The sequence below is a fragment of the Rousettus aegyptiacus genome, unplaced genomic scaffold (genome assembly GCF_014176215.1).
Source record: "Rousettus aegyptiacus isolate mRouAeg1 unplaced genomic scaffold, mRouAeg1.p scaffold_m13_p_17, whole genome shotgun sequence".
NCBI classification, from domain to species: Eukaryota; Metazoa; Chordata; class Mammalia; order Chiroptera; family Pteropodidae; genus Rousettus; species Rousettus aegyptiacus.
Genome location: NW_023416292.1, coordinates 17634291 through 17743821, shown reverse-complemented (window position 1 = coordinate 17743821; position 109531 = coordinate 17634291). Strand labels below are relative to the sequence as shown.

General features: G+C 35.4%; 1 protein-coding gene, 1 long non-coding RNA gene, 1 other non-coding gene and 1 pseudogene across 5 annotated transcripts; 2 read left to right on the top strand and 2 right to left on the bottom strand.

The window, feature by feature from the left end:
* Positions 1–2154: 2154 nt before the first annotated feature.
* On the bottom strand, positions 2155–93506 carry COP1 (COP1 E3 ubiquitin ligase). Of its 3 annotated transcripts, none has more exons than XM_016154376.2 (20): positions 92810–93506; positions 82047–82106; positions 78181–78278; positions 77268–77344; positions 76512–76631; positions 70505–70573; positions 60381–60440; positions 58607–58683; positions 50680–50737; positions 43005–43119; positions 39131–39266; positions 32299–32442; positions 29995–30103; positions 29515–29596; positions 28097–28213; positions 23678–23795; positions 20975–21099; positions 19738–19898; positions 4658–4702; positions 2155–2495 (listed from the first exon to the last, which is right to left on the bottom strand). In XM_016154376.2, the coding sequence occupies exons 1-20, from the start codon at positions 93214–93216 to the stop codon at positions 2478–2480; spliced, it is 2196 nt and encodes a 731-aa protein (XP_016009862.1). In that variant the 5' UTR covers positions 93217–93506; the 3' UTR covers positions 2155–2477. The 3 variants fall into 3 exon arrangements, with proteins under 3 accessions (XP_016009862.1, XP_016009863.1, XP_016009864.1); XM_016154377.2 differs by having other exon boundaries at positions 77280–77344; positions 92810–93475; XM_016154378.2 differs by lacking the exons at positions 50680–50737; positions 58607–58683; positions 60381–60440 and having other exon boundaries at positions 92810–93475.
* LOC118613238 lies at positions 8492–8630 on the bottom strand. The gene has a single exon (XR_004955366.1).
* Positions 93507–93547: 41 nt separating the features above from the next.
* Positions 93548–96322, top strand: LOC118612852. Its single transcript, XR_004955154.1, has 2 exons — positions 93548–94109; positions 94480–96322. It is a non-coding gene; the product is annotated as an uncharacterized LOC118612852 (long non-coding RNA).
* An 8152-nt stretch (positions 96323–104474) lies between these two features.
* Positions 104475–104861, top strand: LOC107515504 (annotated as a pseudogene).
* The last annotated feature ends 4670 nt before the right edge of the window (positions 104862–109531 follow it).

Genomic DNA, 109531 nt, shown 5'->3' with positions numbered 1-109531 from the left:
AATTAATCAAGAATCTTTCAAGATATAGGAATTAAGACAGTGGTAAATGCTATTAAACTGAAATCAGGTTTTTAGGTTGGTCATGCTACCATCCTCGTCCAAGCCACTATTCACTCCTAACGGGTCACCTTCCTAACCACTCATGCCCCCATCTATCCAGTCACAAGAAATGAAATCATGGCATTCCACTCAACCCTTCCTTCGCTGCCTTTAGAACAAAATTCGAATTCTCGGCCACGCCCTCAAAGGCTCCACATCTGCTGGGCCCCTGCACCCTTCCAGCTGCTCTCATACTGGTCTCGTCCTTGCCTACTGACGGTCCAGCCATGCTCATCCTTCTGAAGCTGCGGCCCAGTCCTAGACATTTTGTGATATCTAGTAACTTAGTCTTCTTACAAGAACTTTACAAAGTTCTTCAGTCTTTAATCATTCTCATGCACAAGCTGTGTGCCTGAGAACAACTGCAACTTTGCCTAAGAAGCCCCTACAAAAATCCACTGAAATAAAGATGACTGTAAAACCTGAAAACCCATATTTCTCGAGTTAAAAGATTTTGTGTTAAAATGTACGTTATCTTTAAGCTTCTTTTAACTATTGTTTTTTTTCCAAGGAATAGTAATATTAGTTTGATGTTGACATCCTGCAAAGACTAATCCAAATTTAAAAATGGTTTCTATTTACAAAAAAAATTAAAACACAAATTTAAATAAAACACTGCCTTCTTAAAATAATAATTCATTAAAAAATTGAGTTCCTTTGGTAAAGTTTACCTTACAGCACCCTTCCAAACATATGGAAATTACCATGACCCTATAATATTGACAACTTGAAATAAAATACATACTTAAAAATCAGACCAAGTAAAAACCATAATTTGCTTCTATCTAAAGACATTCAAAGAGGCATCAACTCTCTGCTTCCTACTCTGATGATTTTCTAGACATATCTGCCTCAGTGAAGTTCTTTAAGTGAAGAATCTACATTTGAGTAGTATTCTTACACCTAAAGAATTTCACCTAATTTTTAGGCAAACTCATCTGGTGGTAAAAAACAACTTAACCTGATGCAAGACTATTTTTAGCCCACATAGACACTCATTTTGCTGCAGAAATGTTAATATGCTTGATAACACAGTACTGTTCCAGACTCTGTTGGAAGGTGTCACATAACAGAGTATATCGTTCTTATTCTTATTCACACCAAGCTTCTCCAAGTGGCTATTTTTATAAAATATGTGGAGTATAATTATTTATAACTCTTTCTACAAAGTGTTCAGACTTTTAAAGTAGCTCAAACAGAAAGCTTCATATTCCTTTTGCTTGACCTGTTACTCTACTAAATTCTTTCCTTTTACGAATTGAAAAGGATTTAGAAAATTAACTAGACACAGTATAAGAGATTATCTGGCTTGGAAATTCAGGTAACAGGGGTTCCAGTTATTTTCCTGTAAGTCAGGGACTGGCGAACTTTGGCCTGTGGGCCAAGTCCAACCCTCCACCTATGTCGCAGCTCTGCCTGTTTGCTTATGCACTGTCGGTGGCTGCTCTCCTGCCACAAAGGCAGAGTGGCAGAATTGCGACAGAAACCATGTGACCGTAAGGCAAGGCCTAAAATGTTTTCTATGCGGCCCTTTACAGAAAAAGTTTGCTGACTCCTGCTCTAAGTCTGTATCGGCCCAGGATGGACTAGTAGCTAGGACTATCTGAAAACTATGATTTTATAAATTAAGTTGGTTTGCCTGCATCTAGGGCTTATGGTATGCATATGTGACATTTCAAAGGCAGAGACAGAGATACCTATCACAGACTGACATTCCCTTTCTGTTTGAACGTGGTCTCAATGAGTCAAAATTTTAGATCCTTGGTTAGATCCAGAGGGACTGAGGAGTACAGTACTTGCTGATGATATAAATCTGGTCAGAGGATGGAGAAAGGAATTCATAAGGTAAAGTTATTAATCTTCCTATCTACTGTAAACATTAAATTCACTTAAAGGAATCTATATATTTACCTTAAGATGAATAATTCCAAAGAAGTCTGGAAATATGGACCTTAAAAATTATTCATTGGTACATTATTCTATAGTTCATGTGTGTTATTTCGTAAAAAGATTATCCTCTCTTGCCACATTTGACAAAAACTTTCCCAGATCGACTGTGGCTCAATAAACTTTTATTATTTTTTGTTATTTATTTTTATTCAAAAGAATTTGTTTCCCTATCACAAAAAAATTAGATAACCGCACCACCAACAGCAGCAAAGTCCATAGAGTTACATTGATGGTGGAGAGCCCACTGGGTGTTCCCAATGTCCCGAAGGTCACAGGAGGAAAAAAAGTAAAAGAAAAAATACTCAAAAGAATCCAAAACCCATGATGACTTTGGGGAGAGACATGACACGGCAGGTTCCATCTTCTCTCGGCGTCGGCTGCAGATGTCCGTCAGCAGGGTCAAGTACAATTTTACCTGCGCAAACCCTTCATACCAACTCCAGCACCTAATGGGGGCGGGGGGGAGGATCAGTTTAATAAAAGAGTTTTAAAATATAAATAAACCTTTATTATTATAGATGGAGAACTAAATCAAGAAAACATTTCCTAACTACTAAAATGTCAAAGAATTTGAGAGAATCAGATGTTAACCCCTTCTTACTTTTAAAGGCTGCGAAACTCCTGTTTATCAGTTATCTCTACTGTTAAGAGGAAAGTTCAGGGTAAACGTCATAAAACGAAGGGATGAATAAGCTGGCTGGTGCACTGCATGGATTTAACGGTTGTGGAATATACGCTGGCATCTTTCTACATTTTTAAGGAAATTTTAAGTATTGACATTCAGGATCTTGATCTACTTATTTCTTCCAGTGATAAATACTTTATCGTGATCAAGGACCTAAAATCTTGCCTTTTTCTATTGCTTCATTCACATTTTCTAGTTAATCATCTGGTATCAGGATTTTGTTAGTTATTAGAGTTACAGTAGTATCTTGCCATACGACCGAGTTGTGGTATCACTAAAACTAAAAATAAGAACAAGCACTGAGTAGTTATAAAGAGTAGAAGAAATGGCTAAGAAAAGACACAGAACATGCAGGAAACTACGAGCCACTGTCATAAAGCACTGGGGTGGAAGGACAGAGACTGCATGGCTCCCAGCTGGACACTGAAATCCTAGGCGGCAAAGAACTGAAGAAGCGACTGCGCCGTCTCTGCTGCTCTAGAGCCGGACCTAACCCCACGGTTTCCGTCTTTACGTTCAGCGAGTCTACGTAACATACAGGTCAATGCTGCTGAACAAAATCCTACATTTGTTACTGAGATCTTAAGTACATATGTAGCTTTGAGCTTCTGTAGATATGTTAGCAATCCCACCTGCCTCAAAGGCCAAACTTACAGAAGAATGAGGTGCAGGTTTTTCAATAAATGGCTTTCTGTAAGAATAAGATGAAGAAAGACTGAGAAACAATAGAGAGCCACTTAAAACATTTCGAGACCTCCTAGCACCTTGCTTGAGGCTTCCAGAACATAACATGCATCACTTAAAAAGCCTGGTTTTTATTTAAGTTGTCCATGGCTCTATTATGAGATTTCCAAGTAGAGGAATGAGCTGCATTAAAAAAAAGTATATATACCATGTAAATTAGTTAGGCCAGCTAACAGCGCAGTTATTCTCTTTGAGTTTGCTCACTTATCCTCTACAGGATAGTGTGTTAGGCTTGGATCTGCTCCCTTGGTTTCTGGGTCATTCTCCATTCAGGATGAGTGGAAGGAAGCCATGGCAAAATTAATGCTAAATGGCGGGGGAAATAAGACACATACTATTTTTTTAAAAAATTTCCTGATCTATCAGCAGAAATACGTGGTTATAACTGGTCTCCACAAAGTAAGTGCTGATCAAAGCTAGGTACTAAAATCCTCCTCGGAGATGGTGCTTTGTTTTAAAAGTTCACTAATTAGCTCAGGATTTATTAATTTATGTATCATGCCCATGTGCTAAATACTCAGTGGTATAATCAGATACAATTTTTCCTTTCTTGAGCTCCTAACTACAAAAAAAATATGCGGAAACTATGTATGAATTTGCGACAGAGACTGTGCGCCAAGAGACACTGAAGTGTTTGGATTACACTAATCGTATGATCACAGGATCAATAAATTTTCAACTGAACGCTAAAATACCTTTTCTTCCCTTCGCAACTCGGGAAAACCTACCTGTTAGGGAAGAGAAGGAAGAGAAACACGAGGAAGAGTAAAACAAGAGGAAGATATTATGAAATCTGGTGACTGTCTAGGCGCCTCCTGCTAGACCCTGGGCCTTGTCCACTGAACGCCCTGTGGGTGAGTCGCACTGGCACAGTGGCAGCTGCACAGCGCTGGGCCCACGGTGAGTGCGTGACAGTCCGCCTCTGTTTTTCATGCTGACCACCTATCAATCCGTGCAGCACTCACATAACCTTTAACAGATACTATCATCATCTCCATAGCTGCAAGCCACTCACTCTTTTCCCCTTCGATCAAAACCATTTCCAAGTAGACAGAGATCCATGATTTGGAGAGATCGCTAATGCTTAGTACAACTCTGTATTTCCGTGTTACAGTTAATAGTCTGTTACAGTCTAAAAACGGAACCGAGTTTAATGTTGAGATGTATAAAATAGCTTACCTTAATTGTACCCTGACTGTTAGCAGCAATCAGCACATTGGACTCCTGGAAAAGAACAAGAACTTTTAAAGCATAGAGACGGATTTTCTAGAAGGCAGTCCAAGAGAACAGCTTCCTCTCCACCCTTCTTTTCTTCACTTCACCCTAAGACAGCAACAGAAACTGAAGTGGAGAACCGACATTTACATGTTTTGAACTATAAATTTTAAAACACAAAATCCAATATTTTGAGCATTAAATCTGAATAAAAATAGTAAAGTTGCAGAGTAGAAAACTTTCGAATGTAAAAAAGAGAGAGAGAAATAGATAACTACCAGAAGGAAAGCCAAGAGGAACAAAGGCTGAAATAAAACACAAATGAAAATAACTTGAGAAAAACAAAGTGTACAACCCTTTCCATAGAAAACGCCCCCTTCGTTCAACTCTTCCTCATAAAACACCAGTAATTGATGTAAAAGCTGCCAACATCTCTGGCATAAATCTCTATGGACAGCTAACTAGTATTAGGAAAAAAACACGTGAATATTCATCTGGGGGGAAAAGGCTTTCTTTCTAATTATTCTATCACTCAGTATATGCATTTTTAATAATCTTGGTGATTACTTGAAATAGAGTGTATGTGGTAACGTAGTTTTATATTCTAAGCTTTAGGAAAAAAAAAAAAAACAACATTTCTTTGGAAAACAGAAAGGGTGGGGAAAAGGAACAGACATGCCTGAGTTTACCAGACGGAACCTCACGAAGTGAGAAGAACTGGCGTGTGCCTCCTGCTGGAAACGAAAGGTCTCACAGGGCTCTGGAGCCTGGGAGCCTGGGAACGAACAGAAGTCATTTCGCTTTGAGCTCAAACTACTATAGAAGCCACAGGCTGATGGAAAGACCAAGTCCAACAAGAGCCATGAGAAACACAAAGCGGTCAGACCTCGATGAAGGGTGGATAGCATCTGCTTTTGAATAACCTACAGGCTTCATGACAAAGCGATGAAAAGAAGAAAAAAAACAGACTCGAGCTGTATACTGGGAAAGTCACTTCATCTAATTTGAGTTAAACTTTAATTTATTTGCTATAAGGAACCTGTGCTCTACTAAATACTGAATTTCTATTTTTTAACTTTCCCTTTGATTCCTAGTGAAGTTACTTCTGAAAATGCTCACGTGTTTGCTACTGGTGTAAGAGGAAATAAATAATTTATCCCACTATCTCCCCAGTTTTTGGTATCAGAATATTCCTCGGATGTAGTTGGGAACAATGTTAATGGTCCCAGCTGGATCAAGAAGGAATAAACACATGTTTTATTCTGGGTGGGCATGGGAACTGCTGATCATGCGGTCTGAGACACACGACCCCAAAAGATGGCGCCTTGGCATACTGAATCTTTTAAACTGAAGAAGTCTGAGAAAACCACAGAAGCAGGAAGGTCACCCTAACCCTCCTCCCCCGCAAACAGGTCATAAAACTCATCTGAGAGGCACCCACACTATATGCAGGGGAAAAGAGCACCCTTATCTCCATAAACAAAGGGATGGCCAAGAAGCACCTAACAAACAGGTCTTGCTAAGTGTCCCCCAAATTACAACAATTACCTATCACATTTCTATCTGACCACCTACTCTTCCCGAAACCTAGCATAAAATACACAGGCCTGTTTCTGTGGGTCTTCGTTACCTTATGGAGGCTCCTGTGTCATGTAAAACTTGTATACTAAATATATCTGGATGCTTTTCTCTTATTAATCTGTCAGTTTATTTTTCTGACCTGGCTAGGGACCTTAATAGGGTTAAAAAAAAAAAAAAAAAAAAAAAAAACCCTTTTCTCTCCTACACTGTTATTTTCCTAGGTGAGGTTTTCCCTTAAATCAGCACATGTACTCTTGAAAACAGTAACATGGTAAGACAGTATTTATTCACTATTAGAGTGTTTCAATACCCACTCTGGGAAATTATGAACCACTTCTGAGGCTGGATGTGCATAGAATTAATGCTTCCACATTGGGAGTGGAGTGAGAGGAGGGGGCAGAAAGGTACATTTGGGCTTTATCTATTCTCTTAGTGATTTGAATTCGGAAAGCGGTTGGAGAAAGTTTTGGGTATCCTTAGGGAACATAAATAACTCTGAGTTGGTTAAGAGGCAGAATTTCTACGCCTGCCTCAGAACACAACAGAAACAGGCACTGTGTGGTGCCATGTGGATTTCCCTTTAGCAAGAACTTCCAACGTGCTGTGACGTCGCTACTGCCAGCAGACGACCCAGGTGTGATTCTTCTGTGAACACCTTCGCGAAATGAAGTAACGAGTCGTACTGATCGACCTCCTTTCCCTTGGAGGACAAACTCCAGTCCCTGGGAAAGCGGCGGCCACCATCACTGGATGCTGCGGGCACCACAACTGCCCCCTCTGCTACGGGAACGCACAACGTGTGTGTGATGAAAACATGGCCCAAAGCGCGCTCTCTTCCTGCCATTTTAGTTCTAGTCACCTTTTAACACAAAGGAGGAAGCCGCAGAAACCTGCGAGATGAGGTCTCGCCCCGGGGGTAGGGAGAATTCACTTCTGTCAGTTAGAGATGATGAATTATATGACTCGAGCTCCTAATTCTTAGTAGAAGAAAAGCTTGGAAAAGTATGGTATATTATCACACAGTATGAAGGATTAGGCTCAATGTAAATAAGAGAATATAGTTAGATCACCACATAAGAGGAGCTTGAAAGCTGTACGATGACTTCACCTAACTCAAGAAGGAAGAACAGTGTCTTTCTGTAACCTCAGGACTATTGGGGCATTAACAGATGATGCCATCTTAGATGCTATCAGAGGGTTATCTCTAAACACCTTGTTCTGTGGAGACATAAACATTTCATCTACAAACAAGAACACACAGGAAGTGATTGCCCAGCTGGATGCGTCTTTGGGACTAACACACGGGTGTGCGCACAGGTGTCCTAAGTGTGCCCTAAGAATTCTTGGAAAAACTCAAAACTCTTGAAACAACAATGAAAGAAAAGTGATAGGTTTTACATCTCGATCTGCCCCTCCCTGCAAAGACCATGAACTTTAAGGGATTTAGGATTAAACTGTCTTTCAGATAGCCACGTATCAAGATAAATAGAAGGTTATTACTGCAGGTTTTGAGGGATTCTTGTTTGCATTTTGAATGATCGATAATTCTTAGCTGCAGCTGTAGTCTGCCGGAGCCTCAATGGAAATAAGTTCCGGCTCACTGGTTGTTTTCACTTGCTCGTGAAGTAAAAACGCCAACAAGTCACTCTCATTATTTTCTCCCTCTTTCTTGGAAACTGGCAGTTTTGCTACAAAACTCTCCTCAAGGTTAAGCTAATTCTGCACCTAATATTTTCCTCGTAATATAAAGAGATTAGGAAAAATTAGCAAGTCTTTCATAAAAACAGAAGACACATACACAAACACCAACTTGTTTATAAAGCAAGTGATACTATACCAACTTAGAGTGAAGCCAACTAGCATCCACGGGAACAGTTTCTCTTTGCTGGCTTGCCTGTACAAGTTCCAGCAGAGCCTCTGATTGCTCCTTCATCTCTAGAACACCCACTGGCCTCTACCGATAACCGTAGACTAGTTCAGCCAGCATGGTCCCTCAGGAAAACATTTCTAGATTCATTCCCTTCCTTAAACAAACAAATCACTCAATAAACAAACAACACCTATTTTCAAACACCATAAGAATCCTCAAAAACCAGTTAAGATGGAGCAGAAGTAACCTCACTTAGTCATCTATTAATAATCTAGCACACTAAACCAGAAGAGCTATTAATCAGAACGGCAAGGACAGAAGCAAGCACTTGGCGTGCTGGTTTTAAGGTTGTGTGGAGAGGAACGATCAGACTTAGGCAGCTGTCTTAAGCCAGACAGAGACCTCCATGTTTATGTAGGATCACTGCAATTTGCAGACAAAGGCATTTTTCATTTGTCCACGTGGTTGGTTCCTGCAGGTTCCATTTTTGGAGTGCTTCATTACTAAGAAGACTTTTGTTATCCAGTCTTTTCTATGCAAACTTCCTGACTGCAACAAATTCTCATCTAAACATACTTTAATGCATTCAAATAAGCTATAGACAATAAACAGGATTTGGTTAACAGAAAAAGACCATTAAAAGGGCACTCGACATACAAATTCAAAGTGATCTTTACTCAGGAAGAAAGAGCTGCAAAGAACAGGGAAGGATTGTGATACACGAAAATATCACACAGGCCACCCTTCCTTCACTCCCACAGCTTTCCAACGTCTTCTCCCTTCTCCCCAAGTGGCCCCGATCAGCTTAATTTTCCTTGCCACACTGCACTCAACTACTACCTCCAGACATCTACGACTTCCCTCACATCGATTCCTCTAGACCTTTGGGTGCTCTCTTGAATAAAGCTTGAGAACCGCATGCATATCCGACAGGGAAAACTGACTCTGTATTGCCGGCTGTGGCTGCGCAGGGCCTCTGAGCATGCAACTGTGCGTTTCTAGGGCGTTTCTAAGGGCGCTATTCGCAACATTCCTTCAGAAGAGTCTGGCAAAGCTTTTTCCCGAGTTCTGTGCTATTTTAGGATACCATGTAACACATTAGAGACAGCAATGAATTTAAAACAGGGAGACCTGGACCCACATTTTAGTTCTGCCATAGTATTTCCTAATCCTCTGAGATTCAATTTCTTCAACTAGAAATAGATAATTTTAGAGTAATGCATAAAAATTTTATGAAAACTTAAAGATAAAACAGTAAAGTAGCTAACCGAAAAGGAACAGGCAGTTATTTTTATTAAAATACGTTAACCTAAATTTCTTTAGAATTAAAGGGCGGTTGTCCGAAGTATGACCGTACGCTACTGCATCATCCTAGTCACCACACATATGATCTTCTAAAACTGATTAAAAACATAAAGGAGACTCTCCAGGTTAAGAAGACTTAAATTTTATCCTAATTCTAACTCTTTCCTAGAAACTAAGTGGCTGCTGGGTGCTGAAACGTTTTGCTCTCAAAGCAGAAGCAAGGACCGTAACCGGGGCCGCACTAGTGACCTACGACAATGACAGAAGAACGTACGGGAATGGCAGCTGGCAGAGCGCGTTCTGCGGGTGCAGCAGTAGACTTCATTCTGTAACCAATAGTCATGTTTTTCCACACATATACTTCAGCATATGAAACCGATCTAAGTAGTATTTATTAAAACCTTTTAAGTCAAGGAAATTATATTCGATTTTCTTTCTTCCTTTCTACTACTAACGTGGAAATGTGTAGGAACTACCAAAAGATAAACATTTAGAAACCCAAACTAAATCCCTTTGCATCTCAAAATATTTGACACTTTTAAGCACAGTGGGGTAATAATGAAAATTACTTTAGGTTAATGGCATAATTCAGAATGCACTCTCAAATTAATGTATTTTTCCCCTTTAAAAAAGGTAAAACAAAAAAACAATCAAAAACCAAGTAGCTTAAAGATTTATGTCAATTCTAGGCTTCAAAATTTGTGTACTTCAGAAAGACGAATACTGTTTTTTAAAAAAAGTATTTAATGAGAAAAAATTATAAAAGAACCATTGTAATATAGGTCAAATTCCATTACAATACATGTAGAAACAACAATGAAATATTTAAAATGTCAACTAGCAGACCTATTAAATCATATTTTGTTGATTTCATTACAACAGTCACCACAAAATATCTAACGCGACAAATGTTTTCGCAGCGGTGAAAGAACATGAAAATTGAGGGATATTCACACCCAGTGTAATTCGCTCAAGGAAGAAATAAACCACAGGTCCGATTCCATTCTCCACCACCTTCTCGCCTCTCTTTGCTCCTCCCCACCCCACTCTAGCACGGACACTAACGAAGTGGGGCGGTTAGGAGGAGATGGGAGCCACAGTCTTCCTGGAAGTCAGGGTCCATGCTCAGAGTCTTCTTTCCTTCCACGCCCAAGACAGACAAGAGTTCATTCAGATTGGCCCTCTTCCAGTCAGGAAAATTTTCTAAAGTGTTATAAGCCATCCGGCTAGAGGAAAGAAGAAAGGAAAGGAAAGATAAAAGGAAAAAGAGAAACAGAAATGAAGGAGAGAAGAAAGAAAAAGAAGCTCCTATGTTGTCTCGGTGTTCAGTGAAGAATTTAGGATGAGAAACAGCTTTTAAGTGTGGGAAGTCAATATATATTAAAGACAATGTTTTGTTTTGTTTTTGGTAATTAAAGAAAAGAAAAAAGACTGCATTTTATTTCTTTGTTTGTGTTTCTTCCTGAAGGGGATAAGGGAGCAGCAAAATCGAACAGACATTAGGTATTCACGGTTACAGCTATTCCCTCTTCAGCAGATGCTGGAGAGCCATTTCTGCCTCTTGGTTACTATGTGGTAATGTGAATCATTTGTTCCCAAACTTGATTGTTCACACAGTTTTCCAAGGAGACCTAGGGAGCTTTGCAAAATACAAATCTCTACCCTCCTCCTCCCTTTCTCCTCCAATATATAGATTCATGGGTCTGAGCAGAACAGCTTCATTATTAACTTATTTGGAGGGAACAATCCCAAGGTGATTCTGATGATCACTCAGGTTTGAAAATCACTGGTGTAAGTAAATTTTATTACAGATGTCTTCTGCACTTCGATGGAAGGAGACTGGCCTTCGCATGTGCTTTAACTTCCCTCATATTAATAATCTGATGCTTTATACACAGCATCTACTAAGTTAGAGAGGGATGCCTCTCTATATCTCAGATAAAAACATACATAAATTGAAAAAACATGTATGCCATGTCTCTGAGAGAAAACAGAATTGTGAAATACTGCTAACACAATAGAGAAAGGGAAGAAGAAATAGGCTATACTTCTAACAAAAATATTAAGCCAATAATAAATACCAATTCTCCTATAGTTGCATGTACTTTAAATTTTTTGTCACTTCTGAAAAATAGGCAAAGGCCTGGAGGTTGTATCTCAACGGGAAATATGGTAATTATAAAAAAAATTATACTGGTACCCACGTATGTTCACTCAGGAAAACCTGTTTTCTTAAACTGATGTAGTGCTACTATTACCAATGAATTTTAATTGAGTCTATTAGATATTAGAAGTATTTCCCACCTTGACTCCAGCATGTCTTTGGTTTCAAAAACTACTGTTATTAATTATGCAACAAACATGATAAAGGCCATGCCTGAAGGACTGTATCATTCATTAATACTAGTTACACATTATGTGCAATTTGCTTGGTGCTAGAAGTAATTTAGCAAACACACAGTTCTTACTATATGCCCCAAACTCGTCTCAACCCCTTATGCACACTAACTTATTTTGACTTTACAGGTAGGGTACTATCATCCACACTTTACATGAGGAAACCGAAGCGCAGGGCAATTAAGGAACTGGAGCCAGGTAACAGAGTTAGCCAGTGATCGGACCTGAACCCAAGCAGCCTGGCTCCACAGTCTGTGCTCTTACTCAACACGCTACGATGCCTTTTTCCAGGAAGTCTGCAGGTTAGTAAAGGGTTATGTGGGATGAACATCAATAGCAGCACAAGATAGTATATTAATTCATTAAACAAATATTTTTAATGAGTAGAAATCATGAGATTTCGGTAAAGAAAAGATATGCTTAAGAACACAAAATTTTAGTAAACACTTTAGAATAAGTGTTTTATCATATAAAATTTTATTAGAAATAAAAACAGAAGGATAAGATGCTGTCGCTTAATACGCTTATAACTTTGTACAGTATGGGTGCTAACACAGTTGACAGAGCCCCAAGCCAAGTTTTGCTGGCCTTGGTTTCAAGGAGGGAAGTTAGGAAAACCATTATCTTGATGGTCTTCATTCACTCTAGAGTTACAGAAACTTTTAATGATTCCTCGTGTTTCAAGCCACAAGAGAAAATTTCTGCCCTTAATAACCAATGCTTTTCCTGAGGATAGAGTATACTTTTTTTCCTGCTCATTCTTGAAGAGCTAAGGAAGCTTTAAGGATCTTTACAAGTACTGGCTTTTACCATTTAGCTATCCATTTAGAATTGGTGATCTAAGACTAGGTAATTATGCATGAGGTGGTTCAGAGCTAGTAAAACAAAAAGGAGGGTACGTGCGGCCTCGGCGGGGGTCACCATGAACTCAGGATCTGCCTCCGACAAAAATATAGTGTCCCTTCACACAGACATGATTGCTTAATAAAGAAAACAGTCACCTACATTCTTGAATCAATTTATTATATTTCATTCCGATAGTTTCAGGTAAGAGTCATGCCACAGAGGACCAGCAGATACAGAACACATATCCTCTCCTTCACCTAACTCTGGTCTCTGAATAAAGCACTGATGATAAAAAATGCATGACAAAAATAAAGAATAGAGTATTGTTCCAAGTTTACCTCAGCTCTGTAGCATTATTTTCAAGGTTAATACAGGGTGTGGAAGATAATGGGATATAAATTACTGATATCAAACTGCCAAAAAAAAAAAGATTATAAAACAATATCTTGGTTGAATGATATTTCTCTCTCAAAAATTTCTTTTAAAAGACAATTCTCAGTATGTAAGTATACAATTTGCAAAAAAAAAAAAAAAAATCAGAACATTTTAAAAATAGCTTATGAAAATAATTGATTAAAGAATGATCACTTTTATTTTACTAACAAGATATTTTCGGACTGGAAAAGATATTGGTACTATTTCTATGTTTTATGAATACAATGAAACTGAAACCTCTGGCCTTTCTTGGTGCAAGAGCAAATGGAAATAAACTCCTGTGGAAGGCAATCTACCAATTTTAATCAAAAGCCTTAAAGCTACTAATTTTCTTTAAATAATAAATCTCTAAGGTTCTCTTCTAAAGAATTGGAAACTAATTAGATTTATTGCAAAAATATTCAGAAGTGTTATTCATAGTAGTAAAAAGTTACACAGTAGTAAAAAATAAACACAAATGTCATCAACAAAACAATGTGTACCAGTTATGGTAAATCCTTCGACTAGAATAATATGCAGCCATTGAAAACACTCTTTTCAAAATATACTTAGACCTGAGAAATGGTCATGATAAAGGTATTAAGGTAAAGAATACATGACAATATATAAAATATTCTATTTCACTGAGAAAAAATAACTATGAATGAAAAATTGCATGAAGGCTAATCACATTAAAATGTTAATATTAGTTGCTTCTGGGAAAGGTGATAACATTTCTTCTTTGTATTTTTTGTTTTTCTAAATGCTCTAAAATATACATGTATTCATTCTAATTGTTTCTTTGGATAATGAGCTACTACAATGATCATTAAAAAAAAAAAAAAAAAGGACAAGAAATAAGATGATGACAATATTCTCTACCAAAGTGCTTGCAAAGAAGATTTTACTCTGACTCCATACTTTCTCAATATAAAGCTGCAAAAAACTTTCTTTGAATCAACTCTAAACCAGTTGAAGAATAATTTTTAGGTTAATGAATTATCCAGACCATGTCACTATTGCTTTTAGGTATACCTGCTCTTTCAATTTGAGGATTTGGGAAGAAAGGGAGGGAGGGAAGGGGAACAAAATTATGTTAGTCCATATTAATTCTTGCTAAAAATTGTGAGTAAAGAGAATATTTTATAAAGACCTAAACCAGAATTGACATGGATGATTATCTATGGACTTTATTAATCCAGATAATGGCTGTTTCCAATAAGTATTAGATAGCACAAGCTGACTACATCTGGACACAAGAGGCCAAATAAGTTACAGGGAACTTTTCAAGGAAGTGGAGTCAGTAAATGAATTGAAAATACAACCTACTAGCTAGCCCACCATTCTCTATATTCCAAAGTACAGAGCTGACCCCCGTATGTGAAAATAAAGCAAACCAAATTTATTTCTAAGACTGTATAAACATTCAAATGGAATGCGTTTAGATGTGCAGTCCTGTGGATATAAGACATCCAGGTCCACAGTTTTAGCATTTCTTCTTCAAATAAACGAACAGTAAATTTCTTCAAGTTAAACATCTGATCAAGTTCTCTTCATTTATATTTAAAAAAAAAAATGAGGAAATTAAATTCAAAAGGCTAAGGTAAAGATACATGGTACTCCAAGTAGTTATTCCTCACAAATTAATGTTTTTCAAAAATCGTAAAAGTTAACACCAAAATAGGTAGTGCAAATAATAAGATTTAGTCTTCAAAAGAAATCCTAAGAATTGTGTAGTAACAGAACATCTTTATGTCAGTAAATCTAAACTACTAAAGTTTTCTTTAATTAAAATGTCTTTAAATAAATTAAAATAAGCTAAAAACAAAATATAAGATGAAGAATCCTGCTGTCTTCATTAGTATAGAATAACCATTATCATTTCTAAATATTCTAGAGAGACTCTAAATTGCAATAAAGATTCTTCTTGAAAAAAAGTATTTTCACTAGAGTTCAAATGAAACATCTTAAAACTCTTTTGCAAATTAAATATGGTTAAAAAAAAAAAAGGCTGTGGCATTTTAGCGATAAAAATCTTAGAGCCACTTCCTTTGCAAGACCAAGCTAAGGAACAGAGAACAAAAGAATCTGTCAGCACACCGTAAAGTGACTGAGTGAAAGATCTTTTAGACACAGGGACAATACTAAGAAGGGGGGAAAAAAGAGACAAAGGACAAAGTATTGTCTTTCTGATGACAAGAAACATTAGAAATATTTTCCGTCTTTAAAAGGAAGTAACTGAAAGTAAAAATTGTGTAAATCTTAAAGCAAAAGTACACAAACCACAAGGCAAATATGAAGGTGGGAGAGGAGGAGGCTATTAACACTGAAGCACCATGAACTAAAAAATGAGGACAGATGTGACAAATGTCACAATGAAAATGGCCAACATCTTTAACAAGAGCATTGTATAAATAACATTCTTTCCAGTTTATATGCAGGAGGGAAGAAATAAAAAGAGTAGAAATTATATATGATCTTAGCTGATTGTTCAAAAACAGGACCTGAGATTATTGGTTCATTTTCAGTCAGAAATGGCAGAAAGAAATATACGCACCTAGGTTATAGGAAAAGGCAAGGCTAGACAAAAACATAATCGCAGAAAAATATCCTACATTTTTATCAGAATGAGATACTGTCCTATTTGTGTTTATGCCCCTTCCTCTAGGACTCTGTTAATTTCTCATTCCCTCTTTATGACTAAATAAATCACTGCCATAAATGGTAACATAAAGACATATACTATTTTTATATTATTATGACATTTTACATTTTCTATTCATACAGCAGACTGATAGATCACATATATCTGTCCAAAAAATTAAAAAAAAAAAAAGTTAGGCTATTTCATAAGTATCCTTAAGTTGATCTCTTTCTTGTGATCGAGGTTAGGTAGGACAGAAATAAAGCATAGAAAGACAATGAAATATCTAGCCTTTCTAGAGACAGCTACTGATTTCATATCTTAAAAAAGTCATCCAGGTGAGGTGAAACATGGTGTTATTATTCCCCCAAAAGTTCTCCAATTTCTCTCTCGCCTTTGTTAAAACCACTTCAATCAAGCTCTTGTCTTACCACTCATTTCACATTTTTGCTCATCTTATTTGCCTTATTAGCACTGAGTTGATCAATCTCTTTTCCTTGAAAAACTTCTGCTTTGTTCTCAGGCACCAGTTTTCCTACTACTGATAACCTTTACTCCTCAGTATTCTTGTTGATTCCTCCTCATTGACCTGAGCACTTATGTGCCCTCCAGTAAGGTACCACTTCTAACCTCTAATTACACTCCCCTGGAGAGATCCTATCCAGTTTCTTGGCTGCATCGTATGCCCACAGCTACTGTATTGATATGTCTGGCCCCACGATCTGCTGTGAACTCACACTTGGCAAGTCCACTTAGGTGGCAAGCAATATCTCAAACTTAACCAGTTCATAAGTCTGCTGTGAATTCTGAACTTGACATCTCCACTTACTGTTTTCAGTAACTCTCAGACCTAGCCAGTCTAAAAGTCGATTCCTGATCTTCTCCCCGAAGACAGTTCCTCTGGGAGCCTTCGTCTTAATTAATGGCAACTCCACTCTTAAGACTGCTTGGGGAAAACACCTTGGTGTCGACTTTTCTTTTTCACTCTCCACATGCAATCTATTGACAACTCCACTGGTCCCACTTCCAAAATATGCAGAGGTCCTGAGTGCTTTCCCTGGCATACCTCTGTTCTGTGTCGTAACTGGATCATGCCGCGGCCTTCCCGTTTCCACTGTTCACACCTTATAGTCTGTTCTCTACAAAACAACCAAACTTTTTTTTTTTTTTACTTTAAGCCAGATTATATCACTACTTTGCTCAAAATCTAACAATGGCTCCCAACTCACTCCCACTAAAAGCCAAAGTCCTTGCAATGGTGAGCAATGCTCTTCCTCAGGACCCTGGATCACCTACTTTCTACCTGGCTCACTGTGGTGCGGCAACTCTGTGTCCTTCAGCTCCTTGAACACAAATCACACTCTTACTGCAGGACCCCTGAGCGGTTTGATTCATCGGGAACACTCTTCTACGTCCAAGCATGGATTACATCTTCACTTGCGTCTAATCTTGGCTCTAATTCAGCTACTCAGGTTGGTATCTGTCACCACCCCTGAAAATGACCGCTCCCTACTGCTGCACGCCCTCTCTCCTGCTTCTTCCCCAAAGCGCTCGGCATCTTCTAATATAATAACACTAACTTTGTTTTCTGTCTCTTTCAGGAAGTACATGAAACTTAAGTCTCCTAAGAGGGCCAGAATATTTTTTACAGTTTTGTTCACAGTTTACCTCCAGTACCTAGAACTGTGACTGCACATAATAAATATTCGTGAATAAACAAAAGAGTCTCTCACACCTTCTGCCTCATCTAAAATAAGAAAATGAGATTATTTTTCACAGCTAATCAAAGTGATGGTTATATAAAAATGGGAAATAAAATAAATCTGGAATAGTAATGGAGTGACGGAACTTTTAATCTTTTCGCTGTGAAATATAGAGAGTTCCCAGGTGATGCTGACATTGCTGGTCTAGGTAGCACACTTTAAGAACTTTAACAACCTACTTTAGAAGTTATCCTTTAAACCACGACGTGCATCCTTTTCAGCCTAACATGAATTAGTCTTTTTTTTTACCTCCTTCCTTGACTAGACAAAGACTTGAAAACATTTTAATTACATTTATCCTTCTGACTTACGTCATTATGGTCAAGTACTTAATACTTTTTTTTATTAAATCCAACAAAGCATCACTGCTTTATATAGTTAATATGCATTTAAATTTACTGCATATCTACCATTTCTACTGCTGTGCATTCCTTTCTGAATTTCTGACCTTCATCGTCTGCATCTTTTCCTTCTGCCTTAAGAATATCCTTTATGGTTTTCTTTAGTGTAGGACTACTGGTGGCAAATTCATATCTATTTACCTAAAAATGTCTTTATTTTACTTTGCCTTTAGAGATATTCACTCCATACAGAACTTCAGATTGGCAGGTATTTTCCTTTAAACACTGATAATCTTGTTCCACTATCTTCTGGTTTCCATTGCTTCATTGAGAAGTTGACTGTCAGACTAATTGCTGATCCTTTGAAGAAAGTACCATTTCTCTGCCTTCTTTTAAGAATTCCCTTTTATATTTTATTTTTAGCAGTTTTACGACTGTCCCACCACCAAAAGGGGTTACTGGATCAGACACAATTAGCTTTAATCTAGCACTAAGTAGGTTAGTTTTATAGAGGGATACGGGATAGGAAATACAGCAAGCACAACATCTTCAAACCCATCAGGAAGCCAAGCAACTATTTACATGCACAGCTTCTTGGATATCTCCCCAGCCCGCAGAAAGAGTACACATAACTGTCAAGGACAATTAAGGTACACATGGTTCACCTCCATTCAGAAATGTGCCTTGGTTTCCTATCAGTCTTACACCGTTCGCTTTGCATATATGTGGTTCTCTCAGTATAGATGCACTACCACAAATGAGGTTTAATAAGAAATTTAAGATAACTAGCTCCTAGCAAATAACATTCCATTTTGTCTAAACTCTACCCTTTGAAGCTACCACAAGTAATCTCGGCCACTCTATCAAAATTGGCAAATACTCCCAGGCAAAAGGTATACTGAGGCAAACATTTCTAGGCTGGTAACTCTTTTCCATCTTGTTTACTTTCAATGCCTTCAAACAGGTTTTTGTTTTAAAGATACATATACTTGGGCCCAACTTTTCTAGTTCTACTTAGAGGAAGGGTTGGTCCAAATCATCTTGTCTACCATTACCAAAGCTGAGGGTTGAGTAACAACTTCAAACATGAAAGCAATGGGATATATCTAATTAAAGTTAAACTGTACCTGGAACTCAAGTTAAAGTACCCATCAAGTAAGAAATTTTGGTGCCAAAAATAAAACCAACCACATAAGCACCTAAAAAGGTGTGTGTGTGTGTTTTTTTTTTTTAAAAAGACTTTAAAGAGTGACTGCTTACAAAAATCAAAATAAAAAAGTATTTCTTCATATAATTTATTAGAAAGCATATATTTTAAAGTGTATGAATAAATGACAAGTTTGAGGAAACTTTTTGTACCTATAACTTTCTCATTAAAATACTAAATGTGTTTAAATATTCTTATATAAATGTATTTTGTAGAGAGCATTTCTGCCCTGAAATAGTATTTAATTAGTTGTATATACAGGCCACTCCCCTTTACCCACATCTTTTTCTTCTTAATACCAGGTTTAGCTAAATGTTTATTGACCATATACTGCATGTGATCATTAAGGAAAATGAGATTAAGTGTGTATTCTGGAGAAATTTCCAGTCTTACGGGAGAGACATAAAGAGACAATGTGAAAACGGCTGTAACGGAAGTACGCACAAAATACTACTGGTGCAGAGGAGAGACATCATATCAGCATGACACTGTTCCATCAGTGACATATCAATCACTATCTAAAATCTGTTTCCTTTGGTGATACAATGCTAAGCAAAAAAGAAAATGCACGTCACATATAAATTTATATTTTAAACTTTAAAAAACTCACCTGTGTATACATAAACATAAAGCATTATACAAAACGCCAAGTGAAAAAACTGGTATGAAAGCTTACCCCATCTGGCAGTGCCCTCCAGCACACAGCACTAACAAATTCATTTGTATCATCTTCTTTTCTATCTTTGTCCAGAACACTTTTGACCGTATCAAACTTAAAAGTTAGCAAAGTCTTAGAAAGTCCTTTATAGTACAGGTAAAGAGAGTTGTTCTCGCTTCCTGGGAAAAAAAAAAAAAAAACGCAAAAATAAATAATTTTTTAGAAATGGATTAACTCAGAATTAGGATAGCACATTCATAAGGTAAATATCACTCAGTGTTTAAGCTCAAAGACTAATAATCCTTTATGATTCCTTGGGAATCATGTCAGAAAAAGATAAATAGAAAAAAGTTATACTTTGCTAATCTAAAGAAATAATCATTGTTAAATGATATAATAATATTGGTAATTCTAAGGCAGAAATTACCATATAAAAATAATTTATAGCAAAGATCTAGAGAACCATAAATTTATTATATTATGAATCTTAAATTATATATGGAAAGATTTCAGCTATAGAGGAAAAAGTTACAGCACTTACGAAGGCAAATTTTAATAACCTATAAAACTTATTTCCCACATCCAATAAAGGCATTACTTTATTAGATGAGTGGCCTAGAGACTTGTATTTTTGAGCAGTCTACTAAAATTGGATAATTATGCAAGAAATTTGCTTTGGCAGGGTTTAGGTTCATATACATGCAAAGAGAGTCAACTTTACTGAATAAACACCAAGTCATTTGAAGGTACTGATGAAAGTTTATATATTCAGGCATTAGATATATTAGAGCATTTGAACAATGCTAAATTTGATTTTTCTACTTTACTTAAATTTTATAAATTATAAAAAATAAAAGCCCTACAATAGCAGATCAAGACTACCCACACAGACTACTTAATGAAGAGAACACTTACTTTATAGGGGAAAATTAATATCAAGCTCAAGACGATGTTTCTAAAATTAGGAGTTTAGCAGCAATTAATATTTTCTGCTTTTATGCAACATCTATAAAAATTATGTTGTAACAGAGAACAACTGAAACACGTACTTAGCACTCTTGTGCTAGTCCACGCAGTCAGGACTGTGCTCAGTGGAGACAGGGGGCTGATGCAGCACAATGCAAGGGAAGCGCAGCACGCTACCTGCTGAATGCACGGGGCATTTCCTGACTTGCTATGCGGTCTATTTCCACTGAATGCAATTTCAGTGACAGATTCCTACGAGAAAGTTCTAGGAAAAGATGGTTTCACTTACCACAAGCTATGTAATCTCCATTGGAAGCGAGGCCTACAAAGTTTTTTTCATTGATGTGCCCTTTGAAGGAACGTAGACAGTATGGTTTCCCTACATTCCACAGCTTTAGCTGGCTATCCGTTGAGCTAAGGTAAACACAAAACGTTAGAACACATTTAAGATTTCAAGGCATGAAATTCATCAATACCAATTAGAGGCAATCCAGTTTGGTGGTTATGAATGCAGGGTCTGGAGCCAGGCTGAATTAGAACGCTCGATATGCCATTAATTTGGTTTTGACCTTGGGAAAGTTATACAACCTCTCTGGCCTGTTTTCTTTTCCATCAGTTAAATGTAAGTATAATAATTCCTACATTTTAGAATTAGATAAATCCTATAAAATATTGCGAAAAATCAATTCATTTCAAGTGCTGACATTAGTCCCTGAGCCTGCAGGAAGTGCTTAATAAGCATCGGTCACTGGCACCACGACACCCCCACCACAAATGACGAGAAAGCCCTGCTGGAGCTGTGCTTGAGTCCAGTGATACAGCTGTTCCACCTTGTTTGCTTTTCAACTGTTGAATTGCACTGCTATACTGAATATAAACTATTTTCGCAGCTTAGGTGCACTGATGTGGGTGGAATACTATGAATAGTTGAATGGTTTATATAAAGTAGTTTGTATTACTGAGAAATATGCAAATGCAGTTATTTACCCACAAAATATATGAATACCGAAGCCACTGGCAATCCTATCACACACAGACAATCTCAGGACCTGCCTAGAACACCATGCTTTGTTCTTCACTTTCTGTTACAAAAACTGGATCATATTCACATTATTTTGTCACTTGCTGTTCCCTCACAGTCAATAATTTGTTTCACATTTTTCTCTAAATAACTCATTTCCATATTTTTATTGATGACTACACAATAAATCATCATTTTTCTTACTCTAACATTCACAGAATAAGGCACCATGATAAATGTTCTACATATATTATTTTATTTAAAGATTCTCAACATAAGATTAGTACTATTATTAGTTCCATTTAAAGATGAGAAACAGATTTAGAAGGTTAGGGACATTTTCAAGGTACCACATCTAGTAAACAGTAGAGCCAAAATTGAAACTGTCTTATTTCAGAGGCCAAATTCCAAAACCTAGATACTTTTCTGTTGCTTCTCATTATTTTTCTACAATAACATCTATTCCTAGGTATTTATTTTGTTTTAAATTTTTTTTTTTGCTCAACAGTGTTGCAATGACTATCTCTATATGTATGTATGTGTGTGTGTGTGTGTGTGCGCGCGCACACACACACTTTAATTGGCCAAGAATTCAGAGATAATAGCAATATGTGTTTATTTTAATACTTTTTGCTATTTCCAAATGTATTTCTGGATGAATTTGTTCTAAATACTTCTAAACTCCAATATGTTCAAGAGAAAAATCATGATTTGTAAAAAATAATAAGAAAAAAAATTGATGAAGTACACTTCCACCTTAATAAAGGCCAACTTGGCTCTCCAAAGTATAAAGTCACGTAGACATGTACTTCCACTAGCTGAAATCTAACTAATTCAACACTTATAAATCCAAAATCAAAGAAAAATATTTTTGCCATATAATCCATCATCCATATTTGAATCTGAATAAAATTTTAATTATTCACTACCCATTACTACCCCTAATGATTTCATACTTTTGGACTGGTTACCACTTTAGATTTGTGAACCAATTATCCATACTACCTCCCCTTGTAAAGCTCAGTTCCCATTTTCTTCTGTTCCCTTTTTTGTAACTCAATTCAAATTACCTTGCTAAATCTATTCGTATTACCGAGTTCTTATCTAGGGCAACCAGTATGAAGGCTGACGTGGTGGGAAATACCAAGTATAAGGCACTGGTATTAATAATCTCCTAAGAGATTAGAAACTAAGTGAAAAGAAGAAAACAATATATCATTAAGCTTGAGAAAAAATGATATGAAAAAGAAATTAAGAATGCATATTAATTAGGGTAATATAAAAATAAGGAGAACTATGAAATGGATCACAGAAAGAACGGACTGCCTCTGTTAGAAGAGCTTTGTCAATAATATTTTGGGAATTGAGACTTATTTATCTGATTGACATCTTGTTTCCTTCAAACAAACTAAAAGGCTACTAAAAGCTTATGATTCTCTAGTTCAGAAGGCTTCTCAAAGTATATCTGTCGGGTATAAGCACTCATACTTAGAAAGTAACTTTTAAAACATATTTAAAATTTGCCATGAAAGCATAGGGAAATCATGTAACATGGAATCAAAAAAGTCAACCAAATAGTACTTTAAACCAAAAATGCTACTATTGTACTGCAAGGCAGTTATAGAATAACATTAGTTGACTTAAATAAAACACTTCTATTCCATTAACCATGTTGTTTCTCTCTTCTCAAAGAGAAGCAGTGGCTGAAATCCAATCTGAAGTTCAAATATTTAAGGGGACAACATTAAAAACTAATATCATCAGGATTTTATTCACAAATAAGATATAAAAGTAAACAATACAGACTACAGTATACATGTTTTAGACAAGTTATAAAAATCTACTACTTGAGAAAAAGTGCATACACCACAGTGTCAACTCTTTATAAATATCCATGTTGAAGTGACATTACAAACTGGTAAACGATGACAGTTCTGTTTAGGTTCAACGTCTGAAGGGAGCAATACTCACGCAGAGACGATTTCCTCACCACTCACAAACTTTGCATAAGAAACTGCTTTGCGGTGTCCTTTGAACACCATGATTGGCTGTTTAGTGTTACGAAGATCATAGTAGTGGACACAGTGATCTAAAAAAAATGAAAAAGAAAGAGAAAAATTAGTAAATGAAGAAATGGAAAACAAAGCTAATTTTAATTAGTTTTGGTGTTTTCATCAAATGTTTCACAGACTACGTCAAACCTATAACAGCCAGAAAACTAAGAGCTGATTCATTTTCAAAGATAAGGAAGATACGGTGGGTTTTCTTTTTTGAACCTAGTAAAATACGGCTGCATTAAAAAGTGTATAGATACACATATGCCAACGTCAGTTTGAAGGGGAGTTCCAATAACATTTCCTGTGATCCTGGCTCTAGAAACAGAGTATCAGGGTTCAAAGTAACTGGAAATTTTAAAATGAATCCTTACATTTTGATGATTTTACAAAAAAGGTAATATAAATATTTGGGGCTCTGGCTAAACATAATGCTATATAATTTCATTCCTCACATTTGCTTTTTAAAAAAGACTTTGAGATATTGTATTTGAGACATATAATAAAAACTAAGCATAAAATTCAATGGTTTTCATTAAGTCTACGAAGTGGGGCAACCATGACCATAAATTAGTTATAGAACATTTTCTCATCCCAAGAAGATCCCATATGCTCATTTATCACCCACGACCCTGGACAATCACTTTATCTGTCTGTCTGTGAATCTGCCTTTTCTGGACAATTTATATAAACGGAATCATTACAGTATGTGGCTTCAATGTATGGCTACTTACACTTCACATAGTTTTGAAGTTCATCCATGTTTTAACATGTGTCGCCAGTTCATTCTTTTTTATTGCTGAATAATATCCACTGTATGGATATACCACATTTGTCTATCCACCTACCATTTGATGAATATTTGTCTCCTCCCCCCTTTTTTTGTTATCATGAATAATGCTGCTATGAACAATTACATTCAAGTCTTTGTGTGGACATGTATTCAGATCTTGGGTAGATACCTATAGTGTGTAATCATTGCATCATGTGATAATTTTGTGTTAAACTTTTTAAGAAACTGACAAACTGTTGTCTATACCATTTAACATTTTACATTACTCTCTGAGCAAGAAGGCTGTAGAGTATATTTATAATTTTCTTATTTATGAGAAAGAGTTCTTTGTGTATTCTGTATACTAATATTTAGTCATTTATGTGTTCTAAATATCTTCCCTAAATTACTGACTTTTTAAAAATTATTTCTTTGAGGTATTATTTGATGAACTAAAGTCTTAAATCTTATTATAGCCAAATTTATCCATTTTTCATTTATGGCTTATACTTTTTTTTTTATCTTAAACTTTCCCAGCCACAAGATCATGAAGATACTCTCTCTTATATTATCTTCTAAATGACTTATAGTTTTGCTGTTCACATTAGGTCATTCAATCACCTGGAATTGATTTTGTGTATTGCATGAGGTAGAACTACAATATAATTTTCCCATACCAACTTTCTGAGTATGAAAATTCCGTATTTCCCGAACTCCTATGCAATATAATCTTTGCCAGGTATAAAATATACACATACTTGTGAGTCTGTTTCTGCTTGTTTCACCAGTCTATCTATTCTTTTGCCAAAATAAAACTATTTTCATTTACCTTTCCTCATCCTTGTTTTAAATGTAACATAGTATTGCATTTTGAACATTTTAAGTACGCTGTTAATCCTTGCCTTTTATTTGGACCCATTAAACCATTTCCACTAACTATGATTAGAATATTTGAATTTCTATGAGCTTAAAAAAAATTATCCGAAATTTTCTATGCTTTTTTCCTCCTTCATTTTCTTGCTTTCTTTTTGATTAACCAAATATTTCATTCCTCGCCCCTATCTCAATAATAGTTTGGATTCTGTACTTTGGTTCTATTATTTTAATGGCTTCCCTTGAAATCATACCATATATTTCATACTTCCTAAGTGTTTGTAGTAACTACTCAATATTAGTTTCAAAACATGGATTTTGATGTCTGTTATAGTAGTAATAGCTGAATAAAAGACTGACTTTAAAATATCTCTGCATTTAATATATAAAATATCTTGTGAAGCTCATTTTTTAAAAGATTTAGCTAGAGTGTTATTTACAGGCTGGAAGGCAAGACAGACATTAAGAGATAAAAGATTTACTAGGTGCTTCTAAGATTTTAGATTCTAGCACTCTCAAAAGTATATTTTATTTATGACAAAGTAATAGAATAATTTGTTTCTTGAATACTGGTTTATGTATGCCACTTCCATTTGAGTTCAAATTACTTGGAAATTTGAAAATAAAATGTCCTTGATAGTCGCTTTTTCTCCTATTATCTATGTAGTATAGATAACTGAAACACATGTCCATGAATGCTGCATTAATCAAGATTTATTAAATATTCAGAAATTCAATTTATTTAAATGTGAAGAAAAAGACATCATCTTCACTAGCAACTACTACATAAAAGCAAAGCAGATTTATAAGCCTAACAAACCTAAAATGTTTACCATTACTTAAATGATGGGAAAATGTAGTAAAAGACACTCCAAACACGTATCTACCTTATTCAAGTTTCTCCATGTTAACTCTATAACATGAATTAAATTAGGTTTCATAGCTCCTTAAACTAAACATCAGCTTGTTAAGTTTAAAGGTATTAATTATACTTTAGTGACAGTGATTTGGGGATGGAAGGTGGAAAGTAGAAGGCAGTCCATAAACTGACTTTGGAGATCTAAAAATATTCTAAATTTTCATGTCTTATGTAATGTAGTTGGTCATGTATATATTGTTCTAAATAAAGAAAAATATTTATTGGCCTCCTCCTCAATAAACGCTATCTATGGAAAGAAACCTGTAAAAACTATTAACTACAGTACCTCTGAGGAGGTAGTTTAATAACATTTGATCTAAGGGAACTTAAGTTTTATCTGTAACAAATGAAAGTTGACAATGAAGATATAATATTGCACTATTGTATAATTAAATATAAATAATTTTAAATGTATGTAAATTTTTCAAAATGAAAAATGCATATGTAAGCCTCAGATAGCTTTACTAAGACACAAGAAATCTTTATGGAAGAAGCAGCTTTATAAAAATTCTTTTGAGTGAAAATTTTCAGAGTAAACAACATGAGCCACTTATAAAAAATATTGAAGCTGATCATGGAGGACTCAGAATTAATCCATATTCTTTAAGCAATGAGAAGTCACTGAAAACTTTAGATTAAGAGAAGTTAAACTGATATTTAAATATAAGTTCACCAACTAACAACTCCACCCTCCCCAAAAGGTTTTTTTCCCCTTTGAAGACTAAGAGTCATATGCCAAATAACAAAAAGTATTAAAAATGGGAGTAAATGGTGAACTGATTATTTACTGACAGTAACAAAGAGTTTACAGTAACCAAAATTAAAAATGTTTACTGATAACTTAAATAGAATATTTCAGAATTATTGTTTGTTCTAGAAACATTACTCCTTCTCAAGAATAGATCATTAGCATAAATGCCACTCCTGAATCAGAATTAAGCTAATTTTATATTTGATTTATAAAACTAATTTCTGGGAGAAGGGAAATCTGTTTATTATTTTGAAGAGAACACCTTAAGAGTACCCATATTTCCTATGTGTTACACTAATTACAGTTTTAAAAATTGTAAGATGCTTTTTAAAAGGTGATACTGTGCTCACAATACGCTAACTTATCTTTAAAAAACAGATTATTAATAAAAAAAAATCAAGGAGATTTCACAATGTAGAAGTTAAGTTACGGGTGTTAACTACTTCAGAAAATATCTAAGAAAAGAACACAGATATAGAAGACAAAGTTAATTAAGAGTAGGGTGATCCCTATGATTTATCTGCCCCATAACATTTTTGAGAATAAAAGAAAGCACTAATAGTAATTACGACAGTACAACAATTTGGATTGCTGGAAGCAAACCCAGACCTTCACTCACCCTAGTGAAGAAAAATACCTTAGCAAAAAATTTTTTGCTATTATAACAATACCTAACTTTTTGAGTACATACTGTGTTAGTATGTACTACGCGATGTAAGATTTTTTAATTTTCTTATTTACTGCCCCTAAGTGGGTAATCTGTGCATAGTAGGTACTCAATAAATCAACTGTTGAAGGATTTAATTGGTTTTCCTTAATAAAAGAAAAAAAAGATTCCTATGTTTGTACAATATAGTTTAATTGTTTAATAATGAAATACTTCTTAGAGTTTATGAAATTTAAATATATGAAAACAAAATTTAAACCTACAAAGAAAATGATTCGTTTTAAAATGGCCTTCTATCCTGGACATGTTACTCAACCAGCATCAAAAGAAGACAAATCTGCTTTCATTTCTTACCTGCACAGCCAAAAGCCAAATGGTATCTTGAAGAGGGGCTAAATTTAACACAACACACATTAGCCTTCGCCTCAATGCTTGCCACTGAGTTGTCTAGGTTGGTAGACCACAGCTTCACTGAAAGTAAAGAATAAAAACAAAAGGAAATAAACAGTACACTAGCAAATGTTTCCATAACCTAGAAAGTCTGCTTACTGCTACAGCTGTGTTTTCGTGCTAATCTAAAGTATTTTGGTTTACTAGGATGAAAAATGTTTAAAGTGAACAACTAAATTATCGAGAGAGCTTAGTTTCAAAGTTGGAGAACAATACAGATAATCAATGTATAATGAGAGGTAACAATCTCATAATAAAGGCCCACAACTAGGTTCATTCGCGTGATATATACTGAGATTTGTAATGATAAGGGAGTAGAAAGCTCACTGATCAGAGCAGGTCAGATATGAAAGCAGAAGTTGAAAAGTGAGCTATTATCTTGTAAGGACCAGAGCAACTGTCAAGTCATTTTGTACAAAAATGTCTTAGTAGACACTAGAATACACACATAAATTGCATTTTCAGGACATAAGTGGCAATCCTAATTGCATGACAGAACTTAATAACAAGCATTAACAATAACAACAAAAATCGGTCCCAATGTCCCATCTAGGACAATACCCAGGTGAGGTAGGTCCAGGTACTAGTGATTTTTTTTTAAAGTTCTCTAGGTAATTCTAATGTGCCTTTGGGGTTAAAAACCAATATTAGGGATGATGGCATAGTAAAATTTTATAATCTTTTGAGAAATACTAATACAGTAATCTGTAAATAGGAGTGAAAAAAGTAAAAATGGTTCCAACAATTACCTTCTGGCAGTTACTTGCAAAAAAGGAAAGGACAAAGAAATTAAGGCCACTAACTCTAAGGTAAAAGAAATCTGTTAAGAGGGCTTTATAAATATAATGGAGAGAAGAACCGGGCCAAACAAGACAGTAAGGATAACAAAGAAGAATGAATAATAAAGATAAACACACAAGAAAAAATAGAAGAGAGAGGTCAATTAAATTGGTAGAAAGAAATATAGAATTTTTGTGTTAAAACATGATAAACTTTATTAAAAGATTTTATTATCCATTGGAAATTTAATGTAATTCAGAATGCAGGGATGTCTAAACGTTTCAGCAAAAAAGGAAGTTCATTCAACGGTATATATTAAGAAATTGGTTATAAAAATGTTACCATATGGCACAAATCTAGAAAACATTATAATGAACACACTGTACATTTGTTTTTCTTTCATTCCAAAAGATAGAGACTTTTGTGCTCAGGTTATTTTTAGGAATGAGCAGTAATCACAAAGGACTGCTATGGGTTTCAATAAATATCTGCATCTCTAACACTAAAAGCAATGAAAGGGAGGGGAAAGATTCAAATAGTACCTTTTGCATCATCAGAACCTGAGGCCAAGAGTTTAGGATCCATCAAATTAAAGTCAACACTCCAACATCTCTTCTCATGTTCCTGGATGTAAAAGATAGATAAAGTAGTCTCAGACAGAATATAGAAAATAAATAAAGCAAAAACAAAACAAAAAACAAAAAAAAACCTTGATACCAACTTATGGCTCTGTGGGAAGGAGAGAGAACAGGCTATGAAAACAAAAGAGATGTAAAGTAGTTCCCAAACTTTTTATATATACATTTACTAAAATTATTGCTTTTGGGAAATCATCTACATTCTACAATGCAAGTCTGAGGAGAGGTGCTTCAGAAGGCATTCTTTGGTATTACACAGGTATAAAACAAAAACTGCTAAATAGTAACTTTCGATTTGTGATTACAAAGTATATAAAGCTCTACAATTATTAAGAAAAGTAAAAAATGTGATTCTTAAAACCAATAACTAGTATCCTTATTTACCTGATAGACCTTTGACCTCTGCCCTGTGAATCCGTCCCACAGGATGACAGTGCCTTCATAATCACTGCTGGCTAGCAGGTTCTTATGGTAACTACTCCAACTGATACAGCTGAAAGAAATATAGTTAAGCCTTACTTTATGTATATAAATAAGTGGATAGAAAGGGTTTTGATGTGTTAAGAAAGATCAGAACCCCTTTAAAGTGTTCTACATAAGTTTACGATTTTTCTGCTGACAATATCTTGAAAGAAACATATCAAATAATCCCGAGATTTTTCTATTGGAACTACCAAGTAACGACCCTTATCACTTTTCCCTCTGATCACTAGCTTGAAAAATGAATATGAGCCTACAGCCACCACATGTCATCTTTGACACATGAGGAGGAGAAGTCTAAGGATGAAGACAATAGAGGCCCAGGGGGACAAAGCACGCCGGGGCAGGATGACAGGGACCTAATCAGATTGTTTAGGATCCCAGATGCAGTTGTGCCAAGTCATATACACTAAAAAACTAGTTCAAATTGAGTTTCGGTTTACATTCAAAAAATCTTAACTAACAGAAGCTTTATGACTGAAATTCCAATTAAAAGCTTTAACAGTGAGTATTAAACTTTTAACATCTATGGTTTCTGCTATTTTCAAGTGCTCCAAAATGCTTTTGGTGAGACACGTATGTGAATCATGCATATAGTTAATCTAATGCATACTAAGGAAGAGGACACTTTGAAAACAATTAATCTAGATTACTTCCAAGTATATGGACATAACAGATTTTTGCTTTCTATTAGTTGCATTCATGCTAAGTTTCAGAGATTGGAAGAATTTATTTGCACATTTAAATATACTTACTAAAATTTCTGGGAGAAATTACATAGAACACTTAAGAGCTAAATGTTGGGTTTATACAAACTGAGCTCAAATTCCAGATCTGCTTTGGGTAATTTACTTCACTTTCATTACTGCTGTGCTCCAGACTGGTCTTAGGCATGCTTGCTGATTGATCCTTGCAGTTCTGAGGCCATAGCTTCCTGCCTTGAACAGCCTCCTCCACTGCCAAGGTGCCATAAAGTATTGCATTACGTGGACTTATTTAAAATACAATTTATAAAATAAGTCTTACTCTTATGGCCTCCGTTTTATAAATGAATAGCATGAAATGGTTAAAAGCGCATACTTTGGAACCAAACTAACTCTGAATCCTGGGTCCAACAAAGACTAGCTATGCAATCTTAAGCAAGTTAACTAACTTTTCTGTGCTTCAGATGAAATAGGGCAATAAAGGTAGAACTACCTCATAGCTCTGCTTAAGACAAAGCATTTAGGACAATGCCTGCCACATAAGAATTCAATAAAGTTATATCTTAATCATGTTGTTGTCGTTCCACTTAGAACAAAAACTATAAGATTCTCAGTGATGAGCACCACTGATGAATGAGCAAGCTCACAAATTATCAGGCCACCATTTTTATGAACGAATTAGAACACAAAAAGGAAAGCTATAACGAATAAATTATAGAAAGACTAATACTTGCTATATTATTAACATCATTAAAATGAGCATATACACATGTACTATATATGTCATTCATTCAGATAAATAAGGTACAAGGATGACTAGGAAATGTTCAAAGTTCTAAATAAATTTATTAGATGATTTCCTTACATCATTCTCTTTTAAGCCAGTGCTCATGAGACCAGTTTAGGGAGCTTATTTATAAAATGCAGATTCTAGAATTCCTCTAAGATTTTGGGGGTACAGATCAGAAATAAGGCCCAATTCCTGCATTTTTAACAGTAGTCCTGGTTTGAACACTGTTTAAAATGCAGTATTTTTATTGCATTTATCATGAACTCTAACCCCTCATACATGAAACTTAAATATTATGCCCTCAGTGAAAGCAGAACATTCTTGTGAAAAGAACTCTTAAAACTATGAACAATTGTAATATTTAGAGACATGTGCATGTCAGGTGGAAAATTCCTGACTTTCAGACACTATTCATAGGCTACAGTAAACCTTTTTTCAACATTCCATGAAAGGCCGACTACAACAAAGACCTTTACCTGATAAAGTTAAATAACTTTCCTTTGGCAAACTGGAAAACAATAACTAGTAACCCCCACAAGGGAAAAGCCACCAATATCTGTAAGAAAGGTATTCTGATGTATTCTCTGCAGGCAATTATAGCGCTCACCATGAATGAGTAAGAAGTCTCACAGAAAGGTAAAATAAACTCACGCTAATTATAGATGCTACTTGTTATATACACACTGCATTATGCCAAGAAAATAATATAAATACCTGATTTTGGAATTACAGGTCATTTCATTTTCAGGGTAATGAATATCCACTGCATCCTGAATGACTGTGCCGTATTCATAGACTTTAATCTTCTTTGTAACCCCAGCAATTGCGAAATAGTCACAATCTCGGTCAAATTCAATACTAAATGAAAAAATATATGCCTGGTCAGTAAGACTAGTCACCTAGCCTTGTGACGTTTACAATGACAATAATTCAGAATTTGCTTTTTTCTGTTTCTAAAGTGATTCTGACTATGAGGATAAGAGATCTACTTAAAATGCCCTCAAATTTTCTTAGGCTCTATGCCCAGATTAAGGCATTATCAAGACATATCAAATTACGAGTAGTGGGGAAACGTGCATAGTTACATGATTGTGCTTATAGATGATTTTCATGTTTCTAGAAACCTGACATGTTTTTCAATTCAGCTTTAGTAACCACATTACAACTTACCCAAGAGTCAAGGCTAACACGTTATACTGTAAAAGCAGTGAGGAAAGATTTAATGGTTTGCAATATTAAAAATATATCAAAAGACAATTACCAATTAGTCTTCTCACAAATTCCAGCTATTCCCCTTCCTACCATTTTGTGAGGATGACAGAATTTCACAGTATTTAATGTCACTATAATAAATGAATTAGTATGCAAGCGAAATTACTGAGTCAATCGGGGAGGGAGCGGCGATGGAGGGATGGAACACGCATAACAATGGCATCGTTAGATTATCATTACGTTTCTCCAACCCCACTTCTAACCTCCCAGTCAAGTATGATCTGACTTATGAACCCCCAGTACAGATTCCTTATGTCACAAACAAATAAGGGTAAAAACCAAAATTCTCCCTTCTTTTAGACTTACGTGGGAATTCACCCCTCTTATTTTCTATACAAGTTCTAAAATAAGTTACTTCAAAGCAAAGCAACCTTATTCACCCTCACAGAACTTAACTTGCAGCCTCAAAAAAGAGTTGCTATATAACCAGCAAGAAACCTAAGTGACCTAAAGGAATTAAGAGTGAAATGCATCATCATACAATGAGTTAAGCATCCTTTCTAGAAGCATAGCCATAAGGCTAGAGAATGCATAAGAATTCTCACTGATCTATCATTAATTACATAACAATAGCTAGTATTCACTGACCACTCGCTAACTATAACCACTGCACGTTTAACTTAGTTCTCATGATACCCGTATGAGTAGGTATTACTTTGTCCACATTTTACACATGAGAAAACTGAGGATTAGAGGTGAGGTAATCTGCCCAAAATTAGCCAGTTTATAAGTGCTAATACTCTGCATGTACCAATCAATCATTAAGTGCATACAAATACCTACACAACACACTTTTCTTTATAGATTATCTATGATAACCTTTTACAGAACAGTTAATGATTAATTAATAATTTAGCAATAAGCCTGCGGAGTTGATAAACAAAAAAACACGTTAAAAATATTTTCCATAAAAACACACATTGAGATGCTCAATACAGCTTTAAATCCTTAACCTTATACAAATTTTAAAGAAATTTCATCAAATGTCATCGTACAATTCAGCAAATGTTCCCTCCAATAAAATATGACTGTGTAGCAATATAATAGATTTATCTGTACAAAAACCTCAACTGAACTTCCACCTCAACTACTGTTATCTGCCCTGATGCCCACTATCCATCCTTTCTACTCTTAATTTAGGAGGTTTTGGTAAGGCTGAAACTTTGGGAGAAGCAGTTATACTATCCCTCCCTAAATACTTTTCTTGCACTTGCAAACACACATGGCTAATAGATCAACAGCGTTCCAAAGTTGTACCAGTACAAGTGAACATGCCCTTTACAAACTATTATTCTTAATAAAAGAAAGTTTAAACACTACCTTATCAAAACGATAGTCCAAAAACACTTCAGGGAGGAAGCTAACATATAAACAGAAGTGCTATTTGTAAAAAAAAGAATTGATTTGATGATGTAAGTCTGTTATTTCTTCTGTCGCTCCCCATTATACAAGAAAGCTCTCTCTTTTCAACAAAGCTTATTTATTTAGCTACAATAGCTCATTCTTTTACTCTCATACTAAAAAATTAACTTTTTGTTTTGACTTCACTGCTATTATTTTCTTACATTCTGGTTACGTTTTGTTCTTAATATACTGGGACATCGAGAACCAGCACAGTATCCTTTTTTTCACATTCTGGGATATTAAGGTTCCTCACAGTTTAAAACAATAAGATTTTAGGAGAAATACTGATCAAAAAGTTTAAAGAATAATTTTATTTCTAGTAAAGTTTGATTGAAAGGAAAAGGAAGACAAACAGCTGCCTTTCAAAAAATGCAAGGACTTCCACATCACTACGATTTAAGATTTAAGTGCTTCTAAACACAGCTATTTGTTCCCAATCTTGGACAGATTTAATCATCTGTTCTCAAACATAAACATAATTAATTAGACTCTAGAACTGATCATGAAATAACTCAAATGAACAAGGTAGTTTTTAGAGAGCTTTTCAGAGCTAATCCAGAATGGATGATCTCTTATTTCACAATATAGTAATTCATCTGCTTTAATTATGATATGTGATAACACAAACAACAATAAAGTGACCAGCAGGCCAAAACAATTAAAAATTAAAAATAAACAAACTGTAACATACCTGCTGCTTCTCCAATTAAATTCAAGAGAATTGTAAGAAATCTTGCTTTTCTTAAAAAATTCATTTCTGCTATTCACTTTCACCAGTAATTCTTATAACAAGTGGTTTATGCAAGTTTATTGCAATGATAAATTCAGTTTCATAGAATTTTTTTATATTTCAGAATAAACATTTTCCTTGAAAAATATTACTAATGAAGACTTACTTTAAAATAGAAATGGCATTTCTCTTTCACATTTGAAATATATTTACTTTTTTGATACTTTTAAAAAATCATCTTTTTAAAAAGGTGATTTATTTAAACAGTTGTAAGAAACTGGCTATATTCCTTGTCAAAAGTGCCATCAGTCAAGGGATCAAGCATTAAGGCAAGAGACCGCCCAGGACAGAGGATTACCGCACACCTCTACACAGCGTGGCACTAAGCAATACAAAGACGGCGGCATCCCAACGAGGGAATTTTGTGAATGTTCTCACTGACGGTCACATTTTTCACAATTATAAAACAGGTATTAACAAACAAGGTAGATTAATATCCCTGAACAGCAAATCCAATTTATCAAAAGAAACTGTAAAGTTGTTAAAGGTCTAATTCATTACCATGATAGTATTCCTCAAGAAAAAGAGGCTATTATAATTTCGAGGAAACAAAGAAAGGTTGAGAAATAGGCCGTTTTAATAAAAGAAATTGGCAGATCTTTAAAAAAAATAGAAATATAGGTAAAGTAAATAAAAATTGACATCATTCAACTTTTTTTCTTCCAAATCAATCTATAATAGCTAAAACTTCCATAACATATAATGCTATGTGTTGAGCACTGTTTTAAGCACTTCACATTAAATATACTGAACCTTCAAATCTCCAATGTATAGACAAGGAAACTGAGGTATAATGATATTAAGTAATTTGCCCAAGGTTCTCGAAATAATTCAAATTCAAGCGATCTGGTTCCAGGGTCTATGGCCTCAATCACTGTGCAAAATTCTCATTTTAGTGAAAACAAAGGGGCCGCTCTTCAAGGAACACAAATGGCAAAATAAACAAAAATAGTAACAGACTAATGATATATACTAACCCCAAACCCTCCCAGTGCAGGCAAAAGAGTCTTCCATTCATTCGTGCAGTCAGCCAACAACTTTACTACTGAGCACCTACCGGACACCGGACATGGGGATACAACAGGAAATAAGACAGATAAGACTCCTTCCCTTCCCTGATGCAGCTTCAAGCCTGGAACACTTTTTTTCAATTACTACTTTAAAAGACTGGTCCTGGGAAAAATTCTGAAAGGAAATCCTTTCCTCTTCACTCTCATTCCTCACATTTCTCACCAACCCAGAAGACCCAATAACTCTTAAGACAGTAACAGAAATACCTTCTGAAAAAAAGAGGAAGTACATTAAGAGTCCTAAAAATTACACTTATTTCTTAGACAAGTCAATAATTACCTGGAGATCCGTTTTTAAGTACAAATGAAAAACTCACAGCTTCTATAATAAAGAGTATATTAAAATTGATCTTAACTCTGCATCGGACCTGCCTGTCATTATAAAGTGAAGTTTAGTAAAAACAATCCTTTAATGGCTACTACAAAAACGTTTAACTGGAATAGTTCCAAACTATGGCAAAAAAAAAAAAAAAAAGGTATCTGAACATTAAATCTACATTAAATTAAAAAGTTCATTATTAAAGCCAAGTTAGACAAGATGGTAGTAGAGACAAAAAGTATCAAAAACTCAAAAGAACTACTTCCTTTTATTCTTTCAGGTGTCTCAAAACTAAAGTGTTTTCTGAAACTCATCCGAAAGTTTCAACAGATGCAGGAGGAACTCACAGAACAGAACTCAGGAGCCAGAATGTCTTAGTTCAATCTTAGTTCTGTCATTTACTAGCACTGTGCTGCTCTTAGACGAATTAGAAAATTTCTCTCTACTTCAATTCCTTATCTGTAGAATGGGATAAATAGCAATGCCTTACTCCGTAAGGTTTATATAAAGATTAAATGAGTGAGGGAAATACTTAAAATGTCATGTAAAATACACTGTTGTCTGAAAAAGCAATCAAACACTACATCACCTGTGTAGTAACTGATTTAGCAGCAAGGAGTGTCATAATATGTAACTTTTCTTCTTATGAATTTACTAATGTCAGATGTTATTCTATTTCAAAAATTTTATAAGATATAAACAAAATGGTAACATAATCTCTCAATTACAAATGGAGTGGATAGCAATTTTTAAAATAACAATCCAGGTATGTAAAATTGAAACAAAGATTTCAAGAAACAGCCATTGTTACTTAAGTATTCCAAGTGTAAACTCTGCTTTAAAACCATTCCTTTCTAGTGGCCACTGAATACCTAATTTAATAAAAAGTATAAAAGTGACATTATGGCTGTGTGTAAGAAGAGTTCTCTATGAACTTCACTATAAGCACTAATTTCCATACCTGTCACGCGTCTAATTGTTGAAACAGTGTCAAAGTAAACAAATGCTGCCACCTTGTGGACTTACAGTATGCTATTAATCCAAAATTATCCATAAGCAAAAAAAGAAAAATTTTACAAGCAAAGAGTCTGGTTCAGCTTTTTCTCTCAGTGAGATCCTCGCTGTAATAAATGACCACCACCAGACATATTTCTTGCTATTTTAAAGTTAAAAAAATAATTTCTTCTACACTGTAATAAAATAATGCATCAAATTCAACATTATGTTATCTCTAACACATCTTATCTCTCTTCCAAAAAGAAATTTTTCACTGAATGTCCCATTTTGATAGGAATTAAAAGCCTTTAAAATAAATTTATTACCAATGATGTGTCTGAGTGTGAGAAACTAGGAAAATGAAAAAATCATTCGGGCTGTGAAAGTTTCAAAGTTTCTTCAATTCTTTGGATACTATTTTCCTTTGTTGCTACCTACTAGTCTTCATCTGTCCTACCTAGTAAACTCTGAAGGTTGGAACTTTTTCTTTCAGAAATGTTAGTAAAAATACTGCCTGATTCCACTTATAAGAGATACTTAAGAGCAGTCAAAAGTCACAGAGACAGAAAGTAGAAGGGTGATTGCCGGGACTGTGGGAATGAGGAGTTTTTTAATGGGCACTGACTTTCAGTACGAGATGTCAAATAGTAAGGAAATGGACGGCAGTGACAGGAGCACAATATTAGGAATGTATTTAACACCGCCGAACAGTAATTTGTAAAGATGGTAAATTTAATGTTATGTGTATATTTTACCACAATAAAAAGTTTTGGAAAAAAGAAAAGATACCACATCAAAATTTGTGGGATACGGCTACTGCACTGCTTAGAGACAAATTTATAACACAAACTATATTAGAAAAGAAAGGTTTCAACTCAGTCAACTTCAAGAAACTAAAAAGATAAGGGCAAATTAAATCTAATGAAAGCAGAAAAGAGAAAATAAAGGGCAGAAATCAATGAAACAGAGAACACGGAAATACAGAGTACCAATAAACCAAGAGCTAGATAAATAAAACTGATAAACTGCTAAGCCAGACTATTAAGGAAAAAGAATAGAGGGAAACAAGTTTCCAATATCGGGGAAGAGAAAGGGAATATCATTATAGAATTTAAAGATATTTAAAAAATAATAAAGAAATATTATGAACACTTGCATGCAAATAAATTCAACATACTAGATGAAATGGACAAATTCCTTGAAAGAAACAAACTAAAGACAATGCTCAATCAAGAAGAAATGGTTACCTGGTTATTATTTAGCCTTACGTATCTTAAAAATTGTACTCTGCATTTAAACATCTTCCCTTGGAGAAAACTCAAGGCCAAGACTGCTTAACTAGAGAATTCTATGAAGTAGATAAGGAAGAAATAACACCTATTCTTCACAAACATCCAGAAAACTGGAAGGAGGGGCACTTATGAGAGCATACCCTGTCACCAAACCAGACAAAGATGTTACGAGAACACAAACTGCAACCCTGTGAGATGGACACTATTAATCATCCCATTTTAAGATGAAGAGATTGAGGGCTAAAGAGATTCGAAACTGGCCTAAGAACATAAAAAAATTGGCGAGCGACCTAACTTCAGAACACAGGTTCTTAACCAGAACACTATGACTGCTTCTCAAATTCAATTCAATGCTGCATATTCTTACAAAAGAAAACAGTAAAGAGTGCTGCCCAATACTTACCTAGAGACTATGCTAGAACCATTATAGAGATCACTAGCATATGACAGAGTTGCCAAAGGTCGTACTGAATTATATCGAGTAAACTTGGACAAGCATTCCTGAAATTCATCCAACTGGCTTGCTGTTCGACTGTCATCTATAGAAGAAAACAATAAATGAACTGAACTGCAACGTAAATCAGAGAGCAATACCCACAGAATAAAAATTATTTTCTAAATACAAACAATTCTTAAAAAGTATTTTCAAAAGACTGAGATGATCAAATTAATTAGCTGATCTTTCAACTTTAAGAAAAATTTCTTAGTGGTTCTTTGAAAGACACCGTCTCAATAATAATGAAAATATACTACATATTTTCTCTTTTTTAAAGCAATAATTTCTTGGGAAAACAAAAAAGTACCTCTAATCTTAAGAAGTTAAATTATTTATTAAAACAAAAATTCAATAATGAAGAAAGTGAGAGTGGAGAAAGGAGTATATACACTGGATAGGATAGGTATTTGTTAGTTTGAAAGAACATGTTTACAGGGACACGTCTTCATGTTATAGGCATATTTATTTACTGTCAAAACACAATTTATAATAACATAATTTAGACAAAAAAAGTAAAGGTTTTAAAGTAAAAAGAAAGTGAAATATTTATTCACATAATACTTTGAACTGTTCCATATCCAGTTACGGGAAGGGAGTACGCAGCTGCAATGTATGAATTTTTAATTCTCAAAAACACTATAGGTTCACTCGAATGTTTGGGTAGAATGTGGAAAATAAAAATTTCATCCAATAGGACATTGTACAAATCCTCTGAGTAAAGTCCATTTTGGTAAATGATGCAAAACTAAACTATGTGGAATTTAAATTGCAAGATCAATTTATGAAGAACTTGAGAATACAGCTAATCTATTCTAAAATCTAGAAAAAGGCTTATAGTAAAAAATGAATAAAAAAAAACATCGTTTTTCAAAACTGCTTAAAGTTTTGATTTGTATTTTCCTTTCCAAAGAATGAAAAGTAGAACAATTATTTTAGTTAGCTTCCTAGGCTTCAACGTGAAATAAGCCTGTTAAAATACTTTTCATACCTTCTTCATTATAAGTATCGTATCATATATGGCATATATACCATATGATATAAATATCATATAAATATCATATGGTATATGTATGTATACTATAGTATATATACTATATGATACATGGTAAAGAATTTATTTCATCTGGAAATAATTAGGTTATTTTGAAGATCATTGTTGACATGAAGAAATCTAACAATTATAAAAAAACATAATTGCTTGAAGAAACTAAGTAAGCTTCTATCCCTGATATTTTACATTTTAAAGATTTAAACACTAATTTTGCAACCTATATTAAAAGGGTCCAATTTTGTAGTGTTTCCATTCTAAAAACAGCAAAAGAAGCAAAACTAATTAGCATGCAATATCATAATGTTATTAAGAAAAGCTCCTGCTGTACAAAAATGATTCTCAGGAAATTCAACAAATTATAAATAAAACATGGGTTTTTGAAAAAAATTAAATATACTACAAAGTGGTTTGGATATAACAGTTAATTGGTTCTCAAAAAACTAAACTGTATTACAAAAGTGGCTTGGATGTAACAGTTAATTGGTTCTTTTTATATATAATCCTATTACTGTAAGCTATGTAAAATAATAAATAACTTACTAGAAAGGCAGTTACTTTAGATATTCATTTCAAAATTGTTTAAATGCTAATCTATTCTTTCACATTTTGACATCAATCCTTAAGTACATAAAACTCACGAGCATTCAAGAATGTTTCCTGTTGAAGATCATAATCCTTTTCTAGGGTAACTGAACTTCTAGCCACCATATCGCCACTCATTAACACCTATGTTCAACAAGTTATAAAGAAAGCACTGAAAATAGTTATTTCAGTATCTGGACATATAGGAATTACATTCCACTTATCTGGTTATGAAAAGGTAGGATTCTGTCTGCTTGGTTGATTTATGACCTACACCCATACATACCTGCTGGCACACCATCTCTCCTGTTCTAATTACATATTAGTTTGTAAAAGTGTATCCAGTGTCTCTTTTCTCTTCTAATGCTTTATAATTTACCTCCTCTCTCAGTTACAGTTAAGAGTCTAAGGCTTTAATTTTCTTAATCTTCATTGAGAAAGTTTAGGGGGTGGGGTGGGGTGGGGTGGATTCTCATTTGAAAATATACAAACGGACAATCAAACTCTTAGGTACCCCATCACAAAGAGGTTAAATTTTCCTTTGAATAATCGAGGATACTAGGCAGAACTTCATAACCAGCAATATGATTAGTGTAGTCACTGAGCACATTTGATAAGACAAGCTTGAGATTCCTAAAACTAAGGACAACGTCTATTAAGTACAATACAGCCATGCCCACGAAAATAAAAATCTAATCTTCCTCCTGGTCTTATTATTCTACTTTCCTATAAAGCTACATCCCCAAAATAAATTAAATTGGTTTCGATCACCTTTACTATCCCATAGCATGCCTATGATGCTAGTTACTGAAATATTATCAATAATAATAGCCCACTCCAATCTCTCCCATTTTCATTTTTAATGTCTGACACTTGCCTGTGGCTGTATTTCAACATCATACCAATATGTAACATCTGAAAGGGCGAACATGAACCCTTTGTCAATGAGAATGTAGGTTTCAGACCACTTTCAATTTAAAAGCTTTCTATTGTAGTTTATAGACTATTACAGGGGCTCAATAAGCGGATTAATTCCCAGGCAATACATTGAAAGCTTCTGATCGGTATAATAACTGTTGATTATTAATTTCAAATACACTTATCAACAAAGCCTGGCTTCCTCCTAGTTAACAAGAAAAATGTTATGTACATCTATTTCCACTCCCCCCATCAATCCTGAAGCGAATTTGTCCAACTGATCTAAGCAATGTGTACATTATAATACAAATATGCCTACTCAAGGAAAAACCAAAGCCAAATTTTTAACAGCTAGGAATATCAGACAATTTTTTCTTTGGTGGCCCTCACTATGAGCAGGTATACTACTAATGATATTAAGTGACTGAACACCAACTTGTACCAAGCATTGTAAAGTATATGTATCACCTAAAAAAAAAACAACAAAAAAAAACTATGGTTGGTATTAGTGTCTCAACTTCACTGTGGAGCAAAGATGCAGAGAACAGCTAAAGATCGGTGGACTAACAAAAAGCAAAAACAAAAACAAAAACCCATCTCTTTACGAAATTTATTTCCTCTACTTTAAATATGTCTCTACTTACTTTTTAGTTAATATTATCATTGACTAAACACAACTCTTCTGAAATCTCTACAGTGATTACTCCTTCTATTTTCCCCTTTTCAACTTAGCCTGGCTTTTTCACTCTCACCAACAAGTGGATATCTCCTCTATTCTTGTAATACCATGTGCATGTTTATATGACATATAATATTTACCTGGTGCTTTCTCCGACAAAATGTATAATATTCATTGACAGTAAGGAACAGTTCTTACATCTTTTTATTCTTAGCAAAGGACTGTGCTTAAAATAATAAATGTTAAGTAATAGGAGGTGACTGAATGGAACTTATCTTTCCCAGCTACACAGTCATGGCTGATTTTTTCTAACTTTACATAGCTCACTATATAGAGCCTAAAAATCTCCAAATACAGAAAAAGAACAAAAACAGCTATGGGAAAACAATGTTCTCCAGGATCTCTAAGAACTTCCACAATCCTCTGATGGACTACGTCTAAAATACAAACTTTTGTTTTATGGATAAGACTTTCCATAAATTCAGCGTAAGAAGCTAGAAATGGATGTGAAATACAAATTTTAGATGTTTTAAGAAATCCTGGATACATACCAGAAATACGAGACATCCTTGTCGAAAAGTAACATTGCTCTAAGTCTTCAAAATGAGCAGTGAGTCGTTTTCGTCTTGATGCTAATGTGCTATTATACCAAGGCTGTTTCTTTGTCTAAGGTGGTAACAAGAAAAAACGCTTATAACTCAGAATGAACTATACTCTTTTTCTGTGCAGAATATCCAAATGCTTGAATAACTAACTGCAAAGTTTATCACATTAATTACAAAGAGTAAAAACCCACATACCATATTTTCCAATTTTTGTTTTAAAGTGAAAACAGGATCTAAATATCAATTTTATAAGAACAAAATTAGAAGTTTCTTTTAACTCTCCAAATTAAAGGAAGATAGAACCCATTATAACTGTCATTCTAAAATCTAGAATTTTAAAAATTTTAATATGCAGAAATTGTTAGAAAACAATTATCAAAAGACTACATTTTCATCATCTCTATTATACCCTTTGAATAATAAGAACAGTTTTTGACAGTACAGAATATATATGTAAGTTAAAATTATTAGAATAAGGGGGATTAATGCATATGCACTAAATTGTTTTATATATATTTTAGATGAGAATAACTAAACCAAATATAAAGACAAAGAAAACAAACCTGTACTACAGTGGCATATATATTTTATAAAAAAACAAAACAAAATACAACTGACCCTTGAACAACATGGGTTTGAAATGCATGGGTTCACTTAAACGCAGATTTTTTTCCCAATAAATACTGAAAATGTATTTTCCTTATAATTTTTTAAATAACATTTTATTTTTTCTAGCTTACTTTATTGTAAGAACACAGTATATAATACATACAACATTCAAAACGTATGTACCCCTTCGCTGTCCAAGGGTCAACCATACATATTAATGACATCATGTTAACTGAAAAGACAATTCTTCCACAAATGGTTATTATGTGTTATGCTTGAGGCATATAAACAGATACAGAGACAAGCTATGTAATGAGATCTCGAGATTACATAAGTTCATCAATAACTATACCACAATTGCAAATGTGTTGAGTAAGAAAGAGTAAGGCACTACTATGAACAAACACTATAGTGAAACCCTGCTAAAACTAGATGGCAGGCTAACAATCATTTTAAGGCAGTGCTTGGATCACAAGAAAAAAAAGACAATTTCCAAAAAAATAATGGATAAACAACTATACAAGAAGCTAAACGCAGAGAAATGACTGTAAACAAAACATAAGGGTGCAGACAAGGGGAAAGAGGTACAGGACAATAACCACTTGGGGAAAATACCTACAAGAGAACGAGTACTAAACTGAGACTTGGAGAATGAAAAGAGAATTGCAGGATGGAAGATCAATCTGAAGAAATTACCCAGAATGAAGGATAAAAGTCAAGAAGATAGAAAATTTGAAAGAGAGGACAAGCGACAGAAAAGACAGTAAGATTCAAATACTCCGAGAACCAGAAAAAAGAGTAACAGATTGAAGAAGAAACGTTTAAAAAAATTGATATTGACAATTTTCCAGAACTGACTAGACACAGAAATTCTGTTGAAGATCATAATCCATACAGATATAACGAATTATTAGTATCGTGAATACAATTTTTTAAAAGGCTCTTCCAAGTAAATAAGAAAAAGATTGATAAAAAAAATGAGCAGACATGAAATGCCGTTTCACAAAGATAAAACATGAATGGCCATAAGAAAAGACACTAGCCTTGCATGACAGGAAAATGCACATTAAAACCACAACTAAATTCTACGTATTACTCACTAAAGCAGCAATCATTTAGAAATTCAACAGTACTAATTACTGATAAGAATGTGGAGAAACTGGAACTTATATACCCCTGTGATGAGAGTTTTAAATTAATAAAAAGACTGGAAAACTACTGATACTATCTCAAAATACAAAAACACTGATATGTATACCCAATGCTCTCATTTCCTCTCCTGGGTACAAAATCTAGAGAAACTCTTGCACCTGTGCATTAGGAGACATACACAAAATGCCCTTAAAAGCAAAAATGAAAATCCTAAAAATATGTCAAATGATTATAAGTTGGACAACTGATAAATTGTGGTATATTAAAAAAAATGGAATATTATAAATTTTTGAAGATGAATTGACTAAAGCCACAGACATCAGGAATGAGACTCTGAAAACACACATCTCATAAATCTACATAATATGGTATCGTTTTTATAAAATCCAAATATAACCAAAGTGAATAATACAGGGGTACATATATATATGTGTGGTAAAACTATTTTGAAAAGTCAAGACATTAATAAACACAAATATCAGAAAAGTAACCACCTCTGGACACGAAGTGATGACATCTGTTAGAAGCACATGGGTAACTTGAATGGTACCATTAACACTCTAGCAATTAACACAACTGGTTCTTAAGTCTCTTCTGTTATAATTATGCTTCTCAATTACATATTTATAAAATATATTTCTTTTTATGTATCAACTTTTTTTTATAATTTCTAAGGGGAAGACTACAGATTTTTTAAAAAGTGATCAGCAGTTCCATGAAGAAACAAAGACTTCATAGTCTGAAACGTGAGAATAATTACAATAACAAAAGTCGGAGACATGACATGTAAAACAAACAAGTAGTTGAAAATACCATTTGGTTTGGTTTCCAGATTTTAGAGCCAATTTTCCCTTCACAATTTTTTTGCTAATATTTATCCTAAACTTTTCTTAAATTTATTTATTCAGAGCAATTCATTTTTAATCCATCCCAAACCAGATTGCCTCATAACTGCTGGTATATACACATCAGTTGTCTCACTGCTATACTTAATTACTGAATTCATAAATAACATTAATATAAATGAACAGACATATGCTAACTGTGAGAGGATCAAAATTTTGAGAATATACATGGGTTGTGGATAATCTATAAAGCCAATCATCAGCTTGAACATACATGCAGGATAAACTCTATAACTTATAGGTAGGACATAAATATGGCTAAAAATCAAAAAGAAATGTTCATCATTTGTGTTTATCTAGACTAGCTCTAAAATAATTAAATAATTAAATTTCACCAAAACGAAAACAGAAGCATATAAATATCTTACCTGGTAACTAAGAAAGTAAACAACTCACATAATGCTAAAAGTAAAAATCTCACATAATGCTAAAAAGTATATAGCATACCGTAAAGACAATAGAGCAAATTAAACTTGATGATTATAGAAAACGATCATTTAATGTCAACCTACAAATTATGAAAAATCTTTTTAAAATTAACAAAAATTGATTACTAATGAATGAAATTAAAATGCAAATAAAAACTCAGAGCTAAATATTCCATTTCACATACTTCATATAAACAAATGACCAAGAATACAAAAGCAATTAAGATCTCTAAAAGACAAACGAAATCAATGTTTGTACAATGAAGAAATAATTGTTACCACAGCACAGTTCCCCATCAATTCCACTGAGAGCCCTACTCTAAATGAAGCTGAAAGTATTCTGTATGGTTAGCTGAAATTTGCAAATTTAATATATAAATAACTCTTCCTTCCAAAATAATTTCATAAATTAAACAATGCTGAGTAAAAACCTCATTATTATTTACACAGTAAGTAATCATTATAAGGTCAAGGACCAAGTGCAAAATAATAAAACAAATTAACTGTTAAACACATTTTCATAAAAACAAACTGGCATTCAAGGGAAAAGCTGCATAATTTAGAACAGTGATTTCACAAAGCTTGGTCCAGAAAATATGGTCTTTAGGCACATGGGGGTCTCTCAGACCCTTTCAAGATATCTATGAGATCAAAACTATGTTCATAAATATAGTAATACATTATATGCTGTTTTCGTTGTCCTTGTGCATGCACTTGTGATGCAAAAGCAAAAGTCAGCATAAAATTGCTGGTCCATTAGCAAAATCAAGGAAATGGCCCCAAGACCACTGGTTAAGATTATATTTTTCACCATTACTTGTAATTAAAGAAAACAAACAAAAAAATTACATAGATTTTATAAATTTAGTTTCTCTCAAGAATACTTTGTGTTACTTTTCTTAAGTTGAAGTATAATTGACATGTAATATATTATTTCAGCTGTATAGCATGATTCGATATTTGTATATACTGCAAAGTGAGGACGAATATAACTCTAGTTAATAACTGTCACCAGAGTTATAAAAATTTTTTCTCGTTATGAGTCTTTTCAACTTTCTGATCTGCAGTGCAGCATTATGAACTACAATGACCATGCTGTACATTACATCCCCACGACTTACTTTATAACTGGAGTTCGCACCTTTTGATCCCCTTCACTCATTTTGCCCAACTGGCAGCCCAAGCCTCTGGCAGCCACCAATCTGTTCTCTGTATCTATGAGTCGGTTTTTGTTTTTTTAGGATTCCACACGTAAGTGAGATCATATAGTATTTGTCTTCCTTTGTCCAACTTATTTCACTTAGCATAATGACCTCAAAGTCCAACCATGTTGTCACAAATGCCAATATTTCCTTTTTTATGGCTGAATAATATGCTACAGATATATATACCACATATATATACCACTGTATAGGCCAAAAACATGCATGGATACAAAGCCCACACCAGAGGTGCAGAGCAGTCACACAAACTAACCATGAAAGTAACATAGTCATCGAAGTAAAGGGAAAAGAAAAACAGAAACAAAAAAATTCTTTTCACTTTGATAAAAATAACTGCACTATCACATAAAGTGAATATACAAATGAACATGCATTGTAAAAATGCCTCGTTTTTTTCCTTTTACTATTTATTCTTCTATAGTGAGTTCATAGACTGGCTCGTATCTACTTCTGAGCAGCTTGAAAACACCATACTTGAGTGTAAGCATTAGCATTTATGTACAGCAAACCTGTGAGACATTTTTAATAATTGATTAAAACTTAAACCTGGGTGGGTGATTTAAAAAAGCAGCTCGAGAAGTAAGTTAAGTCGTAGTAATGGGTAACGCTTACTTTGTACTTAATATTTGCTGACTCTGCTCAAAGTACTTTACGTGTATTAACTAATTCTCAGAACTTCACTATGAAATAAGCACTGTTTCTATTATTTTCTTTCTTTCTTTCTTTTTTTTTTTTTTTTGAGGAAACTGGGGCACAGATAAGTTAAGAAGGTTGTCCAAATTAATGTACTAGTAAGAGGAGGGAGCTGAGATTTTAACCCAGGCATTATTGTTTCAGAGCCTGTGCTTTTAAATACTCACTTATTCCACCACCAGATTTTTTTGAGTACCTGCTATTTAGCAGGCACTGTAGGCTCTGGGGATACATTAAACAAAAACAAAACACAAACAGCGCAGCAGTAACCAAGCTTCTGTCTAGTTGGAGAGCTACTAACAGAGAGGAGGTGAGGGAGCAAGTCACACAGTTATCTTTGGGAAGAAGTTCTGGGCAGTGAGACAGCCAGCCAATAAGCCCTGAGGCAGGAGCGCGCCTGACACTGTTCAGAAAAGCTTTTTTTTTTTTTGAAGCAATTAAAACAACTACCTATCATGCTTATAATATCTTTCCTGGTTTGGGTTTAAAATTTTGTTTATCATGTTTTTTCATATATAGGCTTCTTAATTTCTATAGTTCTACTATTATTTAAATCATTTAACTGATCTAGACTCTTACAGTAAGTGATAAAACTGAAAGCTAAATTTCCTGCAAATGGTTTCCTGGCTACTACACCATTTACTTAATCTCCCCCTTTACCAATGATCTGCAATGATCACCTTCAGCATAGGCTAAACTTTTAATTACCTTTCAGTTGGCTTTTAAATTTTCATTATGCTCTTTTTGTTATAGCAGTCTTAGAATACATTTTAATAACTTACTGCCATTGTAATTATGCCTACGACTCATTCATTCTACCAGTGAATTAGAGTCAGTTGGTCACAGTTTCTGCACGACCTTAAAAAATGTTTTTGAGCTTTTTTTATTTGAATTGTATTAAATTAATAGTTATGATAACTGATCTATTCAAATTGTTCCACAACTGTTTTAATCTATTTAAATATTTATTTGAAATATTTTATTTTATTTTTATTTCATTAAGAATGCCATTTGTATTAGAATGCATCAGCACTATTTAATCTGTTCCACACTATAATAGCCAATTTCGATTGTATATTAAAACATTTTACTGTATCTGAGTTCTTTCTCTATTGATCACTCCAGACTTACTATCCTAAGTTTTTCCTAGCTTCTTGAGTTGAATGCCTACTTCATTTACTTTAATTTTTATCTAAAAATGAATACATTTAATGACATGAATTTTTGAAGACAGTTCTGATCACATTTCATAATTTGGATACACAATACTTTCACTAGTATTATTTAATTGTTTGTAGTGGCATCTAGAACTATTCTTTGACACAAAGGTATTGAGAAGAGTCTTTAGTTTATTCTCTTCCCACTTGATTATCCGCCTGTCTGACTACGTATTTATTTATTTGGGGTTCTGATAGAGAATGTGGTCAATCCATTTTTCTAAATGCTCTGGAACAACTACCAATAATGTATGTCTTTTGAAGCAAAGTATGAAGTTGAGACAAGTACCTAGGGACCAAGGTTAACTGATCTCACTCAGAGGAAAATCCGAAGTCTCTCTAATGGCCTGCGGAAGTGACACACCCGTGGCCTCTGTTACGTTTGTACTTCATTCCACTTTTCTCCCCACTGCGCACTCCTTGACATTCGTCTTGGTGATGATATTTTGGATTTAACACATAAAGTGAATATACAAATGAACACGCATTGTAAAAATGCCTCATTTTTTTCCTTTTACTACAAAAAATAATATAAGGGCAATTTATAAAATATGAATAAAATACATGAATTAGATAATGCCACTATAATAATCTCAACTTCTTGAATTTAAAATTATATTGTGATTACATAAGATAATATCCTTGTTTTGAAGGAAATACACACTGGAAAAAGGAACATTATGTCTGTGCTTTATTCAAATAATCCAGACAAAAAAATTCTACGTGTATATATGTAAAAGAGACAGAATGATAATGATAAAGCAAATGTGATCGAACGTTAACATTTGGACAATCTGGATTAAGGATATAAAAAAATTTCACCCTTCTTGTAACTTTTCTCTAAGTCTGAAATTATTTCGATATAAAAAGTCAAAAAAAAAAAAAAGCGCAAAGATCTGGCCTCAAAATTAGATTTGACAAATATCAGCATCCCCAAGTCACAGATGAAGAGAGTAAATCAAAATAATCATACAATTAACTAGAAGAGAGGTAAAGCTCTAGTCTACTCTACTCAAACCTACAGTTTACTTTCCACAGAAAAGCTTAACGTTTCAACATGATGAATAATTCATTAGCAGATTATAACTTTCTTACCCAGGAGAGAAACAATGCCCTGATTATTCATAATTTCCTCTTATGGCATTTCCTTCCTTTCAAAGTCTGATGTTACCATTACCAGTATGTTAAAAAAAAATTTTTTAACTCATCATTGATGAGCAAATAAATAGCTGATTATGCTATTTATCAGAGCTATTCAAATCCTAATTAATGCCACAGTATTCAAAACAGCTGTCAATATGACAAGACATTCCAGTAAATCAATCTATGATTTTATAACTCAAATGGTTATATTCATGGTATCACTAAAATGTACTGTTAACTGTATCATTTACCTGAGAACTGCCACTGAAACCTGGAGGTTGGCTGTATTCTGTGGAATCAATAATACTACTGCAAAATGAAGAGAGAAAAATGTGATTTCAGTGTTTACATTATTTTAGCAACAGAAAAAGTAAATCTAAAATATATCACAGATAAATCCAGTATTTATAATTTCTAAGCAAAGAAAATATTTATTGCCAATAATTAGATGTCAAATAAATGCATAACCCATTAACAAAAAATTCAGTAAATATTTCACCCTACAACCTTAAACATGCACACCATGAAAGAATGTCAAAAGACAAGTGTATACATCATGTATCTGTTTCAATTTTGTTTTTAGAGAGGTTAATAAGTTGTCTGCAAAGAGTGCTGGGAAAAGAGCACAAGCTTGCTATCAAAAGCTATGGTTAACAAATCGTGCTACATAGTAAAAAGCTATGTGCCCTTGGATAAATATCTTATAACCACTCCATTTCCCATCTGCAAAGTGAAATGAGTAGGGAGGGACTACCTTACTCTAGATTATCTAGAGTCCCTTTCAGCTCCAAAATGTTGTAATTATCTCACACGAAAACTATAAAAGGAATGGAATAAATGGTACAACACCAATAATCTTTGTTCCATAATCCAAAACCTATATACCAATTTTCTCTGCCCTGGTCAAACATTATTTGCTTTCTGCATTGGTTCTTTTTATTTGGTTACATCCTGTGCATTCTCCTCCTGAACCCTAGAAAACCCTCTGGAAGTCCAGACTATCTTTTTTCTTCCTATTAGTTCCATCATACCATTTCTGTCCTATCAGTTCATCACTCCTATCTCCTCCCTATCTTTAAACAAAATAAATTAGCCTACAGAAGACTATTAACACCTGAAAATGGCATAACATATATTGCCCACGATAAACCAACAGTTATTTGTAAAAACTCTTCTTCCCTAGTTCTACTGTAAAAATATTTATATTGTTGTCTACCCTAATAAATGTAAGCATTTGAGGGTACTATTACACAAGAAAGAACATTCTAAGCACCTATGCTACAAATGAAAGAACTAACACAATCTTGTAATGGGTTTCTTTGGAAGAAATATAACCAGCTCTTGCTTTCCTTGCACAGAGTCAGGTCTGACAAGATTACGTGCTATTTTCAGCATACTCCATCCAGGGACTAAAGGGCTAACGATGAGGAGATGCCATGTATTCAAAAATCTCTGTTACTTTCAGTAATCAAACCCAATCCCCTAGGACTTGTATAAACAGTAATAAAAGTATGTAGCTGCATATTTATAGGTCAACAGCATAGAGCATTTTCTAGATATGATTTTTTATGGAGTTATAATTCATATTTCTTTGACTACAGTCTGAACAATGATATTGATACATTAGTGTGTATAGTGAGATAACATTTCAAATACATGTTAAAAATACTCATCAATTTGTTGAGATATTGAAATTATAGGTTTTAAACAGCATTTTACTAATATCTGCAGGATTTGAAATTTATCAGGTCTTAATTTTATTCATAAAGAAAAACTTATTAATGCATTTAGGACTGTAATAGAAGAAATATGAAAAATAACCCCTCTAATTCCACTTATTGAACGTGTGTGTGTGTGTGAGAGAGAGCGAGAGAGAGTATAAAGTAACATCATTAGGAGAGAACACTACAAAGCGCTGACTGGGCTGGGTCGTCTTCATTGTACAGCGGGGTGCTCTATTAACTTCTTAACTCTGCGTTAGCCGCAATCACCAGATGGTAAGAACAACAATAAAAACAGTAACCGCCATTATTTTTGAGCTTTACTATGCACAACGCACTGACCTAAATAATTTAAACCTCTTAACTCTTAGATACTATTTTCATTCCCATTTCTCAAGGGAGGAAATCCAGGCACTAAGTGATAATATATTTAACAAATTGCCCAAAATCAGTGACTAAGCTATCTAGTAACACTAATAAGTTAGCAAATAGCAGAGTTTGGATTCAAACCAATGCAGCAATCTATAAATATAAAAGAGAATCATCAATTATTTCAAATAAATTTCAATAAAGTGATAAAATTTTAATAAAGACATCAAAAAAATGGCAAGAGCAAGAAAAAGATTTCAGGGTAGTAACTAAAACCGAGTTAAAAATAATTTACTTGAATCAAGAAGGTGAAAATAAAATTTAAAAATTCCTAATGTTCTTGCTGTTGACAATGAGATTAGCTAAAAAACATCAATGAAAAATATGCAGCTGTTAAACCAAGTTGCAAAGGAAATTCAGTTGTGCAACTACATGTTAAACAACTACTCTCACTTATTCACTTTAAGAAGCAAAGATATACTTCATAATTAAGACTGACAAGTCATTTTGTATTTAAGTTATATCTAGAATGAGTAGGTAGCTGAGAGAAAGCAGTATTTTATTCTTGGTAAAAATAACAGTTTTAGACAGGACTTTTATTTGAAAAAGGACTCACACTGAAATTATCACTAGACAACATTAGCTAATGAGAGAATTTTTTAAACTGTGAGCAAGATAAAGCACTTTGAGATCATTTAAGACTGAAGGTAAAGAAAATATAAGGTTTTTAAATAAATAAGGGAAATTGAATGAACCAAAAGAAATGTCATGTACACATGAAATTAAACTAACTGCTGTCATGATTTTTTCACTACTATGAACATACAAAGAGAAAAATAAATTACATTTAATAAAATATATGGGACTATAGCCACTCTGTTCCTTTCCAGTATTCTACATGAAATTATTGAATCAATACCCCAAAACAAAAATACTAAGCAATATGCAACCTGATAATAATCAACATAAAATTGAATGATTACCAAAACAATAATTCTTGGTTATTAAAAACAGATCAAAGTTAAATTAATTTTTTTCAAAATTATGCTTTTCTGCCCATTTCTTAACATAGAGCTTTTTCTCTGCTACAACAGAGTATATCATTTCCTTTGCATAAAATTGAAATGTTGAATTTTAAATTAATAGTAAATCCCATTCACTAAACAACCAAAACTCTTGTGGCCCCAACTTTTTTTCTTTTTTTCCCCTCCCATAGTTAGATTTCTTTCTATCACCACATATTTGACCACTTTTGACCTGTCTACCTCCCTCCCCCTGCCCCCCAACCCTCTGGTAATCACTAGTCTACTGTCCATGTCCATGAGTCTGTTTGTTCTGTTTGTTGTTGCTTTTAGGTTTTGTGGCCTCAATTTTGCAGGCACCTTAAGAGATACTAGAAATTAGTTTTTCTGTTTGACTTTTCCTTTCTAATTCCTCATACCCTTTAACATGTGACACAACTATTCAAACAAATCATTCAAAATCAATGTGATTATTCTATCTACTAACACCAATAACAGGAGCAGCTAAACCTACTGAGTGCATACTATGTGCAAGGCAGTATCATTTCTTTAAATGTACTATCACATTTTATCAGTCATGATCAGTATTATTATGCTTACTTTACAAATGAGAAAACTGAGGTGTACAGATGTTAATGAACTTGCCTACAAACTGCTAATAAACTATGAAGTTAAAACATGAAGCCCAGCAATATAACCTCAGAATCCTTATGTAAGACTGACGAAGTGACATACATTTTCTTTTTGAAGAATCACTGCCCAACCATTTTTTAACTGAAAGTTTCTATTTATCTTCTTTTCAATGTTTTATTTTAACTCTGATGATTTCCAAACTTCTTTCACCTCCCAATGCTCTAGAATAAGGATGTCTGTGTTAGAATACTGGTTATGTACTAACTGTGTGATGCTGGGCAAATTACTTCATCTCTATGACTCAATTCTTCCTCTGCAAAATGAAAAGGATAAAAATACCTATTACACGGCATTTGTTCTGAGGGTTATATGGGATAATACATGTAAATTACAAAATAGCACCTAACACAGATGCTGTATTATGCTGATAGTTAGAACTTTTGCAAATAAATACAATTCTCTTCTAGACTTAATTTTAACTATTCTGGTTTTCCCAAGCCCGTGAACTTGACCTGAGGTATTTTAAGACATTCCAAACGGATATGTAATTTTACAGAGCAGAGAATAATAAAGTTAATAGAAATCTTTATCCCATCCTCCCCAAAAGATGAAATAAGTTAAAGTTATGAAACTCAGCTGAATATCTGAGTTTTCTTTTATGAAAAAAATAAGCATATTTGATTTAGAAATTTCAAAACATTTCGGTAATATACACATATTCACTATCTACCAAACCAGTGTTAACATACTTTTAAAGTATGATCCCCTAAGCCTGCATTTGAATCTCTGGGATCCACCTAGACCTAATGATTAGATTTGGGTACAGGGTTCAGAAACCTGCATTTCAAATAAGGGTCTTGACTGATACTCATGCATATTGTAATTTGCCCTATTCATACCTCAGGTTTCAGAACTGGAATGGAATGTCAATACCTTCACCAGGCTGTGATTATTTTAACTCTTGAAACTGAAAGTCTATGTACACCAAATTTTAATCAGAATTAATGTGCCAAAATAACTTATTTTCCATCCAAAAGCTGTGTAACTATGATAGCAGGGTTCTAGGGTCTCATATTCACAGCTGCATCCCCAGTGCCTAAAACGGTGTTTTATACATGCCTGATATACCCCCAAAACTGGCTGAGTGACTGAAGAGTAAATTCTTCTAATATTCCAAAAAAGGAAACTGTACTGTTTCAAAAAAAGTTTTCATAACTTGCTACATTTCTATTACCTATCAATTTAATGAGAAATTACAGATGTATGAGAAATTACAGAGGTACCCTCTATATTATTGTGATTTTTCTGTTTCTTTTTGTTTAGTTCGAAAATTCTGTAAGATTCTTCAATGTCCTCCATCGCCTAGGACACCAAGTTCAATGCCTTTGCATTGTATAGGGTCACAATTAAGGCAAATAACCCTTGTACTCCCAGCAATAAAACAACCAACTGGTTTCACTACTTCTTCCACACAATATAAACTTCATTAAACTACAGCAAAACATCACTTATGTTCAAAAGTCCTCCATGCAAGTGTAGCAGATATTTCTTAAAATATGTTTATAATCACCTAACCTTGGGGAGAAGCTACTTAAGAGATGAATCCAGGGAAAGTTTCTAGGCAAAAGAAACAGTATACATAAAGGTGCACTAACACCCTGTTTTGGGAGTTAAATTAAATTCAACACTAAAGCACAAAAATAGTAAGCAGGGTACAAGTGATTATAGAAGACCGAGAAAAAGAGCTGGATCTAAACCAATTACATACAATGGAAGGCCACTTTAGAATTTTAAGCAGGAAAGAAACATGACCAGATTTCTGGCATTACACTACAGGAGGACAGTTAAAAGACCACACTTGCTAGACTCCGCGTGATACTGAGTCTAACTAGGTGGCAGGAAGAGAGCAGACAAGGTCTGACGATTACAGCTAATCATGGTACACGAAAGACAAAAATTTCATGGGTGGGAGGGGGCGGTCCTGTTATTTGTCTTCTGTTTCTCTTTTCATTTAAATATATAATAATCATAAACCCAGACTCAATGTAAGAGATTCAATGACTTGACATATAAAAGTCCTCATTATAGAAAAATACACGCAAATCTACAAAAAGGCTTTTAAAAAAGTAAACCTGCTTAAAAAAGAAACCAAAACATTACAGTGAGGAATAAAAATAAAAACTGTCTGACAGTTAAATAATAAAGCTAATAATTATGGGGGAAAGTCATTATAACTACAACTTTATACTATTTTTTAAAAATAAAGAAAAATTAAATATTGATAGTATAACATAACATTCTTTCCAACATGTTCCATTTTACATTTTAATTTTAAAAGTAACTTTCCAATAGTATTTGAGGGGTATACAATTCTTCCCAAGTGTCCCTCTCAAACCTTGAGGAATATTCAAATTCCTTGTTTTAAGAAAACAACTTTTGAAGAAAATATGTTTCCATTTTCCTTCAACTGGTACCCTGCCTCAAGTCTACCAGGATCTCATTTGACAAAATAGTTTTGCATACTATTTTACCAATTCTCCAATAACGTTTTCATAGATTTCATAAAACTCTGCATCTTTTAGAAGATCTATTTTACAATAAGACCACTTCTCACCTTCTGGGCCAATAAAATCCTAATCCTATCATCTCCCTGGCTCTGGACTGTTGCAATTCTTTCTAACTTTCCTCCCAGCTTCCAGCGCCAGGGGGCTGAAAGGGACACAGATAGTCTCTTCTCTACCCTCCACGTGGAAACCCCAGCAAACATTTTAAAATCTATATCAGATCCTGCTCAAAACGCTCCCATGACTTTCAATCATATTTACATATTTCCTTCGTGAGTCACCTTCAATGTCACCTCCTTGAAGAAGACTGACTATCCAAACTACAACAGAATCCTCTGCAAAACCCTAATACGCCTAGTATTTTTTCCTAAGGTACTCCTTATATATTAAGTACCACTTCATTATGAATTTACTTATTTAGTATCTCCCCTAACCTCCACACATATACCCCCCAAAAAGTAAGTCAGGGGCTTTGCCAGCTAGATTCGACATCTAGAACAGCGTCTAACACATCAGAGGCAATTACATGAACACAATACTATATTGTCATGTGTTAATAAAAGCTAGCAGTGAGAGACTGAGTAACAGAGACCTGGACACAACAGATAGAAAGTCATGCTACTATTACACAGAAAGGGGAGGATAATGGGAATTGTCAGTTTATTAGTAAAATTTTGTGATATGACAACTTTTGCTTGTCTGCATGCACTCACGTAATAAACATCTCTAAGCATATCAGAAAGTGAATGCTAAGCTTAAAAATACCAGTATCTCACAGACTGAACCATTTTCAAGTGTTGTAAAGAAAATAAAGCATGGAAAAAACAAGCTGAATTAAAGACAGCTAAAGTAACCCCAGCATCAACTAGAACTCACAAGGATCTCCAAAAAATGCTTAAAGGGGAAAACAGCAAAAATCCCAGGAATGCTCTTTAACTAGAACATTCCCCATTCCCCTTTCCCCACATATCGGACCAAATCAGACCCACGATGGCTTTCCTGAACTGACAAAGGCTGTGAAGGCGAGTGTAATCTCTTGTACTGGCATTAAGACTGCCTGGTAACCCACGTGTTATAAATCTACTCGTCTGAAAAACTTCCACTGCACCATTATCCTAAATGGACTAGCAAGTTAAAAACATAAAATTCCTCTTAATTTAAACATTTCAAGCAAAAAAGTTCAAATTCAAATTGTAGGTAGTACATATTTCATCAAATTAACTTTAGAAGGGACCACAAACATTCACTGTGTTTCACAAACACTTAGTGAATGAGGCCAGTCACTACTACTGCTCTAAAGCCCAGGAAAGGTCACAAGCAAAACAAATGTAATCCCTGCTCTAAAAGAGCAGATAGACAGGAAGACTCAATTAAATTTATAACGGGGAGTTATGAGGAAATGCCGGGGAGATCTAAACTAACAGATGTTTCTAATTCCCTTCTTTTAAATCTGGGGAAAGTGATCTGTCCAAGAAAATTAAACAAGTTATGAAAAATACCCTACGTTTTACTTTATCAAATTATCCCACAAGATTACCATTTCATGTTTTCAAATTATAGATTTTTCAAAGTCATCTGATTTTAATTCAGAAGAAATTTAAAGCTACCATTATTTCAAGAAATCCATCAAACCTTTAACCCAATAGTGAATTCATAATATTATACTATTCTATTCAGCAACTGTTCCTGGCATGAAAATTCAAAGCATTAAGGAAACAGATGGGCCATCTGAATCTCATTTCTAGATCATGACCGAAAGTAATTTCTCAGGGGTTTTGTACATTACATGGAAAAGGCTCCCAGGGACTCGTACTATATGTGCACTTTACAGCATAAATCCTAAGCAATTATGAGTTTGAAGCTCTGTACCTGTGTGATGGAGAAGGGGCTTCAAATTGAGGCACTGTGCTATCCTCACTGACAGGAGAATATAAGCCACTCATTTCCTGAAAGCACAATTATTTGAGTTATAGCAGATGCTCCAAGCAGAAGATGTGTAAATCAAAACAGGATATGATATTATATTCCTTTCTGACCCCAGGTTTTTTATAAGTCCTTTTTTGTTTCAATACCCAATTTTCTCAAGGCTTCCTCTCCGCAGAGTATAAAAGCATAAATATCTAAAAAGTTAAGCTTTTTCCATGGTACATATTCTTAAAGAACTAGAAACTCCTTAATATTGTTCATAACTACCGAAGCCATAAATGCCCCCCCCCAAAAAAAGGTAAATACAGTTGACCTTTGAACAAAGTAGGGTTCGGGGTGCTGGCCCCACCCTACCCAGTCAACCATTCATGTATAACTTTGACTCCTCCAAAATTTCACGGCCAGCAGCCTATTACTGACCCTGACCGGAAGCCTTACTGACAACATAAACTGTCAATTAACATTTATTTTGAATGTCGCTTGTATTATATACTACATTCTTCAATAAAGCAAGCTAGATTTTAAAAAGCTATTTAAAAAATCATAAGGGAAAATACATTTACAATATTCATTTTTTAAAAATCCACATATAAGTGAATCCAACGAACTTGTGTTGTTCAAGGGTCAACTGTACTTTAAAAGAGATGTCCAGTATACTATGTGAACAATGAACTAGCTGCCACTGATCTAGTGTGGACCGACTGAAAAATATTAAGATAAATACAACAGTATGGCAACTCGATCATTAGGTTCAATTCTCTAAAGTACAGAAGAAGAGAACAGGTCAATCTCTGCTTTAAATATATCCTCTGCAAACATTAAGAAAAGCAGCACTCCTCTTGATTCAAATATTAGCTTTGTTTAATGACGACTTAAACTCTAAGATCTGATTATTAACCCAGAGGAAAAGGCCTCCTAATAAACTATTATTACATAAATTTTGCCTCTAAATCATACTGACAACCCGGCTTCCTTTTCTATGTTCTGGATTTTGATTAATTAAAAAATTGCAAATTTTAAAATATCACCAAAGATACATAATCAATAAGATTTATTCCTGACTAATCCAAGCTCAGTTCAATCACACAGCCAAACAAGGGACATAAATATACAGCTGTAACAAATCCCACATGGGATGCTGAACTTCCACTAAATGGTCAAGTCAACATCAATTAACATGTATCGGCAGAAGAAACACGTATCAGCATAGATGAAGACAATAAGCTCACATCATGAAAGCCTAGGAGCCTCTCAAAGACCCTCGCATGGATTTTATAAGTAAACTATATCATACTATAAAATCCTATATTTTTTTAAAATTAAGCTTAGCACCTAAGAATACATTAGATATGTAAAAAATTATTTACTTAATTAAAGAATGGAATCATGACATGTCATTTTAACAGTAACAATTGAGGGTTTTGTGGGAGTTGATTTAAGTTAATATGATGGCATCCCAAGAAAACTGATTTTTTTTCCAACTTATCTGATATTATGGTAACAAAACAGTGAAAACAAATTTAGAATACATTTTATCATCAAGGAAGTGATGCTTTTTCTATAAAAATGCACTCTCAATTAAAATTAAAGTTAAAATCTGGTACTTTCTATGTAACGAAGACCAATCCCATAAATTTAATGCAGCAATTTAAAGGAAAAGTGACAATTTTACGAAACTGAAAAATTGCTAGAGGTGTGAGAAATTCTTATATCTTACTTCCACTCTTTTAATGTCCTCTTCCAAAACACTTAGCTCCTTCTGAATCTGTTCCAGTTGCTGTAGATAAAAGAGGGGGGAAAAAAAAAAGCCTAAACCAAACAATACTGGCATCACCAAGATTACAAGACAACTTCACATTTGGAAAATGATTCCTAGGAAACTGGGTCTAATGGTGAATTGTGGGAATGAAAACAGCACACAAACAGATCTGCAAGTCTCTACACTAAAATGTAAATGTAGAGACTTAATATTTAAAAAAACACAGGTTGTACTTTAAAACGACAAGGATTGGCTTTATAATAAACACATGAAAGATGAAAATTTAGGCTTAAAAATAAAGGACATCCAAAGAACTTTCAAATTACCTCATTTAATTGTGAGCAATTAATGTCAGCATGTAAGCATTAACCTCATTTTAAAAATAAAAATTAGTCTCACAGAGGGTTAGGTTCCACCATCCAAAAGCAACCACAAGTTAGAATCTCAACATTTCCTTCTTAAGCATTTTTAAAAGCATATTTAAGATAATGTTTTATTTTTGATAACTTACCTATTGCACCATAACCTTTTCCATGTTATTAAAATGCAAACATTTTATCGAATCACATTTGACAATACATTTAACCATTCTCTCTGCTCACCAGATTTAAGCTGTTGTCAAACTATTCTAATTCTGCAACACATGAGTCTAAATTTCAAACTTTATTAAAAGATTATTAAAAATGAAATTACTAGGAAAAAAGAAAACAAAACTGCCTTTCGGAAACACTATACAAGTTTAAATTTCTATTACTAGCATATCTTGAACCAATTTTTAAATGCAAAATAACAACAATAACTACTTATGTAATACTTATTGTAAGATGTTATCACACAGAAAGGTTAAATGATCATCACATTATTGCCCGTGTCATTCAGGAAGTAAGTGGCGGAACTGGAGTTCAAACCAAGATAGCCTTCTTACTCCAAATTTCATGCCATTAACCACTATGCTATACTACTTGCTGAAAGCAGTACCTTATTACTGAACTTTCATTTCTTTAATGAATGGTAAGGGTAAAAAGATTTTTTAGGTTTATTAACATTAGCACCCTCTCTTCTGTGGTAATACATACTTAGTAATAATTGATGACTTATTAATTCAAATATATTTACCAATCCTTAGCATTTTGCTAAGCACTAGGAAGAAGAGGATTTAGAAAATTACAGCCCTTGTCCTCATGCATCTGAGTCTAGGGGAGATGGCAAAAAAGTAAACCGGTAATTGAAATATCATAGTGAGCATTATGATAATGGTACGCACACAGAATTGAGGAACTACAGATGGCGCCTAACCTAGATGGAAAACTTGGGAGGAGTAAAGAGGCAACTGGATAACTGCAATTAGATCTGAAATTAAATGAAAGGCTGAGCCTTGAAGGAGTGGTAGAATTTTGCCAGATGGAAAACGGTAGGGAAAGACAAAATAAGCAGGGTAAGTAATACATACGAAGCAATAAAAGCTATGAGAAAGAGAAATAATAAATCTGAAGCTTTGACAGTGCATAAAATTACCCACTGTCAACCAGCACAGTCAGAAGACATGAGAACAGAACTGCATGGCAGGGACACCGGTGTTTTAGAGATGGGCAAAGGAAGACGAGGCGAACCTGCATTAACTATCAGGAAGGGCAGGGCAGGAGCCACGAAGCTATGAGAAAAGGCAGCAAACTAACATGAGGTGTGGGTTAGGGACTGGGGTGTAAAAAGAGAGATTAGCATGGGCAAATGCTTTAGACTTCCATCTACTTTAATATATTTTCCTCCACCCTAACATTTTCCCCAATACTCCTACCTTACTGAAACCTTGCTCTCCCTCAAAGACAGAGTCCATTTTGGAACAATTTCAAATATACGCTGTTCAACTGATAAATTCTCTCATGCCCCAGGTTTCACAGGACTAGGTGGGGACTAATCACTTCTACTGCACTGCATGGCCATTTTCAATAATTAGTCTTCCACTCTAATATAAAAACCACTTTGGTCTGCCTAGATGTAAAGAGTCAAATCACCTTCTACTCATCTTAGCCATCTATAAGCATCCCAATTATTTCCAACCATCGCTGAAGCCTGGGAAATCCCTGTACCTTCTCCTCAATTATTCTGTGCCTAAAACTGCTTTAAAAAAAAAAAAAAAAAAGTTCTTAAGTATACACGGTTACCACCAAAAGCTATGTGAAGTGCAAACTAGTCTTACCATGCATACCACACCCCGAAACACATGTACATTTAGTACCTAGTTCTTGTAAAGGCAGGCTTGATTCGGCCCTCTCACAGCAACGTTTAAGTTGAGAAAAAAACACAGAATACCCCTCAAAAAGAAAACTGCACTACAAGGGGCATTTTGAGATGGTTTATTTAAAACCAAATGTAAACAGCTGTCAACATCAGCAGACTGTGATAAGTTAGGAATGTATAATTCAATACTGAAACCAACTCCTAAAAAACTATACAGAGACGTACTCAAAAACATAAATAAATGAAAATAGAATTCTAATAACATCCAAGTAATCCATAAGGAGAAAAACATGAGAAAAGCAAACAAACAACAACAAAACAACAGAAAAAAGAAACAAAATAAATAATAAAATGGCAGACTTAAACTGTAACATTACATTAAATATAAATGTCAAAAACACAATTATAAGAGTGAGTCTGGCAAAGTGGACAAAAACTTCTGCTGTCTATAAGAAACTCACCTTAAATATAATGATTCAGTAATTGGTATAACAAAGAAACAAAGAATCAGTAAAAAGGAAGAAAATTATCACCGTGTATTTAACAAACTTTACACTGCACTATGCAACTGCAGAAAACATATCCTTTCCAAGCACGAATATTTCTAAATTTGATCAACTACCAGGTGGTAGTGCAAACATCATATTCAAAAGAATAATCCAATTATAACAGAAATCAATAACAAAAAGACAACAAGAAAATCTCTATGTCCAAGCAATAAGTCACTTATTTCCAAGTAACTCACAGGCTTAAGAAAAACTATAATAAAAATCAGAAACTATTTTAAACTAAGGAATAACAAAATACCACACAAAATCACTGCAGCTAAAAAAGAGTTATGGCCTTAAATGCCTATATTATAAAAAAGTATGCATAATATGTACAATCAAGTTAACAAAATAGAAAAAGAACAAAAATAAAACCAAATCAAGTAGAAGGATGGACACTATTAAGAGCATAAATTCACAACGTGGAAAGCAAAAATAAAATAGAGAACATAAATCCAAAAGTTAGTTCTTAGATGAGAGTCATAAAATTGATACATTCCTAGCTAGAACTGATCAAGAAAAAAAGAGGAAAAAGGCACAGCACTAATGATGAGGGTTAAAGACATCATTATAAACTCTGGGGGCATTAAAAACAATATTAAGGCAGATTTTATACCAATAAATGTGAAAATTCAGATGAAATAGTCAACTCCTATAAAGACTATGACATATCAAAAGTGATATCTAAAACAAAATCTGAATAAGCATATAACTGCTGAAGCAACTGAATTAATAGTTTAAAACTTTCAGCAAACAATAGGTCCAAATAGCTTCTCCAGCAAGATCTTTAAACATTCCTTCCTTCCTAGACTACACAAATTCTTCCAGAAAAAAGGAAAAAGAAGGTATATTCCCCAACTCATGTGATAAAATGATTTTTACAGCAACACTGGACAAGACCGGCGTAAAAAATAATAAAATATATATATGAATGACAATCTCACTAATGAACATAGGATGCAAAAATTCTAAACAAAATGTCAGCAAACCAAACAATACAGAAGAGGACGTACATTGCGACCAAGTTTGGTTTACATAAAGAATACAAGTAAAGCAAACAACCATCCTGGTGGGGTTTCCTAGAATGTAGAACATTCGGTGATAAAACTAGACTATCCCTGGGCAAATTAAGATAGTTGGTCGCCCTAGGTACGAAGTTGATTAACTTTTTAATGTTAAACCACTGTAATTATTCACATTAACAAAATGAAAAAATTTCATATCATCTCAGATTCGCAAAAATTTTGGAGAATACTAAACCCCCACAAATAATTAAAGAAAAAAAAAGATCCTCTTAAAAACTGGAAATAGATATTTACTTCTTTGAATGATTAAAAAAAAAAAAAAAAAAGCACCTACAAAAAGCCTACAGGAAACATCATACCTAATGGTGACACGCCGAAAGCTTTCACTTTGACATCAGCACCAAGACTAGGATGCCCCGCTATCACCACTTCTATTCATCACTGTACCGGATGTCCTAGCCAGCAGAGTAAGACAAGAAAAATAAATAAAGATATAAGAATCATAAAGAAAGAAACTAACTGTTATTTGCAGATGATGACGTATACACAGAAAAAAAGAATCTATAAACAAATTACAGAATTAATGAGAGTTTAACAAGGTTGCTGGGTATAAAAACTTGTATGGGTAAAAATCAACTGTATTTCTATACATCAGCAACAAACAGTAAGAAACTGAAATTAAAAGACATAGACATCATTTACCACAGCATAAAAAAATGATTGAAGACCTAAGAGCAAATCTAAAATAAGGATGTGTAAGAATAATATCCTGAAACATATCAAAATTTTGAAGGACATTCTTAAAGACCTAAATATACAGAGAGAAATACCATGCTCATGGGTTATAAGACTCAATATTGTAAAGATAAAATCTCTCAAATTGATCTAAGAAGTAATCTCAGTAACAACCACTGATTCATAATGGAAATGTACCAGCTGGTTTTAAAATTTATATAGAGATACAAAGAGCCATGAATAGCTGAGATATTCTTTAAAAACAGTAATTTACTTTAAAGTTCTAGTACTTGATACAACGTGGTATTGCCAAAAAGACAAACAAGAAGACCAATGGAGCATAAGAGAGAGCCTAGAAACAGACCACACATATACGGACACATGACGTATGACAAAGATGGTCCCTCATTGCAGTGGGGAAAGGATGGACTTCTTAATTAAGGATGCGCGGATAATTGGATATCCAAATGAAAAGTTCCCTATTCCTCACATTACACACAATAAATTCCCAAGCAGTTTATAGATCTGAATGTAAAAAACAAAAGTATTAGAGATTCAAATAGATAATACAGCAAAATGTCTTCACGACTTCTGGTGGAGAAGAATTCTTTACCTCACACAGAAAGGCACTAATTATAACAGGAAAGAAGAATAAATTTAACTCCATTGCAAACTGAAACTTCTGCTCATCAACAGACATCAATTAAGACAATGAAAACAGCAGCCCAATTAGAGAAGGAAAATATTTGCTATGGACAGACAGATAATAGACAGACAAGAAGGACAGACAAAGAATTTTTATCTAGAATATATAAACAAACCATTAAGAAAATCACCTTAAAAAAGATACAAAAAGCCTTCAGCAAGTATTTCATACATACACAAAAAATTTAAACGGCCGATAAAGTACCAGGTGTTTAAATTGAAATCATAGAGACCAAAAATAAATAAATAAATAAATAAATAAATAAATAGCCCATAGAGACAGCAATACATACCTAAGATTAGCTAAATTGGAAAGTCTATTGATACCGAGTACTGGCAAGAATACAGTGCAGCAAGAACACTCATACAATGCCTGTTGGAAAAATAACTAATACAAGTGCTTAGGAAAACAGTTTGGTATTATCTATTAAAGATATACATATCTTATAACTCATCAATTCCACGTCTCTATACATCCTTTACAGGTACATATGCTAATATACACCTGGATACATTATAAGATAGTACCATTTTGTGAATAGCCCCAAACCAAAAACAACTCAAAAGTCCATCAACAACAAAAATGGGGTATATTTAATAGAATACAACAACAAAAATGAACCAACTACGGCCATACAACAATATGGATGAATCTTATTAAGCCAAAGAAGACCATTACTACAGATGTGTATTTATATAAGTTCAAAAGAAGAAAGACAAAAACTTAGGCATCTAAACAATAAAGAAAAACAGGGAGGTGTTTAACATAATATCAGAATATTAACTACCTAGTGGGCAAGAAAGAAGGCTATGATCCGGAAAGAGTAGGAAGGAAGCTTTGGGCTCCTAGCAATCTACTGCTTACTCAGGATGGTGGTTTACATGGATGGTTACTCTATTATGATTCTTTAAACTGTAAATTTGCTTAATGGGCTATTCTGTTTTATTTCATATAAAAACATCATAAAATGCAATTCATTAAAATTCCAAAACCAAAAGAAAACCAGAACTCATCAAAACTGCCACTGTCCTGTATTATATTAAGTTAAACAGGTACCACAAATGTCCAGAAGTATATTTTAAAATGAAATATACAATTGTTCAAATGCTAATACAAATTGCAAGGTGAGACTGACTGGCTTTTATTTACACAGACCCGAAAGCCCCTTTATTCAATCTGACCATGAAGGCAGACTAGCATGTCCGTTCATACACATGCATTTATTAAATGCTGAAATAGGCAGACTCTCAGATAGCCTCCAAAAGTCCCCACCTTTCAGGAGTCACACTCTTCTGTAATCCCCTCTTTTTCTGGGCTGGACCTAATGATTTGCTCCTATTGAACAGAAAACAACATACTTCTTGGTATGTTACTTCAAAACTAAGTTCCAAAATTATGTGACTACTATCTTTAAAACCCTCTCTTGCTTTCTCACGTGGTCCCTGAGGGAAGCCAGCTGTTAGAGAAGCCCATGAGACAAGAAATTGGCATTTCTTTCCAACAGCCAGCGAGTGAGCCTGGAATGGTCCCTATCCCACTAGAACCTTGAGATAACTGCTGCCCTGGGTGACACCTTGATCGCAGCTTGGTGAGAAATCCTGAGCCAACACACTCAGTTACACTACAGCAATATTCCTCACCTGAGATGTTAAATGTTTGATGCTATAAGCCATTAAATTTGAGGGTAACTTGTTACACCGCAATAGATAACTAATTCAGATGTCTACTATGTGCCTTGCACATTCCTGCCTCTTAATATTTGAATGAGTGTCAGTAGGGAAAAATAAGCAGTAAAAATTAAATACAGAATTCTAATAACCCTGAAATATTAGCGAGTTGTGACAATGGAATAAATAAATATGTTAAATCTGAAAAGCAAATTTAATTTCTATGATTAGTATATATCAATGTCTAAACCACAACTCATCATAACCCCAATTAAAAGTAAAGTATGGAATTACAAAGTTAACTTTCTAAGTCTGAATGTTAATCATAGAAAAATAAATTCGAAAGCAGTACTTTGCCTTTTGGTCAGTCTATATTTTGCGTGAGTAAGTATAAATTATACTACAGCAGATAAGACCTTTAAAAACTATTTTCGTTTTGAAAATTAAATATGCAAATATACTTTCTAGTGTATGTAAGAAGAAAATATAATCACTTCATTCTGTCTGCAGGAAATCATAGGGTGTTAATCAACCATATTTTTCAGACTTAAGTTTATTATAAACCACTACTGTACCTGACTTCAATCATTAAGAAATTTACGAAATGTAATCAAAGTAGTAGGAAAAATTTTAAAAGTCTGTTAACCTGGCTACAAATTTTCAATTTTTAAAAACTTTGTTATCCTAGCTCCTCAAAGTACCTTGTCGATTTAAACCTGAAATACTCAAAATCACTCAATGGATACACTGAAAACAAGAAAACCAAAATGTATTAGTAATGACTGTATAACCAGTGTATAGAAGGAGAACCAATATTCAGACAGTAGTATGTTTCTTACACACGCTATATAATAAAATATGGACCAAGGGAAAACAAATCATTAAGATAGTAGTTTAAAGTTAAGATGAAACATTCTACGGCACAATTAACTCAGACATTTGATAACAAAAACAGAAATACAAAAAGCTATGTGATAAAAGGCAATATCATAGAAGGTGTTATCAGAGGTCACCAGCCACCAAATCAGAGACAGGACAAATCAGGATCACAAGGAAGGGTTACTGCTCGAAAACAATTCTCCAATGATCTCTCCCATTTCTGCTCACCTTGTAATAGCTTTTGTTCCAAATTATCTTTTCAAGGATGTATAGAGAATACCCTGGGAGATGCAAACAGTGACTTCCTCCAGGATAAAGGGCCGATTTGTCTTCTGACCAACAGAATAAAAATGGTGTCCTTGAAGGGCAGACTGGACAGGTTTGCTAATAGATCATTTAAAAGACGGCGCTTTCCTACACTCAGTTGTAACAAATTCACTGTGTGTGCAGCATCAACCTGAGCCTAGCTCTATAGCACTCCTGTAGAACTTGGGGGTCAGAGGGAACTGATAAACAAAGCTGATGCTGCCAGATGTGACTAACAAAATCCTTTATCTTCAACCTAAGAGTCTCATGTCTTCTGCCAGCATCCATAAAACTATGGCAAGCTAACTTGCAAGCTTGCTGGTAGGGTAAAAATCTCAGAACCTTCACAGCCTTTTAAATAGTTATAGGCTATATCCTTATTACCTGAGACAATTTTAAATCTAACAATTTGTTGCAAGTATTAATAGACCCCAAGAGAAGTACTAAAAACCTCAGGGTTTAATGAAAACCTTAAATAATTCAGGACATGAACAATGACCAGCCATTTCATTTAACCCTCAAATATCCTCATATTTGTAATGTTCACTCAACTGGTTCACTTCTTTCCTATGTACTGAATCTCACTCTCAATGAGTCCGAAGTCTAAGACAGAAACACATGCAACTACTGCAAAACAATTTCACATTCTGTTTTAAACGGGGAGGGTATGTATGGAGTATGAAAAATTATCACTTTTATGAAGAATTTTCTATAGCAAAAAATGTTGAGTGTACATATTGAATTAATAATTTTATTCCCATATATTAGAAAATGTTCAACTTTTCTACTCAATTGTGGTTTGAGGACCAAGAGCATCATCACCTGGATCTTGCTAGAAATTCAGATTATCAGATTCCAACACACACTCCCTTAATCAGAACTTGGAGTCTAACAAGATCCTCATGTGACTCTCATGCATATTAAAGTTTAAGAAGTAACCCACCCCCCCAAAAAAAAGAGAGAGAGAGAAGCAAATCTTAAATTTATAATGAGGACAATCTTTCTGTTAACAAACATTAAAATCACAATTGTTAAAGAAAGTTAAGGAGAAGAAAAATACAGTCACGAAGTCACATAAAAAATATTTAGTTATAAACAGCTACTATAAAAAAAATCTTAACATTAAGAAAAAGTTAAAAGTATACATCATGAATAATCAAAAAAAGAATATCAAATTAAGATAATGTCCTGGCAATGCCTGCGTAAAGTATTTCATCAAAATATATTTCTCATCTTTTTATTTTAAAAAATAGTAAAGATAGCCTAGAATCTAGCACATAACAGATGGTCATTTTTTTAATAAGTAAAAAGTGTCCTAATTAGATAACTCAGACTAAAAATATAAGAGATTTGAGCCAGGAAGTTAAATATAAAACAACTTTCTAATTATTTTTGCATGCTACCCAAATCATAGGATTTTGCCTTTGATTTTTCCCATATTTTGTAAAAGTATGAAATGACTAGGGAATTTCATGCTAATTAGAATATTCTAGTTATACAATTGTTAACAAATTATCTTCTAGCTATCTTGCATGACTTATATTATCCAAGTTCTAAACAGGTAGCTACATTTTTACTTGTTTTTACCCCAGCATGCATTTTTCCTATAAGAAAAATTGTAACCCCTTCTACTTAAGACTCTAATATCTAAATTCTCCTAAATTTTCTTTTCAGAGTAAAGAGTAAGCTGTCATTTGATAATTCTATTTTCTATTCTTCATAGCTTCGAGGAAAGTTATTGCATTCAACCCTATAGAAGACTTGTCAGCATATCACCATAAAGGGATTTCTAAAGTATCAAGTTGTAGAGGTAAAAGAAGTTAAAATAACAAAATTTAAGAAAAAATCTTGAAAATTCAAATGCTTTTTAAATGTTTTTCTAAAAAACTTGGCCGGATATGCCTTTACAAAAATGGGGGAAAATGGAAATAGTCGACAATAGTAAATTAAACATCATATAAAACACAAAATAATATACCTCTCTCTTATTTCTTCTTGCAACCTTGAGGAATTCCATAAGGATCTGTAGTTGGGCTGCATGTGATTCCTATAATAGAAAATTATAGTTGTTCTTTTAAAAATATAACCATGAGTTCAAAGTTTTCTTTAATACCACAATATAACCATATGAAGCAACTTTATGCATCCATTTAAGTCAGTCTATTACTTCTATTTAATCAGTTTCCCCACTGGCTAATTGGCATTTTTAAAAGCAAGCCGTTCTCCCCAAAACTAACAAATTAATTTTAAGAAACAGATGTTTTAAATTACATTCCTCATTTACCCTGATGAAAAAAAAAAAAACTATTTATGTGAAGTGGCAATTCTGTTGTCTGTCCTAGCCTTCTCGCCCCAAAACTAATACAACACCAAGACAAAAATCACGGTGGAACCCAACAGAGTTTCTAGGCACTAACATCACTTTCCCCATGTAAGAACTTCCGGGGGGTAAGAAGCATAAGAAATGGGAAGAAATCCATACCTTTCAGAAGTCAAACTTAATATTTCTGGTTATTATCTACTCGCAGATGTGAGAATAAACATGTTTCTATAGAAAATGTCAGTCAAAATCAAATACTTAGAAACAAAAATTTTAATATAATCAAGTGAAGGGAGGGGTAAATAACCCAAATTGGTAAAAAATAAAAATGTAACAATAAACAATAATTATAATTTGACATTTTCTGGGTATCAGATCACGAAATTACAAAAAAATTTATATTTACCGTTAAAATTCATACAAAGAACCAAGGAATTCCAGGTGAATTGATAAATACATAAAAAGAAAACCAAGAGCTAAGAATGGAATAAACAATCCGATGGTTTATGAATATAATTCTAATTTTTATATATATATTTGAAAAGCAAAAAAGGCCCAATAGAGCACTTCCAAAACAAACAAAAATAACTAAGAAAGATTAATAAAACTTTCGTTTACCTGGCTATGCAATAGAATTATCTGAGGCATTTGTTAAAATAAATACTGGGACAAATTTTATCTGATTCAGTTACTCCAGAAAATATTCCAGGAATCCATGTTTAACAAATCCCCAGATGATCAGAGTAAGCAAGTCAAAATTTGAAGAATCTCTAAGATATTACAAATACTACAAAAGAGCACGGCCACTTCACCTCCATTGCCAGAGTTTACCATTTTGGGGTTGGGGGAGAGGCGTCCTTTGGATTTTTAAGAATAAGAGGCAAAACAGAACAATGAAATGTTTAAGTCAAGACAAATAAGGACAAACAGGATATTCCAATTAAAACACACGGTTGAATTAATGCTTCACAACTAAACAAATTTGTAAAATAATAGTGTCGGGAAGATTTAAAAGTAAAATTTTTCCTTGCATAACAAACTGGTATTTACTGAATCTTAGACACATTCCTGAGAAGTTAAAGTTCCACAAAGAACAAACTAACTAACAGGGGCTCTTTGTCCAACAATATGACAAAGTATCGCAGAATCCTCTGCATCTTTCTTGGGACTCTGTATAACTGTCTACAGATTACTTGGTTAGAGAGCAGAGACCACGTCTTTATACAAAACGGAACATACACAGCCAAGATTGCTAAAAACATAGTTCATTTGCAAAAGAAGTATACAAAATATCTTCGAAATAGTAAGTCTGAATAGGACATGTAAATAGGGTAAGAATGCAACTGATTTGGAGAAAAGAGGGGAAGGCCCTCAAAGACTGATGCTCAAAGAAAAACCAGTTTTCCTCTGACCCTGTAACGTCATTTGACTTTGTAAATTAGAAATACTATTTATTAGTTGGATTATAAGGGAAGAGAAGAGAAAAAAAAAGCAAGAGGGGGAGGAGGTAAAGCAGGCAGAAGACAAGACTAAAAGAACAAGATGAGACTTGACTTTCCAGGTGTACAGAAAGTCAGTTTTAGGATCCTAGCCTAAAAACCCTGTAAAACTGAGAGTTTCCCCTACTTGGTTTCAGAGTCTCTATCTGTAAAATAAGCAGTTGACATTTCACAAATGGGAATCATTTTGTCATATCTGATGTAATTCTTACTATCATTTAGGCATTAATTCTTACTATTATTTAGACATTAATTTTTCTCTATATCAATATGTTCTTTTCTTTAAATCTACTGTCAAAAAAATTCTACAGGATATGCACTTCTGGCAGTATGACTGACTACAACAGCCTTCAGAACAAGGAATATTTCAAGTAATAAACACAACAATTCATAATTATAAAGGGGATGATTCCCTCAGAAGACTTAACAATCCTAAACACAGATGTACCTAAAAACAAGCTTCAAACTACATGAAGCAAAAATCACAGAAATCAATGAAAAATTACAATCAAAAATTACATTTTTAACATACCCTATCAGTAATGGATATAGCTAGGAGAAAAAAAAGATTTGAATAATATTAACAAACTCTACACAATCGACATTTATAAAAGCACTACAACAAAGAGCATATTGTTTTCAAATGCAAGTAAACACTTAACAAAATACACTATATACCATATAATGAAAATCACAATATTCAACAGACCAAAAGCATGCAAATAGAACTTCCAATCTGTCTAAAATGTGGTGAGAAATACAGAATTCACAATCCTACCTTAAAATAACAGCAGGCCAGTTATGAAACAATGGCTTTCAGATGAAGAATCAGAACTACTGCATTTCCCAGGAGCAAGAATGAAAACACCTTGAAATACACGGGCTTCCAGTAGAATGTTCAAAAAGTTTGCCTAAAATTAGTCTAAACAAAAATCTGCTCTGTTTCCACTGAACAAAGCTTAGAAACAAGCTTTAAGAGAATTAAACTTTTTCCAAATAATTTAACTACAGAGCCAGAACAAAGCTTAGGAATGTGTAAAGGAATACAAAACCCAGCGCTGTTAAACAAGGTAAAATTTACGATTCTATCATCCAATCAAAACATTAATAAGTATGAAAATAAGAAGTTAAATATGTCTCATCTCTAAGGAGAGAAGTCATCAATAAAGATATAGAAATGATACAAAATAATAGAATTAGTAAAGAAAGACATTTAAAAATTATTATAACTACATATATGTTCTGGAAGTCAGAGAAAAGCATAAGCATGTTAACGAGAGACAAGGAAGATGGAAGTGATTACTCGACAACAGAATAGAAACTACCCAAAATGAACTAGATAAAGGAAAAAAATAAAACATAAATGAACAGAGCTGTTAATCAGAGCTGTGGAATAACTTCAATCAGCCTAATAGTTGTGTACTTGAAGTTCTCAAAGTATAAGAGGGGACAGAAAAATATTAGAATAAATAATGAATGAAATTTTTCTAAATCTGATAAAAACTATAAATTCACAGATCCAAGAATTTCAAAGAATCTCAAGAACAAGAACATAGGACGGGAGGCCTCCACAGGGAGTACTATACCAAGGCCCATCAATAACAAAATGCATATAACCATAAAAAGAACATCTTAAAACAGGAGAAATATATTTCGTCCTAAGCATTGGAGACAAGAATGGCAGCAAACTTCTCATCTGAAACAATGCAAGACAGAGAACAACGGAGAAACATCTTTAACGTACTGAAATTTTTAAATGGCAAATCTAGAATTCTACACTTATTTGGAAGTACCTTGCAAACACAAAGGCAAAACAAAGACTTGCTTGGACACAGAAGCTAAAAAAATTCACCATCAGCAGATCTGCATTAAAGAAATGATAACAGTTGTCCTTCAGGCAGAAGGAAAATTACAGATGGAATTCAAAAGAATAACTGGAAAACAAAAGCATGAAGTGCCCCCAAAATGGAAAATATATGATAAATATGGGACTTTTAAAATTATGTTATTTGACCACAATGCAAAGCAACTAGAATTCAATTATCTCAATATATATTTGGTCAAGTAAGAATATCTAAAATATAGATGCGCACATATACCCTGACAACTATCATGTAGGCAGAAACTAAAAAAGAGAAAACAGCAGGTATTGATATGGTACGAACCCAAAGAAGAGCAACTTGCCAATATTTAATAAGTTTAAATGTACGTGACAAACCCTATGAAGAGCAATTCCACTCCTTAAATCACTAAGTGTATGTGCACAAGGAGACATGCATGACAATATTAAATGCAGTACTGTCACTCACAGCTAACGATGGGAAAGAACCTGTCTATCAATAGGGGAACAGATACGTTCATGTATTGAATTATTATAAAAAAGTTCAAATGAACTAGATGTATGTTTATGAACATGAACCTCAAAAGTAAACAAAGAGCTTATGTCAACAAAAGGATAACTATAGTATGAAACTATATAAACTTCTAAATTATACAAACAATACTTTATATAGTTGCAGATATAAATACATGTAAGAAAAGCATATACATGCTTAAGAAGGATGTTTGCCAGTTTCATATGGAGGTTATTCTTGGGAAACAAAATGAGATAAGGGAGGAGAGGGCTTAAGTACAAAAAATATTTAATTCTCAAATGGCACATCTAAGACATAAATGGCAAAGTGTTAATATTTAGTAAAACTGACACGGGGTTATGTCAAGTATCATTATTTTCTGTTCTTCTGTATGTTGAAAATACTCATCAGGTCAAATACTAATACAAAGTAAAACAGGAAAACAATCATGTAAAAAAATCTATAAAATCTATGCTAGGAACTTTGCTTTTGAGCTGGCTTCCTCTTCAAAATCTAATAACAAAAGATCTGTGGTCTAAGATACCTGTACTTCAATTCCCAGACAAAAAGCCAAAAGCAAGCAAAGATTAATGTTGGCACATCAAAAGCTGGGAAGAAGGTTAACAGTTCTCACATTCAGCATGTAAAGGAAATGCAAGCCCCTTTTCTTCTATCAAAAAAAGTAAATAAAAATGAGGAAAGCGCAAGTGAACCTATTATCCACCATCAGATAAAAATTTGAGGGAAAAAAAAAATCATACCTGTCCCAAAGAAACACACACACGAGAATCACAAAAGACAGACTCCCAACAACACTCAAATGCCTGATCTCATATCCTTAGTCCTCAGAGAAGCTATGATTCCCAACTTTCCAACATCTGGTTGGTAAGCTCTTCCTTTTTGTGCGTTCAGGCTATTAACTCCCTTATGTCAGTAAATACCCCTTTTCTGGTTTAAGTTAGGTCACGATGGGTATTTGCTTATGCTAAAGTGTGCACTGCTTATAATGGATCATATTCAATTCCTAATACATGCAAATTTACATTTTACATTTTTTTACATGAAATAAATGCAATTTCACATTTAGTTACATTTCATTACATGAAACAGGATGTATTTAGTTTTAGCTCTCATCTTTCTAAATGTCCTTAGTTAAGCCATAGTGTACTGCTGCTGCCAAGGAAACCTGCTCTAAGGATTTAATGTAGATAAAAATAATCTCTATTTTCTCCTTCAAATCTCATATATGAGAGAGGAAGATATGGCAAGGAAGATATTCTTTAGAATAAAAATGACCAATATAATTGTTTCCTATTAAAATGAAACTGCACTTATCTTTCTTAACACTCAGCTTTTGTTAATACAAACTGGCCACTGCAAGTTATAGTATAAGAAATATGTCCTTTCTCTTATTTGAAAAAGGGAAATCTGTTAAAAGTGACACCTTACAGAGATATTTCATGGTGAATAAAATTGGATGAATGAAGTCAGTGGTCCCTAACCTTTCAGCACCGGGGACCAGTGTTCCTATGAGACTCTAATGCCTGATGATCTGAGATGGAGATTAGGCCATGATGCTAGCGCTGGGGTGCGGCTGCAAATACAGATAATGCTTCACTTGCTCACCTGTTGCTCACTTGCTGCTGTGTGGCCCAGTTCCTAACAGGCCACAGACTGGTACCAGTCTGCAGCCAGGGGTTGGGGACTCCGGGATTAACTGACACTATCTTTTTAAAAAACATTTCTAGATCTTTTTCAATGCAATAAAGAGCATCATTTAACATATTTTTTTAAAGTTCAGCTGCCACTTACTGCTTCCAGTTGTTTCTTCTTCTGCACTAGTAATTCCAACATGAGGTTGACATTGGCCAAATCAAGGTTATCTTGGTCAGTTCCAAGTAAATCCTGAAATATTTGCCACCTGTGGCCATTCTAAAAATGAAGAAACACAGTAACTTTTTAAGAAGATTGTTTTAGAAAGTCTGAAACAAATGTTTAACTTCCTAATCTGTTTAATACATAGATATCGACAACAAACAATCATGCTCCAACCTACTACTCCCCAGCTAGTGGCTTCCCGCTGTGTTCTAATTGCCATTTAAACACTATTTCCTCCTTAAATGAATTTAGATAACAGATATGAAAGGCACAATAAAAATGAATGTCAAGGCAGCATATCTAAAGGTATACTTCCCTGCAAAATAAGTGCCTGGATTTTAATTATTTGTCTAGCCATATTTTCAACTTTGTATTTGGTTGTAAGGTAGTAGTTTAAACTCACTTGTCTCAATAATTTGGGATTATTCCTCTTAAATTAAGAATCTTTCAAAAGTTTTTCCAAATTACCAGTTTTCACCTGCCATATAATCCTTCAAACATCACATATTACAAGTCAATTCTGTCTCAATGTGATCCCACCAGACAATGCAGTTACAGAAGTTCTTTATTAAACAAAACAATCTTAAACAAATCTCCTTTAAGAAAAATCAATAATATACTAAGCTTTAATATCTAATATTAAACTAATAAAAATAACGATTAAAAATAGTAATAAGAGTTGAAACATACGGTGCTACTCACTGAGTGGTCCAATTTGAACCTCTTTTCCTCAAACCTTTGCTTCTGTTTGAGAATGAGCTCATTCACTGAAAACAAAAACAAAACAAAAAGCACACAATTTGTATTTTGTTAAAAGTATCATCTAATTGTTCTGTTTAGATGGGTTCTATTTTAACTTCAAAAAGCCCTAAATTAAAAAGATGCTAAGCAGAAAATGCTAGGATTTTACTTCAAATTAGAAACAGTTTTGCCACAGGGTACTACTGCTGAAACTATTATTATTACTACTATTACTATTACCGTAGGAGAAGAATTCCTCAGAATATGGACCTACTCTTACATGTTTCAATGATGATACTATTGGCATTTGGAGAGAGACAATTCTTCACTGTGTGAGCCTGTCCCATATCCCATATGGTAACTAGCTGATTCCATGAGGTAGGCACTAAAGATTTGTATTTGCTCTTCTTTCTGTTGGTGACTTTTCTGTAAATATCATGGCAGATACTGTCACTTATCTATCCAAAATCCATCCCACCCCTTTTTTTTGTCCTTCCCTTTCTCCATTGCTTCTGACTTCTGCTCCAGAAGCAGAAACAGCAGAATGCAAAACATTGTCTAAAGAGACAGGTATTCTGGACATCTGGCATTCTCCTTTAGCCTCACATTCTGTCCAGCCATCTATGCAAGGATCTAAGAGCTGTGTTAATCATTTTTTTAATGACACTTAAAAATGATACAGTACTAACAACATATAGCATGGAATCTGTCACAACCCAGGTAAGATTGAGGAAAGTACCTGGTGAGTAGGAAAGAGAGAATTGCTTACTTAAAAGCAATGTTTTCTGAATAAATTAGTGTTTGCATACATTTCAGGAGAAAGACTATTTAAAAATTTTTAAAAATCATTCCAAAGACTCACCCAAGAAATTAGGATACAGATGGTCAATATTATCTACAACATAGTTACATTTGGGACATCTATTATTATCCTCCAAACTCTGATGAATACACTTGTAGCTATTAGCAGAGAAAAAAATAAAAATAGGTTTGATTAAATCAGTGATAGAGTAATGAAATGGTCACAAAATACACATTATCTTCTATTCCTCATTTTCAACAGAAGTAATCATTTATTAAATTTATTTCAGCATATATTTTTACATCTAAAAGAGAATATACAGGGCATTTCTTAGATAACAGTAAATAAAATTTTTTTTAAAAAATTCCAAAAACAAATCTACTGAATGTAAAACTTAAAAAGATGTACTAACTTTTAAGTTTATGCAATTTAAACAGTACATAACGACATAAGAAAACAAATGTGTATGATTTAGTCAGGCAAACAGGCTATTCATGTTCTTGGAGTGCTGATATCATTAGAACGAAAAGAGCTCATTCAAATAAAAAAGAAAATAAGAGAAAAATAGAAAAACCAATAATACAAAAATTAGTAAATATGAGAATCATCACCTTCACTGGGACAAAAAAGTGATTTAAAATTTAGCAATCAGAATGGAAAAATAAAGAAAATACTGTCAGAGTTAAGAGTACATGTGGCTATGAACATTCTCATGGACTGTTGCAGGAAGTTAACTGCCAAGCTTTTAGAAGGCAAGTTACATGAAAAACCTTAAGGCTGTGCATCCCTTTAGACGAAGTGATTTTACTTCTAGGAATTTATCCTAAGGAAGCAAGCAGAGCTATATATGTAGAAAGGTGTTCAACTCAATTTAGAAGCAACCAAAACACTAGGAAATTGACAAAACTTATCAATGTCAATCCAATGCAATGTATACAGCCAATGAAAACAATCTAATAACTATTAATAGTTATAGCTGAAGAAATATGATTAAAGAAATTTTTTCTTTCTTACCTTATATATTTCTGTAATGTTTGGCTTTTTACAATTGCATATTATCTTCTAACAAAAACTTTTTAAATATCATTCAACCAAACCACAGAGAAATATCAAATTGACATTAGAACCAAAGTTGCTACAACACTCTACTACCAAATAAAAAATGGCAATCTAATACAGTAGATAGAGTATAATTCCATTTGTCAAAAAAAAAAAAAAAAATGTGTATGCATACATTTAAAATAAGCCAAAAAAGACATTCACGACAATGTTAACAGTATATGCCTCCAGGTTGTAAAACTGTAGAAAACTCTTTCTTTGTAGATGGTCTTTTATTCAAGTTTCTATAGTAAACACGTACTGCTCCTAACAATTAGAAAAAAACATTATTTCTAGGAAAGTACAAGATTGATTCATAAAAATGATTCCTAAAAAGAAAGCATTTCTTTTATTCTGTATCCAAATTACAAATTTATTTCAGCTTTATAAACTGAGGCTGATTTTTATATCTACCTACTCCCCTCCACCTTATCAAAAAAAAAAAAAAAAAAAAAAGCCTACATCCATCAGGTTTCTCTGTTCTGGTTACTAATTACTTTCTCATCTCACATTTGTTACAACCAAGATAAGTAAAAGGAAGGTTATATAGCAGTGGAGCAGTGGCCTTTAGGCCCCACAGCACAGGGGCCTAAAGATTACAGTAAGTGTCTGATGCATAACAGATATTCAAATACATACTGAAGGAATGACTTGCACAAAGTTCCAGAAACAATATCATCCCCTCTTGCAACTGTGACAAGGCTAGGATTACCATAGATAGACTCTATATAGGAAAGAAAAAAATCCTACATGGAAATTTCAATGAATACTAAATGGTTTTTTTTTTTTTTACTGCAAGAGAGAAGGATATAACAGACATGCAAATATATTAGAGTTCCAACATGAAAAAATTTGTAGTCTACTTAGGGACAAAGGAAACGATGAAAAGCAGAAAACAATCCCGCATGACAAGATTTAACCCTTAAAAAATCCACAAGATCAAATAAAGCAAATCGTGAAGGAGAGAACCTAGGAAGGTTATTAAACATGAAAGACAAGGGCTGACAGATAAGTAGAAAGGCATTTTGGGTTTTAGCTCTTGGCTTTTATAAACAAATGGTAGTTAGAAAATAGGCAAATGATATGACAAGAAGAATAACTAAGTTGTTAAAGCAGAGGAAGAGTCTGTCAACATACAGGAAATCATCCCAGAACACCCTCCTTTCCTTTTTCAGCATCCTACTCACATCCCTTGTCAGTAGGTTTACTACCACACCACCCTCTCCTAGAAGAAAAAATAGTCTGGGACACAACCAGAAGGAACTATCCTCAAGAACAAAAGTTCAGGTGACTTTTCTGCATTGCACTTAATAATACTTATCTATACTATAAAATTAAAATGCAGTAAATTACATGCCACTGTATGAAAATGAAATAACAACAAGATGCATCAAGTTTATCTTAGGACATCTACTCCCTCACTAACATCCCAGGTAGACCAGCCCTAGTTTGAGAAATAGTAACTATCTTATTTTGTACTTAACTGTGTCTGTGTCCTGTTCTATTTGCTCATTACAAGTAGAGATTTGTTTTACTTATCTTTATACTCTAAATGTCTACCACAATTTCCTCTTCAAGAGGTGAAGCTTAATAAATGTTGAATAAATGAAAAATAGATATAACAACAATGACAACAAAAACACTTCTGCTGCCTTCTAGGTCATACAAAACCCTATTAGAAATTGTCACTATTCCTTACCACAGTAAGCTTTCATTCATCCAGTCTACTTGACCACCACCAGGCCAGATGCAATGCTTGGATTCCAAAAGAAGGGTAGGTGCCTAGACTAGTGACCAAAATAGGTGGGCACTGAGAAATAAAAAGGATGTGTATCTTAGATCCACTTGAGAAGATTTCAACAGCTCCTCACACTGCATCTCTGAAAAAAAATTATTCAGTACCACAGTGTGCTGAAATAAACGGGTGCCTATATCCGCTATTAAGTATATATGTGATAATAAAGAATATTTCTCTACAGCTGTACACAGCTGCTGTTTCTTCTATTATGTCTACCTACGAAATATGAATATCTTTTTCTGTCTGTGTAAACAAGGATGAGTAGATATAGAAAACTGAATTATCAGAAAATTCTCAAAGAAGGGACCCTAACGAGAACAGCACAGGCAAATCAGAAACAGTGGTCATAGATAAGAACCAGGGAGAAAGAAAGACTTAATGGCAAAATGCAAGATGATGGATTAGTCAAAGTCTCAAAAGGCAATCTGGCTCTCGGGCTTGATCGCAACAGGTATGCTGGGAGACGACAACACCGACAACACCGAGGGAACCTGTGAATTACGATTAATCTGTAACGAAGCGAAACAGCATATGAGGACTGAGTAGACGTGAGGGCTGAGAAGCAACACGCGGGGGAAAAGCCGGAGGCAGATTCTAGTAGGTGGACTTTACCACAAATGATTTTTCTAATAAATATAGAGAACTTTTTAACCCTCTCCATTCTTTTCCAATGTCCTAGCTGGCCTCACTCCTATCCCCACGAGTGACTTAAAAGTGCTTTGTCTTGATTACTCGGCACCCCCTCCCAATTTTCTAAAAGAACATTTAAAGCTCCTTAACAACTAATAAACCCTAAGTTTTAAAATCCATCTGTAAGGCCTATGGTAAATCTTCGTATTTCACAGAAATTATGCACCAACCTTATGCTTACTCCTTTAGCCACTGAACCTGTAAGTATATCAGTCAAAGAAATATGATTACATGAGAACCAAAATTAGTTTAACAAACATAACTTCTCACTGACTGACTACATTTACAAACAACTGTTAAGACTTCCAAAAGATAATTTCAATAAATAAAATCATCTTACCAAAAGCTGTGGCCACATTTCGTCATGTATGCTTCCTCAATCATATCAAAGCAGATAGGGCTAAAAAAAAAAAAAAAAACAAAAAACAAACAAACAAAAATAATAAACACATGTTTTAAAAGCAGAGTAATTACAAATTGGAGAAGGCAAGCATCGATACCAACAAAATCATATTTCCATACATAGCTAAGTTTTCAAACATCCAATCAATGAGAAATGAAATTTCTATTGAGCTAAATGAACTTTAGGAGGTTGCAGGCAAATAGACAATTTGTTCAAGATGGCCCCAAGAACTATAAGCTCTAAAATGAATTAAATGGGTAAATTAAAATGGGCCAATACTTTAACTTGCCCATAATTTTTAACAGTGCAATGCAATCACAAGTCTTTAATAAAGTTCTATCATCCTTGCCCTCAAAAAACGCCTGCCTACCCAGATCTACTAATCTAAATGCTCTTTTATTTCCTATCTGAAAGATAACTAATTCTGAATGATAAATTTACAATTATAATTTCAATAATTCTTCTAGGTAATTACAACAACAATACCACTTAGGACAGATAACTAATACTTAAAATAGCACAAAGTATATCCATTAAAACAATGACATATATTAACCCATTAACTCCTTTCAACAACACATTACTGGTAGGTACCTATTACTAGACCAATTTTATAGATGAGGAAATTGAGATACATGGATTTTTAAACTCAGATGCATGTTCTTTACCACTATTTCATACTACTTCCAGGCACTATGCACTAAGTACCAAGTCATATCAACTGTGACATAGTTCTGGCCAATGAAAGATAGTAATCTCTGAAAGGTCACTGTCTACCAAAAAAATGCAAAGCCTTATTAAAAGATTTCCCTTTATTCTTCCCTCTTCTTCCTTCCCAAAACTCTGGTGAAATGCCCAGATATACAACATCTTGAGATCATGAAGACAAAAACTATAAACTAGGAAGACAGGATACTAGTTTCCTGATGACATCCTTGAACACTGCATCGGCCATGGATTGCCTACCTCTGCACTTGACATGAGAAAAAGAAATCCTCGCTTGCTTAAGTATTTATCAAGTTTTCTGTTACTGGTATACAAATCCAATACTTACTAATGATAAATGACACTTAAACTGTAAATGAAAGTTCACCAACTCCTTCAAGAAAAATTCCCTTGGCACAAACACTATCTTAGAATGTGAGCTCATAAAAAGTTATAAAATCTCAATGTTGCACAAGGTCGGGGTTTGACCACGTCTCGAAGTCTGACCACATGTAATGTGTTGCCTTCAACTGCACTGGTCTTGTCAGTTTTACTCTGTTAGACTGAAAAGTCTCCTCAATGTGGGGATTTGGTACTTTTTCTTTTGAGACAGAGTCCACCTTGCTCCTGCTTGACAGAGTTAAGGGGGCAGGGCTGGGGGTCCCTCTTGAGAGTGTGTGGGTACGCTGTGCAGGCTGCTCTGTGATCTGTGTGTGGCTGAAGGCTGTGGAAGAACAGATCACCAGGAAAGAGCTTTTATGTCACAGGCACAGTCCCTGCTGGGTGCTCAGTGCAGATTATCTTAAGACTCAAAATTCAGAGTGGATGCAACATTTATTTCTACCAATACCGCCTTTTATTTTTTTTAGAGCAGCTTTTGGTTTACAACAAAATTGAATGGAAAAAAGAAAAAAAGGACTATACTGTATATGGTATAATGTGTTGCACTGATACTCAAAGTTTTAGGCAGTACCTAACAATTACTATCAGATCTGTTAAAAACAGGAGCTTTTAAGGAATGACTTCTGAGTAACATGTGTATTAGAGAGAAGACAGTCTCTTTTTTTTTTTTTTTGCCAAAAGATATCTTTTAACCACACTGAAAGTCAAGACTTCCAGCAAAATACAGTTCAACTGAAATTAATCCCCGGCATGCCACCTACAGCCGTCTGACTTCAGGCAAGTAGTCTGCTCTTTCTATGCTATTTTTACCTGTATACCTGGAATGATATTTACATCATAGAGTCACTGTGCCGATTAACAAACTGTAAGTGCTCAGGTCAACTGCTGGTATACAATATTCAATAAATGGTAGAATACAAGAAAAGAGAATATGGAAGAATCTGTATCAGTGATAGAGACTTGGGAAGAGCAGTATCCACCCAAGCTAAAACTGCAAGGAATTCCTACCAGAAAGAAATAGGATAAAATAAAGGAAGATAAGAACTGACCTACCACTCCCCCTTCCAAGAAAGGGATGAAACATCAAAGGAAATACAGAAATATAGAGAAGACTCTAACAAAACACAACTAGCTCTTTCTAATTTTGAAGAGCAAGAATATATCCAGAGTAGCTTCTGAAAAAAACTATAACTAATCCATTTAGAACCCATTCCACTCTGCCAGTCAGTAGCATTCAAGGAGGAAGAGCTTAGCAGAACCTAAGCACAAATACTGGCATAGACAGGATATGAACTGACAGCCAGGCCAAACATTATACAGATATCTGAAATGTCATGCACTCCCCCAACACTTTATACCAACCCCAAAATACTTATGGACCCCTAACGGTGGCATCATCAAAAAGGGGGAAGAAGTCACAAGTGGATTAAACTTCTTGCTGGGACTGTTCATGTCCCCTTCACTGCCATAACACAAACAATTCTTGTAAATCAACATGCAGGATAGAAAATCCAATAGAAAAAATGGAAAAGAATGTGAATTCCTAATTCATAAAAGGCGAAAACACACTGCCTTCTAAGTATATGGAAAGATGTTCCAACTCACTAGTAATCAAAAAATACAAATTAAAACAATAAAATAACACTTTATCCTCATTAAAGTATTAGAAAATTGGAATACCAAGTATGTTAGCCAGCTTACAGAAACAAGAATCTTCATGCAGACACATTCTAGCAACCAACTTGCACTGAGTCTTCATACACTCATAACCAAGTAATCCCACTCTGGAAATTATATTTAAATAAGTATAGATATATACATACGTCTACACATCCCCGAGTATGTGTGTAGTAATGTGTGTATATATGTTGATGTATATATACATGTGAGCATATATATACACATATATATGTGTGTATATGTGTGTGTGTGTGTGTGTGTGTGTATGCCCAGCCAAGAAAAACATCCACATCCGTCAACAGAATATGTATGAGGATACTTGCAACAAGCCAGATACTTATTGTGACAGGGAATTAGAGGCAGCCTTATGATGAGAGTTACTAGAATGGAGAAGTAAAATGTGCTTGGATACATACTATAAAAACATGCAACGGTCATAAGGAATGAACTAAAGGGACATGGAGCAACATAGCCAAATGTTTAGTCAAGTAAAAAATAGAAATGAAAATGAGATCTGTGCCACAATACAATTTATATACATTTAAAACACGCAAAAAAAAGTATATTTCACAGTGATACATATGAAAACATACATAAATCACAAAAGAATAGAAAAGCAAAAGAAGAGTTCAGGAGGATAAGAAATGACAAGCAGGGAGGACTACAATCCCTTACTCAATAGGATGGATCTAAGAATGTCATCTATAATCAGATGTACCATTACATACCTCTAAAAAAGAAACAACTCTGCTAATTAAACCACGGCAATACTTTCTTATTGATTAGGAATTTTATTTTATGCTTCCCTAAAAAGTTCTTTTAGACTAAAACAAGTTTTATCATATATCACTCTTGTGAGAAAAAAATACACATATAATTAGGGTTTTCCTACAAATTCTCATTCTTCAGTGTCTAACTTTTCTGAATCACTTTTTGACTAACTTACTGATATCCATATTTTCCACACGATATTGTCCATTACTTTGGTGAGGTAGCATTTATTAAGAAAATATATAAAACTAAAAACCATTGGTATTGGGATCTTAAGTCAGATTTCCATTTAGCCAGCTAAACGACATCTGACTCCAGCTTTAGGAATGTTGCTAAGCATGTCTAATTCACCACATCCCAGAATCTCCTCCACCCCTCACTCCCACATACATTTAATTCATAGGAAATAAAACAATAATTCACAATTGTCCCAGAGACTTTCTTCCGATCTGCTCAAACCTATACGCAAGTTTTGAAGCAGGCATTTGCTATGTTCACACATCTGCATGAAATACAACTACCTCCAATTAACAAAAAAAGACTTTAAAACAAATATTCCAAATACGCTTAATGACTTAAAGGAACATATGCATATAATTAGCAGGAAAATGGAAGATATACAAAAATCCAAAAGGAACTGTAGAACTGAAAAATGCAGTACCTGAAAACACAGCAGATAACATGGAAACTATGAGAGAAAGTAAAATGCAACTGTTTAAAAAAACACACTAGAGACACAGGATTATTTCCATGGTCAACAGACATTAACCAAGTGATAACACGTACTTTCGATCCTTTTTGCGAAAAAAAAATCAAAGTGAAAAGTATAAATCCCTAAAATATTTGTCAGTTTTACAGGACACATGAATCAGCTCTTTGTCCAGTGTATCCACATTGCAGACGCTCAGTAGTCATCTCAGATATCAAATAGATTATCGTAGAGAGACCACATTCACATAACTTGTATCACAGTATATTGTTCCAACTGATCTAGTTTATTGGTTATTGTTGTAATCTCTTACTGTTCCAAAATTGTAAATTAAACTTTCTTATTGGTATGAATGTATATAGGAAAAAAACACAGTATATATAGGGTTCTGTACTATCCACGGTTTCAGGCATCCACTGGGGGTCGTGGAACATAACTCCAGTATCCGGATAAGGGAGGACTATCACTTCTCAGCCTTTTGGCTAAGATCAAGTGGATAAGGGGGGACGACTGTGTTTACATCAGACTAAACAGATTTCAGGGAACAAAGAGGGATGTTTCAAAATAAGATCGATTCATCAACTCTAAATGTGTGTACTCTAATAACAAAGCTTCAAAATACATGAAGCAAAAGCGGACAGAATTAAAAGACATAGCCAAATCCGCAATTATAGTTGGAATAGTTAAAAGATTTTAACACTCCTCTTTCAGTAAGCAACTGACAGAACAAGTACGGAAAATCAACTGGAGTCCACCGAAGTTAAACAACACCATCAACCAACTTGACTATTCGACATTTATAGAATACACTGGCCTAAATATAGCAGAACACTTTTTTTTTCAAGTGCATATGGAACATTAACCAAGATAAAGCTTATAGTGGCCATGAAACAAGTCTCGATAAACTTAAAATTAAACAGCATATTTCTAAATAACCCACGTTTGAAATAAGAAATTATCATGTTAGACAACAATTTCTGTGATAGGACACAAAAGCCAAAAGCCATAAAAGAAACAATTGCTAAAATGGACTTAAAATTTAAAACTTTTGCACTTCAAAAGGCACTGTTAAGAAAAGTAAAAGTAGCAATGGATTGGGAGAAAATATCACAATATATAGGACTGAGAAAAAATTTTTATCTGGTATTTATGAAGAACACTTAAAACTCAAGATAAACAACTTAAGAGAAAAAGGGGCAAAAAATTAGAAGACACTTTATAAAAGATATGTAAATAAAAAATAAGCACACAGAAATATGCTCAACATCATCGATCATTAAGGTAACAGAAATTATGCCAATCAGCTACTACGACATATCCACCAAAATGACTAAAATTTGAAAGACAGAAAACATCAAGTGTGCAAGGATGCGGAACTGGAGCTCTGATACAGTATTGTTGGTAGAAATGCAAAATGATGCAGCCACTTTAGAAAAGTTTTGCAGCTTCTTATAAAATTAAACATATACCTGACCATACAAGGCAACAATAAGCTCCTAGATATTTACTGAAGAGATGTGAAGACATGTTCACACAGAAACCTGAATATGAACTAGTTTACAACAGCTTTCTTCACGATCGCCAAAAACTGGAAACAAAGAAACTCAAAGATCTTTTAACTGATGAATATATAACAAATCACGTTACAAGCAAATAATGGAATATTACTCAACAATTAAAGGGAAAAAATTAGTGATACATTCAACATTACTGAATCTCGAAAACGTCATGCCAAATGAGAGAAGTCATACACATATTGAATGACTCCATTAATAAAAACTCTAGAAAAGGCAAAACTATAGTGACAGAGAATAGATCATTGGTTGCCAGGTATCAGAGGTTAGGGTAGAAGCCAGAGTGCAAGTGAACTTTCTAGGGTGATGGAAATGTTCTACGTCTTGATGACAGTGGTGCTGACACAGACATATTCATCTGTCAAATCTCACGGAACTGTCCATTTAAAACATTCTATTGTGTGTAGGTTATAACTTAACAAAGCTGATTTTACACAAAATCTCCAGCCTCTGAATAAAAGATAATGGTTAAAAACTTGAGCTCTAAGCCATAATGCCTGGATATAAACACTGATACCACTATTATTAACCATATGAACTGAAACGAGTTACATAACCTCTGACTTACATTTCCTCATCTACTAAATGGGAATTATAAACCTATCTGTACCAAACAGCTGTTGCAATGATTGAATAAGTAATGTTAAACACTTAGAATAGTACCCAGCAAAAATAACAACAGCTTATATTGGAGCATGTATTATTATTATAAATGGCGTACTGAACCATTTGTTAGTATAGCACATTCAATCTTCACTTTATGGAGTGGAACTAGCGTTTATGATAACTGAGTTTCAAATATCTATAAAAGAGGCTCCAAAACAGTTATCTGTGATTTTTACTAAACCCATTTTGCCTCATTATCTCTGTTTGAGCCAAATGCCCATCCTTGAACAAATACTGAGGCCAGAGGATTCCAATGCACTAGATTACTTGGGCCTGGGATCATGTGTTCCAACTCCGAATCTGAGGTAGAGCACCCACCCCAAATAAGACTAGGAAGAGGATGAATTCCCAAAGGTAATACTCACTTTCCTATCACAGGGGAATTATACCCCATAATTCACTGACTTTCAAAATTTTTTCACCAAGTAAGACATGTTATTTGCACATACATTGTACATAAACATGTAACCAAAAGTTTCATCAAACTTTTCTGTTATCATGGCAGGTTCTATGATATGTCCTATTCTACTTCACTTTTTAATAGTTTAAAAACATAGTTATAGTAGCAATAATCGTCAACAGGTTTCACCTGTAGTGCTAAATGTGATTAATGGGTAATGGCTGCCTCAAGCGCTATGTAGTGAGAAAACACCTGAATTCAGAAGAGTATTCAGCTTGTAAGCGAAGCAATGATGCCAAGATATGATAGTACAATTATGTGATTTAAAAGTCTTTCTTTGCATTAAACTGTGAGCTTCTTCAGGATAGAGAGTTTTATCAACAGTTTGACACAGAGCGGCAGTCACATATTTAATAAATTAGATCTATTTAATGTAAATCCTACCTACTTTTTAGATGATTAAGGTTACCATTCCCACAAGTAGCTTGCTATCTACTTGAAAATACTTGTTTCTGCTGCAACTTAGAGAATAACTGGGACTTGCAGAGGTAGAAAAGATCATTTCAGGCAGCTGCAAAAACTGAGGCAGAGGCAGTAGTGAAAGAAAAAAAAAAAAAATCATCTTCCAAATACAGGCTAGACTCAGTTCAGTTAAATGGATCATGTATAAAAATTTTGAAAAATTAAAGAACCAAAGACTTCCTCTGAATGTCAAAGATTTTTCCAACTTCAAGCTAAATACTACTCTCTCCTGTGCTACAGAATCTCCCTCTATAAATCACTGTTAGCAATTACCTACAGTTTGATAATACTTTCAACCCTCTGTATGAAAGAAAAATTAAAGCGAAAACTTTAACTTTTATATAATTTTACTAAATCCCTAAAATACTCATGAATTCTTCAATGAAATATACTTATTTTCAAATATGATATAAGACCAGCCAATATGTGCTACTTTGATGAAACATTTGACTTTAATCAACTGTTCTCAAGGAGAAGAGGGCATGTCATTACCACCAGAGGAGCTTTAGCAAACTACACTGCCCACTCCGGCCTCCAATTCTGATATGTCCCTCTCAGGAGGTGAGCTGACGGACAGGCACGGAGAGGGAGTGGTTAGGGATAAAAACATTTATTTCATGTGACTGTGGGACAGTTGTTTCCTTCCAGTCTACTACATTTAAAAACCACTAGGCTAAACACATGTATTCAAACTTATGTATCTAGAGTTTTCTAATTTCATAAAAAGAAAGCACTAAGTCAAGCAGTGGGAGATCTGAGTTCTTATTTTGCCCCTTAACTGTCCAATCTGAAACAAAGTTACTTATTTCTACCTCAATTGGAATATAAATTAGTATTATTCCCCCCAATTAGTATTATATTAAAATTGGAAGTTCTACATCACTTTACAAAATTGCTCTAAGGCTAAAATGACATGTGACAATAAACATATTTAAAATTTAATGAATAAGGAATTATCATTATTCAAACTTCGGCCTCATTTAGATATCAAAGCATAGAGTAATTTGGATTGGTCTGGTTTATCCTTGAAGCATCCAAGACCAACCACCTAGACCCATTTAGAAAGGAGTAAGATTCCTTGAACCTTGCCTAATCCATGCATCCCTACTCCAAAAGCTTGGCCAAATCAAATCTAGCTTGAGAATCAGGAAAATTGATTCCCATTAATGAATTCTTCTGAATATTGAACCTCACCAGAAAAAGAAATGGACTAACGAGATTCTTAAAGTGAAATATTCAGAATTAACTAAAGACTCTCACATATAGACATTTACATATTAGCATATTAAAGACAATATTCTAATAAACATGGTTTGGACTCAGAGACTAAATTGAAACTTTTCAAAATTAGGTGGCAGACTAATAAAAATTTAAATAACTTACCCCTTAAAAAAAAAATAGTGCCAGCTGCTTATACTCCTCTATCCTTATCCAAGTCCCTATATAATGGCCAACAGTAAGCACAATGAAACTCATATGGTACCTGGCAGTGAGCACAAATAAGTGTTTGCTGAATTAATGATTCCCTATTTTCCACATCTTTTACATTATCTTAGTGTACCGATGTGGATGCTGGCATGTTTTCTTTTAACCTACTGAAAACTGAAATGGAAAAAGATTACTGAATCCTGCAAATTCTTACTTTATTTCATTAGTTTCTACTTTATCATATGGCACGCTCTACTGAGTTGAACACAAACACCTTTGACTCAACCATAAACTGCTTAAGTTCTTTACAAATAACAATCACAATTATAGCCTAGTTTCAATGAAAAATGAATGAATTCTGAATCCAGAATAACTTAAGCCAAAAGCAAAAATATGGATAGACATTAATAAAAGAACTATAAACTGTAAGTCTTATCAGTAACTTTCTATTATATTTACAGTTGACCTCTGAACAAGACAAGGGCTAGGGGCCCCCACCACCACACAGTGGAAAAACTACTTTTAACTTTTAACTCTATAATTAGCCTTTTGCATGGTAGATTCAACCATTCACAGATGGAAACCAGTATTTTCTATCCAAGATTGGGAATGAGAAAATACTGGTTTTAATGCACAGTTGGTTGAATCCACAGACTGGAAGCCGCAAACACGAAAGCCAACTGTATTTATTGAAAAAAAAAAATCCACATATGGATGAACCCACACAGTTCAATTCTGTGTTGTTCAAGGCTCAACTATAATGGCACCAACTTCAATCCCAAAGTGAATCAACTTCCCCTATAATGACAGTGCAAGCCAACTTCTTACATCACCAATATTCTAAGTCTACATACAATTTCCTCCAGAAAAAAAGCACAAAATCCTACCAGTTCTCACTCAGCTAAAAGCAATTCCTGTTTCACAACTGTACCATTTGGACTGGGTCTTGGATACAAAATCTAATGAAAATTCCGAAACGCTCTCAACGAGACAATCAACTCCATCTTCCACTTTGTAGGGCTAACCCTCTATGTCAAGTAACATAAATGATACTAGTATGTAATATACATGATGCCAACTATAATGACAAAATATCAAATTCCTAGCGTTTCTCAAATAATAAGTTCCAGTATTCCCTAATGCGTTAGACAAGTGTAGTTACTTACATCCGACACATGAATGATGTTTAATGACTGTAGTTCCCTCTTTCAAGACATTCAGTTGAGAAGTGAAATTTTTTTGTGAACAGACTTTCTTGACTACAGTAGCCTCAACGGCAGATTTAAAAGTAGCCTACGCTTTGATGCAGGAGGAGAGAGTCCTACATACGCAAAAAGGATACTGACATGCAATACTCCTCCTGAGAACATCATGCCCGTGTTTAGAGCATCATCTACCACGCTTTCAATAAGCACATTCTGGCCGACAACTCCATCCTTCATCATCCCAGGAAGCTTAACCCTCTCCCTTTTACAAGTTTAATTCACTTCAACAAGCAATCGGACTGACGGGAGACCTACTTCACCAGACAACCAGAAAATTCAAGGCCCAACCTCCTCGCCCAACTTTCTCCTTTCATGCATAACCATTTATTATGACTTTCCATCCCGCCCCCGATCCTTCTCATTCCCTAAACTCCCTTCACCAGCACTTAGCTCGTTAGTACCCCCAGTCTGCCTCGGGCCTCCACCATTCCCCGAGGTCACCCTCCCGACCCCCAGGCTCGAACCCCTCTGCAGACACGGCCACGGCAGCGAACAGCCCACCGCAAACTGGACCCACGGGCCCGACCGGCAGAAACTCCGAACCCACCGACGGGGAGGGGGCTGCCCTGCGAACCTACCATACGAAGTCGTTGCTTTTGTCCTCGTAGGAGTTGATGAGCCCGTTGCACAGGGGGGCGAGCAGAGGTCGCTTCCTGCTGCCGCTGCCGAGGCCGGAGCTGCTCCCTCCTGCGCCGGCGCTGGGCCTGGGCCGGGACAGGCCCGCGGACACCACGGCGCCGCCGCTCCCGCCGCCGCTGCCGGACACCGCGGCCGCCACCAACACAGGCCGCACCGGGCCCCCGACGCCGCCGGAGCCCACGGCCTGGGCCGCCCCGCCGGACACCGGCGCCGCCGCCGACGCCGCCACGGAAGGGGGCGACGGGGAAGAGGATAAGGACGAGGAGGCGGAAGTCACCGAGGAGGCCGCCGAGGAGCCGGGGCTGGTCCCGGCGGAGCCCGACCCGGCCTGGCGGCTCCCCGACATCGTGACTCCCTCCCCTCCGGCCGGGCGCTCGGAGGAGAGGGACCGCGACCCCCCGCCGCCCGCGCGGCCCTCCGCCTCAGTGCATGCTGAGGCCCCGCGCCGCGCCGGAGGCGGGGCCGAGGAACAATAAAGTTGATTTTTTTAAGGCGACCACACCACCGCGTCCGACTGGAGGGGGCGGAGGAAACTAATAAAGCAGGCTGGAAGCCACCGCCGCCCTGGAGGCCGCCGCCGCCGCCGCGGCCCGTGCCGCAGCCAACCCCGGCGCGCGGAGGGCCGGCCGAGCGCGTGCGCGAGCGACGGAAGAGGCGGGAGCGGCGCGGCCCCGACTCCGGCCGCGGCCCGGGCGGCGCTCAGACGCGCACGGCGCGCTCCCGGCGGCCGCCGCGGCCTCCGGGCCACAGCCGCCCTCCGCGACGGCTGTTTTCGTTCCCGACGTTCTGCCGCATGGAGGCAACGCCGTCTAAATGGGCGACAAGCCTGCAGAGACCAGAATGAATGGTCGGGGCGGCGGAGGGATCGCAGGCAGCGCTTCGAAGGACACTGCGCACGCGCGCCCTGGGTTACCCAGGGTCCCCGCTTCTGGCCGCGAGGAGCGGAGCCGCCGGACCGCGCATGCGTGCGGGGAGCCGCGGTCCGGAGCGGGCGCAGGTAGCGGTCGCTGTCCCCTGAGAGGCGGACCGCGAAAATCAGTGCGTGGGCACGGCAGGTGCTTCCGAATCGGAGATCGAAGGCTCTGTAGACTGGGACACACGGAAGGAACCTAGAAGCTCCAGGCAGGTGAAAAGAGCACTGCACCGAGCGAGAGTCAGGGACTGCGGGCTCTGCTGCTGTGAAGCCATTCCACGGTATCCTAAGGAATAGATTAGGATGAAGTCAGTCAACAGCCCTTTGTAAGTGGAAAACGTGGTAGCAAATGTTAACCAGTTGTATGGGTTCGATCATGATCTCACGCTTCTATTTTGAAAAGTCATCTGCGAAATGAAGCATGGCAATGGGAAAACAAAATTAGACTAATCAGAACAGCCGAGTCCGAACCTCAGGTTTAATGTGGATCTGATGATTCTCGCATACAACAAAGAAATCCGACACAGTACCACCAGAAAATGCAATTTCTTGTAGGCTTTTTGGAATATTAAAAATCGATTACAGATTTTCACTTGTCAATTTTGACTCCCTAACCTTGGGAATGTAAATTAGAAACAACTGGACAACGTAATTTTCGGTATCTTTTACATCTCTATCATTCTATGATTCTTACAGGGAAAGATCCCAGACTTAATTTTCCCGAGTTTTGAAGACTGTAGGAACAACTAAGGCCTTGCCCTAGGAACGTGTATCCGTGCCGAGGACCAGGGAGGGGCCTACATGAAGGCCCAGCAACAAGACAGCCATTCGCCTGCACAGTGAAGCATCATGAGGCTGCCACCCACAGCTCTCCTCAGCTCGCAAGCTGCTCACCCTCGTGTTCCCAGCTTCCGTTTCTTCCTAGAATAATACAGGCATGAGTTTATCAGATTTACAAGAACCACCCTCCTCGTATAAACATTGCATTATCTAGCCCTATGTTAAAATTCATTTTCAAGACTCAAATTCACAAAGCTTTACTAACTTGTTAGCAGAGATAATTGCACCCTTGATTGTGCTCCTAGGACATTTCGTTTGCACTTACTTGAGTGGTTTATATATGATCCTCCTCCACCAGCCTATCAGCTTCAGGTATTCCCATAATGTAGCACAAACACCTGGCCTATGATAGATGTTCATCCAATAGTTCTTGACTAACAACAAAGCAATCAATCTCATTTTTTAATTATTTGCTTAAAGTCTGCCTTTCCAACTAAATTATAAGCTCCATAAAAGACAAGACCATATTGTTTCTCAATGGGCATTCAATAATTTTTTGATGAAAAAATTCATAAATAAATGACTAAAGAAATTGATGAATATTTAGTGAGCATTTACTAACCAGAGGCATGCACTAAGCAAGGAAAAGATGAAGAAGTATATAAACATTGCTCCTACTTTCAGGAAGTTTGTGGAGTAATTGAATTAGAAAAGTACATTAATAATAGTGTTACCAAAGAGCACATGCAAAATGTTCAATGCATAAAATGGAGAGTTGCTGAAGAAAGGCTGGTGCTGTTGGTTGGGAAAAATGTTAGGTCTTAAGAGAGAAAGGTATGGCTTGGTCAATCAGAAAGTAAAATTAAAATCATGAGCCCAGAAAACAAGTGAAAATACTTCAAGTTCAAATATCTATTTGATAGAGGCAAAGGGTTTATTCAGGAAAAAAATATTTTAGGGGATAGATTATAAAGAATCATGAATCCACTCTGGGAAACAGCCTATAAGCAATTGGAAACAGTGAAGGCATTAAGTTGCAGTAAGATACATTCAAGGTGTTTTGAAGATTGTTTTCAGCAGATTAATCTTTCCAAATAAGTAGGAGATTAGAAGTAAAGAGACTAGGAAAAAATTATAGCAGTCCAAACATAAGTGATAAGATTCTAGATTAGGGTGCTGACAAGGAAAGTAAGGGAAGATTCTGAGAAAAACACAAAAGCATCTATAGGAGCAAGTTACTCTCTAAAAGAATCTGTCTTAATCATCACTGTCTTTCCCAATGCTTGGTATATAGGCCAACAAATTGATTAAGTAACAATGATGGAACACAACAAGGAGGAGTGACTACAAAGATGACTCCAGAGATAACGGCATGATGACAGAATTGGAAATGGCCGGTGGATGGTTTAGTATTTATTGGGTGTATAGTGCGAGTGCTTACTTACATTCAAAAGAGGATATCCAGGCAGTGGTTGAAAATTCAGGATAAGGTATAGGAGAAAGTTAAACACATGAAATGAAACTGCAGGTTCCTGAGCTCTACCTCCAGAGATTCTGACTCTACAGGCCTGAGGTAGGGCCTATGAATATGCATTCTTACCAGCAGCAAGGTGAATCTGATGCAGGTGACTGGGAAACACTGTGATTGATATTGTAAGTAATTAAGAGAGAGATATAAAATAGCCTCTTCTTTCCAAGTAGCAAGTGATAGGACCCCAGCTGAGAAGTCTCCAAGGAAAAAATCATTAGTGCTTAATATTACCACTTTGGAACTATCTTCAATAAAATCTAAATTTCAAAAGGAAGCTGAGAGGATATGATACAATGGTATTTCTCTTTTATACAGATAAAACTATAACGATTATTCTGAAACTATAACGATTATTCTGAAAGTACACAGTCCTTATTAGTTTCTGTTGGCAAGGTCTGGGGAAGCAGAAAAGAGGAAGCATGGCAAAACACACATAAACAGACAAAAAGGAAGTCAGAACTCAGGAAAAGTAGAAAAGAGAAGAAGAGAAGAAAGTGTTAATGAAAAGTGAAAGTAAATAGAAAATCAAAACAGCCCTAGTAATTAAAATAATTCCATCATGTTGTTAAATGCATTAATCCTGTAAATGTCAAATATGACAAGACAAAATTCAAAGTCACAAAAACACTGCTCCCGAAACAAAATCTAATGGAATTAAGATGGAATGGAACTACCAAGAGATTTAACTTTCCAGACATATTTCTAAGTTGTCTTATCCACATGTGATATTTTAGGGAGATAAGGCTGCTGGTTTTCATCTCCAGCTAGCCCTGCTCTTTGGTACAATCTCACAAAAGGATCCTCCCTAAAAACGCTGTATTTGCCTGACTCACCTGAAGGGTTTGCTACCTGTTAGCCCTGTTTGCTGTCTAATCAAATCTCTGAGTAAATAATAGCTTCCTCTTCAGTTTGTTTTTTAAGTTTAATGTGTTTGTCCTTTAAAACAAACACGAACAAACAAAAAAGAATGGGTGTGAAATAAACATGGGACTGAAAAGCTAAATTGAGAAGAAAAAGAACATTTTTTTCTGTCTGTGAATGGATAAGAAATAGAAAAGTTTATGTAACCCGATAGCATAATAATGCATCTCATAGAAAATTATCCATAACCTGGTAAAATGAAAAGCTTCAACTTACACATTAAAACCCAAGGTAGACACTTACCTATGTAGAACTGTAATTTCTTAGAGGTATGATTTGAGGACAATCTCTTTTCCAAAAATGTCTATCACACGGTTTTCATGGTTAGAATTTTACCATTATCTTTTATTCCTCTACCAGTCATCCTATATAAAATTATAAGCATTTTATAGAGAAGGCAAATTAATAGCACTAATACTTTGGTAAGTTGGTCATTGTACCTAAAAAAGTTAATTTCCCTCATAAAAGCACTTCTTTTGCAAGTTACCGCTAGCAATTTTAGTCAAGATAGTTATAAAATATGACCTAGGCCAATGAGAAGTATTATTAAGGATGAGGATTAGAGGTGGTGTTGTGTATATATGAATGCAAGTTACTGAATAGGGTTAGACGGCTTTAAAAGGAAAACAAAGATTGGGAAAAATCAATATTGACTGGAAAAACATTTACTCATATGTTAAATGTATACGTATTTTATGAATACGTGGTTTAGATCCATTTGAAGATCATAAGCCAAAACAGAATGAGATCTAATGAATTCGCAAAAACAGAACAATTGGTGTCATCATGAGGCTGAGAAGAGGTAATACGGGCAGAAGGAAAAAAAAACCACATTGAAACCGAAGCAGATAACATTGTGTCTTTTGCTCCATGGATTTAACCACTCATACACCGGATGTGGCATAAGAAAGTGGTCTGGGAAAGTAGGTACAATTAGAATCAAGAAATGTTTAAAACAGTACATTGTGTCTATGGCCATGCTACCCTGAACAAGCCAGATCCCGAGTCTGATCTTGGAGGCTAAGCAGGGTCGGGGCCTGGTTAGTACTTGGATGGGAGACCACTCAGGAAGAAAAACAAAAACAAAAACAGTACATTGTCCATTGTAACTAGCATCAAGTCTCCTTCCTAGATTATGAGTGACATTTCTTTCTGCCTCGTACCCTGACTATTCAGATGTAATTGCTGGCAAATCATACTATGGTGTCACCCCCAATACCCACTCCTGTCACTCACTGAATTCTCTAAGAAACTGGGAATGCTAACGTCACACTAAGTTGTAGGCTTGTGTAAACAACCTAGAGGAGGATGAATAGTATTTGGATGTGATAATTATGATTAGATTTATATCAGGTTGGAAGAGAAGTTAGTTTGGGAGCCTATTCTTAACCTTTGAAGGTGATGTCAAGTAAAAGAAGTATTCCTTCTAACTGTTTCTTCTTATTCTCTGAGTCCGTGTGGTAATTCTTATATTCTAGATTTGCTTTACTCAGATATAGCAGGTATTTCTTTTCTTACCACGTGGAGTCCTCCCACACAGAGCCTGGTGCTTGCACCATTAAACCAGTTCACCAACTGTATTTGTACTTGTTAATTTATTATGAGATAATGGAAACTGGTACTATCTTATCTTCAGTTTGGAAAAATTAGGTCAAAGCAGTAAAGCTGCTGGTCAAATCCTGATATCTCACCTGTGTTCGACAACTGAGGGTCGCTGAATCTGGGTCACCTGTTTGACCGTGGTTCAGCTGATACTAGAGCATATTTTGGTTTGAGTCAAGTAAACCGAAGTCACAAATAAAAATCAAGTATCATACACCATCCTTCATTCTTCCTTCCTTTGCTGTATGATACTACATCACTCTCTAACGTTTGGTTTGTACCAGGATGTTAACCACTGTTGTAATACCTCTGAAGAAATTACAAGCTGAATTCCATACTGCAAATCTAATTCAGTATTGCCGTTATCCACTGCAATGCCCATAGCAGTGTATTACTTTACTGTTGCTGCCATAACAAATTAACACAAATTTGGCAGCTTAAAACAACAGAATTGAAGCTCCCGTTTTCCCTGCCGGAGTCTCATAGGACAAAAGAAGTTGTTAGCGATTCTGCTTCACTTTCTGCAGGTGCTGGTGGACAGATGATCTGCCTCCGGGTTCATTCAGATCCTTGGCATGACTGGATTCCGCATGGCCCTGGGTCTGATGCTCCTATTTCCTTGCTGACTGTCTTGTCTGCTCAGGGCTCTTTGCTCCCAGAGGCCACTGCATTCCTTGGCTCGTGGCCCCTTCCTCAATCGCCAGCAACAGTGGGTCAAGTCCTTCTCATGCCACATCTCTGACTGCCCTCTGCCCTCCTCCTCTACCTTTTAAGGCCTATGTGATTACATTGGACCCACCCAAATAATCCAGGATAATCTCCCTATTTTAAAGTCAGCAAATCCCATCTGCAGAACCTCTTCTGCCTTGTAATATTAACATATCGACTGGTTCCAGGGATTAGGGCATGGGCACTGTTGCTGAGGCTTTCATCTGCCTCCGACGTGCGGTATGAAATACTTACTGCTCCAATGGATACCGGTTGGTTGATTAGGTGATGTGGAGTACTTATGGGCCTAGCCATAGGGATGAGAATTTGCTTCTTACGAAGAACCACTTAATAAGATAATGATCCCTTTGGATGATCTGTAGAGAAACAGGAAGTGGGCTCTCACCAGACACCAAGCCTGCCAGCACCTTGATCTTGGACTTCCCAGCGCCCCCTAGAACTGTATAGATAAATGTTATTTAAGTCTCCCAGTCTATGGAAATTTGTTATGGGTCTTTAAAGAAGTGATTAAGTGAAAATGGGGCCTTTAGGGTGGATTCTAATCACATCCGATGGGAGTCCTCATGAAAAGAGGAAATGTGGACACACCGAGAGACAGCGGGGGCCCGTACAAAAACCACGCGCAAGCCAGGGAGAGAGGCCTCAGTTGAAACCAGCCCCGCTGACACCTTGCTCCCAGGCTTCTAGGCTCCAGAACTGTCAGGAAATAATGTCCTGTTCTTTAAGCCACTCTGCGGTATTTGTTACAGCAGCCCGAGGACATCAGGCAACCAGGAGCCTTTAACTGTAAGCGGTTAACATTTGAACAGAGATTTTATTCACAGACACTGTAGAAAAGTACACGTTCCATTTGTTTTAATGGTGTATTTGGTGGTACTATCTTGAGAATAATTTGAAATAATCACTGAGAAAAAGATGAACATATTTACAACAAGAACGACAAAAATTTAACTACCACATGTCAAAAGACAAAGGCCGACATCAAAAGGCAAACTATAAATTACGGTGCATTTTTGCAGTAAATAAGAATGACAAATCCTAGGTCCTCTAAAATCCACAGTAATTGTGTTTTGAGTACTACCAGCCATTTGTTCTACTTCCTGCGACATGTGGGGATCTGCGTCCTTTCTCATTTTCAGTCCATGTGGTTCTGGAGAGAGACCAAACCCCAGAACTCCAGCAAGTTTAACATATAATTCAGACTTAACCAATCAGTGAGATATATTCTTAGTACCTACCCCTCCAACCTAAATGCCTGTCTTAGAAATGGACAAATTACTCAAGAAAAGGAGGTTTTGCGGGTACATCTAGGAAGGAGAGCTTATGTTTTTTTCTCTTTGAATCAAAGACGTCATAGGAACTGAAACAGTAACCACCATGTTGGTACCGTCTTGCTACCATGTGGAACCCAAAAAGACCGACACGGAGGGAAAAAGAGTTAATAAATGGAGCAGAGTGAAATTCTGACTTCATTTTATCCCTGAATCCAACCAAACCTGATATCAGCACCGACCCGAATATATGGTCACACAGGTACTAAATTTCTTACTGCTGTCATTGCAGTTAGCCTTCTAATTGTCAGTTATTTCAACGAGACTGTCAGCTTCTTGATTACAATGACTTTCTTTTCTGGTCTATTCCCAGAATCTGGCAAAGTGTCCGGTATATAGAGGGCAACACTCATATATTTTTACTAAACGAATGTTGCATTAAGATATCCTCGTCTTTTAAAGATGCCTTAGGGACTAATCCAACTTCTTATGTGATTCTGACTTTTCACAACCTCAAAAAGATATTTTCTGGCCTAGGGTAAATGCGTGACTCACAGAGAATGCACTAACACACTTTTAGTATCATGACTCCATATTTTTGGTGGGTGATACATTTGGTATACTTCCAAACACCCCCATAGCAACTAAAGTTTCAAAAATAACCTCAAAAGTTTTATTTTCATCCTCGTTAGCTCATATACTATACATCATCTCAAATCAAAAGCCCCAGTAGCAATTTGCTTTGCCGTCTTCCTTCTCAAGAAAGAACGCGGTCTCCAGGCTGACATTATTCATTCGTTCATTCAGTCGTTTGCCCATTCTTTCATTCATGTGTTCATTCAATGTGTCGTCAATCTATTTGCTGCATAACAAATACTCATAAACTTAGAGGCTTAAAACAACACCACTTATTGTGTTCATGACTCTACAGACTGGCAACTTTTACTGAGCTCCGCTGGGAAGTGTCAGGTCTTACCTGGACTCTCTTTCGGGACTGCTGGATTGGCTGGAGGCTAGGTGGTCTATGACAACCTCAGCCGAGATAGCAACACTCTGCTCTACATGGTGTATCATTATTTTATCCTGAGATTATTTTATCCTAAGATTAACCATAAAACATAAAATCCTTATGATTAGGATGTCACAGGGTAGGCAATACCAAGAAAAATTACTGACGAGACTGGAATAAAAGTCACATCTGGATTTAGTATAGGAGAGACTATTCAAAAGTATTATTGCAAGAGAGGAAAAGTGACTATAGCAAATGGGGAGATGGGGGAGGGAGATTACTGCAATAAGGAGAATGCTTTGACCACAAGGTCTGCAAGTGACTCAAGAGTTAGGCCAAAAAAAGAAGAGTAAACAAAGCTAGAAAGAACTAGGGGCGGATGGGTGGCATGTTCAGGCAATAAATGAGAGAGATTTTATTCTACTCTGAAGCCAGCTGATTCTCAGAAAGGGGTGTATACTGGCTGAGGCTGAAGGTGGACCAAAGTTTAGGGGCCTGGAGTGAGGAGATTAACAGGAGATAAAAAAAAAAAAGCAACCTATTTTAATTATGTACTGTTAGAAAGAAACAGTAGCCCCCAAATGAAGTCACTTGTGCTAAACCCCACTAATATATACTTAATACTTAACTTAATTGCAGTTTCAACCTCTCCTGTTAGTCTGGAATTTCCTGATCGATACTAGTGAGATCAGACTGATAAGACCCCTGCCACCCATTTTTGTTCAGCCTAGTTTCTGCTTATAAAAACCTTTCATTTTGTACATCCTTCAGTTTACTTCTCTATTTACTAGATGGGATACTGCCACATTTATGAATCATTCGATAAAGTCAAATAGCTCCTTACATTTACTCAGTCAAATTTTTGTACTTTAGCAATACTTAAGGGAGCCCCTCAAAGATATGAGACTCAAAAGGCAGCCAGAGGATTGAGGCTTATGTGTCATATCATGAACAAAAAGAAAGATTTAGGGATCAGGGTGAAAAACAACTCCAGTAAGAGCTCTCTTCATGATAACGACCGCTTTCTAATGTAAATTTACTTTACAAATATCGATTTTCCTTACAAATGGAGAATTTCTACTCCATTTTCAGAGCCGCTTGTGGCAACAGTTTCTTAAAAATAATTAGTTCAAAATAGTCCTATGCCAAAGAAGCATAGTTTGGGATGGCATGTTAAATTGTTTTTAGGGTACTAAGTCTCAACAAGTCCTACCTTTTAGGAATGACTTAGTATAATAAAGCATGGGATGAAGGTGATCCCTCCTTGTTGTAAGGAGCCTTGTGTGATACGACTTTCCAAGGGAAAGAGGCAGGAAGGCCAACTTTCCCCAACTTACAGTAAGTGAACTGACTGATTTTTTGGTGGTTCGGAGAGAATAATTTAAAAATGTGTGCATCGTGATAACAGTAGGCAGAAAGATAATGAACTGAGATATTCTATTAATATCGAAGGAACGTATGTGGGTGTCTAAGGCACTGCTGTTTCGATGACGTATTAATGACCTAAGCGACGGCTAACTTGGGAAGTAGGGACTACTCTGTGAGTTTACGAGCAGTCCAGGGCCTTGGTCACAGCAGGCTGAGAAGACGGAGGGCCCAGGGCCCTTTCCACAGCTTGGAAGTAATGGTTCCATGCCAGGAGAGGCAAGCTGAAAGGATCTCAGGCGGCTGCCTCCTCCCACCTCACTGAGCATTCAGCTCTTATAGTAGGGGTTTCACTCAGAGAGAAGCTTGGCATTGTTTCTAATCCCACCCCCAGAGCTCCGGCTCAGAAATGTTGCCTAGGGAGTGAAGGCTGTAGAACCTATACTTCTTAATCTCTTCCCAAAGGAACTGACTTCTTTGGTAACAGAGCCTCCTCAGGGCGTGAATAGTGGAGATTTGGGTGAAAAGCAATCGAAAAGAGATTCATGGATTTAATGAAGATACAGACCAGACTGTAGGCTGGCTAGTTTGTGAGAAAGGGCTGAGGAATAGGACATCTGGGAGTCAGAAAAAATATCAAACACGAATTTCAGAAACTATTCCTTTAAAAGAGGCACAATTTGACTGCATTCCATCCTTGGTAGAGCGATTTATGCCCCAGGACATAGATGAAAAAAAAAAAAAATAGACCGATTAGCTAGCAATTAGTGGAGTTTAACAGCTGGAAATAGGGAAAAAGAGGAAGAAAGAAAGGTCATCCCAGGGCGACTGTGGGCAAGCCCAAAGCTCTACCTCCTTAAGGAACAATAGGAGAGGTTTATCACTGTGTGTGCAGGGTGGGGGAAAACTAGGCTTCAGAAAATAATCCAGCCGATCGCTAAACACATGGAGACCGAGGCACAGGGCTACACTAGTGTCGCTGCTAGCCATCCGGACCAGTTTAGTTGGTGGCCTTGCTGTCCCTTCCAAAGGTGGAAAAGTTTGGGTAAAAACAAATGACACGTGGAGAGAAGAAATAATAGCTTGAATGTAAAGGAAAGTATAAGTGGATTGTGTGATGAGAGAAATTTAGTGTCTGTGACTACTATGTTCAAGCTACATCTACTACAAAGGATACCATTTGAGAAGGAATTTCTGAAAACCTCTTCCTACTGGGACTTTCAGCGGTGTGGCGTGTAACTCCTAGCTCAGGGATGGCAGCATAATGATAAGCCCTGATGATTAGATGCTTAGAAAGGTCTCTGGTTATAATGGACAAAATACAATGGCAGGATGGCCCACCCGCCACAGTGTGTTCTGCCCACACGCGGCCACCCCTGTTTTTGTGGATAGAAAGCTATCGAGGAGTAGGTGGTGCGATCTGGCTGGGCGTCGGACCAGTCCTTTCTCAGCCTTGCTCGCTTGGGCTTCAGCAGAATTTGAAATGGCCGGCGGTAAGGCTGGTAAGGGCCCGGGAAGGGCCAAGACAAAGGCGATTTCCTGCTCGCAGAGCGTCGGCTTGCAGTTTCCAGGGGGCTGTCTTCATCGGCACCCAAAATCTAGCACGACCGGCCAAGGACGCATAGGACCAACTACTGCTATGTACAGCGCAGCCATCATGAAGTACCTCCACGCGGAAGTCCTTGAATTGGCAGGAAATGCATCACAAGACTTGAAGAAAGTTTAAGCCTATTTTATCTGTCATTTGCAACTTGCTATTCGTGGAGATGAAGAACTGGACTCTTTCATCAAGGCTACAGTTGCTGATAGGGGTGTCCCTCCGCTTGTCCGCAAACCGATTGGGAAGAAAGGACGACATAAGGCGGTCTAAGGTTTGCCTGGATTTCTTTTCAAAAACATGGTTTTGCCTTTTTGTGCTTCTATTTGAGCATATTGGAAGGTTAAGTAGCAACCAACGAGATTTCTGCATTTGTGTCTTAGCAGGTATTTAAGTGTCACTGGGGCTTCTTAAGTAGTGGGTTTTGGTTGAGGTGACTTTTTAAAAAACTGTTTGGATTTTAATTGTGATGCAGAAGTTACAGTAACAAACATTCAGTTTTGCATAGATGTTATCTCCACTCCAGTGGATAAGCTCTAGAAAGGTCATATCCCAAACTAGCTGTATTTAAACAAACAAACAAACAAAAACAAAAAACAAAAAACAAGCTATTAAGCAGAGTGGAGAGAAACACCAGTTTCCTGATGAGATTAAAGCAATGGGCATCATATGGTGGGTCTGAGTTCTTGGGGGAACAGCCCTCCCCTGAGAGGGGGAAGGCTGTGGGAGGCCTTACAGCATACTCAAACTAAATTACATCCGACTTTGACTACTCATTCCATCCTAATTGGGGTACCCAACATTTTGGAGTGCAAAATATGTGTCCTAACTGCACCCAGACCATTAGTACGAACGGCAACAGCATGCGTGGTAGACTCAACGATGATTTCCCACAAGTCATAAAAGGGCCTTGGGGGAGATAGGTACCAGTCTAAGTATCTGAGACTAGCAGAATTTGCTTTTAATGAGGAGCGCATTCAGAGGAAAACAGATTTATTAACTAGAATAGGGAGGTTGGAGGGAGCTCTCTTCCAGGAGGAAGGCAAAGGATGGGAGCCAGCCTGGAGAGAGAACGAAACATTAGCAAAGGGGTTAGGTAGATGCAGCAAACCATGCTGGATAACTTTAGAATCCAGCTTTGGGCAAGGGCCTACGTCTCTAACTATTTTAATACAGATGGAGGCTGCAGTGGCCATGGGGCAATGCCCCTCTCTCCGAGCCCTGAGGCTCCAGGAGACATACCTGTAGGAATCTTCTGGCCTTCGAGTTTATGGAAGTTCTCTGGGGGCGCTTGTAATTTACGTCAATGTCATGACTGCTTTTGCCCTCACCCCTGGAATAGGTTGAAATGAAACATATCCTGTACTTTAGTTAGGATAGGAACATGCTAAGTACCACTTGTGTCTTTTCCATCAGAGGGAGGAACCTGAAGACAGGCTGATAAATTTCCCATAAGTACTCTGGAGCTCCATCCAAAACATTTCGACGTATTTTTTTTTTATTATTATTTAGTTTCACATATTTACTGATTTTTCTTATGATTTCTTCTTAGACTCGTTATTTAGAAGTTTGTTTAACCGCCAAATATTCGAGGCTTTTCTAAATATCTAATCGTTACTGATTTCTAATTTAACTTTGTTGTGTTTAGAGAGCATATTCTGTAACATTTCAAACTTACAGTATAATGAGACTTGTTTTATGTCCTAGAATAAGGTCCGTCTGGTTAATGCTCTGTGTGCATGTGGAAAAATGAGTTCTGCGGTTCTTGGATAAATTGTTCTATAAAGGTCAGTTAGGTTAGAGTGGTTAGTAATTATTTTTAGATCCTCTAACATCCTAGATTTTTATCTAGTTGTTAAAGAGGAAATTGATATTTCTACTTCTGACTGTACATTTGTCTATTTGTCTCTGTAGTTCAGTCGCTTTTGCTTCATCTATTTTTAAGCTCAGTTATTAGCCGCCTACATTTTAGATGTGCCGTGTCTTCTCACTGATTGACCCATTTATCATTATTAATGTCTCTCTGTCTCTGATAATTCTTCTTGTCTTGGAGTCCATTAAGTCTAATATTAATAAAACTCTTTCAACTTTCTTTCGCACACTGTTTATGTGGTGTATCTTTTTCATCCTTTTAAACCCGTCTTTTTTTTAAACATCTAATGAAATTATTGATATAGTTGGATTTGGGTCTATCTTTTTTATTACTTGCTTCTGACTTTCCAAATCTATTATTTCATTTTTCTCTTTCTCCTTCCCTGACTTTCGCGTTAACTGAATATTTTTTGTAGTGTTCTAGGGTAATCACTCTTGCCTTTTCAGCTATACTTCTTTATATTATTTTTTAGAGTTACTATCAGGATCGCAATATGCACACTAATCACGGTCTAGTTAGAGTTAGTATTTATATAATATTTATATAAAATGTCTGACCCTTGTAACAGCATGGTTCCTGTCCTTTGTCCTCTGTATACTTATAAACATACATAAACTGTCTCAAAGTCAGTGGAATTCTGTACCCACTTCCTGTCCTCTTGTGATTCAATTTATTTCCATGCCTCAGTATGAAAAAAACTTACTCAGATCCATTACATTCTCATTTTTGTTACGCCTGTCCTGGTCTTCCCCAGCTAGCTTACTTTTTCTGAATCCCTTGAACCTCTCTCATTTTTTCTTGGGAGCAACATCCCCTAACTTTTGATTCTTTTCTTTTTGGATTAATGTAGCATAAAGTAAATCCATCTACAAAGCCATTTACAGATGGATATTGCAGACTTTGAATATTTAATATTCAAAGTAGAGCAAGAGTGTTTTCTCCAGTTACAGAATGAATGATGCCATCCTCATGTACAAAATTTTGTTGGAAGTTCCCACCCTCCCCCATATGTTTAATTAAGGTTTAACCATTCTTCTTATTCTCTCTCCAGTAAAGAAAAGGGGAGACTAAACCTCCATCTGGTTTGCTTCTAATAGGTTGATAGTCCATATAGTGATGCTCATTGAAAATATTTTCCCAGCTTTATTTATGTCTTTTAAGACCAGGATTAAAGTCTTTTTTCTTCCCTTTCCATTGATGGAAAGGGATGATATTACATAGATCTGATCCGTGGAAAACAGACCCCCTTGCCTGAACAGCTCTCAATGGATGTGTAGCTCACTATGGATGCAAACTTTTTCTTCTACATGCAGCTCTCGCTGCACTTACCTTTGCTTTTTTGTTCAGTAATGGATCAGGTAACTTGCCTCTATGTCCCTCACATTTCAGAGAATGTGGATCTTTTGAATCTTCAATTGGCTTAAGGTGATGAGGAAGCATCCTTTGGGAGGAGGAAACGTATAACATTCTAACAACGATCTTCAAAAAATAAATCCTTACCAGCCTCTTCCCCCTCCCAGTGCATTTTTAGCCATCTCTTAGACAATCAAGAGGTGATTGAAGAGCTGGTTTCAGAAGGTGTTTGCTGTCAACTGGAATGTAATCAGCAATAAGGCAGGGATTTTTTTTTTTTCCTGTTCTGTTTATTTGTATACCATTAGGTTTTAGAAGACACATAGTGGCACTCAATAGAGGTATGTTGAACAAATGAATAAATAAAGTAGTCAGCATTTTGTTTTATGATGTATACATTTGGCATCTCTTGTATTAAAAAAGAAACCAAACACCAAGACATGTCAAATTTAATATCCTATTAAACTTACCTTATTTTAAAATTAACTTTACAAAAAGAATAAATGCAAAGTTTGGGGATTATCATTCAATGGTGATGTCTAAAAATACATGTATTTTTCAGGGAGCAAAGGCTATAAATCCAAAGCTAGAAGTTTAGCTAATCTTAGGCTGTCCAGGATAAATAGGAAATTTGGTTTATTTTAGTGGTTTGTTCTATCCGTTTTCAGATTATAAATTATAGCTAAAACCTTGAGAGTCTATGAAGAGTGGTCAAAGTGGAACTTAACTAGACTCTGGCTCACAGAGGAAGAGACGCTTTGGGGTTAGCATCTGGTAATGTTTCTCTCTCAGACTTTTCTACTACATGTCTGTGCCTTTAAGTCAGAAGTTTTAAAACTTGCTCTGACTAGGGATCATGTTGAAAGTCAAGACTATGAATCAAGTTAGGCTTGGGGGAGCCCAAATGTCAGCGAAGATGATCCCCCAGTGATGTCATCGGAAAGATCTCCCTGAGATTGTTTGGACAAACAGCACTTCGGAAGTTATGAAGGAGAGACTTCACAAGTCAATGATTTATTTATGCAAGACTTACAGATGTAGACACAGAAAGAAAAACGATTTTCTTGTCATGTGCCCACTTTCATCAATCAGAAAGCTAGGCTGAGGAGGATTTTGAGAAATAAATCTAGTCTCAGTGCTACCTGGCTCACCAGAGGCACCATGTAGCACCAGCATTAGCGGGACCAGAGATGGAGAGACGGGCGGACGGCGAGCTTGCTCTCTTGCTGTGGCCAACCATCAGCAGAACGTTTGCAGCGTCAGTGATAGTTCAAATCGCTGACTCTGAGAGGCTTGTGGTTAAGAGATGGTGAAGATAATTCTACCCCACTTTCATCTCCGAAGTAATTAAAAGCAACACAAAGTGTAACATAAAGAGTAGAAGACATCTTCTTCAGTGAAAATAGCAATCACGATCAATCCTAATGGTAAATGGTAACTGACAAACTCGTGAAATCAGACCAGAGGGAAAATGTGAAAAAGATATATATGTATCTACATTTTAGAGCAGTGTCAGGGGTCCCCCAAATAGCCAGTTCAGACGTGAAGAGTGAAAACAACAGTCTTTTAATTGGAATGGCAAAGTCTTGGACGTAGACAGGCTTAAGCGTAAACCCCGAGCTTCATTCTCATAGAGGCGGAGGGGAGGCAGAGTTAAGGAACTTGAAAGCAAAGCCATCATTTCGTGGGAACGAGTGTTGCCATGACATCGTGCAGC

Excerpts from the sequence above, each read along its gene's own strand:
- COP1 (XM_016154376.2), bottom strand. The coding sequence starts at position 93,216 with ATGTCGGGGAGCCGCCAGGCCGGGTCGGGCTCCGCCGGGACCAGCCCC. Across the intron at positions 78,279-82,046 it reads AAATGTGGCCACAGCTTTTG|CTACAAGTGTATTCATCAGA; the intron begins GTAAGATGATTT and ends CTCTGCTAATAG. Across the intron at positions 29,597-29,994 it reads AGAGGTCAAAGGTCTATCAG|GAACATGAGAAGAGATGTTG; the intron begins GTAAATAAGGAT and ends TTTTACATCCAG.